Here is a 112,734-nt window from a genome sequence, read left to right on the forward strand (position 1 = left end):
GGAGTTGCTGGGTTCGAGCCCAGCTCTCGGCGTTGCTACCAGCTTGGCTGGTCGTTCATACTAATACAATTGGCAGTATTAGGGGATGGGAAGCTGGTGGGTGGGGATCGGACGTTGTGGACAGCGACTCCTACAGGTCGGTTGGTGCGCCTGCGCAGTAGAATCAGGAAGCGACGAGGGCGGCGTGTCCCTCCCACACAGACCCTCGCCGCAGAGAGATCGCGCTGTGCAGGTGAAAAGATGCGACGGCTGCCTCCTCGAGTACCGGAGGGGACATGTGATGCAAGGCTTCGTCCACATTGCAGCCGGCTTGTGGGAGGCATGGCCCAACAACGTTCGAGACAGGGGAGGGTAGAATTGGACAATGCGAAATTGGGGACGTCACGGGAGAAAAATAGAAAAATGGGGAGAAAAAGTAGATATAAAAGAAAGAAGATTTCCGTTTTTCATTTCACTCATTCATCCAAAACAAGACAGCAATTCTACTTCTGCATGCACCGGGAGAATTGAGCTCATAGCACAGATTTGGAGTTGATAGAATGGATATTGCTGTTCTTGGAAATGTTGCACATGGTGGAAATAATGGAAATTGACATTTCTAACATTAACATTTAGTGTATGTTTAAAGTTGATACATTGAGGCATGGTAGAATTTCACTTTATATTACAGCAGTATCCGTTTTTTAACATTACAATTAGTGTCTGACACTATAGACACATGTTAAAAGTCAAAGTCAACTTTGTCACTTTCCAATTTGTGCAAGACATACAGAAAAATTCAATTACGTGCCCCCCTTCCCACGATGTATATAGAAAGAGACAATAAACACAAAAGTAACATAGGACACAATATACAACACACAGGACTATGTACAATATAAACAGTGCATACAATTAAATTAATGAATGAATTAAATAAGAGGTAAAAAAGAACTTAGGGTTGGATTTGTAATGCAGTGATGGTGATACAACCAAAGCTCTGGTATAAGAGAATGTTTGCTACTGCTGTACTACACCCAGAGAAGAGAGGTTGACATAGTATATTCTGGGTTACCTGTTTATTTATTTATTTATTTATTTATTTATTTTGTTTTGTTGTTGGTTTTTGTGTGTGTGTCCCACGTCCCCTTCCCCTTCCCCAAAAGTATATCTGCATATCTGTACTGTTTTGATTTTGTGCTGAATAAAAAAATATATATGATCAAAAGAGAACTTAGTGTAAATATTCCTTAATTTGTGTCAACGTTATAAAAATCCTATTGTATTCAACAAATTAATTATGATACACCATGTGCCCTTTCTATCTATTCTAAATCTATGGCCTCGCGATTCCACGGCTGCGCAGTGCAGACAATATATATATTTATTACATGGCGTTTTAACATTCGCCGAAATGCTTGATTGTGATTGGTCAATAGTGCTCGATAACTGACCGCTTCCATGGGCAACACGCAATAATCACCGGTGATACGGGTAACTAGCGCTATTGACCAATCACAATCAAGCATTTAGATCGCAGTCACGAAAGCTAAGCTCAGCATATGCACAGCTGCACTCATCAGTGCAATCAGACCACAGACCTGCCAGCTGCCAGCGATAATAATAATAACTTTATTTGGGCTGACAGCGGAGCCACAGAACAACTGCTTCTGCATTTGATCTCGTCTTGTCGATGGTGTAAAATGAATTAGGTATATTGTTAGTAAGTTAGCCATGTAATAAGCGGGATAATGTATAGCCTGCGTTTAGAACACCTCTGCGCGGCGCCTCGGTGTTCTAAACTCCGTGCGACAATGACCTCGTCATAGCTATACATTATCCCTTACATAATATACATACAAGGGGGAGGGGGCGGGGCCGGGGAGAGGGGGCGGGGCGGGGGGGGCGGGGCGAAATATCCCGTTTTTTCAAATCCCAATGTTGACAGCTATCTTAGAATTTTTGTCACGTTCACTCGTTGCCTAGCAACAGACAGGCGTAAACAGGTCCCAGCTCAGACATGGCTAATTTATTTTTAAATTGTGAGGAGAAAATATCCATTCTTTGTTCCGATAAAGGTTTTATGTATTCTTGTCAGTGTGGAAATCCTTGGAATCTTTTATTTTAAATGTTTAAATCCCACAGAAAATGTGCAACATCCTCCTTTGTTGCTCCCAGTGATCATGACGTAGGTCTCCGTGTGGTGCGAGCCTTTCCTGGGAAAGTGGTGAGTGTTGTCAACGTGACTGTCCTCCAGCAGAGGGGCTTGCGGCTCTGCAGATATACCCTATTGACGACGAGCAGCGGAGCTATAGTGCTGCTCTGCTTGTCTGTATCGTCGGACTTGGAACCGCGGATTCAGTAAAGATGGAGATACAACGTTATTTCGAATGATTAATTGGACAGGTTAACGGCATTTTTTTTTTTTTTTTTTTTACTATTTCAGATAACGCGCATTTTTTCATATTTCACATTTTAACCGTTTTAGCATCCGTCGTTGCTAGCTAGGGTTAGCTGTATCTATTGACTGCTACTATCACAGACACACACAGGTAGAAGAGGAGGGGTGACAAAGGAAGGTGGCGAGGTAACGATGAATCGCTTTCGAAAGTGGCTCTATAAGCCCAAGGTAAGTTATTTTGCTTTTATACAACTCAGTTAAAGCTACTGTCAGTCATTTGTATGCATAATTAGTGTGTTAAAACAGCTTTCAAGCTAGCTTGCAAAATAGCAGCCACGATTTGCTGCAATCAATGTAGCCTGCTAGCCCGACCACCTCATACATCACCAGACATAAGCTAACGTTAGCTAATGTTAGTCATGTTAACGGCTACCATTTACTGTCGTCGTGCATCAACTAGGGTCCTCTCTAGTGTTGGCTAATAAAGTTGCAATTGAGCAGGTTATGATTCACTTGACTGTTCAGTGACGTAGACGACCAACATTTGAAAATACTGTGGAAGTTGTGACGATTCGCGGCTACCTGTCCTCAAGGATGGGCAGTTCTTTACATAAAGTATGATACTGATGTAATACTGTAATCATCGAGGCCTGGGGCAGCATAAAACCAACTGCACACTAGTCTCCCAAGGATAGCGTTATTGTTTGTACCCGCCTTTGACTAAATATGACATTTGAAAGTTCATAACTTCTGCTGGTTGATAAAGGACAAACTTGACACTAGCCAGTCCCCAAATGTCCCCAACTTGACATATAGCCAGTCTCCAAATGTCCCCAACTTGACATTATAGCCTGACCCTAAATGTCCCCAACTTGAATAGAACATAGGAGATATTCTGTTATGGATGGCCTATGTGGAAATATCCCTCAAACTGCAGAATAATCTTTATTGACTGTAAATTAACTACTTTTCACATGTTAGCAACAACACTGTATGTGGCGATGGAGGTGCTTATTCACAGTAGGTCACACACCGTATAGGTTATATAGGGTATAACTGACTGAATGACCCCATTGTTGAAACATGCATGCATGATCAGTGTCTTGGCCGGGTCCGCTTTACTAGGCTTGCCTAGTCTTGTTATTCAAAACTAGTGTCCAGTAAATATTTCCATTGTAGTGGCTTTTCACTTTAATATCCCAGGGGCGAAAAGCAAATGACACCATTTCATGAAGACTATAACTTTGATTGTTTAGAGCAGGCCAAAGTGGTGCAAGTTAATAAAGCTTTTATGGATTAGAGCAATTAGTAGGACCATACCAACCAATACAATGTGAGTGTTTCTTTCTCTTCCTTTAAAATGAACTGATTGGTGATATGGGTCCTATCTGCCAATGAGGGTTTTATTGTTGTGGTGGCATGGTGTTTTAGAGATGGTGAACGACAAGTCGACAACACAACAATACAAATCTATCTAATGTTAGCAGACGACATCCGCACAACATAGGCTCATCCACAGCGATCATCCATTGATAACACTGCTGCTAATATAATAATCACAACAAGCATTGCTTGCTAATACATAATGTTAGCTAACTACACAAATACAATTATCTGACTGCCTGCTGATAACTGTCATTTACTCATCATTAGTAGCAACACATGAGAACTGTAACTCATGTGCACAGTATAGTACAGACCCCGTCTTCATTTGCAAAATCCAGGGTATGCGTAGTAGTGTGAACAGGTGGAGACAGATATTTATTGTGAGAATGTTTCTTGCTTCCCAAACAAATAATGCCATAGAAAATATTGTTGCATCTTCTGACATGACAATGGAGTAAACACTATATGCTCACAACGATAGGACTTATAATTGACTGTACTTATTTCACCACACAGCACAAAAGCCCACTAGCTCTGGGGCTTACAGTGATATGCTCGTCATCAATCATCCTTATTGGTCATCAACACTACTCAGAGAATGGCAATAAAAAGCATGCATTCCATTTTGGTAATTTGTCCGAAACAGCCCACAAAACAGTCTTCATAACGTTGATTCTTCTGACTTTGGCCTGCAAATGCCCCGACTCGTTTGAAAGCTCAACAAATATGTATTTTTTTACATTTCACCAGCTTTCCACCATGTTGCCTACTTCACGCAGTTTACAGTAGGCTACTTCACGTGTGCGTGTGCCCAATTAATGTTCCCCATTAGTTTAATACACAGGCATAATGCTGTTAGAACTACTACAGAAGTACTACAAACTGAGGCATGCGTATAGTCTAGTGACAGGCGTTTTCAGGAGCGCTAGTATAGATGGAAATCTGTGGGGCGGTGTTAAAAATGCTTGTTTTAGATGGAAATAATTTACTCCGCTCTAAATGGAAGATGTATACGTCTAAATGTAGAGAATGCGCTGTCTCATACTTTATTTTAAATGTTTACACATTCACTCTATAAAATGAATACAAAATAATATAAAAAAAATGCTAATTAATAATAATTTAACCGTTAAGAATATCTGGTTAATTTTAAACTACTAACGGCTAACTGGATATCCTTGTGCATTGTAGGCTATGCCTGAACTGTAACAAAGGGCTGCATTGAAAACCTCTAAAGTCTAAAGCCTGCACAAAATGGAACTAAAACACATTGTAAGCCACAAGGTTGTTCAACAGAATTCGCAACCCCCATTTCCCTTTTTACTTATAAATAAATAAAATTGATTATATAAATGAATAAAGCAAGCATTATCTAGATCCACTTTATGTTTTTATTGCTTCATTGTTGCAAGCATCTGTGGAATATATCCTCAACTTGAAACTTGAACTTGAACTTGAAACTTGATATTTCACAATATATAATATCCTCATACCAATGTATTGGCCAATAATGTTGATGTGATCCTGTGTAGGCTTTCTATCATGTCACAACAATTTGGGGTCATTTGCAACCTCAAACTGCTTTGGGACAATGACGGTAATCTGAGGTTTTGCAGCAGTGATGTCAGAAAGGGTGTTAATGAAACACCTGGGCCTGGGGTTTTAGATAATGCCCATGTCCTTTACCACACACACACACACGCACACCTGCGTCATCTCTCTGTTCACCTTTGAACCACATTTGCTGCTACAGCGTTTTTGTTGACCATTGTTATGGTCAAGTGTCTTGAGTTCACTAGGGTGTTGTCATGTTATGAATGACCACTGCCTTTTGAAGTGTCATGATTACATCTATACTTTTTATGCCAAACCACTACCTCTGTAAGAATTAACTGTATTACCAGTAAGCCTGTGGTTTTTAAATAACCAGTTGTGCCAAAAAAATAACTGCAGAAAAAAGCTCTAAAAGCTAAAGCTTGTGTAGTTATGTCAGTGCAAGAAGAGAGCAGTCATGTAAGGGACAACTTAGTTCCTTCTTACCTGTGAAAATATGTAATTATATGCATCACCTGTCTAATTCAAATCTCTGGTTTGCCCAGTGGAGTATTCTGGCATTTATTGTTCAACACTGCATAGCATTGTCATTTTGCATCAACAGTATGTCGTTTATTATTGAACTATGTTCTCCTGGTGGTAAAAAGCGTTGAATCAGCATGTTCCCCCTGACTGGAGCAAGGCTATTGATATTTCCAGAGCTGCTCTCTCTCTACCTCCTAACTTTCTACCTCCTCTAAGATAAGTCACACAGAGGAGGATCTTCCTCTCCCACTGCAACACAATCCTTTCCTGGCGCTCCGCAAGAATACAGTGCAAGAGGGACATAATGTACCTGTCTATTCTGTCTGCTATCGAATATGCTAAGAAAGGACTGTTCCTGGAAACAACGACCAAGTTGTTCTCAGACATCCGCCAGGACTACTAGAATGCCGCAAGGCATAGTGCAAAGGTTGGCTTGGTCGACTGACCCACATTTACTATAGAGTCAGAGTGAGATTGTTAAAATTACTTGTATCCCCATTCGCCTTATTCACCTTGCCTCCATCTTTGTTTTCATAGATTGCTATTGCTAATAGCTATGAATGCATTTCAATGAGCTGATGACTAATTCACTTCCATGTATTTCAAAACACAAACTATGGTGGTGATCACAAGCTTGTAATTCCAACAGTGTTGTTCTGACTGTTGTTTTGACTACTTCGGTTCTTGAAGTGACATTTTTATAGTTTTAACATTGAAGTGAACAGGCACTTCCGCATCTGCACTTCACATTGGGCCTCATGCATGAAGTGATATAAGAACAGATTTTGTTCTTAACTAGCATTTATTCTTATTTTGTTCTTACCTGGGATTCAGCAATGTTTTCTTATTGTTGCTTTTCTCTCAGGCAAGACCAAATTCTAAGAGTGGTCGAGAGCACTCTTACCCCCCCCCCCCCCCCCCAAAAAAAAAGAAAGCATACCATTGGTTAATTGCCCCCAAATAAGATTTTTTTTATCCACTTTCTTATCAATTTTTCCTCCCATCCCAATTTTTTCCGTGCCAATTCTCCCCTCCCCTGTCTTGATCGTTGCTTGCATGTGCCCCCCACTGGCCGGTCGTAGGGAGGATAGAAGCCCATCACATGTCCCCTCCGATACATGTGGAGGCAGCCAGTCACTTCTTTTTACCTGCCAGCGCAGACTCTCATTGGCGAGGAGTAACGTGTAGGAGGCTCACACTGCCCCCGCCATTTTCCTGTTTTTGCTGTGCAGGCGCCCTGACCGACTTGTAGGAGTCGCTGTTTACAACGTCCAGATTACCACCCATCGACTCCCCTCCCGCTAACTCTGCCAATTGAGTCAGTATGGTGACCAGCCCAAGCCGGAGGCAACGCTGACAGCCGGATTCGATACCGGTGTCTCTTGCGTTGGTGACGACTCGAGCGCAATGTCCGCTGCGCCACCCAGCCGCCCACCCCAAATACGACTTTAAAAATACAAAACTTTTCAATTATTATTATTATTATTATTATTATTATTATTATTATTATTATTATTATTATTATTATAACTTATTGCGTGCGTTCTGTCTGAAATGGATTATATATTGCAGTTAGAACAGTTATGCTCTATCCGCCCAGGCCATTGATTGATTGAAGATTTTATTAACAGATTGCAGAATGGGTACAATACAGTTAAGTACGGCTCAATACACACAATTGTTAACACTTTCCGTGCCAGCAGGGGGAGCCAAAAATAGCGCTTGAGTGCCAGCGCTGTAGTCAATGGGAGGGCGATCACATTTGCGAACGCATAAACTATATCTTAAATTATGGCTATGTGTCTAATACGCCCATCGCTTATCAATTTTTTAATCTGTTAACTTCCGTTTTATATCATTTTGAAAAACGCTTTTTTTTTTAAACTAAAAAAAAAAAGATTCTGCAGGAATCGCGCTTTACTGTAATACACAAAACACGTAATTTCGTAGGGAGGATAGAAGCCCATCACATGTCCCCTCCGATACATGTGGAGGCAGCCAGTCACTTCTTTTTACCTGCCAGCGCAGACTCTCATTGGCGAGGAGTAACGTGTAGGAGGCTCACACTGCCCCCGCCATTTTCCTGTTTTTGCTGTGCAGGCGCCCTGACCGACTTGTAGGAGTCGCTGTTTACAACGTCCAGATTACCACCCATCGACTCCCCTCCCGCTAACTCTGCCAATTGAGTCAGTATGGTGACCAGCCCAAGCCGGAGGCAACGCTGACAGCCGGATTCGATACCGGTGTCTCTTGCGTTGGTGACGACTCGAGCGCAATGTCCGCTGCGCCACCCAGCCGCCCACCCCAAATACGACTTTAAAAATACAAAACTTTTCAATTATTATTATTATTATTATTATTATTATTATTATTATTATTATTATTATAACTTATTGCGTGCGTTCTGTCTGAAATGGATTATATATTGCAGTTAGAACAGTTATGCTCTATCCGCCCAGGCCATTGATTGATTGAAGATTTTATTAACAGATTGCAGAATGGGTACAATACAGTTAAGTACGGCTCAATACACACAATTGTTAACACTTTCCGTGCCAGCAGGGGGAGCCAAAAATAGCGCTTGAGTGCCAGCGCTGTAGTCAATGGGAGGGCGATCACATTTGCGAACGCATAAACTATATCTTAAATTATGGCTATGTGTCTAATACGCCCGTCAGTTAAGTACGGCTCAATACACACAATTGTTAACACTTTCCGTGCCAGCAGGGGGAGCCAAAAATAGCGCTTGAGTGCCAGCGCTGTAGTCAATGGGAGGGCGATCACATTTGCGAACGCATAAACTATATCTTAAATTATGGCTATGTGTCTAATACGCCCGTCGCTTATCAATTTTTTAATCTGTTAACTTCCGTTTTATATCATTTTGAAAAACGCTTTTTTTTTTAAACTAAAAAAAAAAAGATTCTGCAGGAATCGCGCTTTACTGTAATACACAAAACACGTAATTTTTCGGCCCATTTATGAATCGTTTTCAAATAAACGCTAGATTATCGATAGTATTTGTGTACTTATGCACGCTAGAGAAGCGGGCTGAAAAATCGATTATCTTATTTCCTGATCAGCACACACACACTCACAGCCACACACACACATATGGGACACGCTGAGATATAGGTGAAAAGAGCTCTGATTATCCCAAGACTGGTCAAATAGATTCCTTACCTCAGATCAGATGTTCTCCAAAAACATTATTCCAATTCCTGATCGCCATTCCAAATATCGATCGCGTTTATTGATCCAACGCTGGGTACTGAAAATACCGATTCCACGCTGTTCTGAGGGTCAGCGAAGACTGCAATCGGCTCGGATTACATGCCTGACAAGTCAAATGTGGATTCTGGACTTTCTTTTCCCCATGCGTTTTCATTCAATCCAATCCAAAGGGTGCATTACCATCCGGCAGACGATAGGGGGCTGTATTTTCCCTGTTCAAACTCAAGACAGAGTCCCAGTGGTAAGGTGAGGCTAGATTGATGAAAAATGAATGGAAATCGATAATAAAGAAAAATAACGATTACAAATGAGATTTCTCGTCGCTTGGCACTCAACGCATGGCATGAACTAACGAGTTTCTCGTGGCTGGCACTCAAAGTGTTAAGGGGATGCAGTCTTGTTTACATCAGGGTCCCCCATTTTCAATTCATGACATTTATGACATGCACGACAACATACAGATATATATCATGACATTTATGACATGCATGATATACAGTACTGTATACGTTACGTAGCATAGAACGCATATTTAGAGATCGTCTATATCAGTGGTTCCCAAACTTCTTGTTTATGCGGACCACTAGATTGTTATCAAGAACATTTGTGGACCACCTCATATGCAAACAGTAAAAAAGAAATAAATAAACAACTGACTTTGACCCGCGTCGCGGGCACTGCGTTAACTTCTGTTCTCAGAATGAATTTGAGAGAGATGTGCCATCCAGTCTGACTTGGAGCATGCACTGTACTATATATGCGCACTGCCAGTCAGGCTTATATGCGGAGATATTCAGACTCTAGATCTATTTGCAGAGCCAGATGAGTGGCTGCTTAACCGTTAAGTATTTGAATGAATGAATGGAATGAATGAATGAATGAAAAAGTTAATTTTTGGACATGTTATTCTCCATATTTCTCCAAACAACTCACGATATCTTGTTCCGTCGAACCAAACAATCATAGCAACAAATTAAAAAAACATTAAAAGAAAAACATTAAAAAAAGAAAGAAATAAGGAATTATAAACAAAAGGTCAAGAGCAATGTGTTTGGTTAGCAGACATGTCCAAAAAGGAGTAGAGGGAAGCTAAGCTTATTGATCCCTACCCCCTTACATTTATATTTGTTCTTCCATTAATTTTACTAGATATAACATAATTTAGTGTATTACAATATAGAATATACTTTTACTTATATTAAAAGATTACAAGAAAAGAAAAAAACTTGATTCACTTGACAGCAGTGAATATAGTACAGCACTACATACACAATATAACATAACTTTGTTTATCCTTAATACTCATTTCTGTATTTTTCCAATGTGTATTTTTTTAGCTGCTTTTTAAATTGTGCCACATGTTTACTCTGTTTGATGTATTCGGGTAAATTATTCCACAACTTCACTCCACACACACCGATATGCACATGCTTTTCAGCGTGGTGTTTACCATTGGTTGTTTAAGATTCCCTCTCCCTCTTAAGTTATATTCTCCTTCCCTGTCTCTGAATCATTTTTGAATGTTGCCTGGGATTAGTTTATATCTGGCTTTGTATACAATGAGGGCAGTTTTGTAATTCACTAGGTCCATAAATTTCAATGCTTGTAGCTTTATAAATAAGTTATTGGTGTGTTCATAATATCCTACATTGTTGATTATTCTTATTGCTTTTTTTTTGCATGGTGCATATTGGCTGTAGAGTGCTTTTGTAGGTATTACCCCACACCTCCTCCGCACAGTAGCTCATATATGGTAGGAACCTACTGTGCGATTGGCTCTTGAATCGTTCAGTATTGACAGCCTGCTTTGCTGGAACGATTAATTTGGCACATACTCAAGTTTCAAGTTTCTTTAATAGTTGTCATACAGAAGTACAGAATACTTTCATACAAAATGCTTCTTACTGTTACGCTCCAGAGACTGTGCTAGACAAGATAGTATCAAATAACATAGTATAGCATGTAATTTAGAAGTAGAAAATGAGGTCACAGTGTTCAGTATAGACATATGTACAATGTTCGATGCAGAATATAATATATAATATATATATATAATATACAGTTCGTGTGCACGCACTGTGGGAGGTGGCCAGAAGCACGCAACTACTATTATATTACTACTATATTAATACAGTCTATTTCACTATATAGCTATAGATGCTGTATGATGATTGACAATACATTTGATTCCTATTTAATTTTGATCCATCGCAAAGTGCTCCAGCGCTTGAATACGGCCGGGGGATCCGCTCATACAATGCAGACCCAAGTTCACACACAGCTCTCGTATTATAATGAGCCTGCGAGGCGTGTCTCTGTATGCAAATGACTTGCGTGAGGATGCGCATTCCCACTTAGAATGAGTGGGATTCATCATTCAAAAACCTGGGTAAGAACAGATTTGGACTTTAAGAACGGCTTGATGAATGTGGCGGTGGCTTTTCTTATTGTTCTCTTAACAGACAGGTAAGCAAGAATATAAGAGAAATAATAAGAGTATTGTTGAATGGCTGCGGTTAGGTGGCCGAGCGGAGATTGCGTTCGTCACCAGCCCCGGAGCTGTGAGCTGGATTCGCCTGTTCGAATCCAGCTCACAGCTCCGGGGTTGTCACCAGCTTGGCTGGCCGTCTGCACTAATACAATTGGCTGTATTAGAGGGTGGGAGAAGCTGGCGGGGTGGGTCCGGGTCGTTGTAAACAGCGACTCCTACAGTTCGGTCGGGGCGCCTGCTAAGCGCGGATAGGACTCGAGGGGGATAGTGTGGTCCTCCCACACGCTACGCCCTCTCGATGAGAATCCGCGCTGCCAGGTGAAAAGAAGCGGTGATTGGCTGGACGACGTGTGTCGGAGGAAGCACGTGGTAGCCTCCACTCTCCCAGATGATCTGACTGTGGGGGGTAAGTGCGCAGCGACCAGGAAGGGACTGGGAATTGGCATACGACTAACATTGGGATGGGAGAAAAATCGGAGGAAAATGGAGGAAAAAAAAAGAAAAAAAAATAGTTTTGTTGAATGAGGCCCATTGCGTCAAACTTGACCAATATGGCGGTGAGGTGAATGAGGTGAATTAACTGGTCTGCCTGGTTTTTGTCTGAACAGTAGACCCTACCTCTCCTTGGACAACTGTGTAGGAGTACCCATACTGTTTACTGTATGAGCCACACTTCAGCGGCTGCTCTTTGAATGTCCCATTGTGTGCAGAGTGAAATGTATCGATATGAAAACGGAAGAGATGAGATTCTGCAAGAGGGTTGGAGGAGAGGGAAAGAATGGCGACAGTGTTCACAAAAATACCTGTCCTGCACACGGACAAAGACGAGACCTGGCTCGGCCAAAATGGCCCCCCTATCTCCTCCGCTGTCATTCGTCAGTGAGAGACTTCCAGGGTGAATGATGGAGAGAGATGTCAGGAGGCTAAGCCTGTACATTTCCCCTCTAGCCTCTGCTCCTCTCTTGGCGTTATTCTATCACACATTTCAGACGCTGACCTTCATTCCCATAGCACCTCATCAGTCAGCGTGACAGGCCCTCTGCCAGCTCCAAGCTGGTCGCTGTGCTCGCTCCATCTGCCGGCCTCCATGCCAAAGACTGGAACAGGGCTGGATGCTACTAATTTGCCTCCCACTTCCCACTCTCCCTACTAGACAGGTTTATTGGAGAAGGGGAAAAAAATCCATTCATCACCAGTCTTTTTTCAGGTGCCCATTTCATCACTCTTGTGATGGCCCTCTAGCCTCCCTCCATATTTGCTGGTATTGTAATAGCATCACCTAGCTTTCAGATCTATGAACATGTGTATGCTAAACACACATATGGTCACCTTGGTGAGTTCCTCCAACATGACCAGCTACTGTATCTTCATGTGTACTGTACAGTTGGTGGTTGCTGAAGTCCTCAAGTACAAGGGTCTCACACTTCACAGCTACAGTCATGGTTAGACCTGGCTGGTTCCGGGCTCTATATGTACTGCTAATGCTTTGCTAGCTTCATATCATAGCTGGGCAAATGAACATGGACTGAAATTATCTTTAGATCTCCCAGGCGACAGTATGTCATGTAATTTAATTTTACATACATTACATACATTTTATGTCCAGTTGTGGCGGCCGGGTAGAGCAGCGGACTAAGCGGCTGTCTACCACCGCAGAGACACTGGTATCGAATCCGGCTGTCAGCGGTACCTCTGGCTTGGTTGGTCGTCATACTAACAAGTGGGTGGGTGGTATCCTGGTTGTTGTAAACAGCGACTCCTACAGGTCGGTCAGGGCGCCTGCACAGCGAGGGAGGGAGATGGCGAGGGTAGTAGTGTGACCCTCCCACGTGTTACACTTCACCAATGAGAGTCCGCGTTGTCAGGTGAAAAGAGGCTGCTGGCTGTCTCCTATGTATCGGAGGAAGCATGTGATGGACTTCAGGGCTCCCTAGAACGGCAAGTAGGGGGAAAATGCGGTCAACGACCAGGAAGGGGAGGGGGGAATTGGCATGACGACTAAATTGGGATGGGAGGAAAATACAGAAAAAGGAGAAGAAAAAAGTGGATAAAAAAAGTGTCGAGTTGTTTAAATGGTCCAACAAGTTTCAACAGTCTGTTTTCTGGGGGCTGACATCTTGATCAGAAAGTAAAATTCATTATTCACTCCAAGTTGCATTCGATTCAACATATCAGTGTCCAGAAAACAGACGGACTGTTGAAATTGAGAAGTTGGACCATTTCAACAACTTCGGGGTAAGTGTTTGACAAATAAACAGCCTGCATTCTTTGTTTAGGTAATATATAAAATGTTTCTGAGAAAGTAACATTTAATTACTTGGCGTGCCGTCGCTTTTGAGATCTAAAGATAATTTCAGCCCATGGGCGATAATTACAGCCGGAAACCAGCCAGGTTAGACCCACACAGAATCCACAGATGAAGAATTCCAATGAGAAATCTGCAGAAACTTGCAGGTTCAGATGGAGTGGATAGTAATAATAAAACTACAAATAATACATAGTAGAATTTTAGGGCTGGGCGATATAACGATAACGATAATTATCTCGATATATTTTAATAATCAATATCAGAAAAAGATATATATCTAAAAAAAAAAAAAATCGTTTTTTTTTGTGTGACCTGCAACAGGGCAGTTTTAAAACCAGAGACAGTGGACAGACTTTTCTTTCTTACCTGCAACTTAAAGTAATTACTTTGCTTGTCCAAATGACAATACTGACCAAATTGAGATTTATTTTTCTCTTGTCCATTTATTTTGTTTGCTTTCTAATTTAAAATACAGTTTGAAACCGTCTGTACACAGTAGGCTATGTGTGCTAGCAGAGCTAGTCTCCAGTCATGAGTCACGGTCCACCAAAAAAGCGCCAAAATATAGAAAAGAAACTAGCAGAGCCAGAACTGTTCAACTCCCCTGGAGCCGCAGCCAGCAGAGAAGCCGGTTTACTTTCACTTTCAAACCAGCTGCAGCCTGAGAACTGGAGTGTGAGGGGATGTAACACTAAAGATGGCGGGAACGACAAAGAATTGCTGCAAAAGAAACATACATCTGTTGTTTAATAAAAATATTTTTTTATTTTTTTAATAGTTCTTTTTTTATCGAGTGATATGATATTCAAGTTTCTTTAATAGTTGTCATACAGAAGTACAGAATACTTTCATACAAAATGCTTCTTACTGTTACGCTCCAGAGACTGTGCTAGACAAGATAGTATCAAATAACATAGTATAGCATGTAAATTAGAAGTAGAAAATGAGGTCCCAGTGTTCAGTATAGACATATGTACAATGTTCGATGCAGAATAGACGTAACTGAGTTACCATATAATATACAATACTATGCAGTGTATTAATGTACAATACTATATAGTGCAAAGCAGAAATGGGATGAGGTACAATTTAGGTACAATTTACAGTAAGGTGTACGAGTTGTAGTGCAATCCTTCATCAATAAATATAAAGTGTGGGGAGTGGGTGCTACAGTGTGTTTGTTTAAAGTGAGTGTGTGCTATAAAGTGTGGGGAGTGGGTGCTACAGTGTGTTTGTTTAAAGTGAGTGTGTGCGTGTGGATGTGTGTGCTATGTGCGTTTGATGGTTGTTTGTTGTTGTGTAGTGTTCATTGTTCGTTCGTTGAGCAGCCTGATGGCCTGGGGATAGAAACTTCTTCTCAGTCTTTCTGTGCTCGCCTTGAGACTCCGGTATCGCTTGCCTGACCGCAGCAGTTCAAAGAGGCAGTTGTTCGGGTGACTGGAGTCTTTAATGATTCTCTTAGCCTTGCCCCTGCACCGCTTGTTGTAAATGTTCTGGAGGGTGGGGAGCCCCCCTCCAATTGTGCGTTCGGCTGAACGTGTCACTCTTTGTAGTCTGCTTCGGTCTTGTGCAGTGCTATTCCCAAACCAGGAGGTGATGTTGCCAGTCAGGATGCTCTCTATTGTACATGAGTAGAAGTTCTTACGGATCTTCTGACTGACTTGGAACTTCCTTAGGCGCCTGAGGAAGTAGAGGCGTTGTCGTGCCTTCTTCACAACACTGTCAATGTGTGTGGTCCATGTCAAGTCCTCGGATATGTAGGCTCCGAGGTACTTAAAGCTGTTGACTCTCTCAACCGGTGCCCCGTCGATGCTGAGGGCGCTGTAGTCCTTGACCCCCGACCTCCTGAAGTCCACAATCATCTCCTTTGTTTTGCTGACGTTCAGGGAGAGGCTGTTTTCCTGGCACCATCCCGCCAGGACCTTGACCTCTTCCAGGTAGGCCCTCTCGTCGTTGGCAGAGATCAGGCCCACCACCACTGTGTCGTCAGCAAATTTGATGATTGTGTTGCTACTCCGCTGAGCCACACAGTCGTGTGTGTACAAGGAGTAGAGGAGGGGACTCAGAACACAGCCCTGGGGGGCCCCTATGTTGAGGGTGATGGATGAGGAGGTGCAGTTGCCTGCTCTCACCACCTGGGGTCTGCCCGTCAGGAAGTCCAAGACCCACTGGCAGAGGTCATAGTTCAAGCCCAGGTCCCTGAGCTTGGCTATGAGTTTGGACGGGACTATGGTATTGAATGCCGAGCTGTAGTCGATGAATAGCATTCTCGCATAGTTCCCCTTCCTCTTGTCCAGGTGTGATGCTGCTGTGTGCAGCACATGGGCTATGGCGTCCTCCGTGGACCTGTTGGGGCGGTATGCAAATAGCAGGGGGTCCATGTTGATGGGGAGGGAGGAGCAGATGTAGCCCTTTACTAGCTTCTCAAAGCACTTCATGGCTATGGAGGTGAGAGCTACAGGGCGGTAGTCGTTGAGGCAAGCAGGCTTGGATTTTTTGGGTACAGGGATAATAGTGGACTTCTTCAGGCAGGTGGGGATGACAGCCTGTTCTAAGGACAGGTTAAATATGTCAGTGAATACCGGGGCCAGTTGGTCAGCACAGACTTTTAGGACGCGGCCGGGGATGCCGTCCGGTCCTGCTGCCTTCCTGATATTCACTTTTTTAAAGGTCCGCCTCACCTCATGCTCTGTTACCCTGAACACTGAGTCTCCATCAGCAGCAGACCCCCCCCCCCCCCATTGCCGTAGCTTGTGGGCTGGTGTTGTTATTACCAGCATCAAACCTCGCATAGAAGGTATTGAGGTCATTTGCTAAGGAGATGTCACTGTTCAATTTGAGGGAGGTGCCTTTGTAGTCTGTCATCGTTTTAAGCCCCTGCCACATAGCTCTGGAGTCAGCCTGTTCAAACTGGAGTTCAATTTGATCCCTGTAGCGCCGTTTGGCCTCTGTCACTGTCCTCCTTACGTTGTATCGCGCCACCTTGTGGTCATTCATGTTGCCTGCCACCAGGCCGTCGTTGTATGCTTTGGTGCGCGCTTTCAGAGCTTCACGGACGGATTTGTCTACCCAGGGTTTTTGATTTGGGTAAACTCTAATTGTGGTAGTGGGGATTGTTTCTTCCACCAAAGTACGAACATAGTCCAGCACTGTCTCCGTGTACGTGTAGACATTAATGTTATCTGTGTCGCGGAACACGCTCCAGTCTGTGCACTCAAACGCAGCCTGGAGCGTCCCCCCCGACTCCACATCCCATTTCTGCACCTCTCGCGAGACTACAGGTGTGCTCTTGATTCTTTGTTTGTACTTTGGAGAAAGAAAAATGGCCGCATGATCAGACTTCCCAAAGCCACTAGCAGAATGAGCCTTGTATCCACCCTTGAATTGCGAGTAACAGTGATCTAAAACATTACAATCTCTAACGTCTCTCTGGAATTTAATCCTTGCTCGGATGTCGTCTAATTTATTGTCAATCGATTGTACATTGGCTAGCAATATACTGGGTAGTGGCGTTCGGTGTCGTCTGGTTCTCAGTCTGTTACGGATCCCAGCTCTCTTCCCACGCCGTCTGATGGTTCCTTTGTCCCTGGGGTCAAGACCTGATCCTGGTGTTCTCAGGATCTCAACAGGCCATTGCTGCGGTTCAGAAAGCTGATCCAGGGAGTAATCTAGTCGGTAAGTTTCCCGTAATCCGATGTCTATAAGTGACTGACGGTCATACACATTAAATGCACCTACTGTTGGTACAGACAAAACTCTTAAAACTATAAATATTAGCAAAAGTAAGCACAGTCTCGACGGAGCGCACAGACAGGCGGCCGGACATAGCGGCGCCATCTTTCTTTCTGTATTGTTATCGATATCGTTATCGCAATATCATTTTTGGCCATATCGCCCAGCCCTAAATTAACTTCTAGAATTACCGGTAGTAAAAATTCTCTCTTATTTATAATTTGTTTTATATATTTTTATTATCTTTTTCCCCCTTTCTTTTTCCGCTTTTCTCCCATCCCAATGTTAGTCGTTATGCCAATTCCCAGTCCCCTTCCTGGTCGCTGCGCAGTGCGCACTCTACCCCCTACCGTCGGTCTGGGAGGGCGGAGACTATCACATGCTTCCTCCGACACATGTGTAGCCAGCCCACCGCTTCTTTTCACCTGGCAGCGTGGACTCTCACTGGGAGAGTGTAACGTGTGGAAGGTCACACTACCTCTCCCAGATCCTTCCCTCGCTGTGCAGGCGCCCCGACCGAACTGTAGGAGTCGCTGTTTACAACGACCAGGACCCACCCACGCCGGCTTCCCACCCGCTAACACTGCCAACAATTGTGTTAGTATGGACGGTCGGCCAAGCCGGAGGCACCACAGCCGGATTCGATCCCACTGGCTCTATGGTGGTAGACAGACGCTTATTCCGCTGCGCTATAAAAAGTTGACAAAGAAAATGAAAAAAAAGTGCAGATTACGTTTGTGGCTGATATTGATTTGGTAGAGTGAGGGTCCATTGTTGTGTTTAGATTGCCTCCTTCACACGCCCTCTCCGTTATGTCCATTTGTCATTCATCAATAGGCCTGGGCCTGCTTCGTTTGTGAATATTGCTAACATGCAAGTGTGAGCGGCCAAAGTAATTAAGGCCTCGTCTTCCCAGAGTGGGTTCAGTACAGTTGGCATAGTATGGAGTGGAAGGAAGAGGGAACAGCAAAGCAAACTGCTGAGCAGCCGCCAACACGGCTGCATATTTAGCCTGGTTTCTGGAGCTCTTTATGGATGTCTCCATTCTGCTTACCCAACAGCCGTGCGGTAATTGATTTGGTGTCAGCTGCCTGGATTTAGAGAGCTGACCCTTGGTGCAGATCTAGACAGGCCAGGCGATTGAAGGCCTTTTTAAATTCATTGCAGGACTAGGAAGCTGGTCGCCGTGTCCTAGGTGTGGGGAGCTGGTGATTGAAGGCAAGTGGCTGTGGAAGAGGAGGGGACTTTAAAGCTACTACAGAGACTCATCTAGTCCTGACAATGACAGAAGTTTTCATTGATTTCTGATGCGTTATGTCCCATTGATAATAAAATCGGTGGCCTCCTTGTGTTTGTTGTCTGCAGTGATCGGCACAAAGCTTGGCACTCAAGGTGCCCTTTGTCTTGTGTATATGTCTGCACTTGACGGAGCTATATGAAACATGCGGCACCACACCTCCTGCTCCCGGCTATCTTTCCAGCAGGAGAGAAGGGGAGGCGGTATGTGGAGAAGAGAACAGTTAGGCCTGTATTTGTGGGATTAGTTCTTGGCCTTGGTTACGGTTGGCAGGAGATGAAACAAAAGGAGGTCTCTCTTCTCCTCAGAAGCTTTCACACAGTGATGTTTCTTCCTTTTATTTCTCCCGACTGGATTTACAGTGAGAGGAGGACACGGCACAATGGTTTTGCCAAATTGTTTGTGATATATTGTTCTAACATGGCTAGCGGATTGGCCTGTAAGGTAACTAGAATGGCATGCGAGAGACCAGCAAACACTCCCGGACATGAATATTCAGGAGGATACCAAGCAGACGGAGGAGACTCATTACAATACTGTGTAGTTTGAGGAGACCTGGCATCAGTGTAAAATTTTCCTCTGGATAATAAAAGTATTTCTATTCTATTCTAAACTCGCTCTGGTCTCCGTCCAGCGTCCAACATTTTGTCATTACATCTTGGGCCTGACACCAACGATATCTAAAGCTTTGACTTTAATCTGCGTCTTTGACCAATTTGAAAAACAAGAAATTAAACGGTGTAGGTCCTCGGCTGTCACCGATCCACCAAGTTTTTAATCAAATCGTATAAGAGTTTTTTTTTTTTTTTTTTTTATACAGATGCACAGACAGATGGGACACGCATACCTGTGCACTTTGTGTGTGGTTAATGACGTAGTTATGGTGTGTTTGTTGGCATTACCCTCCATAATACATTATCACCCTGGTAAAGAATACAGGATTATATATGGAAGAGCAACTTCATGTCAAGTGCTGGTAGACAAAAGAAAAGTTATGTTGCAGTTGCAAGATATAATCCCTTTTCGGGAGTCTGAAAACATTTTCATTCTATCAGTGTCACTCGGAAAATGGGACAGTCCACGGTCAGATTGAGACATCAACTGGATGAATTTCTGCTCTGTAAATCTTTGAGCAGTTGAGCAGGCATGTGGGCTGCTTTTTGTGTATAAATATCTTCTCCACAGACGGCGGGCACCAGGGCAGAGAGGACTGAAGTCTGTTCTGTAGTGTGTGTATATGTTTATGTCTGTGTTTGTGTGTGTGTGCGTGCGTTTTCAGTGCCTGGATCCCGGGCTGTCATTACGTGTGATTTGGGACAGACTGAGCAGTGCTTTGCCTTCAGTCTCACAGGCTGGCTGTGGGTTGTGAGTCAATGGTAAAGAGGCCGCAACAGAGGGGTTGTCGTCGGGACAACTGCAGGCGGAGAGATCATTACTGTTAGGGCTGCTGCACCGATACACAGTATCGACTAGGGGTGTAAAGGTACACATATCCATACCGAACCATTTCAGTACTGGACCTTAGGTTCAGTACGGCTGTGTACCGAACGAATACAACAGTATTAACCACTAATGACCGCCCACCGGGGGCTGTTTTTCCACAATCTAATATAATAATTTTATAAGTCGATTATTCATTTCAATATATAATATTCGTTGACAGCCCAAGTACAATTAATTACTGCACACTACTTCACCCCTGAGTGGAACATGGAAAGCCAAACCTTTCCCCACTGTACCGAAAACCCGTACCGAACCGTGACTTCAAAACCGAGGTACGTACCGAACTGTGGTTTTTGTGTACTGTTACACCCCTAGTATCGACTGATAATGGGCTTTAAAAAGCCCTGGTATCGGTCTGATTTTATGTTTACAGACGATATTTGGCCAATTGTAGAATTGGTATTTTAGTGATTTATACAGCTAGTTTACTTAAAGGGGCACTTCACCAATAAACAATGCTGACGTATTTTTTCACATAATCTCACAAACCTTTTGCACACATTAATTTAGTTTGACAGTTAACCAAAGAACAAATAAATGTCAGTTAATTTCTCCTTTTTAATTGCATGGTTGTGTCCTATACTTATTACAAGGAGTGCTTTAACCCCCCTCCCCTCCTCAACACTCATTATTTGGGGATACTATACATATTATGAACAATCTGTATCAGCCAATAGGGGCAGGGGACATCAGATATACTTCTATTCGTGATTACAGTGCGTATGGCTAAGGCTCTTAGTTTAATCTTCCTTTGATTTTAAAATACAATCCATAGATTTAGTCCATTTCTATCCTTGCCAGCATTGTCAAAATGCCGGTATTATGGTTATTTATCATATTAGGAAAGGTGCCGGCATGCGACTCCTCACCTCTGTTGTTGTTTCATGTTTCATCTGTGTTGTTGACACTATTGTGACGTAGATTTTGGAAATCTCACAATCCCACCTCCCTTCTGTGGCCACCATGGCAATAGCAGCCAGCTCTGGATTGTATAACAGGATTATTTCTTCTTGCATAATGACTTCCCTGGTGGTCACGGGTCTTAAAGGGAGGCGGGGTCTGTCCCCACATGTTACATTAGCACCAGGGGGGACCTGCTTAGAGCCATATGAAATCCGTTTTATTATTTTCCAAATTCCATTTTATTTTTTCCCAAATTCCATTTTTTCCGTTTGAATATTTCAGAATTCTGTATTTTGCCTTTTATGCTCATTTTACCATCAGAAATAGTGTCTAATAAGTGGGAATGAATAAATGTCCACAATTGAATAAGATATAACAGTCCATTTAATGTTTTTAAGTGCTTCAACTCAGAAATACAGTTAAATTTTACACAATATTTTTCAATTAATATTGTGACAAAATAAAAATACATATTTCAAGTGTAAACAATAGATACAGCTAGCTACTACTGACATTATCACAATGACAATGTCAGTAACCTAGCTATATCTATTATATTGTGATGAAATATAGTAATGCATAATTTAGGCACCTTTAGTTTAGTTTATTTCGTTTATAAAGGACAGTGTATAATGGCAATCGTTTGCATTAAACAAATGGATGAGTGCACCAGATTTAGCAAGAAGCTATCATTTCCATCTATAGTCCTATGTACTGTAACGTTTCATAGCTATTTAAGTTTATTTAGATTATAAAGGGCAGTGTATAATACTATAATGACAATAGTTTGCATTAAACAAATGGATGGGTGCACTAGATTTAGCAAGAAGCTATCATTTCCATCTATAGTCCTATGTAATGTAACGTTTCATAGCTATTTAAGTTTATTTAGATTATAAAGGGCAGTGTATAATGACAATCGTTTGCATTAAACAAATTGATGGGTGCACCAGATTTAGCTAGAACTTCTAGAAGCTATCATTTCCATAGATAGTCCTATAACGTTACATAGCTATTTAAGTGTATTTAGTTTATAAAGGGCAGTCGTTTGCATTAAACAAATGGATGGGTGCACTAGATTTAGCTAGAAGCTAAACGTCCTAACGTTATAGCTATTTAATCACAATAGTGTCGCAAGCGTTTTTGCGGGTCCAGTCCACGGAACGTTGACAGAATTAGCAAAACACCTTATCACCGGAGGCATAAAAGTCATTAGGATACTGTTCTGCTCTGAATTGAGGGCTTATTGTGGAATTGTTTAGCTTCTTGACGATGTTAACACTGAAGCAGCCAGACGCTTGAGCACCGCGGCTGTGTTGTGTGTAACACGCTGTAGCGTCCCCGCCTCCCCGGTCGCGTGTGCACCAAACGTTCCACCCAAAAACGAAATTTCAGTCCAGATTAGGCCAAATTCTGCAATATTCCACGTTTTGCAGTTGATTCCATTTTTATTGGTTAATTCCGCGATTCCGTCCGCGATTCCGTGAACGCGGATTTCATATGGCTTGCAGCCACCTAAATCCTCTTAGCCCCTCCCGCGTTGTGCCATCCTGCCTGGCAGGACCACCAGCTTCAACTCAAATAGATCAAAAACCAGATTACTGTAGTCCTCTAGAGACAAACATACATACAGCCAGATTATGGCGCCATCTGTCCAGATGGGCAGCGTCAATGCACTTTCCCTGGCATAAGAATGTGACTAGGGATTGAATATTTGAATATTACCATCATGTCCTGTTTAGCTTTTAGAGTGTAGACTCTGCCAAGGATTTGCATGCACCCCCAAACCAATCCAGCTACATGGTGAGAGTGAGCTACACATGTACAATAACATTTCTTAGGCGCTCCGCTTGATTGAACTTCCTTCATGGTGAACCAGCTTCATAGAAATGTCACACTTTACTGAGTTTTAAGAGGATTGGAGTAACATGCTTGAAAGACCACTTCTGAAAATGGGTTAGCCATGGGTAAAAAAAAATAAATAAACTCTTGCAATGCAACCCCAGTAAAAGGAATTCCACACGCAGGCTGAACATTAAAAGGAATGACTCGGCACAACTAAAACCGCTTCATCATAACGCCATATGAAGGATGATGTCCTTTTTATTCTGCTAAACCTGATATGATCAACCAAGGAGGTGTTTGTTTAGGCATAATCTCAAAGCGGTGGCGGAGGAATTCTCGTATCTGTTCCCTAAACTTTCACATTTGCCTCAGCTCCTGCTTGTCGGGGTGTTTTCGCTGAGTCCTGGATAAATGGTGTGATGAGCCTATATACAGCTGCTCATTGGCCAGCACTCGACTGGCTGAAGCAGAATGAACTGTTGCAGACGGTGACAGACCCCCCCACACAACATTTGCCACTTCTCCCTCTGAGCGAGGTATCCTTGGCAGCCAGCCAGAAGACAGTGAAACAAGCCTAGAATAGAGTATGGAGGGCAGAGGCACGGTTTCTGGCCATCCCAGAAGTGGTTTCAATGTGCACGCACTTGATGATATGGAAGTTCATGAATCCTCCCCCATCCACCGCAGACAAGTGAAGCCTAGAGTCAGTAGCAGTATACGGTAGGGCTGCTCCATTATGGCAAATATTTGGTCAATATTGAGATCATGATTATTTGACACGATTACTCATTCGCTTAATGCATTTATTGAACTTTATATACAGTGGATTTTCACAATAGTTTTATCTTGATTATCTTGTTTTTATAATCGTTGGAAGCCAAACTCGTAATTTACACACACTTTAAATAGCGATAGCACAGAATTTCACTCTTATGTACAAGTTATAAAGAAGTGACCATAAAGGAATGTGAATCTCAACATCTTAATCAGTCAGTCACTGGCCGTTATTCATTCACTCTTAAAAAAACCAAGAACTGTTATTCATTCACTCAAAAGAATTAAAAAAAAACAGTTTCAAGCAGTTTCAACTGGTCTCACCAACTCATTGTCATTCAGTTGTGACTGAGAGGGTTCAGGAATACTTCTCACTCACTGAGGTTGAGGTTACGGGAGTGTAATGATACATAACATTTATAAATGACAGGTCTCTTGACTGTTTTTTTAGTCATGTCATAGAGAGGGAAACGAGGACGTCTTACAGCAGTCACAGGCGAGCGTCGGGCCACAGTGAGTGGATGGGCAGTAAATCTGTCATCTTGTCATTTACCCAAGGTAGTGGTTGTCCTCGGGCACGATGATGTGAATTGCAATTTTGTGAGTCCCCAGATGTTCACCATCTTACTGACTTAAAAACGTATATATCACTACACTGACACTGATGAAGGTCCTGTTTCATCTTTTAGCTTATCGGCCAATAATGAAAACAAAAGATATTTAAACAAATTTGGGGATACCTTGCATTCATCTCTTTTCTTTGATGAGTTTATGTTAATGTGAAACAAAGTCTTTGAAAAGAGGGATAGACTTGTAGTACAGTAGATGACGGCTAGTACTTCAGGAAATGACGACGACGAACTGACAGATTAACCTTTTTTAGTAATTTTTTTTAAATCTTTTTCTCCGCCTGATTTTCTGTGCTTTTCCTCCCATCCCAATTTAGTCGTTATGCCAATTCCCCCCTCCCCTACCTGGTCGTTGTGCCCACTACTGGTCGGTCAAGGGAGCCCTGAGGTCCTCCGACACATGCAGAGACAGCCAGCGGCTCTCTTTTCACCTGACAGCGCGGACTCTCATTGGTGAAGTGTAACGCGTGGGAGGTCACGCTGCCTTCACCACTTCCTGTCTTTTGCTGTGCAGGCGCCCTGACCTGACCTGTAGGAGTCGCTGTCCACAACGCCAGATTACCACCCCATCGACTTCCCTCCCGCTAACTCAGCCAAACGAGTTAGTTAGTATGACGGCTGGCCCAAGCCGGAGGCAATGCTGACACCCGGATTCGAGACCGGAGTCTCTCACATTGGTGACGAGCGCAATCTCCGTTGCGCCACCCAGCCGCCTTTTTTTTTGTCCTTTTCAAAGCCAAGTTCCTATTTGATAAGTGCTATCTTTGAAACAAAATTTAGCCTCTTTAGTGTCACTGATTTATAGTGTGCATAACAAGGTTTTGTGTACCATCATGAAAGATTTGCACATCAATCAAATGAAGAGTCCGTATATTTATTATAGCCTGATTGATTTCGCAGGCACATGCCAACATTGACAGCTAGTGTTTTACTCTACTGAATCTTATTGGTTAGGGCAGGGGTCGGCAACCTGCGGCTCTTTAGCCAATCGGCTGCGGCTTTTTCCTTATTATTTTGGAGATCGATGTCATACTGTGACACTGAAATGAAAAAATATTTCATCAACTAAAATATTTAGTCAACAAAAATATTTCATTAACTAAAATATACACTACGTCACACCCCGCGCCTCTCCCTGCCGTCTGCAAGTGGCTAATCTTGAGTTTCCGACCCCCCAGTAAGCTAACCGTGGATAAATCCAAAAAAAGGAAAGTCTGAGGAAAATAGAGGGTTTAATTCAGCGTGGACAGATTAATTTGCTTTCACGACTAACGATGCAGGCTTACCTGTATGTGGTGCGAACAACGAAAAATTTACTTTTTATTTTATAGATTTTCCACAAATAAGGGAAGGACTCAAATAGAGCTGCATAGTTCAGGGTTTTATTTCAAAGTAGGTCTACAGATGCCAGTGTTTTTTCTCCTTTTCTGTGTTTTTTTTCTCCTTTTCTGTGTTTTATTTCAAAGTAGGTCGTCTTTTTTCAAAGTGGACTACTTTTTATTTTATAAATGTTCCACAAATAAGGGAAGGACTCAAATATACCTGAATAGTTCAGGGTTTTATTTCAAAGTCGGTCTACAGACACCAGTGTTTTGTCTCCTCTTCTGTGTTTTATTTAAAAATAGATCTACACACAGCCAGTATTTTTTCTCCTCTTCATAAGAGTTTGAGGTTTTCCTTTGTTATAACAGGTTAAAACAGCAATAAAAAGTCTAAAACTTTATTTTTGTTGCTTTATAATTCCATTAATGCAACAAACTGTGTGCTATAAGTATAAAGTATAATAAATCGCAAATTACTTTGGGTATGCAATTGTCAGGTGTTTTATGCTAAATGTGGGGTATGCTTGGGGATATATGTAAGGGATAATGTATAGCTACGAGGTCATTGTCACAAAATAATTGACTGACACAGAGTTTAAATTACCGAGGCGCAGCGCCGAGGTGTTTTTAAACGTCAGTGAAGGTCAATTATTTTGCGACAATGATCGAGTATAGCTATACATTATCCTGCTTATTACATGGCTAACTTACTAACAATATACCTAATTAATTTTACATCGACAAGACGAGATCAAATGCAGACGCAGTTCTGTTCTGGCTCCACTGTCATCGTCACACACACTCTGCTGTCAGTGCAGCCAGCAGGCGTCGGGTCCCCCCAGGGCTGTGTTCTGAGCCCCCTGCTGTACTCACTCTACACACACGACTGTGTGGCCAAGTTCAGCTCCAACTCCATAGTGAAGTTCGCAGACGACACGGTGGTGGTGGGGCTGATCTCGGACAACGACGAGAAGGCCTACCGGGAGGAGGTTGAGGTACTGGAACGCTGGTGTAGAGCCATATGGAATCCGCGATCACGGAATCGCGGACGGAATCGCGGAATTGAGCAATAAAAATGGAATCTACTATAAAAAAAAAAAATCTTATTTTTTTTTTTTTTTTTTTTTTTTACTTTTTTTTTTTTTTATGTTGTGGGACTTGTACAGCACTTTGTTCAACTTTGTCAGTGCTGTAAAGTTTAAACCTTTTAAAATCTTAGACAAACAAAACACTTTGCTTTCATGAAATATTGTAAGCCGTCATTTGAGGCTTTATAAAAGCAGCACAATGAACACAAATCTGTCAGTGCCGAGTCCGACCTCATCTTAAATAACAAACAGCATTGCTTGTTGTACAGTAGTTAACAAAGAGAGGCAGAGTTGATTTTGCAAAAATATATAAATTTTTTTTTTTTTTTTTTTAAATCAAATTTTATTTTCTTATTCGAATCCCATGCCCATCGAACGAAGCTTCAAAGTATTTAGACGGCCCTATTAAATGGACTGTTATATCTTATTAAATTGTGGACATTTATTCATTCCCACTTATTAGACACTATTTCTGATGGTAAAATGAGCGTACAAAGCAAAATACAGAATTCTGAAATATTAAAACGGAAAAAACGGAATTTGGAAAAAGATAAAATGGAATTTGGAAAAAAATAAAACGGATTTCATATGGCTCTACGCTGGTGCCAGGACAACAGCCTGCTCCTGAACATTGGTAAAACCAAGGAGCTGATCGTGGATTATAGGAGAGGACAGCAGGAGACGCACACACCACTGATGATTAACGGGGCTACCGTGGACAGGGTGAGCAGCTTTAAGTACCTGGGGGTCCACATCTCAGAGGACCTGACATGGTCAACACACATAGACACAGTAGTAAAGAAGGCGAAACAGCGCCTCTACCACCTGAGACAGTTAAGGAAGTTCAGAGTATCGGGGAAGATACTCCAGTCCTTCTACTCAGGAGCTGTAGATAGCATCCTGACCGGAAACATCACTGCCTGGTATCGAAACAGCACGGCACAGGACAAGAAGGCCCTACAGAGAGTGGTGCGCTCAGCCGAGCGTACCACGGGTATTGCACTACCCCCCCTGCAGGTTCTATACAATAAGAGGTGCAAATCCAGAGCCTGCAGGATAATGAAAGACCCTCACCACCCCAATAACAGCCTGTTTCAGCTGCTGAGGTCAGGCAGACGCCTGCGAACCCCAGCTACTAGGACAGAGCGGCTTAGGCTCAGCTTCTTCCCCCAGGCCATCAGAGCCATGAACAATGAACATTGAGTGCTCAGAACATTGAACTATCCACACACAAGCACACATGAACACACACACGACACGCACGCTGTGCACGCTCACACACGAGCAGCCACTTAACACTTTAACATGAGCGGGCACACACTCATGTCGCACACACGCACACTTATGGCCAAAGGAAAGGACACTTTAAATTAGAATAACAGGAACAGTGTATTGCACTACCAAAGCTAACTAGCATGTCCCATATGCTCTGTAAATAACTATGTACAGATACCGAGATGTCACTCCATGTTACCTGTTACCTGTTTACTGCACAATGTTGTTTTTTAATTTTTTGATTCTATTATATGTTGTACCACTGTATTGCACATCGTTGCGGGCAAGACCACCCGCATTTCATTGTATACCTGTATGCCGTGACAATTAAAACTCTTGACTTGACTTGACTTGAGGTGTGTCTGATTGGCTGCATAATGATGCAGTGTGTCAGTGGCCTTGATTGCGAACAGCTGCGCACAGCGGTCATTATTGTTCCACAGAGGTCCGTTATCGAGTAATATCGGACCTCTGACGAGCACTATTGACCAATCGCAAGCAAGCATTCATTTCGGCTAATGTGAAAACGCCATGTAATAAAAAACGTTATACACTGTTATCTTCATTTTAAGGGTAAATAGGTTGTGCGGCTCCCTGAGCATTTTATTTTGTGGGTGGGGGGAAAGTGGCTCTTTTGATAGTAAAGGTTGCTGACCCCTGGGTTAGGGAGTGGCCGATACCACTTATTCATTACCGTTACCACAACCTTGAATATATACCAATACCCCCCTGAAACAACAACCAAGCTGTTAATAATCCATTTTTATGGATGCACTTTTCTTCAGATTGTCATCTAAAAAACACCATGCTCAATCTATGAAACAAATACTCTACTTTCCTAAAGGAAGAAATAGGGCTGTGCGATATAACGATAACGATAATTATCGCGATATATTTTAATAATAGATATCGGGGGAAAAAAATATCTTTTTTTTTTTTTTCTTGCAACAGGCTCGTTTTAAAACCAGAGACAGTGGACAGACTTGTCTTTCTTGCCTGCAACTTAAAGTAATAGCTTTGCTTGTCCAAATGACAATACTGACCAAATTGAGATTTATTTTTCTCTTGTCCATTTATTTTGTTTGCTTTCTAATTTAAAATACAGTTTGAAACTGTCTGTACACAGTAGGCTATGTGTGTTAGCAGAGCTAGACTCCAGTCCAGTTTACTTATCGATATCGAGTGATATGATAACATTATCATATCGTTATCGCGATATCATTTTTTGCCATATCGCCCAGCCCTCCGAAGAAATACAGACCACACAACATGACTCACAACATGACTCACACAACATGTTTAGACGGAAACGCTCGCGGGTGAATCTGGAAAAATATTTTTTCGGATGTGCCTTTTGTTCATACGGCAACAGCGTTTTTGCGGGGAGAATCCGCAAAAAAGTGAAACCACCTTCCTGGGTGGAAATCCTAGAAACGCTATCATCTGAACAGTCAAACCGCATAAAACTATGACGAAAGGGTTCTCAAGGCTCTCGTTGCGTACTGCTTACATCACAGGCATGCGCCAGTAGCCTAGAAGCGTAAACAAAGCGAACAAGCATGTCTGATTCTATCCACGGAGATCACCACATTGGCAGTACTTTTAAATACACAAGAATCAGTCCAGCGGCTATCACATCTAGTGACTGGAGCCACTGTCTGTGAGTGACTCTGCTTTGGTCCAATCACATTCCCCCACCCACAGTCTGCGAATCAGAGACTGAGTAGGGCGGGTCTTCACAGCAGCTTGGTTGTCTCAACTACCTGAGGCAGTGTAGCAGGGCTCCGTCGTCTCGAGTCGACTACACTTTTACAGCCTCGTCTGCACGAATAATTCCCTCCCAAAACACTAGTCTAAACGCAAAATGAAAAGTGAGACCGCAAGACGACTTCTGCGGTTTCTGTTGAGACTCTCTCCGTCTAAACATGGCCTTAGTCAAACATTTTCACACACAAACATTTTAGCAGCATTTTCTAATGGTCTGCAACATTCAAACATAAAATTTTTGCCACAAGCATCGACATGATATTTCAATGGATCGTTCGGATTATATTTGATATACCTTTTATTACAAAGAAATTCAATATCCGATCCAGTGTTTTAGCGGGTATCGGATTGTCTTATCCCTAATGTTGGTGTAACGTCTCTCTCACTTGACCTCCTTGGGAGTAGTAGCAGCAAGAAATAAGTTGTCGTGCTGGTGTCAGAAATGGAACGGACTCTTCAAGGAGCCACCTTGTTCCTGTGGCGATTATAGTAGAGAAAATGGCAGATAATCACCTTTTGAAATGGACGTTTTGAGTTTGGTGTTGTTTGAAGGAGTGCCTTCATTCCTTGATTCATTATAGTAGTTCCTGATGTGATGACTCCTTTTGAGATTGGAGCGCCTTCATCCCTTAATACCTAACGGTAGTTCCTGATGTGATAACTGACCTTTTCAAGGTACGGTAACCTGTATCTGCGCAACTCAACCAGGCTGATACTTTCTAACATCAAAAAGTTTAATCAGTTTGTCCAGAACATCGCCTACTATTGACTTCTTCCCCATGATGCAACACTGCAGGAATGTTCCCTCTGGCTGTGTGGAATGCAGCAGGAGGCGGCCATAGGGCAGCAGCTATCTCAATGCCTCCTTTTCTTCCTCTGTCAGGGCAAGCCTGTATACTGCAGAGACCTCCGGAGGAATGCTACTGCTCTCTATAGACTGTCTTGTGCCCCCACGCCCCACCAAAGAGTTTTAATATAGGAAAAAGGTCTTTCACCATGACTCAGTTTGTGGCTTCCTGTTTTGTCAAGAAAGACAGTATCATACAGTATACTATGTTCATAATCATATTGAATAATCTTCTATCGAATCTGCCTCTTGATGTCATCAACTTAACGCCCCTCTTTGCTCAGAGTTTGTGGCTTCCGTGAGCTCAAGTTTGATAGCCTTCATGGCATTGTGGGATTGTTTGTTTCACTGTCTGCTAGGGGTGTAACAGTATGTGTGTTGGTCCCACGACGCCACCGTACCGGTGTCACGTTTGGGTCCGTCATTCACACTGACATAGCTTAATGGTGAGAGTATAGTCATTCTGAACCACACTCTAATCCAGAAGCTGGCGATAAAGCACCTAAACACTGTTTTACAACCGCTATTAAGGAACAAGAAGCGGCAAATGCTTTCGCGTTGACTATGGCGAGTGCAAATGAGACACTAGCCACTTTCGTGACTGATGCACGCCAACAAGGTTTGGCCGAGTGAATCCTGCTAAAAGCGGCTTTAGCTGCCTGATGCTGGAAATAAAGCTGTGTTGACTAGTGTTGACCAGTTTATAAAAATGATTTAAAATGTTTATTAGCAACACCAAGCTTTCAAACCCTAACGTTTGTCTGTTCGAAACCCTCGTGCAACTGGGAGTACCTTTGAAATTTCTCTGTGATACATATAACGAACGGTTCGGGTAGGACCAGTTCTTCAGGGTAAATCTAGGTTGGTTTCCCATTGAGGAGCAAGGGACTGTGGATTCACTTTGCCAAACCTTGTTGGCGTGCATCACAGTCACGAAAGGGGCTAATGAGACACAGGAGCTAGAAGACCCGCCTGCTACTTTCAAATCTGTTTTTATTTTTTGTTTTACTATATATTTCGATCTACCCTTTCTTTTATATAGCTTCTCTCTCCTTGTACAGTGTCCTTGAGTCTGAGAAAGGCGCTTTTTCTCTTCAAATTAAATCCATTATTATTATTAAATCAGCTGTGTGGCAAAATCTTGGGTTCGCAGCGGCAATGTAGAGTGAGTGGTGGACTGGACAAAGCCGGTGTGTCGGTGGAAACACATAGAACATGCTAACGCATATAAGACGACATCACCCTGATGTGCCAAATCACAGAAGCCAGCCAGGCAGAAAGAAACGGGACAACAACTACTTATCCCTGCTGCTTTTAAGCCTCTAGATACCAAAGCAGATGAGGCCAAAACCATTACAGAAGCAATTGGCATCTACATTTCAGCAGCTATGCAGCAGCATTTTAATTTGTAAATAAATGAAAGGAAACATAGCCTTATGCATTTGTGATTTGTGTTGCTCTTTTCCTGTTGTGCCCAACTCGTACTGAAATCAAAAGGGTCATGATTAATTTGGAACCTTCTCCCTTTGTCTCTCCACAGTTCGTTGTTGCACTAGAACATACACGCATACACACACAAAGGGTTCGACAGATTTCTCAACTTCCTTCCACTACAGTAACACAACATATGATGTTGAATAATGTGTCCAGTCCTTTATGACTAATTGTGCTCTAGGCCTGTTGTAGATTTGTGAAAATGTGATTGTTGGTTGCAGATCTGCCCAGCAGGCGTAGGCTTTAGTACCGTGCAAATCTTCCCAGTCTACTTTCACTCCTTTCTCTTGCTGTGCTGCAGCCTTTATTCCCATCCTCAAGAAATGATTTATATAGAGATAAAGCTTTGTGACCTTGTTGAGAAAGAACACTTGAGATAAGTGTGGATCATTTATTATTTGCTTACCATTGTAGAGGTAATACTGTTTCCATACATGTGTACAGTAGGGTTGACCTTCGATTATTTTTTTTGAATTCGAAGCTTCGGGCCGAGATTCGATTTTAATTCGAAGCTTCGAAATAAACATTTTCTTTAAAAAAAATATATATATATATTTTGTATTTAAATTTTTTATTTAGATTTTTATGTTGTGGGACTTGTACATCACTTTGTTCAACTTTGTCAGTGCTGTAAAGTTTAAACCTTTTTAAATCTTAGACAAACTAAACACTTTGCTTCCATGAAATATTGTAAGCCGTCATTTGCGGCTTTATAAAAGCAGCACAATGAACACAAATCTGTCAGTGCCGAGTCCGACCTCATCTTAAATAACAAACAGCATTGCTTGTTGTAATTAACAAAGAGAGGCAGAGTTGATTTTACAAAAAATAAATAAAAAGAAAATCTTTTTTTACATAATCGAATTTTATTTTCATATTCGAATCCCATGCCCATCGAACGAAGCTTCAAAGTATTTAAGACAGCCCTAGTGTACAGTATGTATGCATGGGGTATGTGGATTGGTCGGTGTAATATGTGTGTTGTTAGGCATAGGCGATGGGACAATATTATCGCTTACATTTCGTGCACGTGTGGCCAGTGGCCACGATAATGGAGCGAAATTAAATTATGCAACCCCTGTTATGAATCTAAGTCTATAGTCAGTCTCACTCTTTCCCTTTCTCTCTTGCTTCACCGCATTGTTGTAGCCTATCAAATAAGAGGTAAGATTATGTGAGCCTACGTTCTGACTCTGTATATAACGCTACCGCATGCAGCCCAACTTAGTGGGGAAAACTTTGGAAAGATGTTGGCTCATCAGCAATAGAATTCAAATGCACCTAACGTAATAGTCAATGGTGGCGAGACTGTATGAGAGCAGTTGCCAACATTGAGTACATAACGTTGAGTCCGTGCAGTTGAAAAAGCCAAATTGTCATATGACAATGTCCACAGTGATTCATTGCGATGGAAAAGGTACCATCATTTTTTTTATACTTTTTTTATGTACAGTACAAGTTAAATATGAATTACTATTTTTATTTTATTCACAGCCCATCCTCATCTTCTCACCCTCCTTCCTCACTTTTCCTCCCTGGAGCCTAAGAGCCAATGTTACCTCATTAAGCAGATCATCTGATTATAAAAAGTATTATAAATACTGGCCATAATGATATAACTGCAGAACTAAAACAAGAAATATCACAATGTTGGGCTCAGTGGTCGATGGCCCAACCAACCCTAATTGACACATCATTTAGTCCTCCAGGCTCAACCAGTGCGTTGCATCTCTAGGGTAGCTACTCTTCTTGCTGTCTTCTTGTCAGAACTGGTAAGAGGAGGTTTGAGGCGGGGAAAGACGAGAATTCTCAGTTTTAAAAGTGTCACGTCTTCCTGTAATTCAAAAAGACAGGAGCCAACTAAAAGCAAGTTGACTTTTAAGTGAACAGACACAAATCTCCGTAGGCTGCTGCAGCTGAACACAAACATCTCTATACAGGTGTGTAATAATGGGCACAATGGTTGCCAGTAGCCGGCCCAGCTCATCAGCCGAAGCGACAATGTCTTTGAGTGTATATGTTGATATGGGGACGCTTTGTAGCCAGGACAGTGACACATGACATCAAACCTCAAGGATACCTGGTTCATTGTTGTAATTGTTATTGAATAGAATATAACTTTATTTTTCATAGGTCTTTATTAGGGATGCACCGAAATTTCGGCCACCGAAAGTTTTCGGCCGAAAATGGCCAAAAATGCCCTTTCGGCTTTTGGCCGAAAGAGTTTTTTCACCGAAAATATATCACCGAAACAGAAACAACCTGTAACCTAACGCGTGTTGTTGTGATGATGTCATCAAAACGCGGCTTCAGTCATTACATGCTTAACGTGAGCTCTTCAGTCCTGCGTTCTGCAGCCTGTGAAAACTCCTCTTGGGACTCGGGGGAGTCGCGCTGTTTCTATGTAAACTCTGCGCGCAATGCTTTATATCCTTATTTACTATATGCCCGTCGCGGTTAATCACTGAGTGATCTAATATGCATATTCTTCAGAGCGATAGGGTGGGGGGGAGGGGGGGTTGTGTTTCTCACAGTGACGCTGTCTGTCGTTGATAATATAATCTGAAGAGCATTATTATTATTATCATTCTTGAGCATACACGTCGCGCGTCTACTGTGCCAAAGTCAAGAGAGCACATTCATCTGGGGACTAGAAAGGTGCGCTCAGTAGAGCACAGATGTCCACATGTCTTCTCTCTCTCGCTCTCTCTCTCTCTCTCTCTCTCTCTCTCTCTCTCTCTCTCTCTCTCTCTCTCTCTCTCTCTCTCTCTCTCTCTCTCTCTCTCTCTCTCTCTCTCTCTCTCTCTCTCTCTCTCTCTCTCTCTCTCTCTCTCTCTCTCTCTCTCTGATTGATTGAAAACTTTATTAACAGATTGCAGAATGGGTACAATACAGTACAGCTCAATACACACAATTGTTAAGGGGATGCAGACCAGAGAAAGACTTTCGTCTTGTTTACATCAGGGTCCCCCATTTTCAATTCATCAGGACATAATATGACATACATGACATACAGATAGACAGTACTGCTACATCTATACATTTATGACATACCAGATTTGCAAATACAGTACTGTTTGTGATACAAAAAGACCCATAATAGTGATTATTTAAGTTAAGTTTAGCCATAATCATATATTTTTCCATAATCGGGTAGCTGAACAACATTGGTAAAAAAATTATATTCTATGAATCATTTTCGGCATTCGGTTTTCGGCCAACTGTTTTCTATTTTCGGTATCGGTTTCGGCCAAGAATTTCCCATTTGGTGCATCCCTAGTCTTTATTGATAGGTGGCGGTGCACTGTAGGGCTGTCTTAAATACTTCGAAGCTTCGAAGCTTCGTTCGATGGCACAAGCTTCGAACATTAAAAAAAAAATCGAAGTTAAAAAAAAAAAAAAGATTAAAAAAAGATTAAAAAAAAATCAAATGTGTGTGTGAGAACTACCCATCCCAGTTAGGACAGCCGAATCCCGTCCAATCTTTCGCCGTCGACTAAAGACTCACTTCTTCAACCATTATCTGAAATGATTAAAAAGAAGAAAAAAAATCTAACCGTGACTAACCTTACTGTCATGCACTTTTCCTAATAAACTAACCTACACTGTAACACGCAACACTTTGATAAACATTGTTACTCAGCTGATAGAGTTGTACCCTCCTTGCTGTCTTGTCGTACAGAACTTGTAAGTCGCTTTGGATAAAAGCGTCAGCTAAGTGTGTGTGTGTGTGTTGTGTGGTGTGTTGTGTGTGTGTGTGTGTGGGGCCATTGGGCCATTGGGTGGGGTTGGGGGACAAATACACTGGAGGAAAGTAACCCAGCTCAGCACTGCCCAAATTATATCATCACTATTGCCTGTTTGAAGGATATCATCCTCAAATACATATACACCTACATGCCTTGTAGAATTCCACACATAAGAAAGAAAGATACTGGGATGAATAAACAAAATAGGAAATAAAATTTAGATAAGGTGCTACTGAGATGTTTTGGTGAGTTCTTTGTTTTTTTGTGGAAGTTGCCCTTCTTAAAAATGCATGAACATTCACTGATAATTGGTCTGTAGTGGAGTCTACAAGGTCTACATTGCCGGACCATGTAGAATCCGGACCTTGTAGACTGACATAATTCTGTTCATAGTGTAGTCTACACAGGCCATATTTCAAATAATCAAAATCTTACTTCATTCATCTTAAACATTCTTGATTTGGGGGATTGGTAGTTCCCATGAAATCTGAAGTTGTTCAAACGACAACAGCGATCCACCTTGAATTAAATCACACAGCAGAGTGAAACCTTGTTGGCTCAGTCACGAAAGGGGCTACTTAATTAATTAATCCAACCCACTTTATTTATAGAGCACATTTAAAAACAACAAAGTTTATGAAAGTGCTGTACAAGTCCCACAACATAAGATAAAAAAAAAAAAAAATTCTCTCTCTCTCTCGAAGCTTCGAATTAAAATCGAAGCTCGGCCCCGAAGCTTCGATTGCCAAAAAAAGCTTTGAAGGTCAGCCCTAGTGCACTGCATACTGAACATGCACATACTGTGATGTTTCATACTGAACGTGCACATACTGTGATGTGTCATACTGAACGTGCACATACTGTGATGTGTCATACTGAACGTGCACATACTGTGATGTACTTAGTTTCATGTTTGAAAAGCTGTCATTTGGTAGATTGATATTTGTTAAATGTTACTTGTCATGTTCGTTTTTATTGATTTTTGCTACCGGGCAGTCCGGCAGAGGGAGAGGAACAATGGGAGATAGACGGGGGGAAGACCTTCGGCAAAGGTCACCGGATCCGGGAGTCGAACCCGGGCGGCCAATGTTGCACCGTAGTGCTGTACGCGGTGCACCACTCGGGCGCCCCAGATTGATATTTGTTAATGAATCCATCAGCCTTCCGCACAAAGCTCCATTCCAGGTCCAAACAAGGTTGTCTTTCATGGTTTTTAATATGAAATAATATACCACATGTATCCCAGCTGAAGGTTGATCTTGTGAGAGAGAGATTTTTAAAACAGAATTCCAATAATACCATTCATTCAGTGTTTTGACCTCACACATAATGGAATAAAAGGACTTCAGGTGACGCAGCAAATAAGGCGTCCATCTCTGTGGGGAGAGAGTCTCCTTGGCTGTTTGCACAGTCACGCTGTCCTTGTCGAGGGCGCTCTGCTGTGTACTGCCGTCCTCCGCCTGCCTGTGATGTGAGAATGATACTAGGTATTAATGCACAGATACTTTTTTCACTCCGATACCGGCCGATTCTGGACTTTATGTTAGTATCCATTCGTTTTACAGAGCAGACTTAGAACGTTAGGTTTGGACATTTTCTTTGAGATATAATCCATTTTCTCTATTAGAGACATCTTAAAGGGGAACTCCAACATTTTGGGAAATTAGCTTATTTAACATCTTCCCTGGAGTTAGACAAGAAGATACATACCTTTTTTGTCTCTGTGCGTGCATTTATCTTTGGGAACAGATGCTCCGTTAGCATAGCTTAGCTTCATCACTGGAAGTGAGGCAGATCCGGAGCCTTACAGTGCCTTACAGTGTATAGTTTGATTGATTGATTGAAAAGTTTATTAACGGATTGCAGAATACACTGCAAATACAACTCCAAAACGTTCATGTAAACATGTTGTGACCTGTGTATTCACCACGTGGAGAAATAAAAAATAATTGAATTAGACAATTACGTTTTATAAGCAAATATACTCTGAACTATTTTTTTGACCAACCACTACTCTATGAGCGCAGCCAGTGATTTCAACGTGACGCCGTGTGTGTTTACATTCTCGTTCATTCAAAAGATCCAAACCGATTGAAGTTTATGGATACCATGACTTGAAATCCTCTTACCTTGACGATTAAAAGCCTCCAATTTAGAAAACAGTAATCCAATGGCTGGTATTGTTATATACCGGACGCTCTGAGCTAACCGGAGCTAACACAGACCAGGATCGCAAAGCATATAAAATGACTTCCTTTCTGGGGTTGTCAAAATAAAAGTGCAATGTTTATAGCAGTGGAAAACGTTTATTTTGTACATTATCTAACGTTAACACAAACCTAAACTAACTTGTCCGAGTATATTTGCTTATAAAACGTAATTGTCTAATTCAATTATTTTTTATTTCTCCACGTGGTGAATACACAGGTCACAACATGTTTACATGAACGTTTTGGAGTTGTATTTGCAGTGTATTCTGCAATCTGTTAATAAACTTTTCAATCAATCAATCAAACTATACACTGTAAGGCACTGTAAGGCTCCGGATCTGCCTCACTTCCAGTGATGAAGCTAAGCTATGCTAACGGAGCGTCTGTTCCCAAAGCTAAATGCACGCACAGAGACAAAAAAGGTATGTATCTTCTTGTCTAACTCCAGGGAAGATGTTAAATAAGCTAATTTCCTCAAAATGTTGGAGTTCCCCTTTAACATTAGATTAGAGAAGTTTCTGTGTAACTGAAATGGCTTTGCTTTGATTTCTGACATGTACCCGTCAGCCCCAATAACTCAGCTTCCAGTATCTGTATGGATCCCTAGATGAGACACACCAGCCTGTTGTCGCCCTTTCTCCGAGACATTTATATTCCAATAAACATATGTCCAGGATGCATGTGGGTGTGTGCGCCAATTCTCCACTTGCACAATCTGAAAGTAGGCACTTCCGGCTGACTTCCGGTTGCCAATGGTACTTCCTGTCCCATCCAAATACATTGGTTTTAGCTACTTTTCTCCCCTTATTTAAACAACATTGTCGTCACAGAGAGGCAATGAAACGTTTGTATTATTATAGTATAGAATGTATTTAATAAGCAAACGTTTGTCAGCAGGGTTTTTGGGCTGTATTTCATGTAAAAACGTTTACTGTTAGTTTCCTTGCTCAGCCAGCATTTGCCTTCATTAGCTAACAGAAGCTAGTGGTTAAACAGGCCGGATTAGCTTTGAGCTAACTATCTTTCCCGACCCATGTATTCATTCCATTCTAAACATAACGTTAGTTTACAAAACATGACCCGTCTATTACTATATAACGTTGAGGAACAAATTATATAGACGGGTAATGTTTTGAACAACTAACGTTACGTTTAGAATGGAATGCATCGGCAAAGATCATTAGCTCAAAGCTATTCCGGTCAGTTTATCAACTTCCTGTCATTTAGAAATATGATTTTATAGTGAGAATTATTACCAAAACGTCCGGAAAAACCTCACAGGAGCATTATAGACTGTCATACAAATGTACAAATGCTATAAGGTGGCAAGAAATGCACTATAAACAATACTTTGGGTCTGGAAAGATGGTTAGCTCAAAGCTAATCCGGAAGGGCAGCTAACAGTAGCTACTGTCTAACTGTGATGCATTCGACAGACAGACCGGCCCAGGCAGTTCAGCGTCGCGGAGCATTTAGCCTGCTGGCTACCTAGCTCCACTTCAACCAGCATCAGGAGCTCCAGCAGCTTGTCGATGTGCTAATAGCCTCAGCAACCTAACGTTAGCTGGCTCCAGCAGATCGACAAGCTGCTGGAGCCAGCTACCGTTAGCTGCTGGCTACCTAGCTCCACTTCAACCAGCATCGGGAGCTCCAGCAGCTTGTCGATGTGCTAATAGCCTCAGCAAGCTAACGTTAGCTGGCTCCAGCAGCTTGTCGATCTGCTGGAGCCAGCTAACGTTAGGTTGGCTCCAGCAGCTTGTCGATCTGCTGGAGCCAGCTAACGTTAGGTTGCTGAGGCTATTAGCACATCGACAAGCTGCTGGAGCTCCCGATGCTGGTTGAAGTGGAGCTAGGTAGCCAGCAGGCTAAATGCTCCGCGACGCTGAACTGCCTGGGCCGGTCTGTCTGTCGAATGCATCACAGTTAGACAGTAGCTACTGTACAATTTGTACATTTGTATGACAGTCTATAATGCTCCCGTGAGGTTTTTCCGGACGTTTTGGTAATGATTTTCACTATAAAATCATATTTCTAAATGACAGGAAGTTGATAAACTGACCGGAATAGCTTTGAGCTAACGATCTTTGCCGATGCATTCCATTCTAAACGTAACGTTAGTTGTTCAAAACATTACCCGTCTATATAATTTGTTCCTCAACGTTATATAGACGGGTCATGTTTTGTAAACTAACGTTATGTTTAGAATGGAATGAATACATGGGTCGGGAAAGATAGTTAGCTCAAAGCTAATCCGGAAGGGCAGCTAACAGTAGCTACTGTCTAACTGTGATGCATTTTCTGTTTGCAGTCCAATGTTCACCAAAACACACACTTATAATTTGTTCCTCAACGTTATATAGACAGGTCATGTTTTGTAAACTAACGTTATGTTTAGAATGGAATGAATACATGGGTCGGGAAAGATAGTTAGCTCAAAGCTAATCCGGCCTGTTTAACCACTAGCTTCTGTTAGCTAATGAAGGCAAATGCTGGCTGAGCAAGGAAACTAACAGTAAACGTTTTTACATGAAATACAGCCCAAAAACCCTGCTGACAAACGTTTGCTTATTAAATACATTCTATACTATAATAATACAAACGTTTCATTGCCTCTCTGTGACGACAAAGTTGTTTAAATAAGGGGAGAAAAGTAGCTAAAACCAATGTATTTGGATGGGACAGGAAGTACCATTGGCAACCGGAAGTCAGCCGGAAGTGCCTACTTTCAGATTGTGCAAGTGGAGAATTAGTGGTTGGAACGATATTGGCCGGTTAAAAAAAATAAAAATAATCTGTTTTTTTTTTATCCACTTTTTCTCCCATTTTTCTATATTTTTCTCCCATCCCAATTTCGTATCATCCAATTCAACCCTCCCCTGTCACTAACGCTGTTTCTTGCCTCCCACAAGCCGGCTGCAATGTGGACTAAGTCATACATAGCACAAGTCCCCTCCGGTACTTGAGGTAACAGCAGTCGCATCTTTTCACCTGCGCAGCTCGATCTCTCAGTGGCGAGGAGTAACGCGTGGGAGGCTCACACTGCCCCCGACACTTCCTGATTCTACTGCGCAGGCGCACCAACCGACCTGTAGGAGTTGCTGTCCACAACGCCCGATCCCCACCCATCAGTTTCCCACCCCCTAATACGGCCAATGTGTATTAGTACGGACGACCAGCTAAACTGAAAGCAAATGTGGAGCGCTGGGCTCGAACAGGCGAGCCCAGCGTCTCCAGATTTCGTGGCGAGCGCCTTGCCCACTACGCCACGTAGCCGCCCTTTTAATAAAAATAATCTGTATCGATCATTACAATCTTTCACAGTTCTCAATTTTAATGCTAGACCAAAAATTATCATTTTGAAACTAGAGATCCATTGATACTAGGGATGCTCGATATTGGCTTTTTTACCGATAACGATATACCGATATTGTCCAATATATAATAATATCGGTAGGCCGATAATATCGGACATCATTTCTATAGAAATGTAATTTTTTTTTTTTTTATCTTTTTTTGAAAACCGATACAGATATTTTCCGATATCACATTTTAATGCCGATATCGTCCGATAATATCGGTAGGCCGATACTATCTATCGGACATCCCTAATTGATACCAATAACTTGATGCTTGCTTACCAGTAAAGGGGCTAAACATGGCTCCAGATTTCACCAATATTAGAAAAAATATTACAATATTTGAATGTGTTGTCTGGCAAAATGTAAGCTAACGCCATGATTATTCAGGATACTATTAGAAAGTGCAAATATACATTTGTTGCATTTTATGATCAGCAATATATCGGCCGTTGGAAAAACCCATATCGACCACTAGTCCCAACCTGCAACCCCCCCCCCTCTCTCAGCCCCAGTGTTGGTGGCGTGGCCGTGCATGTGCGCCTCACAGCAGCAGTGCAGTGATCTGCTGTGCTGTCGTGCTCTTCCCCCGCGGTACGGCGGGTGCGCACTGTGAGATGATGTCACAAATCCTCTACCGGGGCCAGGGCTTTCTAATTACACCTGCTCGCACAATATTAACCATCTGTTAACTACTCTCCCTCTGTTAGGATAACGACGTCACGGGACTGATCATAAACACCCTTCTGCGTTTATGAATTTATATAGATAGTACACAGTGTCATGTTTTGTTGTATGTTGTATATTTAATAAAGCACCTGAGGACCTGGGACGTAGATCCTCCTTCTTAGTTTTGTTTGTTTATCAACCCTGTTGTTGAGCTCCTCTACAGACTGACATGTCCTGTTCTCACTTTATTCTTTCCACTAAAATGCCTCAATATGTAGCTGCAGCTGCTGCTGTGTGTACATGTTCCACTGGCTTAACCTGACCTCTCTCTCTCTCTCTCTCTCTCTCTCTCTCTCTCTCTCTCTCTCTCTCTCTCTCTCTCTCTCTCTCTCTACAGAGGACAGACCCTCAGCTCCTGGCCCAGTTCTACTATGCCGACGAGGAGTTGAACCAGGTGGCCACGGAGCTGGACAGTCTGGACGGCAGGAAGGACCCTCAGAGGTGCACCCTGCTGGTCAACCAGTTCCGCTCCTGTCAGGTCAGAGGCCACCATAAACTACTCACTGGGTCATTGAGACTGTAGGGCTCTCTGGACTAAGGATGTTCTCTTAACACTTTACTGTATGCAGGCACAGTAATCATATCGAGGAACTGTTGACTAACCGCCAATTACACACATCTCAGACCTGTAGGGAAGTGGCTTCTACTTCTACAATGACACATTGAGTGACAATCTGTTTCACTCTCAAATCTCCATTGTCCACCTGCTCATCTCTAATTCCAAATCCAGTGAAATCGTTAACACATCGTTCCTCGTAAGTTCCCAGGATTCCTAGGATTAGTATGATTTTCTTGACCTACCAGCAGCAAATAATTCTATGTAGTTGCCAAATCTGTCAAATAGCTTTTGCCAATGAATGTTGTCGTGCAAATTACCTCCACAATACATATTTGTGAATATGTGGATGCCAGAGAGGTGTGAATATCTTTCCAGTAAGAAATTTAAATAAAAGAAACGCACACCCAAATGGGTACCTGGCAAGTGTATGAGTATGTCGACATGGTTTATTATTTAGCTTTATTTTCTTTATTTTCTGTATAATTTATTTAATTTATTTTTCTCTTTTGGGGTGTTGTCACTGTAGTCTTGATGTTTGTGGTCTATGGGTGTGTGTTGTCTTTCAAGACCGACCCGTGTTGATTTAAATGTCACATGTCAATACTTTTTGTTGTCTTGATGTCCTGTCAAAAAGAAAAAAATTATAAAAAAGAAAACGCACACCCAAAAAGGTGCAGGTTTGTAAGACTAGAAAAAAAGAATGTGAAGACGGCACACTTCTTTCTTGCAGTTACATTTGTATTGTACTATGTTAGTATCACCAACCGGTTTCGGCTTCCGTCTTCATCAGGGTGTAAACTCAGGCCCTGTTTAGACGGAAACGCTAGCAGGTGAATCCGCAAAAATGTGCCTTTTGTTTATACGGCAACAGCGTTTTTACGGGGTGAAACCGCAAAAAAGTGAGACCACCTTCCAGGGTGGAATTCCTAGAAACGATAAACCTTCACGCTCTCATCTAAACTGTCAAACCGCATAAAACAATGACGAAAGGGTTGTCAAGGCTCTCGTCGCGCGTACTGCTTACATCACAGGCATGCGCCAGTAGCCTAGAAGCGTAAACAAAGCATGTCTGATTCTATCCATGGCGATCACATGAAGGCTATATTGGCAGTACTTTTAAATACACAAGAATCTGTCCCGCGGCTATCGCAACTATTAGTGACTGGACCCACTGTCTGTGAGTGACTCTGCTTTGGTCCAATCACATTCCCCCACCCACAGTCTGCGAATCAGAGGCAGAGTAGGGCGGGTTTTCACAGCACGTCATGTGACATATGCGCCAATCGTGTGACAGCGGGGCTCCGTCGTCTCGAGTCGTTACAGCCTCGTATGCACGCAGAATTCCATCCCAAAACGCTAGTCTAAACGCAAAATTAAAAGTGAGACCACAAGACGACTTTTGCTGTTTCTGTTCAGACTCTCTCCGTCTAAACGTAGCCTGTCAAGGCAGCGTAGATAATATTCACAGACACCTGTGTGCAATTAACATTCAGCACATGTCCAATCAGGAGCCGCAAAAGACATTCCAGTCCAGCTACCTGCCTACCTAACAATGTGCCATATCAACTACATGTCAACAGTAAACCATTACAATAGGTATGTTGCAGTTGACAGCAGTTGCAGTTAGACAGTTGCTACGGCATTCCGAGAGGATCACTCTGGTTGACTGTGTGTTTTTGGGTTAAAAGATGGTCTGGAAGTAGGGCTGGACCGGACGGTATGGTCTAAAATTTATATCACGGTATAATTTGAAGCATAGACGGTAACGGTATATATCGCGGTATATTAATTTATCTTAAAATGGCTAACGTTAGCCCGTTGCTGCGCTAAAGCAAGTCTCCTCTCAGCCTCCTTAGCCAAATTGAAATGCCCAAACTATATGACAAGGTCCGTGAGCAAGTGGAGAAAAACTCAGTACAATTAAACACTATGCAACGACCACTGCAAACGTTGAGTGAATCGTCAAGTAACGTTAACGTCATTGCTTCTGCTGTGACTAGCTGCTCTAGTCTACCGGTCACAAGGTATGAAGGTATAATCAAAATCCATACCGTAGCGCAAATTCATACTGTTTATACCATATACCGTTTATACCGTCCACCCCTATCTGTCTTGTTGTGTGAAGAGAAAATTTCATGAAAAACTCCTACCCTTTTTTCTTCATGCTTTCCTCTGTTTTTGAAGATTTGTTTGCGCTTTAAGTGTTCTTTCTAAGATGACGACTGGCATCCGTAACTCCCCGCCCACTTCACATTCTTCATATACTTCCTATGTATACAAGGAAACATGGACATCTTAGGAGGTAAATGACACCCCTGCTGGTGCATGGTATTATGCAAGGCATGCACATGCCTCGATTCTTTTTAATTAATTTCCGGCATGAGGATGATTGAACCATTGACATTTAACTGTGCCGTTGTACCGAGGGTGATTGAACCATTGGCATTTAACTGTGCCGTTGCACTGAGCACAAGATCCACATTACTAGTTTCCATCATGTAGTGGAGCAAGTACTTTTGAGCAGAGAATGCTGGAGACATATACTCTAAGCGAACCAATTGTTCCCATAAATGACATCCCCTACTTTTGGAGGATTAGCGTAGATGTGTTTTATTTTTTTCATCTGCTGCTTGAAAAAAACGAAAACGTCCACACTAAATCCTCCCAAAAGTAGATTTCAAAACGGGGATGTCATTTAGGGCAACAATTGGTTCGCTCAAGAGTGGCTGAGCACAATACGATGCAAAACCCCTGTAGCAACACCACGCTGTAGCAAACCGGCATGTTGGATCTCTTATTTAAACACACTTGCACCATCTGGCTTGTATATTTCATTTGATCTTAGACCGTTCTTATGATCTAAAGTAAACAATGAATCCTCCAGTTTATTTCTCATTCCTTTAGAAATTCCTGTGTATATACACATGTTAATAGATGTGATATGAAGAGGTCATGATGATGTACTGGACTATGAAAATAATGGATCTAAAAAATTTATTTAACACTTTGAGTGCCAACAACGAGAATTCTCGTTATTTCATGCCAACCGTTCAGTGCCAACGACGAGAAATCTCGTTATTAATCGTTATTTTTTTATTCGCGATTTCCATTCATTTTTCATCAATCTAGCCTCACGTTACCACTGGGACTCTCTCTTGAGCTCGAACAGGGAAAATACCGCCCCTATCGTCTCCCGGATGGTAATGCACCCTTTGGATTGGACTGAATGAAAACGCATGGGGAAAAGAAAATCCGGAATCCACATTTGACTTGTCAGGCATGTAATCCGAGCCGATTGCAGTCTTTGTGGTCCCTCAGAACAGCGTGGAATATGTGTTTCAAGCACCCAGCATTGGATCAATAAACGCGATCGATATTTGGAATGGCGATCAGGAATTGGAATAATCTTTTTGGAGAACATCTGATCTGAGGTAAGGAATCTATTTTACCAGTCTGGGGTAATCAAGCTTTTTTCACAGATATCAACGTGTCCCCTGTGTGTGTGTGTGTGCGCTGATCAGGAAATAAGATAATCGATTTTTCAGCCCGCTTAGTGTGCATAAGTACACATATACTATTGATAATCTAGCGTTTATTTGAAAACGATTCATAAATAGGCCGAAAAATGACAACGTTTTTTGTGTATTCCAGTAAAGGGCGATTCCTGCAGAATCAAAAAAATATTCTGGAAATTTCCAAAAACGAGCGTTTTTCAAAATGGATCAAACGGAAATGTACCGATGAAAAAAACAATCTGTTTCGACAATGTTGACGGCAAGCAAGTCATTGATAAGCGACGGGCGTATTAGACACATAGCCATAATTTAAGATATAGTTTATGTGTTCGCAAATGTGCTCGCCCTCTCATTGAATAGAGCATTGGCACTCAAGCGCTAAATCGTGCACCCCCTGCTGGCACTCGAAGTGTTAATATCCATCTTTGGCTGTTTTTCGTGATTCATTAACTCAATCAGCGCCAGAGGGTGGTTAATGTGTGGTTAAAAGGCCAGCATTCTAAAGTATAGGAATACGTGGCAGTGTTTGCAGGGCTATAACTATATTATATATTATAGCTATGGATACAATACTATTGCCCATTTGACATCGAGTATCTATCGTTCAATATGTGGAAAAAAATTAATTCGTCCATACATTCCCGTTAATATATACCGGTAATTATGGTTTTAGAGCGGTCTAGGGTAATTCATGGGAGGCTGGTAATAGCCCCCAACGTGTATTATATTAAATGCATTGGTGTTCCGTCCCTACACATGCTACAATTATAAAATCAAATGCATATGATGGGTATTATGTTCCATCATGAATGCATGAAAGGGTGGGGGGGGGGGGGGGGGTAGTTTTTTGATGCTTTGATCGTCACCAACGGAATACGTTATGGACTAGCGTTACACACATACGCTCGGATCGCAATGAAGGCATGCTTTGATCAACGCAAGATTGGTATCATATAGCCCTTACCTTGACTAGGATGTGCCCCAAAAAGAATATTCCAATTATCTGATCGCGAGTCCCAGTATTGGTGTTGATCGTGTCGCCAACATAATCCGCCATACATCATCCATCTGGAGCATTTGACGCTCCTCAAGCCGATCGGGACAACCGCTCCCCTTGCCCGACATGGAAAAGTCCGCCCGGACCCATATAATCGACGCACAGCCCAAGATACAGAGTTTTAAAGGGTGCTCGATACCGCCGCCTGGTAGGATGCGGCCGGTATTGCAATTTTGGGATCTCAGACTAATTCCCTATGATAACACCAGGCTCCCTGGATGGATAATGAATGGAAATATCGAATAAAAGAAATAACAATGAAAACCCAAGTTTTCTCGGGTTTGGTGCTCAAGCGTCAGCGAGTTAACCCGACTTTATTCGGGTATGGCGTCCATCGAGTTAAGATGTTTATTTTGACAGTCTGAGTTTACACCGTGATGAAGGCAGAGGTCGACACATGTTGGTGATACTAACGCAGAGAGAAGAAGTGTGTGTGGTTTTTCAAAAAATCATGAAAACCTATTCCTTAACCACTGATCAGGTGATTCATTGATTGAGAAGGGCCCTATTTTACTTCTAATCTAAAAATCTATTTGATCAAATATTATCTTACTCTGTTATTATAGCATGCTCAGAAGTAGTCCCTCATGTCAACTTAAGTGACTGACTAAAACCGGTTCAGAATTACATTAAAGGTCAGGTTTGACTAGAATCTGGTTCAGGAATTCCTGTTTGTTTTGACATTCATTGCACGTCGTCGCGTATCTTATTACCTAATTTGGACCGCAGTTTGACCTGGAAGTAGGTGGGGTCAAGGTAGTGTCACTAGCACGTTGCTAAATGTTGATTGGCCACATCAAGCAGATTGGCTCTGATAAGGTGGTGAGATAAGGAGACTTTTATAGGAAGCGAGTCAATCGACCAGCAGATGTAGTTATAGATGTAGCTATGTAGTAAGTTAGTAAATGGATACATTAGCAACTTATTTGGAAGACGCACTTCAGAGCCACTGTTGTTAGGTAATGAGAAATCGAAGGGTATTAAGTGGCACCCCAAAAATAAAATCCTCAGGATGGGAGAATTGTGGGAAATCCCAAGTTTCCCTCACTGCAATTGTTCTGAGCCATCAGTCAACAAACTGCAGAGTGGAGTGCAGTAAAAGATGCTGAGTTAGAGGCTTCTGGAATTGAACATGCGGCTGCTGTTGTTGTTTTTGTTTGCGGAGGCGTAGCGTGCAATTCCAGGTCGTTCTCTGGTCGGGGCGAGGAGCTGACTGGGATGAGGGGCTGTGTGGATGAGTGATGGCTGCCGCGCTGCGTGACACGCTGGGAGCGCCGGTTGGGGTGGAGGTCACGAGTGGACCCGGTGGGCCTCGACCCCCCCCCCCCCCCCCCCCCCCCCACTGCCTGGGCCCACAGGGGAGGGTCGATTTAATAAGGTCATCACTTGATCCCCAACTGCTTCATTCTACCTCCTCTCTTCTTCCACGCTCTCGCTCTCTCTTCCCAAGCTGTCTTTCCCCTTCATCCTTCCAAACTCTTCCAAATGTTTCTTCTTTGTTTTGCTTTTCTTTTTTGTTCACTCACTCCCTCCACCTCCTCCCTCCCCTTTCTCCCTGCTGAGTTTTCGTATTTGCGTCATTATCGCCTCAAATTGACCAAGCTGTGAAGTGCTGTGTTGGTTTTGCGCTTATAAGGTCGTGCTTCGCAACCCCCCCGCCCAGTCTTTCAGCTGACGACAGAGCTTTTTCAACGATTGCAAATTAACCACTTTTGTTGTGGGGGGGCACCATCCACACATCTCTCCCTTTAGGACAGTAAGTGTGCCGTGGAGAGGCTGCTGCAGCTTCTCCCCGTCGTTATTTCACTCACCTGGCTGGATTTAGGTGAACGCTGAACTTTTATTTAGCAGTTTCCCCCCCAAGTTGCATTTAAATAGTGTGGAAAGAGTGTAGTGTGATTTTTGGGAAGAAAAATCACAGATAATTTTTTTTACTGATTGGTATCAGACTATCAGGTATATTAAGCCTAATCCGAATTCTGAGCCTTTTTGGTTCAGAAATAAATGAAAACCATTAAGGGAAAGGTGTGATGCAGGCGAGGCATCTGTCTCCCTCCTCCATTTAGGCAGTGGAAGGGGAGGTTATGCCACACACGCACGCACGCACGCACGCACGCACACACACACACACACACACACACACACACACACACACACACACACACACACACACACACACACACACACACACACACACACACACACACACACACACATACACAGATACAGAGTCAAAAGGGAGAGATGGAAAGCAGAGAAGCACGGAATCAGCTGTGTTTGGGTACATACTACATGCATTACGTGCGTGCGTTCATTCTTGCCTGTTATACGAGGGGATTGTCCGCCAGTAATCTTTGTGGTTTCTTATGAGCTGATGAAGCCAAAACTGGACTTGAGAGATTCAGGCTATGCCTACCTGTAGTTTTCACATTAAGCTAAAATCACTTTTGGTTGGTAAAAACAGGTACAATGTGTTTAACTAAATGAATCCAGAAAAAATAACTGAATTTGAGAATAAAACTCCCCAAAATAAAATTTGAGAAAAGATCAAACCTCACGAGGCCCTACCTACATTGGATTGGGTTTAATAACTTGGCCTTTAAGTGTGCAGCTGTATTATCTCCTTTCAAATCCTCCAGCTGAGCCTTATTTTCTGGGAAAGCTCGACAAACGCTCGGTGCTGCCACCACTGGTCGCCAATAAAACACATTCGTATCACTGTTAACCTGTCAGGTCAAGGTGCTGATCTTATTGGCGACCAGTGGTGGTGGCAGCACCGAGCATTCGTGACTAGAGGATTTAAAAGGAGACTTCGGAGAGAAAAGGGTATTGTATTATATTTCAGCAGCGGCTCGTGTTTTCACCCCATCAGCCTTTGTCGAGACTCTGGGCTTTCTGTTGATCCCTTCGAAAACATAATGCAAACTTGCAATAATTAGTTATGGGAAACAGTCACTTTTCATGTATCTTTATAGCTCCAAACTGTATTTCTAGGACTCCAATTTTCTAGTTTATTTATTCTGTTACACCAATATAAACATTTGCACTTTTCTGAAATTCTAATTTCCCTCTCACTCTCTCAACTTCATACTGCACAGTGTAAGCAGCTTGTTTGTTACCTGCATGCTTCAACAATGCCCCACAGAATAATGGTGTAAAGCCGTTCACTTGAACCTGCCACTGCTGCCATCAGCTCCTATTCATGTCTTATGAGGGTGCACTGCCACGCTGCTCTTATCATCTGGGCATTGCTTCTCCCACAGCATAGGCCTTCTGGAACAAAAATAAATGTGTGTTTGCATGTGCATGTATATGCGTGCGTGTTTCAGATGGAAAGATTGTGGTAGATTGCATATATAGAGAGATGGAGACTGGGAGGGTGAGAGATTGACCGTGAAATGAGGGTATAAGATAAAGGTGAAGACTAGAAGGTGAGCCAGTATTTTTGTGTCGCGCCAAAGTCATTCTTCCAGGCTAACGTGAAACTGATAGCGAGTGAAGGTATTGCCAGTGTGTCCTATCCACGTTGCTTAGAGGAGGAAGGCGGAGGACAGAACTAGGGCTGACCTTCGATTTTTTTTGGGGGAATTTGAACCTTCGGGGCCGAGATTCGATTTAAATTTGAAGCTTCGAGATAAAAATGTCTTTTAACAAATTTAAAAATCTTTTTCTTTTAAATCTTTTTTGAAATTTTCTAGATTTTTTTTTTAATGTTGTGGGACTTGTACAGCACTTTGTTCAACTTTGTCAGTGCTGTAAAGTTTAAACCTTTTAAAATCTTAGACAAATTAAACACTTTGCTTTCATGAAATATTGTAAGCAGTCATTTGAGGCTTTATAAAAGCAGCACAATGAACACAAATCTGTCAGTGCTTAGGGCGGCTAGGTGGTGTAGTGGGCAAGGCACTCGCCACCAGTGTGGAGACGCTAGGATTCGCGTGTTCGAATCCAGCTCTCCACATTGTTTTTCAGTTTGGCTGGTCGTCCGCAGTAATACACATTGGCCGTATTACGGGGAGGGAAAACTGAAGGGTGGGGATCGAACGTTGTGAACAAGCGACTCCTACAAGTCGGTTGGTGCGCCTGCGCAGTAGAATCAGGAAGTGTCGGGGGCAGCGTGAGCCTCCCACGCGTTACTCCTCGACACAGAGATCGAGCTGCGCAGGTGAAAAGATGCGACTGCTGTTACCTCAAGTACCGGAGGGGACTTGTGCTATGTATGACTTAGTCCACATTGCAGCCGGCTTGTGGGAGGCAAGAAACAGCGTTCGTGACAGGGGGGGGTTGAATTGGATGATACGAAATTGGGATGGGAGAAAATATGGAAAAATGGGAGAAAAAGTGGATCAAAAAAAAATAAATAAAAAAAATCTGTCAGTGCCGAGTCCGACCTCATCTTAAATAACAAACACCATTGCTTGTTGTAGTTAACAAAACGAGGCAGAGTTGATTGTGCAAAAAATATATAACTTTTTTTATATACCGGTATTCAAATTTTATTTTCATATTCGAATCCCATGCCCATCGAACGAAGCTTCGAAGTATTTAAGACAGCCCTAGACAGAACACATCCGAGGCTCGAGACAGACGTTCGTACATACCTATAGACTGTCCCACTGCCATAAAGGAGTTGGTAATTGAACCCTTGCACTGAAGAACCATATAAATCAGTTTTGTATGAACAGCCCATGTATTTGCACTTGTGAAGTTAATCCCAAGGGGATCAATAAAGGAATCGTTTATCTTATTTGATCTTTAATCTAAATTATCTGGGAGTGTGACTATGATATAGCGCTAGAAACGACTCGACCTCTACCGTCTAACTATGAGTGAATGCAACACCGACACTCGACACATCATCTTTAGATAATAAAGTTGGAAAACATTGTTCCTCTGAAAACCTAAATTGGAATTCTTCATCTGAGGTACTCTATTAAAGAACCAGTAATACAATGTTAATTCCGTCAGAAAGATCGTATTCCACAGTAATGTTAATGTCAGGAGTGTTATTTGTTCAGCTTCAGATGTATCATATGATTTGTTATAATTGTTTTAGTGCACTCTCTCTGAGCACAACTCAGGTATGTTGAGGAGGCGTGGCCCTCCTCAGTATCATAAATACACAAAGCTTTCAAATGTAAACAAATTCATGGGCCCAGTGTGATCAGTTGCTATGGGAGATTTGCTAACCTGTGCTTGCAGGTGATTCATAAATTGTCCCAGTTGCTGTGGTTTTTTTTGAGCCACTAAAACTAACTACATTGTAGCAAATTAGTTTCAGTACTTGTTTGTGGACTAGCTAGTTGAAATCCTTTACAACTACTAGGGTTGGGTACCGTTCACATTTGAAGAAATTAGTCCAAACTCCTCAATTTCAACATTGTTATTTATTGTTGTAACACACCACACAAAATAAATAGCCTGATCATGTATTATGTTTTTTAATGTTTAAATATCAACGGTATCTGGCCATCCTCAGTAAATATATTCAAACTCCTCTGACCTCGTCTGGTCTTTCCAAAGATGGGACAGTAATATATAAATGTGTGGAAAAGGCTCCCTCTTATCTAGTATATTACACTCTTATACTGGTACAGATTGATCTAGTGTGAATCGGTACTCGGTAGTACCAATGTAATTCAGTCGGTACTCTCTAAAGTACCGGTACCCAACCCTAACAACTACTGACAACTGACTGATGGCCCAGTCGGGGTAACCTGAGTTAGATTATGATTAAGATTATGCAATCTCTTCAAGGAAGCACATTGGATATCTGAAATGGTTTGATTACCAGGGGGATAGTGATCAAAGAGCTTTAAGTCATCCTTTTCCACAATTACAGCAGCGTAATTATACATCAACAACATACCTTCTGTTGAAGAATATAAATGCAGTGACATTGAAGCGCAAAGATTTTCATTGTAGTGAATCTTTGAAGCTTTCTCTCCCGTTGCTTTTCTAATCTGGGTCCTGGAGGTGAGCAGGTGAAGACGCTGTGCCTGCGAGATTACAGCACTGAAGCCGGCGCCAACTGAAAGGCTTGCTGTAAGTCATTGTTACGGTACATGGACATGCCAGCGGCACGCAGCCTCTTGATTAGTTCCCACTGTGCGTGACACTGTGTTTTGCACCGCTGGAATTATAGGCTTTTAGTTTAGTGGTTTTATTAAGGGAGTGTTGAGCCATCAGGGGGAGGCATAAATGGCCCCATTTTGAGCATGTACTCGTCTTAACTGTTCTCTTGTCTATTCCCAATCTGTTGTGTTGGAGGCATCGCTGCGGAGCCGGTCTGTTTGCGAGAGGTGACGGAGAGTTCTTCTCAGCGTCGTAATGTTGAGGAAAGCAGCAGTGGGTTCAGAGTAAACACACACTGAGAAAGTTCCTTTTTCAGAAAGCAGCTCATGTGTCTGACTGTCAGCCCGCTACCAGTTCCCCACTGAACGTGTCTCAAGGCTTTTCTCTCCCGCCATCTAGTTGGTTAAATTTTGTTCTCTGTCACTCTCTCCCTCCCCTCTATATCTGCAGGACAATGTGTTGAACATTATCAATCAGATCATGGATGAATGTATCCCCGGCGACCGGGCCAACCGAGACTTCTGTGTCAAGTTCCCAGAGGAGATTCGCCATGACAACCTGGCAGGCCAGCTGTGGTTTGGGGCTGAGGTAGTGTATTCCCTCCAGCATCCACTGGAGAAAACAAGTTTGCACACGTCCTATAGTACCTTGCACGCTAGCCATTAGCCAATATGTATATACACACAGACACAGAATGCTGCATGTCTCATGTGTTTTCAGTTTTCACAATGCCATGATCATCATTATACTACTGATATGATATCCAACCTATAGTTTTATCTAGGGCTGGGCGATATGGCCTAAAAATAAAATCTCAGATTATTAAAAAAAAAACGATTTACGATTTTAATAGATTTTTTTTCTCTTAAACTAAAAAAGCCAAGGAAATCATTCAAATAACCTTTGTTTTTATTTGACACAAAAAAATAAATCAAACCAAGATGAATTTTTGGGATTGAAGTGCAAACCTAACTTTCACCAATCTTCACTTACAAAAATAATAATAATAATCATATATATATATATATATATATATATATATATATATATATATATATATATATATATATATGATTATTATTATTATTTTTGTTATATATATACACAGTATATATGTATAAAAGGTTACTCTTGATCAAACAAATATGAATGTCCCTATTGGGATTAATAGTGCAATAACTTCCTTTTTCACCAAACTTCACTTAAAACAAATAAAAGGTGCCTCTTGATCATCAAACAAGAATCAATTTCCCTATTGGGATTAATAAAGTGCAAATCTAACTTTCACCAAACATCACTGTTTGTAAAATAAAAGGTGACTATTAAAAAAAATTAAAAAAGATAATATATACCGTATATATTTTTGAAAAATCGATTTTTCAAAATCGTCCTAAATCATTCATTCGAATTAATCGATTAATCGCCCAGCCCTAGTTTTATCCATATAAACCTGTATAAAGTAAAGTGAAGTGGTGCCGAGGTGAGTGGCAGCCTTTCTTAGCAGCTCCCACCTCCCTCTACTTTTTACCCCCTATTTACTCCTATTTACCAATTTTTTTTGACACTGCTTTTTACTACCTGTACCCCCCGCCCCCCCCCCCCTCCCCTATGCTGCTATGATGCCTGAATTTCCTCAAGGAGATCAATAAAGGAACATCTTAGGGCGGCTAAGTGGCGCAGTGCGCAAGGCGCTCGCCACTAATGCAGGAGATGCTGGTTTCGAGCCCAGCTCTCGGCATTGCTACCAGCTTGGCTGGTCGTTCATACTAATACAATTGGCAGTATTAGGGGGTGGGAAGCTGGCGGGTGGGGATCAGACGCTGTGGACAACGACTCCTACAGGTCGGTTGGTGCGCCTGCGCAGCAGAATCAGGAAGCAACGAGGGCAGCGTGTCCCTCCCACGCAGACCCTCGCCGCTGAGAGATCGCGCTGTACAGGTGAAAGATGCAACGGCTGCCTCCTCGTGTACCGGAGGGGACACGTGATGCAAGGCTTGGTCCACATTGCAGCCGACCTGTGGGAGGCATGGCCTAACAGCGTTCGAGACAGGGGAGGGTAGAATTGGACAATACGAAATTGGGATGGGAGAAAAATAGAAAAATGGGAGAAAAAGTAGACAAAAAAAAAATAAAGGAACATCTTATATATATTTTTATCAACTTTTTCTCCTTTTTATATTTTTTCTCCCATCCCAATTCCACTGTGCCAATTCTTCCCTCCCCTGTCTTGAACATTGCTTGCATATGCCCCCCACTGGCCGGTTGTAGGGAGGATAGAAGCCTTGCATCACGTGTCCCCTCCGATACACGAGGAGGCAGCCTGTCACATCTTTTCACCTGCCAGCGCGGACTCTCATTGGCGAGGTGTAACGTGTGGGAGGCTCACACTACCCCCGCCATTTCCTGTCTCTGCTGTGCAGGCGTCCCCAACCGACCTGTAGGAGTCGCTGTGCACAACGTCCAGATTACCACCCATCGACTTCCACCCGCTAACTCTGTCAATTGAGTTAGTATGACGGCTGGCCCAAGCCGGAGGCAACGCAGACAGCCGGAGTCGAACCCGGTGTCTCTTGCGTTGGTGACGAGCGCAATGTCTGCTGCGCCCCCCAGCCGCCTCAGGAATATCTTATCTTAATAACGCTGTACACTCTGTATATACATATATGTATCTGTATCTACTCATATTATTCATACCACTGGCTAGATTGGTTAACCATAGTGCAGTGGTTCTCAACCTTTTTACACCAAGTACCACCTGAGAATGTAGCTGGCTCTCCAAGTACCACCATATGACCGACATTAAAATACAGTCTATTCAGCTATGCACAGTTCACGTAGGAGGCAAATGTATTCCTAATAGCATTATTTATTGTTAACTTTTGTCAGACACAGCCACAATGTACAAAGGGGTAGCACTAGAACTAGCAAACTCTTCCACACAACTCATACAATGCAAGGGGCATTGAGAACATAATAACTAACATTCTCACATAGCAAGTGAGAAAATGAAGAACAACTGTATTTCAGCAAATGTACTTAATTTTCTCTCTCGCTCTCACACAGCAAGCAATTGTCCTTCATTCTCTCTCTCTCTCACACACACACACACACACACACACACACACACACACACACACACACACACACACACACACACACACACACACACACAGCATGTTGTTGTCCATTGACAACTCACATAAGCAGGGCCGGACTGGGGAAATAATTCAGGCTGGGAAATATAGTGTGAAATATAGCCCCAGTCAGGGGTCCCCCACCAGGGAGACTTAATTTCCTGCATTCTGGTGCAGGATTTTTTTTTTAAAATGTACCACTGTTTGTGATGCGCATCACAAATTATTGTTAAAAAAAAAAAAAACACATATTCAATAAATTTTTTAATTGTAACCCTTTAAATGCCAGTTTGTTGAGGGGGGCTCCAGTAGCTCACCGCATATCTCGGCGCTATTTCAGCGTCGGGGAAAACCGTGCTGCGTCACGGATCTGGTGGACTCCGAGTTCGATTCCCGGACCCGCCGTCATTTATCAGAATGTCTTCCCCTGATCTATATCCCGTTTCACCCTGTATCTGTCGGTCATGCTTGACCAGAAAAAGCGATAAACGCTAAAAAATAAAGTTTAAAAAAAATAAATGCCAGTTTGTGTGATGGCATCACAAATTATTGTTAAAAAAACACACAAAAAGTAAAGTATTTTCAATATATCAATTGCAAAGTACATTTTTCTGGGGGGGATTATTACAGGCTAGGCATGTGTTAGATGATTAGATTTAACAACAACTCTTTTCAGAATATTTCAGAGTATTTCATTTTTTATCTGACATTACAAAAAATCTAAAAATAAAAATGGTTATGATCAGGGCTGAAGTTGAATAAAAGATTTATGACTTTTTAGACTGCAATACTCTGTCACAGTGATCTCCTGGTTGTTCCCCACCTAGGTTATCTAACTATCGCGCAGCCGCAACTAGAAACACTGGCCTGGCCTTCTAAGTTCAGTGGCCTGACTGCAAAAAAAAAAAAAAAAAAAAAAAATATATATATATATATATATATATATATATATTTTTTTTTATATAAATCTTTTCAAGTACCACCAAGTACCACTAGTGGTACGCGTACCACAGGTTGAGAACCACTGCCATAGTGTATTCATTGTCGTCCCACTGTATATAATTTTTCATATATAATCCATACACATTATACTGTACACACTACGATGCACTTTAATGCCTTTGCACTCCGGTCAGATGCAAACTTTAATTCATTGTACTCTCTGCTTGTGCAATGACAAATACATTTAATTTACTCTAATCTAATCATCTTCCCAATCTAATCTCCTATTGAGCAACATCATTTACAAGATGTCTGTGTGTGTGTCTGCAGTGTTTGGCTGCTGGTTCCATCATCATGAACAGGGAGATAGAGAGCATGGCCATGAGGCCTCTAGCCAAGGACCTGACCCGTAGCCTGGAGGAGGTACGCAACATCACACGCGACCAGGCCCTGAGGGACCTCAACTTCTACACTGACCGCATGAAGGACGCACTGCGACACTTCGACAGCCTTTTTGCAGAGTTCGAGCTCAGGTGAGAGACCTGAGATCTTGAGACCAGGCACGTTTTTAAAATGCCTAAATCGTTTTTTTTGCCTCTTTCCACATATATGTTCTGCTTTCTAGGGCTTTAAAGGGGACATATTATGGGAAATGGGTTTGTCCTAGTGTTGGTCTGGATTTGGCAGTGTGTAAATTACATTTATACATTTGCATAAAAACTTAACAAGCATGTTCCACAAATTCAAAGAAGTCATATATAGATGCATAATATGTCCCCTTTAAGCATTTCCTTCTATTAGCATTTGTCACAGCTCTCAACATTATTAAAATGTTTCTGACTTCCTCCTCATTGCCAGTTATGTGTCAGCCATGGTGCCTGTGAAGTCTCCCAAAGAATACTACGTCCAGCAGGAGGTCATCGTGCTCTTCTGTGAGACGGTGAAGAGGTGAGTCTGCAGAGGAAAACACCAACACTGACGAACATCAGATGGTAGAATAATAACCAATGGAGTGCCGCCGATCTGATCGGGCCGAAGGAGGGGAATGTTTTTGTTCTGGAACAAAAAAAATCTTGATTTGCACTTGGAACTGTAGTGAAGACGTGTCCTTTTATAGCTTCTTTTTCTGCTGTGCTTTCTGGTCTCAGGGCTTTGAAGCAGGGCTATCTCACACAAGACATGATCGATGACTATGAACCTGCTCTGATGTTTACAATTCCCAGACTAGCCATTGTGTGGTAAGTGGTGTCTCTTCTCCCATTCTTCCTCTCGCTCTCTCTCTCTCTCTCTCTCTCTCTCTCTCTCTCGCGCTCTCTCTCTCTCCTTCCCACCCTCATATGCCAACAGAATTTTAAACAACATCTCTCCCTCTCGCTTCTTCTTCAGTGGTCTGGTGGTATACTCTGAGGGTCCTCTCAACCTAGATGGAAAGTCAGAGGACATGTCTGAGCTCTTCCGGCCTTTCCGCACTTTATTGAAGAAGATCAGGTAGAGTCGGCGGTCGGGAGGCATCACTGCTGCTTTTTCACTGCTGATATTGACCAACGTTCACATGGTGGAAAGGAATCCCAACCTGAGCCTGACATGAGAGCAAAATGGCCGCCGTATGAATGAGGTCAATTTAATTTTGAATTGGAAACAACATTCGGGCCAGTGGCCAGGACAGATCCAGTACAGAAGATCCAATCTGCCATGAAGTCTATACCAACAGGTTAGGGTCAAAACATGGTTGAAAATGTAATCTACCGGGCGCCCCAGTGGCGAACCACATAGCGCGCTCAGCCGCGACACGGCCGACCCGGGTTCGACTCCCGAACCCGTCGTTATTTGCCGAATGTCTTCCCCCCACTCTGTCTCCCATTCCTCCTCTGTCTCTCTCTACTGGACTGCCCAGTAGCAATAAAGCGATAAAACGCCAAAAAAATATTTTTTAAAGAAAATGTAATCTACTTTTCGTCATCAGATCTAACTAGGTGCATGTGTAGAAAAAAAGGCAGTAAATAAAATATCTGCAGTGCCAGTACCCTGTTTTAGCTTGGTGTCTGTATTCCTGCATCCCTTGTTGTTAATAACAACATACCAACTTTGCAAGAAATGACGTAAACTCCATGATCAAAACTGCTCAAAAAAATTTCATCAATGACAAAACTGAGGAAAACAAAAATAAACCATGTGAACTTTGGAAATTACTCAATAATCAACTAGGCTTCAGTAAAAAACTTAAAACCAGGTTCTCAAACATAAACATAAAGACGGACAACACGCTCATCACAGACAAGCTGGATGTAGCCAATTACTTAAACACTTTCTTCACAAACATAGCCACAACACTGGTAAACAAACTACCCTCCCACTCAGGGCAGTATGGAGTAGAACACATAGTAGCATACTACAAGAACCTAGGCGTCCACAAAGACTACTTCAAATTGGAAATGGTAACTACAGATGAGGTACTCAAAAAACTGAGACTCAGCAGCCGCCATCACCCCAGTCATCACACGCATAATAAACCTCTCCATAAAACAGGGACACGTCCCCAAGGACTTCAAAATTGCGAGAGTAACACCCCTGCACAAAAAGGGCAGCAAATTAGACCCAGGCAACTACCGCCCTGTTTCTATCCTTACATCCATCTTGAAAGTCATGGAAAAAATAGTATACGAACAGGTCGAAAAGTACCTCGCGGAAAAAAATCTAATCTACGAATTCCAATTTGGTTTCAGAACATCCCACACCACTGACACATGCCTTCTCTATTTGAACGACCACATCAAACAAGAGGTGGACGCGGGCAAATACTGCGGCATGGTCATGCTGTCAATCACACCATTCTGATTGACAAGCTAAAAGCAATTGGTTTTGATAGTCTTATCAGTGAGCTGGATACAATCCTACCTGGAGGGGAGAGAACAGATGGTGGAGGTAAACGGTACCCTATCCCCCCCCCTCACAGTGAGCTGTGGTGTTCCACAAGGAAGCATACTAGGACCGCTACTAGGGCTGCACGATTTTGGGAAATAATCTAATTGCGATTATTCTGACAGATATTGCGATTGCGATTTGCGATGCGATTATAACATATCTTTTATTTTTTTTACAAGAAGAATGTTGCTGCTTTCTGTAGTCGGGTCCCAGCTGCAAAATTACTGTATTACCCTGTATTATACACTTTTACTATCATGTAGACCAGTGATTCCCAACCTGGGGTCCGCCAGACCACTTTTTTTTTTTTTTTTTTTTTTTTTTTTTTTTTTTCTTTCATAGAAATATTTAATTAGCATATTTTTATCATCAGAAGCATAAATAGTCTCTCCACTACAATAAAAAATAAAGATAAATAAATAAACATCTAGACATGATTTTTGAACGTTAACAGTAGGCTACCGGGTAGCCGCTAAAACGCGAATCAGTTGACTGTATCACTTTCTGTAGCTAGCCTAGCACGCTAGTTAACTTTCTCGGCTCGTCTGCAGTCAGCCGCCAGAGGCGAAAATGTGTGACAAACGAAAAGGAGATGACGGCAGCTCATCTGCAAAAAAAGTTAGGACCTACAGCAATCGCGAAAATTACATCACCATGGGCTTCACTGAGGGACCAGACAAACGACCTGAGTGTGTGATTTGTGGAGAAAAGTTGGCAAACTCGAGCCTGAAGCCCAGCAAGCTGAAGAGACATCAGGCGTCTAAGCACCCAGAAACCGTTGGGAAGGATCCGGACTTTTTTCGGAGGAAAGAACAGTCTCTCAAGGCGAACAAGCCTGTTGATGTTAGAGTAGCGTGGAGCAGGGGTGGCAGTGATTTACAGAAGGCTACCGAAGCCTCCTTTGAGTGTTCGCTTTTAATTGCAAAAGCAAAGAAACCGCACAATATTGGCAAGCAGCTCATCAAACCAGCCTGCATCAAAATGGTTTAGAAACTGTGCGGCCCACAGGTGGCGGATAAACTAAAATCAGTACCACTCTCGAACAATGTAGTGAAAGACCGAATTGATAAGATGTCAAGTGATTGCGAGCAGCAGCTGTCAGAAAAGTTTAGAAAGGGTCCATTTGCCATACAACTTGATGAAACTACAACTGTCGCAGACGAGGCTGTGCTCATCGTTTATGTGCAATATATCGAAAATGAGGATCTGAAGCAGGACATTCTCATGTCAGTCAACCTTACTACCACCACTCGAGGTGAGGATATTTTTACTGCAGTGGATTCTTACTTCATTCAACATAAATGCAAACCGTTCACCATTAGGGCCTGATTTGAGAGGATGAATACAGGATTTGAATATTGGCCAAAATTTTGAAATACATATGGTGCAAGATTAGATTTGTTGATTGAAGGCACAAGTCAAAGAAGCATAGTGGGTCTAATTATGATGCATATGCCTGTGTATAAGCAGTTTGTTATTAAAATGACAAAAAAAAGTATTAAACCCAGCTAGGACAGATTCTCTCTGCTACTGATTGGAATTTCCTGTCTCATATTTAGTTTAATTTGTTGCATTGATTTGTTCCATAAATGCAAACCGTTCACCATTAGGGCCTGATTTGAGAGGATGAATACAGCATTTGAATATTGGCCAAACATTTTGAAATGCATATGGTGCAAGATGAGATTTGTTGATTGAAGGCACAAGTCAAAGAAGCATAGTGGGTCTAATTGTGATGCATATGCCTGTGTATAAGCAGTTTGTTATTAAAATGAAAAAAAAAAGTATTTTATGGTATCTTATTAGGAGGGGGTCCGCGAATTTCATCAGAGATGTTTGGGGGTCCCTGGGGGGAAAAAGGTTGGGAACCACTGATGTAGACTATTCTGCTTTGTGTTTACATGTGATGTATTGTATACATGCACATTTATTATGTTCTTGTGTGATGTATCGCACATTTTATTGCTGTGTGATGTATTGCAAATGTTATTGCTGTCATCTTGGCCAGGTCTACCTTGCAAAGGAGATCTTGTATCTCAATGGGACTTCCTGGTTAAATAAAAAAAATAAAAATTAATTGCAGGCTTGGCGATTTGATAATTGCATCATTCCAAATCGCGATTTCGATTAAAAAACTATTAATCGTGCAGCCCTAACCGCTACTATTCCTAATTTATGCAAATGACATGTCGTCAGCTTGTGACTGCAACTTGTTCCTGTTTGCGGATGACTCAGCCCTGCTGGTCTCTGACAAGAACAAGTTACAGGTTGAAAAAGCCCTCAGCTCGGAACTAGGCAAAATTAAATCTGCATATGGCTCGCCAACAACAAACTATAATTACACATGGGCAAAACAGAGTCCATTCTCTTCGGTTCAAATAACAAACTCAGCAAGACCGACGGCTTCTCAGTTACAGTGGGTGACAATATTGTCACAGGGAAAGATGAAATTACCTACCTGGGTTCCATCCTAGAGGCTAATCTTTCCTGTGACAAAATGGCATCCAATGTAATAAAAAAAAGTCAACTAACGAACTCGATTCTTGTACCGGATCTCCTCTCTGGTAAACAAGAATACCCTGAAAACTCTGGCAGGAGCACTCATTCAAGGGTACTACAACTATGCTTGCACCTCATGGTACCAAAGCACCTCAAAGGCACTAAAAAACAAATTACAAACATCTCAAAACAAACTACGTAGTCAGACTTACTGCTTGACCTGACTCCTAGAACCCACCTCACCCCTGCCCACTTTGACAACCTAGGATGGCTTAGAGTAGACGACAGAGTACAGCAATTTGCAATGGGCCTGGTCTACAAGATACACTACACGACCAAGGTACCCATGTACATGTCAAAATACTTCCCAAAGGTCAGTGAATACCACGATCACAACACCAGAGGGAGCTCCACAAATCATGTTAAACCCAGATTCGGCTCAAACAAGGGACTAAACACGTTTCGCAATTAAGTCACATCAATGTCGAACGCCCTACCCAAAGCTGTAAAGGAATGTGAATCACTACCCACTTTCAAAAACACTCTCAAAGAACACCTATGGGAGACTGCAATTCGAAACTGGCCCCTACAAATGTCCTAACCCAGTTGTACAATAAATGACCAAGTATGGCTTTGTCAGTATTCCAATGTACAGTGTACAGTGTGTGTGTGTGTGTGTGTCCACCTACCTCCAATGTACAGCCCCCCACCTACCCAACCTCCTCCAATGTACAGTTTCTACGTCAAATGTATATACACTCTTTTTCTGGACACTTTTTGTATCACAAACAGTACTGTATTTGCAAATCTGGTATGTCATAAATGTATAGATGTAGCAGTACTGTCTATCTGTATGTCGTGTGTGTCATATATGTTATGATGAATTGAAAATGGGGGACCCTGATCATGTAAACAAGACGAAAGTCTTTCTCTGGTATGCATCCCCTTAACAATTGTATGTATTGAGCTGTACTGTACTGTACCCATTCTGCAATCTGTTAATCAACTTTTCAATCAATCAATCAATCAATCAATCAATCAATCAATCAATCAGCATTGAGCCGTATCACCAGATTCCATGACGAGCATATTTAATGTTGAATCACTGTTGTGATGTTTGTCCAGAGACCTGCTGCAGACCCTGACAGATGTGGAGCTGACGACACTGGAGAGGAGCCTCTGTATCTCTCAGGACAGGGAGGACCCGGCACCGGACCCACCCTCGTCCTGTAGCCCCGTCGCTGAACCCCCCAAGGAGAAGTGTGAGGAGGTGGAGCAAGAGGAGGGAAAGGAGCACAACCACCTGCCTCCGTTTGTCTCTCCCGGCCAGGAGGAGGGGTTGGAGGTTGTGGAAAAGGGCTGGGAAGAGGTGGAGACGGAGAAGGGGGAGGAGGAGCAGGAGCAGGGCCTGCTGTGTGAGGAGGCGGAGGAGGCAGAGCTGGCCTGCTCCTTGCAGTACGACGAGGAGGAGCTGGAGCAGCTCAACATGATGGTGCACCGCGTGGGAGACGAGATGTCCACTCTGCTGTCCCCTCCCAGCCAGGGACACTCGCCGGCCCACAGAGGGGAGGCGGGGGGCTCTAGTGGGGCCTCCAGTACGGAGGCCTCCCCCCGCAGGCTCCTCGGGGTCCGGGGCAGGACAGGCCTGTATGTAGAGGAGGAGGACAGGGTGTTCTTCATGGAGGACCTGGATGCGGCAGGAGACAGAGAGGCCTGTAGCCGTCTGGCCTCGCCTTCCAAAGCCTTGCAACCTGCCTGTCCTGTGCAGCGCAGGCCGGGCGCCCTGGTGGTCTCGGCCAGGAATGGCTGGCCCTCTGAGACCCGGTCAGAGGAACCGTGCCCACAGCCTCGTGGCCAGAACCCACCCTGTCCCGGTGGCAAGCGCCCCCCCTGCATTTCCGCTCCCAGTTCAGAACCTTTGCCTTACACCAACGGCTGGGAGGTGGTGGTAGAGGGCACCGCCTCGGAGACCGCTGAGGTCATTGCCCACCGTATGGGTGGCATGAAGCTGTCTGCCACCGTCATCTTCAACCCTCGCTCCCCCAGTCTGACAGACCTGGCTGTGGACAAGCTGCTGCTGCCTCGGCCCGCATCATCTGAGACTGAGCCCTGTGGCCCCCTGGTGGCCACACACTGCCTGCTCAACTCCTGTGTCTGCTGCGGCAGCTGCGAGGACGGCCACGACGACCCAGTGGAGAGCACCAGGATGGGGCTGGGGCTGGCCCTCACTCTGGGTTTGGACAAACACGGTAAGGCCCTGGCCCCCGGGTCTGTCATCCAATCCTCTGCTTGTCGCCTGGGCCCCCTTGGTCAGGAGCTTCATCACGGTAAAGGGGAACCCTCCCAGCTGACGCCTCCCTCCTCCCGCTGCTCCTCAGAGCTCCTTCTAGAGGAGGAGGGACCCCAGCTCTGTGAGAAGTGCCTGGTGGTGGCCCCGGGCCCCGGGCCCCAGGCTCAGGACAGAGGCCCCAGCGGTGGGGCCGCGCCTGCCCCCTGCACCCACCAGTGGAGGACTGGCAGGAGACGACAGGCCAGTGGGGGGCGCGAGAGGGACAAGCCGGGGAACAAGGACTCTGAGAGGGAAGCCAAGGAGGACAGCAGGAAGAGGTGGGCTGTCATTTTTGAGGGTCACTTCCCTTCTGGGTTTGTTGGTGTTTGAATGGTGGCTCGTCAGCTTCTCTCTGATTCTAGTCTCAACCGTCTTCTTGTTTGATTTCCACCACATTTCATCACTTTTTCAGTTATTTCGTGTGTTGCTTTGAGGCTGTGTTGTTTTTCTTTGTTGCTTGCACTTTCCTCATGCTGTCCTTTTTATAATGTGATTTCTGTGTTTTTATTTTTGCCATTCCTATGTTTTTATCCTTAATTCTTTTGTTTCTTTTTGGTTGTTTTTAGTTTTCAGATCTCTCCTATCAGCTCAGTGTCAAGTAGTGACTGTGAGAGTGTGTCTGTCACCACATGTAGTCTGTCCAGCAGTGCATACACCCCCAGGTAACCTGTGTGTGTGTGTGTGTGTGTGTGTGTGTGTGTGTGTGTGTGTGTGTGTGTGTGTGTGTGTGTGTGTGATTTGTGTGGGGGGATTATTGGTCATAATGTTATAGGTTGTGGGATACATGAGTTTGGAATTTACCATATTCACACAGTGGCTATTTTCTTATGCCATGCTCTTATGTCATGCTCAGGTTGGGATTCATTTCCACCCTGTTCCCACCCAAGGTGAGCATGACATAAGAGCAAAATGGCCGCAATGTGAATTTTCTCAATAATTATGTGTAATCATTCTCAACTAAAATTCATTCTTAAATAGTCATTGATGGCTGACATAGAAGTTCATGTTTTATGTTGTCATGTAAATGAGTTTAGTGTTCGAAACCCGTAGAAATTGAATATTGAGTGTCAATATTCTATCTGTATGTGCGAGAGACTCAGAAGAGCAATGCATTGCCATGGCAAAGACATCATTTGGATGAACATTACAGCGACTGTTGTGATGAACATTCTAACTTTGGGAATCTCACGCACCGAGTTACATACGCCTTTCACACCAGTCCACATCCATCCGGATAGTCTTTCTGAGCACCGTACGCTGGTCACCTGAATTCCAGAATCTTGGTGGCTGACTTGTTACTTTGTAATGACTTGAGTTTATACAACATAGCATAATATGTCAAGCGCCAGAACCGGTCACAGCAGACAGGACACACTTGGAAGGGGCATCAGTGCAGACTGATCCTGGTTCACTTCATTTTGTCCTGTCTTCTCTCAACTACCGAAAGATGCAGTGTAATCAAAAAGCACACTTCACACACTGTGCAGTCTGTGACCTAATCAAGGGTTAATATTAACCCTTCAATGTTATTAACAACAGCTACAACATTGACAGTTCAGTTATATGTAAGCTGAGTCCAGTCTGAATAAGCACAGCGTGTCCCACACAGAAGAAGTGCAAGACAACAGTGGGCAGCCTGCAACATGCGGGATAATCCCCTGACTCAGGGTTCGAAATTAACGGGGGCTTGGGGCAAAATGCCCTCGAAAATTTACCAAATGCCCTCGAAAATCAGTTAAGGGGGGCAAGAAAAGCCCCCGACAGTTTACTAATTATATAATTATATATATGCTGTACAGTGCGAGCATTTCCCTCGTATTTGCCCCTAATAATATGTGTGTGCAATTGTGAAAATGTTTCACTGTGCTCCTAAATTTTTATTTAGATTTTATTTATTAACATTTTATTTAGGAGCACATGTGCTCCTTGGGGAAAAAAGTTAGCGTAGAGCCCTATATATGGAGACATTAACATTACGTTATCAAACATAGGGACGAAGACTGTAAAAAATCTTTATGTTAATTTTCATCATAAAAATTATGTGCCCCCGAAATTAAAAAAAAAAAGCCCCCGAAAATCAATTAAGGGGGGCAAAAAAAGCCCTGGAATATTTTTTTTTTCTAACCCTGCCCTGACTTATAGCTTACCGTATATCCAGTATCCACGCCCGTGTCATTTCTCAAAGTCTAAACTTGTCCAAAATTATCGCACGTTTGGTAATATATCGCATTCACTCATCTGTCTACGCCTCTACGATAGCCTAATCCTGTGGCCAAATTAATCATCAAAGCTACTAAATCAAAGGCTCTTAACCATTTCACTACCACACTACAGAAGGTTAACCTTTCACTACCACACTACAGACGGTTAACCGTGTGGCAGTGAAAGGGTTAACCTTCTGTATTGTCGCAGTGTAAGGGTTAACCCTTTGGTAGTGTGGTAGTGAAAGGGTTAAGCCTATAACAACACATGTCAGGGACTCTACCTATTATAAAGGTTAGTGGCAGGGCGGCTAGGTGGTGCAGTGGGCAAGGCACTCACCACCAATGCTGGAGACGCTGGGTTCGAGCCCAGCTCTCCACATTGTTTTCAGTTTGGCTGGTCGTCCGTACTAATACAATTGGCGGTATTAGGGGGATGGGTGGGGATCGGACGTTGTGGACAGCGACTCCTACAGGTCGGTTGGTGCGCCTGCGCAGTAGAATCAAGAAGCGATGGGGGCGGCGCCCCTCCAAAGCGCAGATCCCTGACACTGAAAGATCACGCCGCGCAGGTGAAAAGATGCGACGGCTGCTACCTCGAGTATCGGAGGGGACTCGTGCTATGTATGGCTTCGTCCACATTGCAGCCGGCTTGTGGGAGGCAAGAAACAGCGTTCGAGACAGGGGAGGGTTGAATTGGACGATACGAAATTGGGAGAAAAAGTGGATCAAAAAGAAATAAAGGTTAGTGGCAGCGTGTTGTTGGCTTGGAATTCCATAGGACAGTTTTCTTCCACTGTTACACTAATAGAAGTGTGGAATAGGTCTGGCAACACACACTCTGTTATTGATCATTTGGTTGAAGATATGCCTGATAAAAAGCTAACAAGCAAGCATTAACTCTTTGACTGCCACGTAGTTTTTCCATCTGTACGCTGTACTTCCCTGGCGCGATTTTTTTTTTTTACCATTTTCACGATGTTTGCAGACCCATCGTATATTCTATATTATAGCTATGGAGACAATAGTATGGCTCATTTGAAAGGAAATATATATACTCCAACAGGGGAAAAAACGTTTAGTTCTACATACCTTCGTTCCTACGCTATCCCATGCTAAAAATCGTCCCGTTTCAAAATCCAGTTCCGTTTTCTGGAATGCGAGATATGACGTGTTTTGTGCGCATATGCGCATTTCATGCGGGTTGCTCGCCTGCCACCTATATTATTTCCAGGTCAAAGGTAACATGACCATAGTAGAATGAAGTAGAATCGTTTTCTGGGATCATTACAAAGGCATGTTTTATGATGGGGTTCGGTAAAATAGACGTTACTTTTGTCAGCAGGTCCACCAAAACCCTGTCCACTCTTGCTCCGAAGTGTCTTGGGTCAGAACAATAAATAACGTTAGTTGGCCCTGGCAGCGCCTAACAGATAACGTTATCGTTACATCAAAACAGCCTGTTTGAAAATACTAGAATCCAACATAGTCTGGTGAAAACGCACCTTATGCTATGGATGGATCGTCACCGTTTGTCCTCTTCATAATAATCTCCAATAGTTCGCTCGTCTAGGCCAGTGGGGAGCCGCCATGGGGGGGGTCACCAGATGATTTAAAAAAAGTTTAAAAGAAAATGAAAGATTTCCACAAAAAAATTTAAAAAATATTATTATTATTATTTTTTTTAATGCAGTCAGGCCACTGAACTTAGAATCAGGCCAGGCCAATAGTTAGATAACCTAGGTGGGGTACAACCAGGAGATCACTGTAACCCACACAAGTTGGAGAACTGTCTCTATCTCTCTTGCTCACACACACACACACGCACACACACGCACACACACACAGTCACACACACACACACACACACACACACACACACACACACAAGTTTCAAGTTCAAGTTTCTTTAATAGTTGTCATACAGAAGTACAGAATACTTTTATACAAAATGCTTCTTACTGTTGCGCTCCAGAGACTGTGCAAGAAAAAAGGGAGCCGCATGTGATTGGTGGAGGCGGGACCCTTACAAAAAACTAAATACATCAAAAACACTGTTGTTGCTAATCATACATATGCTAGCCTGTTTTAATTTGCATAATTTGTGATGCCATCACAAACACTGGCATTTAAAGGGTACAAATAAAAAAAATGCCTACACCAGAATGCAGGAAATGAAGTCTTTGTAACAAAATGTCCTGACCCCCGTTTAAAAAGTGGCCTGACTGGGGCTATATTTCGCACTATATATCCTGGCCTGAATGATTTCCCCTGTCCGGCCCTGGTTAAAAGCCTCCAATGCTTATTAGTGTGTGTGCGTTTGAACGTTTGCATGTTTCAACCATACATTTCCATTTATAAAAGTATTTATATTTTTTTACCTCCTATAATAGTGGGTGTCGCGGCTCTCTGACACTGTTATTTCGGGGGTCGCGGCCTGAAAAGTTTGGGAACCCCTAGGCGATCGCCATTGCAGAACGTTAGTTGGCCCTAGTCTGGAGTGCTCTTAACTCTATTGTCGGCGACTACCACAAAGCTTATTTACATGACAACAGTATCCATAATATAGTTTGGAAACTACCGTGAGATCCACTTGGAAAGGCCCTCTCGATCCATTCCAGTTCTGTCGTTATGACCTTTTCAAGTCAGCCGATGCAGTCGTCTCACCACTTTCAGTTGATCAAATCCAGCTTGAAGCTAAACAAGTTAACAACTTACTGCTTTTTATCATAACGACCATGTTTACATGCCCACATTAATCTAATTGTTACCCAACGGTAATTACAACAGCAATTCTTGCATGCTGCAATTCTTGATTGATGTGTCTATCGCTCCCCCTCCCCCATCAGTCATTCCTCTGTGTCATAATCTGCAGTCACATTGCTACCATAGTGTTTCTCATTGCTGTACATAGTACTTTTCCTGCAAGTTATTCCTGTCACTACAGAGATAAGAGAAGTGTGAAGACTGGATGTAATCAAATATAGTTGATGGATAGGCGGCTGGGTGGCGCAGCGGAGATTGCGCTCGTCACCAATGCAAGAGACTCTAGTCTCGATTCCGGGTGTCAGCATTGCCTCAGGCTTGGGCCGGCCGTCATACTGGCTCAATTGGCAGAGTCAGCGGGTGGAAGTCGATGGGTGGTAATCTGGACGTTGTGGACAGCAACTCCTACAGGTCGGTTGGGGGACGCCTGCACAGCAGAGACAGGAAATAGCGGGGGTAGTGTGAGCCTCCCACACGTTACACCTCGCCAATGAGAGTCCGCGCTGGCAGGTGAAAAGTTGTGACAGGCTGCCTCCTCGTGTACCGGAGGGGACACGTGATGCAAGGCTTCTATCCTCCCTACAACCGACCAGTGGGGGGCATATGCGGGCAACGTTCAAGACAGGGGAGGGGAGACTTGGAAACACGGATGTCATGTACAAAGGTCTAAGGACCACACAGAATAATAACTGGAGCTGGCTACACATGAGCAAAAGCAGCCTCTCTCAGTAAATGCTTTCAAAACAGTCCCGGGCAGGTGGGTAATAATAAACACAAGACGTTGTTCCAAAAATAGTAAATTATATTTATTATGCCGGGTAGGGATTTAAACCTCCACTGATATTTAAATAGGCAACAAAGGGAAAAAACAACCCACAAACAATTAACAAACAGGGAGAGGGATAAAGGGAGAACACACAAGGTAAGTATAATACAAAGTAAACTAGATAAGCGCCCACAGACACTCACCAACCAGCCAGAGGTTGGTACTGGGAAAACCCCCAGCAAAGGTACCAAAGGTACAATTCCACACTCAGTGGGATTAGGCCTAAAGCCAACAAGAGAATACTTACTCCAATGGAGGAGTGGCGCAGAGGCCAACAATATCTATATACATATACCAGTACTTTAGTCCACCCGAAGCAGTAGATAAGCACAGTATCAATTCCACCACAGTGGCAAACAATGGCAACCTCACTCTACTCTGGTCACTGGCAATTGACAGAATGAGGCACCCAGACGTGTGTGTGCTGTCAGGTATTTGTCTACCCGCCCCTCTCGAGGTGATTGCCATCAGCTGTCATTCATTAGGCAATCAGCACTCTTCAGTGTAGGGACGGGCAGCACCTGACAGGGAGAGAAAAGAGACAGCATTAGCTCTCATGTTCACACACACACACATCACATACAACACATTAAATATACTAACCTGATGTTCAGAAGGTGTCATAAATACAGTAATAATGGTAATGACCAACCCACGTACCCAGGTACGTCACAATGGAATTGGGATGGGAGAAAAATAAAATAAAAATAAGGAGACAAAGTGGATACAAAAAAATTATATATATAGTTGATGGATATATTTCTATCCTTTAATATGTCGTTGATCATAGGTTTATCAAAGAGTGAAAAAACGTGGCGTGACAACATTTCTCTTATCTTGACTCATATTATGGTATACAAATACAATATTCTAGGCTACGTGGTGTAGTGGGCAAGGCGCTCGGCACGAAATGCTGGAGACGCTGGGCTCGTCAGTTCGAGCCCAGCGCTCCACATTTGCTTTCAGTTTAGCTGGTCGTCCGTACTAATACACATTGGCCGTATTAGGGGATGGGAAACTGATGGGTGGGATCGGGCGTTGTGGACAGCGACTCCTACAGGTCGGTTGGTGCGCCTGCGCAGTAGAATCAGGAAGTGTCGGGGGCAGCGTGAGCCTCCCACGCGTTACTCCTCGCCACTGAGAGATCGAGCTGCGCAGGTGAAAAGATGCGACTGCTGTTACCTCAAGTACCGGAGGGGACTTGTGCTATGTATGACTTAGTCCACATTGCAGCCGGCTTGTGGGAGGCAAGAAACAGCGTCCGTGACAGGGGAGGGTTGAATTGGATGATACGAAATTGGGATGGGAGAAAAATATAGAAAATGGGAGAAAAAGTGGATAAAAAAAATACAATATTCTAACCAATACTACAGTATGCCACATATCTTTATTACATTGCCCTTGAAGTTACATAATTATATTAAGACGTTTACATGACCCATGTTTTAATTGCTTTATTCTCATGATCACATAGTTATTGGAATATAGGCATTGTACCTGTTCACACTGCAATACGCTGCATCGAAACTAGGGCTGCACGATTAATCTATTTTAAATCGAAATCGCGATTTGGAATGATGCAATTATATAATTTTTTTTAAAACCTTTAAAAAAAAAATTGTTTAACACTTTCAATGCCCAAAACGTCATATGACGTTTTATCAGCCCCCCCCCCCCTGAATGCCCACAACGACAATTATCGTTTTATTTTTTTATTAGCGATCTAAATTCATATTTCATCAACAGAGTCTCCCGTTGGTACACCAGCTCCTCCAGCAGCTCGGAATGGAAAAAAGCGCCCCCTATCGTCTATCCCTGAAAACTGCACGTCAGTCGCTTAGACTGACCTGGGATCTGTGATATGTAGAGGCGGGGCCAGCTGGCTCCCTGAGCTGTGGCAAGCCGTCTGCTCAACATGGAAGTGATCGCGCGACGGGAATCAGCCTGGAATATATATTCACAGTAGCCAATCGACAGTGTTGGGAAAGTTCACTTTTTACATGAACTAGTTCAGTTCACAGTTCAAATTTTTTTAAATGAACTAGTTCAGTTCATAGTTCATAATTCAAAATGTTGAACTAAAGTTCATGGTTTCAAAAATGAACTAATTTAGTTCTTTTTAGTTATTTTTTTTATTATTTTTTTTATTATAGATTTTTCACGTACAGTTACTTACATTACAAAAACACAAATTGGGACAAGGTGGGGGGGGGGGATCCTCCAGTTCATCTCTATGCCATCATCCACACCATAAGCAAGCAAAAACAAAACAAAAAGAAAAACAAGCAAAAAGGAAAGCAGACCAAGACGGGCACTGTACAGTATTGCACTTGCCTCAAGCCCATTCACATGTAGACATACATATATTTATTTTTTCCTATCCTAGGTCTGTCCATACAATGGGGCACTGGGCCTTTAGAAGGATCCGATACATTTCAGCAGGAAAATAGTCTAATAGTGGGGCCCACACCTCCTGAAAGGAAGCGTTGTTGCCTCTATGCATTGCACAGTGTCTTTCATGGGGTAGCAGCACACCGAAGATCTCTCTATACCACATTTGTAAAAATGGAGGCTTATCCTTAATCCAGTTTATCAGAATGCATTTCCGGGCTGAAAGTAGAAGTTTATCAAATAGTTTGAATTGTAAACTCTTTTAAATACATACGCCGACGTCTAGAGGTAGAGTCTGACTCTGACTGAGCGAGTGCTGCTGCAGCTCTCGGCTTCTGCGCGCAGATTTCTCTGTTCCACTGCTTGTTGTGAGGAGGAGTCTGATGACGTAGCAGGGGGTGACAGGCGCGTTGCCAGATCGGGTGGTTTTACGCATAATTTTTAAGCCTGTTTACAGTGTTTTAACTGAGTTTTCGGCTGAAATGCATTATGAAATATGGCACATCTTTGAACGCCGTTATGAGTGCTGAGAATGAACGCACTTTTGAACTCCGTTACACAGGGCTGAGAATGAACGCGTTCTCAATTACGTTCATTTAGCGGATATACAGTACGTTCAGTTCAAGTTCGCCCAAAATACGAACGCATTCAGGTACATCACTGCCAATCGATAGTAGTAGACAGTAGTGATCGATTTTTGGAATGGCGATCAGGAATTGGAATGATCTTTTTAGAGAACATCTGATCTGAGGTAATGAATCTATTTTACCAGTCTTGGGATAATCAGAGTTGTATTCGCTGAGATCTCAGCGTTTGCTGTGTGTGTGTGTGTGTGTGCACGATCGCTTTGAGGAAATCGGAGAATCAATTTTCAGCTTGCGGCCCCAGCGTGCATACGTACACATATACTATCGATAATCTAGCGTTTATTTGAAAACGATTCATAAATAGGCCGAAAAATTACAACGTTTTTGTGTATTCTAGAATATTCCAGTACAGGGTGTTTATCATGGAATTTCTTTATTTTCCTTGAAAACGAGGGCTTTTCAAAATGCTATAAAACGAAAATGAACCGATAAAAAAACAATCTGCTTCGACAATGTTGACTGGAGAACGAGTCATTGATAAGCGACGGGCAGATTAGACACATAGCCATAATTTAAAACATAGATTAGGCGTTATTAACGCTAACATTGAAGTGGATGGTGGGCATTCAACCGGTAAATCAAGATTAAGCTTGGGGGGGCGGCTAGGTGGTGTAGTGGGCAAGGCGCTCTCCACCAATGCAGGAGACGCTGGGTTCGAGCCCAGCTCTCCGCATTGCTATCAGTTTGGCTGGTCGTTCATACTAACACAAATTGGCAGTGTTAGGGGTGGGAAAGCTGATGGGTGGGGATCGGACGTTGTGGACAGCGACTCCTACAGGTCGGTTGGTGCGCCTGCGCAGCAGAATCAGGAAGCGACAGGGGCGGCGTGTCCCTCCCACGCAGACCCCCGCCGCTGAGAGATCGTGCTGTGCAGGTGAAAAGATGCGACGGCTGCTTCCTCGAGTACCGGAGGGGACACGTGATGTAAGGCTTCGTCCACATTGCAGCCGGCTTGTGGGAGGCATGGCCTAACAGCGTTCGAGACAGGGGAGGGTAGAATTGGACGATACGAAATTGGGATGGGAGAAAAATAGAAAATGGGAGAAAAAAGTAGATAAAAAAAAAAAATATTAAGCTTGGGCTCTGAAAGTGTTAACCAGGAAGTCCCATTGAGATACAAGATCGGTTTGGGAGAGGGAGGTAAGGGGTTTTAGATTGTGTGTTGTGAAGTTTAGACTTCAGAGAGGGAGAGTAAAGTACAGGAAAAAAGGTACCGTTGGGTACCGGTATCGATTCCCAGGTAAAAAGAAACATTTTCAGGCTTGGTGTCCCAAAAAGATCCACCGCGTAGGCCAGATGCAAGCCGCATTTTACAATAAACCTCTGTGGGGCTGCTTAATTTTTTTTTAATTATAATCGCAAATTTAATCGCAATCGCAATATCTGTCCGAAAAATCGCAATTAGATTATTTCCCAAAATCGTGCAGCCCTAATCGAAACATACCTGTTCACACTACAATACGCTGCATCGAAACATACCTGTTCACACTGCATCGAAACATACCTGTTGTTTACGCTGCATCGAAACATACCTGTATATGCTGCATCGAAACATACCTGTTCACACTGCATCGAAACATACCTGTTCACACTGCATCGAAACATACCTGTTCACACTGCAATACGCTGCATCGAAACATACCTGTTCACACTGCAATGCGCTGCATCGAAACATACCTGTTTACACTGCATCGAAACATACCTGTTCACACTGCAATACGCTGCATCGAAACATACCTGTTCACACTGCATCGAAACATACCTGTACTGCATCGAAACATACCTGTTGAATAGGCTGCATCGAAACATACCTGTTCACACTGCATCGAAACATACCTGTTCACACTGCAATACGCTGCATCGAAACATACCTGTTCACACTGCATCGAAACATACCTGTTTACACTGCAATACGCTGCATCGAAACATACCTGTTTACACTGCATCGAAACATACCTGTTCACACTGCAATACGCTGCATAGAAGTAGGAACAATGAGGAACATGCATCAGCAAGCAGCTGGGTAGTCTCAGGCGACGAGTAGAGAGCGATTGCTATACATCACTAATAGTGAGGCACATTTTGGATGCTCCATCTTTGTATTGTTTTTGGATCAATTTCCACTCTGGTCATTGACTTTGTTCTAACAAGGCAATTTTATGAATGCATATTGATACTACTAGCCAACTACCTAATTCAACAGATTATCTTACTATGTGTGTTGCGCTGTGGAACTGTCAATATGGAGCGGCTGTGTAGTGTAGAGGTCTCTCCTACCACCGCAGAGACCCGGGTTCAATTAAATTCCTGGCAGCGGTACCTCTGGCTTGGTCAGTCATCCCTAAGAACACAATTGCCAGTGTTCATGGGAGGCTGGTGGGGTTTGAGTCCTGGTCATTTCAATAGTGACTTCTGTTCAGCAGTGAGGGGATTTTGAGGGGATGGCGTGAACCTCTGTACGTTACGCTCTCCCTGTGAAACTCCTCGCTGTCTGGTGAAAAGAAGTGACTGGCGACTCCACGTGTATCAGAGGAGACATGTGGTAGTCTACACCCTCCCTAGACTGACAGTAGGACAGAGATAATTGGCATAACTACTAAATTGGGGTGATGGGAGCAAAATACCAAGGCCAAAAATAAACCTGGCCAATACATGGGGTCTATTGAACAGACACAGGCGCACCCCCCCCCCCCCCTCTTCTCAGTTCCCCTGCCGCACAAGTGAACTTCATCTTGGATTCGGATCTGGTCTGGTAGAGCTACTCATGTTGCCCGAGATGAACTGTTGAGCAGAGAAGCATAGTATTTTGTTTGGGTGATGATGACCTCACTGCGGCTGCAGGCCTTTTCCTTTCATCTTTAATCTCCACTTTGTAATCCTGCAGTCACCATATTCCTCTTCATTATTGAAATCTACCATGATTGGAACATGGAGTGTGGTCATGACATGACGGTCCTTCCCCTCTTTCTTTCTCTTTCTCTATCTCCCCCTCTCTATCCAGCCCTGTCAGCAGTCTGACCACCAGCTCTGGGACGTCAGAAGACCTGGACCATCATGAGATCCAGCTGGCCCTGCAGGCTGCCAAGATGGCTGCCAGGAACAAGATCCGATCCCGCTTCCCCAGCAGCAGTGACCTCATCCATCGCCTCTTTGTTTGCATATCGGGTAAAGCTTTCCACTTTTTATTTTATTGTAGTAAAAATAATTCTACTTTATTACATAGCATATTGTGAACAATGGCACCGTGGATATTTAGGAAAACTAATTAGACTGAGGGTCATTATAATATTGTTTAGCAGACCTTGCATCCTCTTTCTCTCGTTCTCTTTCCCTCGCTCTCTCTCCCTGTTCTTTGTCTGACTTTTTTTTTATCACTTTTTTTTTATTAATTTTTTTACATGGATGAAACAAAACATGACACCACATAATACAAGAATAATAATAATAAACAGAACAACACCAGACAATAATAATAATAATAATAATAATAATAATAATAATAATAATAATAATAATAATAATAATAATAATAATAATAATAATAATAATAATAATAATAATAATAATAACAACAATAATGACTGTAGAACGAGTAGGGGCGACAGTGGTAGAGGTAGAGCAGTCGTCTGGCAATCCGGAGGTTCCCGGTTCGATTCCCGCTCCATTCCCGCAAGACACTTAACCCCTAATTGCTCCCGATGAGCAGGCTGGCACCTTGCATGGTTGCCTCTGCCGTCTGTGTGTGAGTGAACGGGTAAAATGTGAGTAACAAATTGTAAAGCGCTTTGGATAAAAGCGCTATATAAAAAAGCAGCCATTTACCATTTAGAACAACAAATAATTATGCAGAACCTAAAAATAAAAAGAAATTATATTATCACAAACACCACAAAATACATTAGACATTTCCTTCCATATCGTTTAGAAGTAGTGTTGGTGCCGTAAGTGGAATTGTTAGGTTACATATGTTTGAAAGTTTAGTTGTTATGGATTTCTAAAAACTAGCTAATGGTGGGCAATCCCAAAACATGTGCATATAAGTCCCAGTGGCCCTCAGAGAGCACAAAGTGCACCGAGAGTCGGTCACCAGTCCCATAGCAAACAGCTTTCTAGGTGGGAGATACGTCCTATGAATATAATTAAAATGTATTTGCTGATGATTATGGTTGCTCAGTCTAATTCTGGGATGTCCCCTCCCCAGACTGTATCCAATGACACGTTTTTATATGTGGATTTGATTAGGAGTATACAAATCTGAGACAAACCCTCTTGAGGTTGTTCTGTCTCTGATAAGCTTGACAAAAGGGTGTGGGTGTAATGTTTGAGCCCACGGCACCCCATGAGCCTTCGGCGCGGACCTTAGTTGCAAGTAGAGGAAGAATGACTTGACGGGGAGATCATAAAACTCTCTTAGGTCCTGAAACGCTCGAAGGCCATTTTTATCATCCCCAGAGTATGAACTCCACTCCTCTCCTCTCCCATTGAGGAATATTAACAGAGTCGAGGTGCCGTGGACATTTGACAGCACAAGACCGCTGTACGTTACGCCATGTTTGAATTACGTGGGATATGATCGGTCCATATCGTAATTGGCATTTTGATATAGGAATAGTGGAGTATACTACATACTGTAATCTTTGTGGTGAGACCGCTGCTGCTTCTAAGGAGCGTCATGATACAGCAATCTTAGCGAAAATACAGGGGTCTCAGCGAAAAGGACCAGAAGTACAACTTAAAATCGGGGATTGCCAAGCCCTCATCCTGTTTCCTACGTTGAGTGGTAGTTCTTTTGATTCTTGGGTGTTTGTTATTCCAAATAATTTAGATGTCATAGTTTGTGTCTTGCGCCAGTGGTCTATTGGAGGAGGCAGGGGGAGCATTGAGCTAACAACATTTATTCTAGGTAGTATGTTCATTTTGATTATGGATGCTCGGGCCTGTAATGAGTTAGGAAGGCTCGACCATCTATTTAGATCTTGGTGTATTTTATTATATGTACCTGTGAAGTTATATTTAGTTGTCTGATTAAGTGTGGGGATCTCTATGCCTAAGTACTTAAAGTGTTCAACTATGGGGATGTCAGCCAGTAGTTGCACTGCTTTGGCCAACTCATTATGAGGTAAACAAGCTGATTTGGGCCAGTTAATTTTGAAGCCTGATAATTTACCGAAATCATTATATTATTATTATATAATTATATTAAGTAACTTTGTGCCTGATTGGGACGGGTCTTTCATAAAAATTAGTAAGTCATCCACATAAAGAGCAATTTTGTGTGGTGTATCATTGATTATTATAGGGCCGATTTCTTCTGTTTGCCTAATAAATTGGGCTAATTGTTCGAGGGAAAGCGCGAATAGTCCGAGGCTCAGAGGACAACCCTGCCTAGAAGATCTAGAGACTGGGAAGAGTGTGGAGCATATATTGCTGACGGTGAGGCATAGAGCACTTTAATCATATGTATAAATTCCTTTCCAAGTCCCATAGCCTCCAGTACCGTCCAAAGATATGGCCACTCTTGTCTATCGAATGCCTTCATGGCATCTAAAGACAGAACCGTGGACGGAGTTATATTGTCCTTACTGTTGTCAATTACATGTAATAATACTCTGAGATTATCTGCGGCTAAGCGTCCCAGAATAAATCCGGTTTGATCAGTGTACCAGCACCGTCATATACCTATGTAGACATCGGGCTAGTACTTTGGCAACAATTCTCAGGGGCCTATAACTGCCACAGTCATTGGGGTCCTTGTCCTTTTTAAGTAGTAAAGAAATTACAGCCATATTTACATCTCTCGAGAATCCCTCTGTTCAATCATCTCGAGTAACAATGGGTCCAACTGGTCCCAGAATGCTATGTATAATTCAGGTGTAATCCCATCCCAGCCTGGTGCTTTGACCCTCTGCATCTCAACAATTGTCTCTCTGAGTTCTATAAGAGTGATTGGTCTCCCCAATTCCCCGGCCTCCTCCTCAGATAATTTAGTTATTTTAAGCCTGTCAATAAACTTTTCAAATTTGGAATGATCAAAGTTGACCTCTGAGCTATACAGTTGTGAATAAAATTCTCTAAAAGTGTCATTGATCTTTTTTGAGTCAGTAGTCCTTGTTGTGTCCTGGTTGAAGGGATATCCGAAAATGTATCATTTGCGCAAATTTTCATTGCCAATAAATGGCTGGATCTGGAACCATGAAAGTAATCATTTTGTCTTGTCTAAGTATGGAATTTATTTCTTTTTTAACTATCATCCGTTGTGTGTTCATTTGTTCATTGTAGTTAGTCTACAGTGCAGCGTATAGGTCCACGTATAGTGTTTCTCTGACATGTTATTTAATGTATTGTTTTTGTGTCTTGTTTGTTCTGCTGTTGTTTTTTTTATCCACTTTTTCTCCCATTTTCTATATTTTCTCCCATCCCAATTTCGTATCATCCAATTCAACCCTCCCCTGTCACGAACGCTGTTTCTTGCCTCCCACAAGCCGGCTGCAATGTGGACTAAGTCATACATAGCACAAGTCCCCTCCGGTACTTGAGGTAACAGCAGTCGCATCTTTTCACCTGTGCAGCTCGATCTCTGTGGCGAGGAGTAACGCGTGGGAGGCTTATGCTGCCCCCGACACTTCCTGATTCTACTGCGCAGGCGCACACCAACCGACCTGTAGGAGTCGCTGTCCACAACGCCCGATCCCCACCCATCAGTTTCCCACCCCCTAATACGGCCAATGTGTATTAGTATGAACGACCAGCTAAACTGAAAGCAATGTGGAGCGCTGGGCTCGAACAGTCGAGCCCAGTGTCTCCGCATTCGTGGCGAGCGCCTTGCCCACTACGCCACGTAGCCGCCCTTGTTTGTTCTGTTGTTAACTGTTTTGTTTTTAACTACAGTCTTTTATCTTCTATTTTAAGTGATTTCCCCTGTCATCTGTTTACTCATCCTCGTATGTTTCACTGTATTTTTCTGCCTCATGTAATCTCTGCTGCATTGAAAACGAGGGCCCGCCCTCAGTTGCTTTTCTGAGGCATAAATAAAGGAGCAGGAGGAGGATGATGATGATGTGTTGTTGTGACATACAGGTGTTGCTGACCAGCTCCAGACCAACTACGCCAGTGACCTCCGCAGCATCCTCAAGACGCTGTTTGAAGTCATGGCGACCAAGGAGGGAGACAACGACAGGCAAAAGAAAGGTAGGGAACGGGAGTTTAAGGTGTTTGACTTGTTGATGAAAAATGAGCCAATCACAACTCACGATACAGGTATGTTCCTTTTTATATCCTCAAAAGCTACTATGTAAAACCACAGTCTATTTTAGCCAATACATAAGACCGGCAATATGTCAATCGCACTGAATGTTGATCACCACACCTCTGTTTTGGTCACGCCATGTCCCTTTTGGCGAAAACTTGATTCAATGATATTCTGCGAATAAACATTGATTACCGGTAGATGGTGTTTGTTCATAAACTCTGAATGTAGAACAAACCACATGGATATAAATCACATTGAAGACCATCGTTGCCCAGAAATAGTCATTATCTCTTCGTTTTAGGTCACTTGGAGATTCATAAGCGTAATATTAAATGTCCATGTAGGGGAATGAGGAAGGAAATATTCTGTAGCTGAATGGGGAAATAGGCATGCCTGAAAACGGATCAAACTAATCTAACTTTTCCCAATAGTGTGAACACGCAATGGTGGTAAATTTTGGAACGTACCGTAATTATTTGACTTAACATGATGCACTAACAAAACAAATTTTGCAAACAATGTAAAGGTTCTGCATAACCATTGTATTCCGCCTTTATACAGGTCAATGGCACTTCTTCCAATGTACTATATGTTATGGCAGGGGTCCCCCAAGGCTCTGTTCTGGGTTCACTTTTGTTTACCATCTATGTAAACAACCTGGGCCAAAATGTTTCTAACGCACAATAAAGCTTTTATGCCAATGATACTATAATACTGCTGTGGTGCCTCTTGCTTAATCTCTTGAGTATTTGCAGTTTGCCTTTGTTGTAGAGTTGCTGTATGATCTGAAACTTGTATTGAATGCTACAAAAACTAAACTGATGTTGTTTTCTAATGCCAGGAAGACATTAACCTCTCTTCCTGACACTGTAACCTTGCAGGGCAGTTAGTTTGAATTAGTGTCACAGTACAAGTATCAAGGTATATTAATTGATAATTGTTTAACAATAAACTTCACATTGAAAACTTGGTAAAGAAACAGTTTTAGAAACAAATCCTGTTTTTTCTTTGTTGCCAGGAAATAATTGGTTGAGGCTCCATTCCTTCCCTTGCTTGACTATGGTGATCTGTTGAACATGACCGCCTCTGGCAAACGGGCCTTTATGCTCGCTGCCCTTGCAGCCTGGAACCACTTGCAGACCGATTTACAGCTAGATGAGCCGATTCCTATTAGGACATAAAAAATGTATTGAAGGGTTTGGAGGCAGATTCAATTGTAATTTGTAATTGCTTTGTTTAGCTAGATTCTATTTCATCTTGTCTGTCTTTGTAGGCATATGATTCTGTGCTATTTCTGTGTTTTGCTATAATATATTATGTGTTTTCAATGTTTGCTTTCATGTTGTTTTCCCTCGAAAAATAGATCTTGTGATCTTAATGTGACTCATCTAGTTAAATAAAGGTTTAATGATAATAAATACATAATTTATATATAAATAAAAGGCACAGCCACGAAATAATTAGTACTACTACGGAGTGTAGTGCTAATCTGATGTATGTACAGAGTTGTAGTATAATATGTACAGTGATACAGGTATAAAGACAGTATGGTAGTAGTAGGCATGAACCACACACACACTTGACCACCTTGCCCAATTTCAGTCTCCTAGGACTAAACCTGTGACCACTAGAGGGTGGGGACATTTGACAGACCGACAGAGTGACCTATAGAGCTGCTGGTTGCAGCTAAAAACAACAAATCATTTATGCAAACAAATCCGGTTGTAGGTTGACAGAGTTCAACAGGGCCTTTTTAAAGTGTCTTTGTCGTAGTTGATTCTGGGTACATGGTAGGTATACTGATGCTCCCATGTAATATTGCTTTCTGCCTTTCTTCTTCGGTGGTGTGCAGCGGTTCCGGGTCTGCGCAGTGCCGTGCTGGAGGACTGCGCCCTCTGTCAGGAGACCATCTCTTCCTCGGAATTGGCAGCCAAAGCCCGGGAGGGCCAATTCGAAGGTCAGCAACTCCGCCACCCTCTAGACACGCACACACACCTAACATGCATACAGACACACACACACACATACACTTAACATGCACATGCATACAGACACACGCATACATACTCTGTTTAAAATGCCAACACTAGAAGCAACAGTTGTGATCAAGGAAAGACTATTGACTCTCGCCTCCTGCTCTCTCTCTCCGTGACGCAGACCCCCCAGACTGGGTCCCTGACGAGGCCTGTAACTCCTGCATCGCCTGCAAGGCTCCCTTCACCGTCATCCGCAGGAAGCATCACTGTAGGAGCTGTGGAAAGGTAACACTGAGACCAGAACCCACTCATGCCGTGACTCATTTGAATAACTATCAATAGAACATCAAATAGATTTCTGATACATGATGGATTACGATCACCATATGAGTGTGTAGATGGATAGATAAATATATAGACACGTATGAATCAAACGAGTGTCTGTCCTTGTCTTCCATTTCAGATCTTCTGCTCTCGCTGCTCCGCCCACTCCGCTCCGCTTCCCCGCTACGGCCAGGTGAAGCCGGTCCGAGTCTGCACCCACTGCTACATGTTCCACGTCACACCCTTCTACAGCGACAAGACCGGCATCTGACTCCAACGGAGCCAGATAAACGCACGCACACGCTCACGACACGACACGCCTTGACACGAGCGATGACCATATGCAAGGGATTGATCCGATGCTGTGTACACAGCCCCCCCCCCCCCCCCCCCCCCCCAGCTGCTCTGCGAAAGCACAGTGATCGTCCTCATCGCCCAGCTGAAGCAAGGCTCGGGCACAAGGCCGTCATGGACGAGGGAGAGCAGAGAGACTGAATGCAGAGGCACACGGACCACGATTAGACAATTTTTTCTGTTTTGGAGATGCTGCTGCCTGAAAGGGAACCAAAGGGTCTAATTTGTTTAGTTTTTTACGTCTCTCACAAATTCTTCATAAACACCTAATCTGTCTGCAGAGGCAGAGGAGGAAGAGGGAACTTATCAAATCTTTGGAACTTGTATCTTGCTACAGTCTTCTGTAGCGGTTTGCAGCACAAAATAGGGAGAGCAAAGCTGCCTCTGGATAGTTAGTGTTGTTGCTTGTGGTTTGTGTGAAAAGGCCTTGTGACATATTTTTCTTCTGCTTTTTGCGGGCTTCCCACATTTGTGCCAGAGTTCCCACGGGACTCGGATTCCTCAAAAGAATGTACGTCATCATAACCATGTATATAGGGATAATTCCATTGATAATAAAATACATCACGTCATCGTCATATAGTTGCGGAGGCCGTATGTATCATATCAGGAGTGGAAAGCAATCCTCACTCGGCTACCAGTTACAGCTAAGCAAAAAATTACACAAAAAAACACATGGCTTTTATAATGATTCTTTTATGCTTTTAATGGCAATGAATGTGTAATATTGTATTGTTTTTATTTTATGAAATGGGGTCTTTATTGGAATAAGATTGACGTATTTGCCTTTTATCAGTGATATATGGGCTGTGCCCATTGCTTTTACAGTCGCACCCTGGCATGTTTTTATCACAAGGTTTTTCTCTAGTGAGCCCTGCTGTGCACACCTCCCTTTCTTCAGCCTCCGACATGGATAAAAGGGAATCCATTACTCATCACTGTCACACCTCGGAGGCCCCCTAGTGGAGGGTTTTAACTCTGCCCATACAGCTCAGTGCCCATCGTTTGAATGGTGCCTATATGTTTTGAAACTGAGAGCCTCACAGAAGTCGAATTGATGGAGTGATTCCCATTCCCTATTTAAATCAACGTTGATGAATGGACATTTGGCTGGTACACTGTAAAATGGCTGCCGTAGAATGTTCATGCTGCCATCAAATTGAAACGACTTTTTTTTTTTTATTAATTGTTTTATTTCCTCTTGTCATGGAAATCGGTGTTGAATTTCTATTACAGCCATATTATAGTGTATCAAAGGAGATACTCGAGGAAGGCCCATTCTGGCTTTTCAGACTCTGTGCAGAGGCCTTTTCTACACATTGAGAGTGACATAATTTATCCTCCTCCCAGTCCTGATTGTGCAATATTGTGACTATGAAATAAAGGTCACATACTTTTGAACAAGTTAATATAAGTCTCTGAGGTCCACTGGGATTATGCATTCTGGCATGTCTCTGTTTCAGTCCTGTTCTGGATGGGCTGTTTCTGTGTAGCTTTAAATGCAAAAGAGCCATGTTTATGCCTCACCGCACTACGGGGCATCCGGCTCCCGAAATTCAGATCAAATTGTCAAACTAGGGAGTTGTAGATCAAATATGAATTAAGATCCAGCAATTTCATGTCATATTTCCGGTGTAAAATGTTGTCAACCGTTTAGGTGGAAAAAGAACGTTAAGAGCAAGCTGCCATCTTGAAAAACAGATGCACAAGTCGAGGGCCGTCTTCTTCACTTTACATAGGAGGGAGAGGCTCCTCTAAAAGCACAGTTTCTGAATACAGGCTCTGTACTAAATCTGGGTTGTCTGTTAGTAGGACCATCGGAGACCCCAAATGAATGCACAAGCACTGAAAAAGTGAGTTCTTCATAATATGTGACCTTAAAGTCGAAGGTCACACAAATGTTGGTAGAGACAAACCTGTGCTATTTAAACCGCTGTTATAGACCAACTATTTCTAATGAGAAAACTTGTACTTATTTGTTGTTTACACACAGTTTAATCTCAGTTTGATTGTGGTACTGACCCGTCTAGAACAGATCGTCTGTTCTCATACTGGACTTCTTTGCACCTTTTATTTTATTTTATTTGTACTCTGCTTCCACTTGAACAAAAAATCTATCTAAAGTATCTTCCTTCCGTCCTGCCAACCACTTGTACTATCATAGGGTTGGTCCGTCTGACAACGGCCAACCGGCAGAACATGGACCTCCAACCTTCAAGGACTATTAATTTGCTCTGACTTCAAGCTACTTCTCAGGCATTAAGCTGTCTAGATCACTCACTAGTCACTACTATTACAAACTAACTGGTTTCTTTTTTATCAAAGGACATATAAACACACTTTGAAAAGGTCAGATTTTTTTTCTTTTATAAAGAACTAAATGAAATAATGTAAATGTTATTAAAGCTATAACTACTTTTCTGTAAAGAGGAAACATGCAGTAACTTAAGGGGCGGGAAAACCTATTAATTAAGAGCTTCATCTTATTTTGTAAAAAAAAAAAAAAGCTAGTACATTTCAATGACTAGCTGTGTAAAATATTTGGGGGGGAAACAACGTTATCTAGTTTTAAATGCTATGTATATTCAAATAAATTACCCTTTCCTGTTTAAAAAATAATGCTTGGTGTTTTGATGCCACACTATCTGATATCCACCTTTATGGGGCAGTGGCTCAGAATTTCTGTATTCTAATGTTATTCCTGTCAGGAGTTTATAAATTGGCCTCAGAACTGCCCCCTATAGGCAGACAGAAGAAAGAACAGTCTCCCCACCACCAGCCAATCTATGATGTCATACTGATACAGTATATACCATAAAGAATTGCATTGAAAAGGTAACTTGACAGTATCCAGGGTGATTTTTTGGGGATAAGGGTACATTTCCTGGGCGAGATCACCCACGCAGATATTTTACACCCGCCAAATACTGGTAGAGTTTGGCTGGCGGTTGGTAAATGTGTCCATTTCCACTTGGCAGGTGTTCTTGAACTGTATGGAAGACAAAATCTGAGTGACTGGTGAAATTGTTGTTTCACCTGCCACTTAGGCAAGAACAGTCCAAATGTTGTTTCCCAGCCTGCAGACTACTGTGAAATACAGCACAAAAACAAACCATTCATAAAGTCAGTTTCTCATTCATTATTAATGGAGCAGCTGCAGACTAGCATCTCGGTTCTCTGGTGCCCAGCTTTGATCAATTGTACTGTCAAAAATAACCATTCATGTCAAATATTTTTGGAGTACTATTTTGCTTTAGTTGAGTATGACAAGTACGGTACTCTTCCCCCTACACAAAAAGTATCATGGCACCTTCGTGGTAATTTCAGTTTTACCATGGTACCGGCCGTTGTATAAATAATTTACCATGACACTGCCAAGGTAAAATTAACATATCATCACCAATGTGGAACCACTTTTACACTTAATAATTCCCTTGTATAATCCAATGGTAATAATATGGTATTTCCAGTGTTTTGGTCTCTACCATAATCGTAGTGACCAGAAAATTATGTAAATACCATACTTTTAAGTGGTGTAACGGCAGGCTCCTTCCACTTAAGTAACCCAATATATTTCAGTAGGCCTACTCTAGATTGTGTGTCTAGTTAACCATCCGCAGTATCTTCAGGTCTCGACAAGAGGGATGCTGATAGACGGGTATTTTCAAACAGTGTTTGGAGTGTCTACCACGCATCCTAGGAATTTCCCCTGTGTTGGTTTCAATAGAGAATCCCATTGCCACATGATGCTCAGGGTGAGATTAATGGACAGCATTACTCCACTAAACTACACCAGCTATGCTCAGGGTGAGATGAATGGACAGCATTACTCCACTAAACTACACCAGCTATGCTCAGGGTGAGATGAATGGACAGCATTACTCCACTAAACTACACCAGCTATGCTCAGGGTGAGATGAATGGACAGCATTACTCCACTAAACTACACCAGCTATGCTCACAGTCATGCACTTGTCCTAATAAACTAACTAACCTACACTGTAGCATGCAACACTTTGATGAACATTGTTACTCAGCTGATAGAGTTGTACCCTTCCTGATGACTTGTCGTACAGAACTTGTAAGTCGCTTTGGATAAAAGCGTCAGCTTAGATACACACTAAGAAATGACAAACACCATGATCAAAACCGCAAAAAGAAAATGCATCAATGGCAAAACTGAGGAAAACAAAAACAAACCACGTGAACTTTGGAAATTACTCAATTATCAACTAGGCTGCAGTAAAAAACTTAAAACCAGATTCTCAAACATAAACATAAAGATGGACAACACGCTCATCACAGACAAGCTGTATGTAGCCAATTACTTAAACATCTTCTTCACAAACATAGCCACAACACTGGTAAACAAACTACCCTCCCACTCAGGGCATTATGGGGTAGAACACATAGTAGCATACTACAAAAACCTAGGGGTCCGCAAAGACGACTTCAAACTAGAAATGGTAACAACCAAACTGAGCGCCCTCCAACCTAACAAGGCCACTGGCCATGACAACATCCCCTCCAAATTCCTCAGAGACTCAGCAGCCGCCATCACCCCAGTCATCACACACATAATAAACCTCTCCATAAAACAGGGACACGTCCCCAAGGACATCAAAATTGCGAGAGTGACCCCTCTGCACAAAAAGGGCAGCAAATTAGACCCAGGCAACTACCGCCCTGTTTCTATTCTTACCTCCATCTCGAAAGTCATGGAGAAAATAGTCTACGAACAGGTCGAAAAGTACCTGGCGGAAATAAATCTAATCTACGAATTCCAATCTGGCTTCAGAACATCCCACTCCACTGACGCATGCCTTCTCTATTTGAACGACCACATCAGGTGGACGCGGGCAAATACTGCGGCATGGTCATGCTGGACCTACAAAAGGCCTTTGACACTGTCAATCACTCCATTCTGATTGACAAGCTAAAAGCAATTGGTTTTGATAGTTTATCAGTGAGCTGGATGCAATCCTACCTTGAGGGGAGAGAACAGATGGTGGAGGTAAACTGTACTCTATCCCCCCCCCCCCCCCCCCTCACAGTGAGCTGTGGTGTTCCACAAGGAAGCATACTAGGACCGCTACTGTTCCTAATTTATGCAAATGACATGTCGTCAGCTTGTGACTGCAACTTGTTCTTGTTCGCGGACGACTCAGCCCTGCTGGTCTCTGACAAGAACAAGTTACAGGTTGAAAAAACCCTCAGCTCTGAACTCGGCAGAATCTGCACCTGGCTCGCTGATAACAAACTATCATTACACCTGGGTAAAACAGAGTCCATTTTCTTCTGATCAAACTCAGCAAGACCGACAGCTTCTCAGTTACAGTGGGTGACAATATTGTCACAAGGAAAGATGAAATTACATACCTAGTTTCCATCCTAGAGGCAAATCTTTCCTGTGACAAAATGGCATCCAAGGTAATAAAAAAAGTCAACCAACGAACTAGATTCTTGTACCGGATCTCCTCTCTGGTAAACAAGAATACCCTGAAGACTCTGGCAGGAGCACTCATTCAAGGGTACTACGACTATGCTTGCACCTCATGGTACCAAAGCACCTCAAAGGTGCTAAAAACAAGATTACAAACATAAAACAAACTGATCAGACTTCTACTTGACCTTACCTCTAGAACCCACCTCACCCCTGCCCACTTTGACAACCTAGGATGGCTTAGAGTAGACGACAGAGTACAGCAACTTGCAATGGGCCTGGTCTACAAGATACACTATACGACAGTGGTTCCCAAAGTCGGGGTCGCGACCCAAAGGTGGGCCGCGAGCAGCCACGGGTGGGCCGCGAGATGAAAAAAAAATAAATGTTTAATTTTTTTATTTTATTTTTTTTGTCAGGCCACTGAACTTAGAAGCAGGCCAGGACAGTGTTTCTAGTTGTATTCTAAAATTCTATTCTATTGTATTCTAAAATGTGACTATATGGTTTTATATTAACTTAATAAATAAACAAAAACGAAAAATCTACTTATTTCAACGAACATTTCAAACTAAATAACAGATTATGCACATAAAACGCTGAAAACAACCGAAGCAACAATAGTATTTTAATGAGGCTATTATTATTATCATTATTATTTTGCAACAAGTTAGCCCTCTCATAAATAGCACATATAAATGAATAACTAACTTGAACTAACTTAATAGGATTGAAGTGATATTTGGCTTAAAAAACTCGGTCACCTGGCAAAAAAAAAAAAAAAAAAAAGCCTGACGATGTGCATTGGGCCGCGGCACTCTGACGCCTTATTTTCTGGGTCCTGGCCTGAAAAGTTTGGGAACCCCTGGACTAAGGTACCCATGTACATGTCAAAATACTATCCTAAGGTCACTGAATACCACGACCACAACACCAGAGGAAGCTCAACAAATCATGTTAAACCCAGATTCGGCTCAAACAAGTGACTAAACACGTTTCGCAATTATGCCACATCAATGTGGAACGCCCTACCCAAAGCTGTAAAGGAATGTGAATCCCTACCCACATTCAAAACCGCTCTTAAAGAGCACCTACGGGAACACACCAGCAAAGAAAACATGTTGGAGGGAGTGTGGACAGGAAGGGGCGAACCATACACACATATTCTGGGGATGTCAGAAGATAAGGCACTACTGGGAAGAGATAGGAGGGATAATAAATGAAATAATAGGATACGAAATACCCCAGGGAGGCCAAGTGTTGTATTTGGGGAATCTGTCACAGGAAGGAATCCAAGGGGAAGACAAATATTTGATTAAGATATTGATAGTGGCAGCCAAGAAAGCTTTAACTAAACTGTGGTACAAGGTAGAAGTGCCGACAAAGGATCAATGGATAGAGTTGGTAGAGGGGATACAGGAAATGGAGAGAATCACACATCTGCTGAGGCTGCAAGAAGAAAAGTTTGAATGGAAATGGGGAAAATGGGAAGAATACAGGAGGGGAAGTAACGACATCACAGAGGTTTGAAAAGGATACAAGGAAATGAATAAAAATGTAAATAAATAATGCAAATGTAGAAGGGACCGAAGGACCCATGTCACACTTTTTCTTTACCCATTTTTTGTCTATTTGTTTTAATTTATGTACTGTGTATTGTCTATGAATGTTGTCTATGTATGTTGTTGAAAAAATGAAAATAAAAATTTAAGTTTAAAAAAAAAAGAGCACCTACGGGAGACTGCAATTCGAAACTGGCCACCGTAAATGTCCAAACCCCCCCACCCCCACCCCCTCCTAATAGACAATCTCCTCCCCACCGCATGTATATATTCTCTCCCCACCGTATGTATATTTCTCTCCCACCCACCCACCCCCTCCTAATGTACTGTCTCCTCCCCACCGTATGTATATATTCTCTCCCCACCGGGAACCCGGAAACACGAACGCGTTGTCTAGCACAGACTCTGGAGTGTAACAGTAAGAAGCATTTTGTATAAAAGTATTCTGTACTTCTGTATGACAACTATTAAAGAAACTTGAAACTTGAAAAGCATAGACGCGTCCCCTCCCCATCATATGTATATACTCTGTCAGGATCTATGGGTAACAGTACTGTATATTTGCATATTGTATGTCACAAATGTAACAGTACTAAATACCTGTATGTCATGTATGTCCCTATGCCATAAATGTCATGTATGTTGTGTATGTCATAAATGTCACTATGAATTGAAAATGGGGGACCCTGATGTAAACAAGACAAACGTCTTTCTCTGGTCTGCATCCCCTTAACAATTGTGTCTATTGAGCCGTACTGTATTGTACCCATTCTGCAATCTGTTAAATAAAGTTTTCATTCATTCATTCATTCATTCGTTCATTCATTCATTCATTCATTCATTCATTCATTCATTCATTCATTCATTCATTCATTCATTCATTCATTCATTCATTCATTCATTCATTCATTCATTCATTCACTAAATGACTAAATGTAAACGTAAATGAGATGAATGGACAGCATTACTCCACTGGGTGGCAGCACTTGTTCATTCAGTTCCTATGTGGCAATCTGGATGGATTCAATTAAATTATCCAGTCAACAATACACTGTTATTGTTATTGTTTGTTTGTTGTGTATTGTTCGCCAATAAATAATAAAAATTCAAGTTTAGCACAACTGGAAAACACCGTGGAAGGATGCGCTTTCTGTTGCGACTGTCTTTCCATTCCCGATAGCCAACAACTTTCTAGGAATTTGGTGTTTGTTTTATTTCCTTTCTCATAATTAAATCGTACACACTTAATAATCACGAGGCTCCTAGCTTGGTTTGTGGTGGTGTGTGTAAAGAGTTAATAAATATCGTGACAGATGCGTTCATCGTGGTGTGTGATTGGTCAGAAGTTGAGAGTTGGGATGGACAACTCACTCTGCGGCGCGCAGCCTCTACTGTACAAGTCACTTGGTTGATGAAGTTGACTGCTGTGAAGTTAGGCAACTTGGAGCTTGGAGTTGTTTTTAAATTAGTAGCTAACGCAGTTCAGGCGGTTATTCGTTGTTGCTATTCATGGGCGTGCTTCTATATTTCACTTGAATCCCGTTATTTCGCAGACCTAGTGTGCGTATTTATTATATTATTATAACCTAATCTAGTGGTGAGAGCGGTCACTGTCAATTGATTCATGGACACTCCGCGGACTTTAGATAAACGCGTTTCTGCCAAGAGGTTGATACGAGGTTAACTACATTGATTGAGCATTCAGGTATGCTATTATTATTAACACTATTGTGTACGCCTATAGCCTATGCAATGTATTAAAGTAGATTTGTACTATATATTTAGCCTACATGCACACAGGTTAAATGTTTAAGTGACTCTAATATTATAGCTCTCGCTAGGATTAGGAAAATACACATGTTCGGTTTACATTGAGCTATTCCTGACCAAGTATAGAATACGTACATTATTTTGATGTAAAGCAAATAAATACATTTATCTCCAGTCGGCAAAATAATATTCATAGACATGATTATGAAACACGTGTACTAAAGTATGTTTTTCATAACGAATGCAAATATCCACATTATTAACTATTTATATAGGTAGCTAGCTAGCTATTATATAATTAGGCCGACGACTTAATACACTGAAATTGCTTTAGCCTTCAGCTACTAAACAAAATCACACAATCCTATTCTTTTTTGTGTGTATGATAGCTTATAGATAATAACGATATGAATGCATTTCACTGGCTACCCATAACATTTTCAAACATAGGCCTATGTATGGAGGTGGCTTGGAGAGCAAAAGATAGATTTAAACCTCCTAATAGCCCAGATCTATTCCCTATGGGTTGGTGTGTGATCCGGTCCTGCTATAGGCTACATTTACAGTGTGTCATTTTGAACATGTGTCTTATAGATTTGGGGAACATGAAGCTGTCTTTGGTCAAGATGCAAGTCCTGAAGATTCTGCTGCTCGTCTTTGAGACTGTCTTATTGACTGACTGCGCAAGAGGTTAAAAAAACAAATCTATTTGTTTCTTTCTTTCTTTCTTTCTGTGATAAAATAGCAAATTATTGAAAATAATCCACGATTCATCATTGTTTAGCGCAAGTAAAATTGTGTTTTTGTGTACATGTAGAAAATCTCAGTTGGCTTTAACTTCTTCACACTGAGAGGTAAGAGAGGGACAAACTAAAAAAGAAAAAACTAAAAAACACTCTTAGCAGAGCCCAAAATCAACACTGGGGAAAGAGAGAGGGCAAGCCAACCCATACCCCCAGTGTGTGATCTTTTCACTCATAGCCGTGTGTGTGTGTGTGTGTGTGTGTGTGTGTGTGTGTGTGTGTGTGTGTGTGTGTGTGTGTGTGTGTCTGTGTGTGTGTCTGTGTGCATGCGTGCACGTGCGTGTGTGCGTGAGTGTGTGTGACACTGTGTGAGCATTCACCACAGCTAAGCCAAACAAACACATCCATCAGCTTCCCAGGGTGAAAGAACACAAGTCAGTGTTGGAGTCCAGCTCTCTCAGGGTTGGCCCAGGGAACCAACCCCAGGGACTGTCTCGCTTCAAGCCTCACGGTGTGTGTGTGTTTAAGTGTGTGTGTTTAATAAGTGTGAGCGAGCCCAGTGAAAGAGTCAGGACAAGAGTGCAGGGGGACCTCATTTTAACCACACTCCTGTGGCGCGTCACATTGTGCCAGTATCAATACTTTGTACGACAAGGAAAGCCTGTCAATGGACCGCGAATAACTGTCGAGGTTAGGTTTAGGGTTAGGGTTTCATCCACCATCATCGATTTGCCTAAAAACGTCTGTTGCAATCCAGTGCGGTGAGTGAAATAGCTCAGAGGCAATAAAGGAAAACAAATGACAGATTTAAATCAAAAAGAACTCTGAAACAACCGGAGATAATTCCCTGGTACAGGCTCCCCTACCATGGACAGAGACAAACAGGCTCTGTGCCACAGAGTGTCTGATGGGTACAATACCTGCATGTGGCTATCAGGGCATTTGGTGAAGGGGCAGGTGGGGGCCAGGCGGTGGTTTAGAAGGAAGAGAGCGGAGGTAGGGTAGGGGGGGGGTAGATTAGATCTGTGGGGGCAGCAGACAATGCCTCATTCACAGCGTGGCAGCCGACTCTTCACTGCATGGATAAACCAAAAGTAAACAAGATGTGGAGGCTAAATAAGATTAGACAGGCAATTATGTATGTTTACAGATTAACAGATGTCAGGGAAGGTGAAAACCTACAGCGGTATCCAACTGTGGAGAGAGAAAAAGTAGTCCTCGCTTCACTGGATGGATGATATATCTGCCGCAATCTGAACTGATTTGATCGCAGTAAAAGAGAAGGGAAGAAAAAAAGAGAAGAGGAATATGGAGTCTGTTTTTCATACTTTCTCCCTGAAAGATAGCAGATATAGCAGAGAAACAGACATACTAGTCCGGCCTGGTTGCCACTGGAGCGAGAAGATTCTGTGTGATACAGTACTTATATATCTTATGGCGTATGAAGCGGTTAAAGTATATGTCCAGTACTTTCAGAGAACATGATGATACGACCAAAGGCCCCCCCCCCCCCGGTTATTAAATGATGTGAACCAATTGTAACAGCTTCACTTTGATATCCTATGAAATACAGTCAGTGGTTTTGATTAGAGACATACGTTTTTATGGAGAGGCCGTGGCTGACACAGCTGTAAAACTGTCCCCCCATAAAATTTTACAATCTATGATAACATCTTTGACTAACGCAGTGGAATTACACATGACAGGACCGCTTTGACTTGATGTGTGAAACAGTAAAAACACTTTGGAAGTGTGTCTGTCATTATGGAAGCATTTCAACTGAACAGACAGTGAGCCAGAGTGAGCATTTTCAAAGGCTGTTGCTGTCAGTCAGTCTCACACACACACACACACACACACACACACACACACACACACACACACACACACACACACACACACACACACACACACCTACACACACACACACACACACACACACACACACACACACACACACACACACACACACACACACACACACACACACACACACACACACACACTCTCTCTCTCTCTCTCTCTCACACACACACACACACACACACATCTGGAGCTCCTCTGCTTCGTTAGGACTCTTTACAACTGGCTGAGTTAGTACGGTTTCGTAGGACCCCCTTGGAACCCCACACATCCTCTGAGCCACCCCAACCCTCCAACCCCACCCGCCCTCTGTTGCTCCACCACCCCCCATAGCAGCTGGAGGAGGTGCTCAGTGATGTGTCCCAGCAGAACTCCTAATGTGGTGACAGGCCAGGGGACCACTGTGGTATACTGCTGCCTGTGGAATGCAGCAGGCAGGACATATGGGCCCTCTGTGTCCCGCTTTGCAGAGCTGCACTATGGGAGAGGGAGAGAGAGGTGGAAGGTGTCTGGAGAACATACCAGGACCAACAGGAAAACATGCAATGCATGCACTCAATGCATGCAAGCAAACATGCGCGCACGTGCACGCGCACACACACACACACACGTACACACGTACACATACATTGTAAATGCTTCATCTGCATTCACCAATAAAATAATACATACACACCCGAGCGCACACACAAACACACAACTAATATTGAATATAAGTGGATGCAAATCTGTATTATACAAACAGTATATATAGTATCTAAGGAGACGTTTTCTGTTGCTAGCTCAAAAGGAACATCAACAGACACGCATAGTGAGTGTTGTCACTGATGTGGATCCGCTTAATTGAAAGGGTTTCACACCAGGCAATGTTTACTCATTTACATCTCTGCGCACAGCCATCTGGAGAAATTTAGAGCATACTAACAGCCCTGCAACGCTTTTGGAAAATGTACATTTTATAGCGGAGTTACATCATGGTCTCATAATAACAAGAAGGTACTATGAGATAAATTGTATGCCAAGGGGCTTTAAAATCACAAGGCCATTTGGCTTCCAAGCAGTTTTCCATTTCCTTTCAACGTAATGAGGCTGGTTTCCCAGTAACCAAATACCCCAAAGTCCTCTTATTTTTTAAATAGGGCCTGAATAGTCAGAAGGTATAACACAGTGGTGTTCTGGCATGGGGGCCCATCTGGAGAAAGCGAGGGAGAGTGGACACAGAGGGGTATATAGAGGACTTCAGGCAGCACTGTGTTGTACTTTTCACCATCCCTGATTTATTTGTTTACTAGAACATCAGCTACTCTTCCTGGGGGCCATACATATAATAATGACAATAGATAAGACATTTACAGACAAACAAACAACCAAGTGGTAGAATAATAATAATAAAATAATACATTTTATTTATAAAGCGCTTTTCAAAGACGCTGACACATGAGCAAAACAAATGAACAGAGAAACAAAGAACCACAGGGAATAAGCAACAGTATGAGTATGCAGGACATACAACCACGGGAAACAAGTAAGATACAGAGTCCAGTAGGGGAACAATCAGGGAAGTAAGGAAACCGAGGGGAGGGGGGGGGGGGGGCGGGAGAGGGAGAGAAAGTAGGGAAGGGGAGGGGAGGTGGTAGGTTGGAGGAGGGTGGTTATGGCCGGTAGGGTAGGTTGTATACTTGGGAGAACAGGTAGGTTTTGAGTTGGGATTTAAAGGTGAGGGAGAGTCTCGGACAGTCGGAGGGAGGGTGTTCCAAAGTCTGGGTGAAGCTCATGAAAAAGCCCGGTCACCAAAACTTTTCAGTCTGGATGATGGGACAGTGAGGGAAGCAGTGGAAGAGGACCGGAGGGAACGGGTGGGGTGGTAAGGGAGAAGGAGGTCAATCAGGTAGGGGGGGCCAGACTATGGAGGGCTTTGAAGGTGAGGAGTATTGAAGTAGAAGTAGAAGTAGACGTCTTTATTTGTCATCAGATTAACACACAATTTACCGGGATCATCGATTACGGTCCCCGAAAGAGAGTCAATAGAGACCAACATAAAAGAAGGTACAGATTCAAGCTCCGTGAAAGGGAGAGCAGCCAGATTTATGGATTCCAACGTCACTGCATCTATCTACCATATGCCGCCAACTGAAGAAAGCAGAAATCCACCCGATTTCAACACACTGACTAACCTGATGGTAGAACAGTCTAACCTGATGAAAGAACAGATGGTAGAACAGTCTAACCTGCAGATTACACACATCAAGGCGCTCGAGGCAAACGTCGATGCTAAATTCGATCGCATCGAGGCTAAATTCGATCGCATCGATGAGAAATTAGAAGAAGTCAAGAAAGCGATCGATGCACAGTCAAAGCGAATCACGACAGTGGAGATTTCGGTGACAGAAAACACAAAAGCAGTCAAGGCGAACGAAGGTAGCATGACAGAGATGGGAGAAGAGATGGAAAAAGTGAAAGATGAATATCGGAGGGAAATACAAGGGCTTAAAAACGAAGCGATGGAGAGGCAACTAGAAACCCAACGTTACCACAGGCGGAATAACATCCGCATTGTGGGGCTTGATGAAGCAGTGAACTGCGAAGACATCAACTTTCCAAAAGAGTTATCAACGATTTTGGATAACACCGATCCAAACAAAGTGCCAGAAGTGGAACAAGTTTACAGAATCGGTTCCCAGGGGCAAAGTATCAACGGGCCGAGAGTCATCATTGTCACTCTGCGGAAAACTACCACAAGGGATGACATCATCAAATATGCTCGCAACCAACGTGGGAAGCTGAAGTATGGTGATAAACCAATATTTATCTACGAAGATTTGAGCAAAGAGGCCATCATCCGACGTCTACCATACAAAGATGTGATGCAAAAGCTGTACAAAGCCGGCTACAAGCCAAGGCTAGCATATCCGGCGCTGTTATCATTCTTGGGCAATAACGGCCGCAGGTCAGGTCCATATACACCTTTTGAAGCTGATGATTTCCTGAATCAAAATGTAGCAAATAACCCAAAGCATGACGAAAATGCCAGAAACAGTTAAGCCTCTCTCTAAATATATACCAGTGTTGGAATGACTTTATTGTGTTCATCAATGAGGTCATTCCACCAGTGTTGGAATGACATTGTTGTGTTCATCAAAGTAGCAAACGATATGCAAGTCATCTATAACAAAGTGTACTGTGTATAATACGATTCATAATACATTATAATTTCAGTCTCTGGTCTCAGAGGGGACAAATAAATATCATTGCAAAAAGATCTATCTGGAATATTCTGGGTTTACCGCTCAAATGCCCTGGGACTCTTAGATCATTCTGGAAAGTAAAATAGTCTAGGCACTAGTATATTCTACAACCTTCTAGAATATAAGGCACCATGACAACGAAGCATACAACTCTAACAATAACATTCGGTGTGTATACACATAGCAGATAATAAATTAAATGAAGTGCAATCAGTCCTTAATAATACTTTAAAATTAACCACACATAAACGTATGAGCACAGCAAGGTTATTCTAACAATTTAAGTAATCACTCCATTAAAGGCACATTGAAGCGCTAAAAGGCGCTGCTTTTCTATCTTATCTAATCAGTAAATCGGTTCTAGTGGCTTCTCCACGTTGATAATTATTTATCTCTTATTCCTTATCTATATCTTTCCATTGATTTTTATTTTATTTAATTTTTTCTTCTCATTACTCTATATTTTTTAAATATATTTTAACTTACATTGTTCTTTTCCAAAGTTCTTCACATTAAGGTGTCAATATTACTCTATATTTTTTAGATATATTTTAACTTACATTATTCTTTTCCAATGTTCTTCACATTAAGGTGTCAATATTGCTCTACAATCTTTTCCTTTTTTTTCCCCACACGTTAGTGGAGGGTTCAAAGGAATATGTCGATGAAGGTTTATTCTCTTTTTTTATTTTATTTTTTTATTTTTATCTTTATGTTATTTATCACAATACTTCATTACAGTAAGGGAAGGTGCAAGACCAAAAGCGACATTCTATTGCAATAGAATGGAAATGTTAGATCCTATGGCAATTAGCATAGGAAAATTAGGATTACAATGCTCAGTTTGGGCAATCCGGTGGACCATGGGAGAAAGTCAATCGCGGAGGATGTGTTCTTGGAACACAGGCATGTTCGACTTTCTGGGTGAGGGGAAAATAGGGGATTTTTATTTGTATATATATATGTTTTTAAGCTCCGCTCTCAACGGGACCTCATTAATTGGATGTACATCTATTGTAGCTTCATACTCCAGAAACATTACCAAAAACTACACGAAAACATGCATAGACTATGGCTAGTTTGAATATAATGGTATGGAACACCGGTGGGATAAACAAACAACACAAGCGCAAAAGCGTGCTCACACTGATGAAAAAAGAACATGTGGACGTGGCTCTATTAAGCGAAACGCACATTTTAGAGGGAGACATAAATACGTTAGCGGATAACATATACCATAATATTAGTCACTCATCTTTTGCTACGAGAACTAGAGGGGTAGCCATAGTCGTCAGACGCAAATTAAATATCGAATTGAAAGGGGTATGGTCGGATGCTGAGGGGCGCATAACTATAGCTAGGATTATACACAATAACAGGAAAATTGCATTGGCAGCGGTATATGCCCCGAATTTGTACGAAGTGGGTTTCTTCACTTCACTAACAGGAGAAATGTTAAACCATCCCGAGTACTCATATATAATAGGTGCGGATTTTAATGCCATTTGGAACCCAAGGATGGACAAAACTTACCTTTCCTTCTCAAGCGAACAAAAGAATTCATCTAAAGCATTAAAAGATTGGTCGAAATCAACAGGAGTAACTGATTTATGGCGTTCACTTAACCCCATGACCCGCAAGTACTCCTGTCGTTCGGCGAGACACAACACACTATCCAGAATTGATTACGTCTTTGCATCCCCGAGAATATTTGATAAATATGAAGTGGAAATGACACCCAATGCGCTATCAGATCACTGCTACTTAATCCTGAAAGCAACATTTGGTACACTATCTGCCCGGGCCCCAAGATGGCGTTTTAATTCGCTGCTGCTTAACAACAAGGAATTCATTACACAAATTAAAGAAGCTCTCACAGTATTCCTACAAGACAATACTAACTCGGTGCAAGATCCCAGAATATTATGGATGTCGGTAAAGAATATGATCAAGGATTTCTCGGATAGATTTACCTCCATATTGCGCAAAAATCAAAACACAAAACTGTCTGAAATGGAAACGCTTTACTCAACGCTTTTTAATTCTTTAAAATACAACAACTCTACCAGACTAGATAACCAAGTTAACATTCTAAAGACAGAGATCAAAGCAATGTACAGACAAAAATCGGAATTGCAAATACGCAGCACTAGACAACAGCAGTACTTCCAAGGTTCTAAACCTAGTCACCTATTAGCCATGCGACTAAGAATTAATGCAAAATTTGCAGATATAACTGCCATTAGGAAACAACAAGCTCTAGTAACAGAACCCAAAATAATAAACGATACATTCAAAGAATTCTACTCCGATTTATATAACTCAGAAACGACCTTTGATCAAGACAAATTAGACACATATCTTAATCAAATTACTCTCCCTAAACTTACGGAGGAAGACGCTAAACAGTTAGAAGTACCGATCACATTAGAAGAACTCAAGAAGGCCATATCCGGAATGAAAAACGGCAAAGCTCCGGGAATTGACGGTATCCCATCAGAAATGTACATTTCTTGCTGGGACATATTTGGACCCTTATTACTAAATATGATCTTATACTCAGTCAAAGAGGGAAGCTTCATAGAACACCAAAATACCGCACTCATTTCAGTTCTTCACAAAAAAGACAAAGACCCCACTGAGTGCGGTAGTTACCGTCCTTTAAGCCTCCTCGGAACCGATGTCAAACTGTACTCTAAGATATTAGCCATCAGATTGCAAAAGCATATGACGTCTTTAGTTCATCCGGACCAAACAGGCTTCATAAAAGGTCGCCTGATCAATGATAACATAAGGCGAATACTGCACGTACTAGATACAGACAAAGAGGACATCACACCTAAGGCGATACTATCCCTGGATGCAGGGACGTGCACAGGACTTTAGAAAGGCAGGTGCCCGATATTTCATAAAAGGGCATTTATTATCAAATGTAATGCGAGCGCGCGCAGCGCGCGAGCGCGATTTTTGGGGTTAATACAAGTCTATCATGGTACATTCAGTTTCACCGATAGATGCCAACAGCTGCGGGAGGGAGGGAGGGGGAGAGGGAGAGGGAGAGGGAGAGGGAGAGAGAGAGAGAGAGAGAGAGAGAGAGAGAGAGAGAGAGAGAGAGAGAGAGAGAGAGAGAGAGAGAGAGAGAGAGAGAGAGAGAGAGAGAGAGAGAGAGAGAGAGAGAGAGAGAGAGAGAGAGAGAGAGAGAGAGAGAGAGAGAGAGAGAGAGAGAGAGAGAGAGAGAGAGAGAGAGAGTATGCTGCGTGTTTTCCTGCACTGTCGGCTTTTCTTCCTCTTAACACCAGTGCAAAAAAAGAGACAACCCTCCCAGGTGCGATACCCATGGTCAAACATTTCAGATGCTTGGGTGTGGAAATATTTCCCACCATAAGACAAACGGTGAAGCACAATTACACAAAAATACAGAACAAAATCAAAGACGACCTGGACAGGTGGGCAAAACTTAAAAACTCAGTACAGGCAAGGGTATCAATAGTTAAGATGGATGTATTACCAAGAATCAATTTCTTCAGCTCAATGCTTCCGTTACCTCCTCCAGAGGGCTACTGGAAAAGATTACAAACCTCCACATACAAATTTATTTGGAATAACAAACCACCTCGCATAAAAAGATCCACCGCACAGAGAAATAAAGCAGACGGTGGCATGGCAGTCCCAGATTTTTTACAATATTTTAATGCCTTCACATTAAGACCATTGAAGAAGATATGGTTTGACCCCGAGGCTTTGGTATCTTGGAGAAAATTAGAAGAAAACATAGTAGCCCCACAGAGATTGAAAGACATAGCATACACTAAACTTTCAATCAAGCATTGTGAGCGAGAATTTGGCCCAATAATTACCCATGCAATCAGGACATGGCGGGAAACACAAAGGAAATTTCCTAACCCTCAAGTATGGCATAATCACACTCCCATATTCAATAACAATGCTCTCTTAATGGGAAAACGACCTATAAGATTCCCTATATGGGAAGAGAGAGGCATACACTCATTAGGGGATATTTTTAATAACAAGGGCCTCTGTAGTTATGTCGAAATATGCATAAAGTTTAACCTCACCGAGTCGACATGGCTTTTTTACATACAGTTACGACTTTGTATGAGATCTCACGGTGTTCCATTACACATACCAATTGAACACCACAGATACCACAAATTTTTCTATGAAAGAGATACATTGGGAGGTTTTGTATCAGGTTTTTATTATCAATTACTAACGTCCTCGTATGAAACCCTTCAACTAGACAATGTCTGGAGGAGGGATATACCAGACCTGGAAAATGACTTTGATTGGCAAGGAGCCTGGGCAAATGTCCGACTTACATCAAGGAACCCGGATCATCAACAAATCAATCTGAACTATATTCACAGGACATACTTGACTCCTATAAGGCTGTGCAAAATGGGGCTTATACAAGACTCCAAATGCTCCCAATGTACAAATGGGGACGAAGGAACATTTATGCACATGTATTGGGACTGCCCACCAGTTAAGGCATTCTGGAAAGATGTGTCCCAACAATTATCAATACTCGTATTTTGGAATATACCTGTACACCCCGCGGTATTGCTATTGAATGATGTTTTTGAGTGTGCAGTGAATCCACAACTAAAAAGATTGGTTTTATCGGGTATCACAGTAGCTAAAAAAACTGATCGCATCACGTTGGTTTCAACCGGAAAAAATGTGCCGGAAAGTGTGGTTTCTTACATATCTCGATGTGATATATCAAGAAATATCTACAGCAAGAATTCTGGGGCTCAATGAATCCAAAATGTCAATGTGGTTAGAAGTGGTGGAGAGAATAAAAGCTAGCCTATAATGGTAGTGTCTGGTTAGGAGTGAGGGATAATGGAGGTACTATCCAAGAGGGGGTCCGGGAGGGGGGGGTTTGAGCTGGAGCATATGTGTGTAGGGTTTTAGAAAATAGGTATTAGGGGTATATTATATACTAACATTTATATAATTGTAACTTCGCTGGATATACACTGTATACGGTTAAAATGTTATTATTGACTATTTTTGTTTTATCCTGTTTCTGTACTTGCATATATTTTAACCACCTTTACTGAAAGTTTCATTATACATTGTGTGTTGAGTACTGACTTTTAATAAGTTTTGTTTTGCAATAATAAAAAAAAAAAAAAAAAAAAAAAAAAGATTAACACACACATGCGATGGGCGACCCACAGGAACACACACACAGGAACACACGCACACACATGCACTGAGTCACTTGATTGATTGAAAACTTTATTAACAGATTGCAGAATGGATACAATACAGTACAGCTCAATACACACAATTGTTAAGGGGATGCAGACCAGAGAAATACTTTCGTCTTGTTTACATCAGGGTCCCCCATTTTCAATTCATCATAACATATATTATGACATACATGACATACAGATAGACAGTACTGCTACATCTATACATTTACGACATACCAGATTTACAAATACAGTACTGTTTGTGATACCAAAAGAGTCTAAAAAAGAGAGTATATACATTTGATGTAGAAACTGTACATTGGAGGAGGTTTGGTAGGTGGGGTGGGGTGGGGAACTGTACATTGGAGGTGGTTGGGTGGGGGGGGTTGGGTAGGCGGGGTGGGGTTGGGTTGGGTAGGTGGGGTGGGGGAAACTGTACAATACAAGCAAAACTGTACATTGGGATATCGACAAAACCTTACTTTGTCCCAAGAAGAGGGTCTCGTGTATTATTGGGTTAGGACATTTACTGTACATTTACAGGGGCCAGTTTTGAATTGCAGTCTCCCGTAGGTGCTCTTTGAGAGTGGTTTTGAAAGTGGGTAGTGATTCACATTCCTTTACAGCTTTGGGTATGGCGTTCCACATTGATGTGGCATAATTGCGAAACGTGTTTAGTCCCTTGTTTGAGCCGAATCTGGGTTTAACATGATTTGTTGAGCTTCCTCTGGTGTTGTGGTCGTGGTATTCACTGACCTTTGGGAAGTATTTTGACATGTACATGGGTACCTTAGTCGTATAGTGTATCTTGTAGACCAGGCCCATTGCAAGTCGTCTACTCTAAGCCATCCTAGGTAGTCAAAGTGGGCAGGGGTGAGGTGGGTTCTAGGAGTAAGGTCAAGTAGTAGTCTGACCAGTTTGTTTTGTGATGTTTGTAATCTTGTTTTTAGCGCCTTAGTTTGAGGTGCTTTGGTACCATGAGGTGCAAGCATAGTCGTAGTACCCTTGAATGAGTGCTCCTGCCAGAGTCTTCAGGGTATTCTTGTTTACCAGAGAGGAGATCTGGTACAGGAATCTAGTTCGTTGGTTGACTTTTTTTTTTATTACATTGGATGCCATTTTGTCACAGGAAAGATTTGCCTCTAGGATGGAACCTAGGTATGTAATTTCATCTTTCCTTGTGACAATATTGTCACCCACTGTAACTGAGAAGCCGTCGGTCTTGCTGAGTTTGTTATTTGATCCGAAGAGAATGGACTCTGTTTTACCCAGGTGTAATGATAGTTTGTTATCAGCGAGCCAGGTGCAGATTCTGCAGAGTTCTGAGCTGAGGGTTTTTTCAACCTGTAACTTGTTCTTGTCAGAGACCAGCAGGGCTGAGTCGTCCGCGAACAAGAACAAGTTGCAATCACAAGCTGACGACATGTAATTTGCATAAATTAGGAACAGTAGCAGTCCTAGTATGCTTCCTTGTGGAACACCACAGCTCACTGTGAGGGGGGGGGGGGGATAGAGTACCGTTTACCTCCACCATCTGTTCTCTCTCCTCAAGGTAGGATTGCATCCAGCTCACTGATAAACTATCAATTGCTTTTAGCTTGTCAATCAGAATGGAGTGATTGACAGTGTCGAAGGCCTTTTGTAGGTCCAGCATGACCATGCCGCAGTATTTTCCCGCGTCCACCTCTTGTTTGATGTGGTCTTTCAAATAGAGAAGGCATGTGTCAGTGGAGTGGGATGTTCTGAAGCCAGATTAGAATTCGTAGATTCGATTTTTTCCCGCTAGGTACTTTTTGACCTGTTCGTAGACAATTTTTTTCATGACTTTCGAGATGGAGGTAAGAATAGAAACAGGGCGGTAGTTGCCTGGGTCTAATTTGCTGCCCTTTTTGTGCACGGGGGGTCACTCTCGCAATTTTGAAGTCCTTGGGGACGTGTCCCTGTTTTATGGAGAGGTTTATTATGTGTGTGATGACTGGGGTGATGGCGGCTGCTGATGGCGCTGGTATTAAAATCAGAGAGTGACAATATCCTTTTTCTCAAACATATTATTTACTATACATACCATATTCTTAATCAAATGGAATCATACGTAGTACAATATATATTACATAATACAGTATATATTAACATGCACTGAATTCACAATCAGTGAGAAACCATAAACATACTGTTGTGGAAAGGTTGTTTAACACAGCAGGAGACGATATTTCCAATTGTAACAAATAGGTAATTTATTTAAGAAAATAAGTTCTTTAACAGCAAGAGCTATGGGTCAAAGAGGATCACCACAGCTTGAACAAAAAACACTCTGTCCTGGATCCCTTTGCCTGTCCCTAAATCCCCTCTCAGTCCTGCCCCCCCATGACAGATATGATGACGTATCACATCATGTCAGATCTGACATGACGTACATTAAGATGATACGTAGATTTAACATCGGAGAGAGAACATGAAGAGAGATAAGCAAGATATGATATCCACACACGATATGATGTAGAGAGTGAGATGTGTGTGTGTGTGTGTGTGTGTGTGTGTGTGTGTACAGACGTATGTGTATTGTATGTGTGTATTATGTCACAGGGAATGTGTGTGTGTGTGTGTGTGTCCGTGTGTCTGTGTGTGTGTGCTGTGCCTGTGTGAAAGAGAGAAAATAACAAGATATGAAAGCACACAATGTACGAGATTACCAGCACACAACATGCCGTACTGAAATATCCATCTGTTCTAAATTGTTTTAAGAACGTCAGCCAGACCGTCTTTCAGCACTGCTAGTTGACCTATATTAAACTAGTCCACCTCATACACATTTTCCCCAACATTCCCCCATTTGGGGCTATCCCTAGTCCCACCCAAATCATATAACCAAGAAAATGTGAACGTCTAACTAAACGAGAAACCACAATTATATAATAAAAGTTTAAATGCCTAATCTAAACCAGAAACCTTACTTCATTCACTGGACCCCTAACGGACCAACAAAGGCTGACTACCGTTCTTACCAAAACACAAAACCATTCCAAACAAGAGTAATAATAAAACATCAACAAAATACCCCAATTTATAATCCTAACCTGACAGACAAATCCCCCCAACCTCCACCGCTTACCAAATGAGCCACAGTTCCGGCCGGAAACCGCGACTCTCATCAGGGAAAGGAGAAGTTGACCGTCAGAACTAAACATAGAACATCCCTCCCAAAAAAAATTACATTGTCTCTTCCATAACATTGAGTCCCAGTGTCCATCGCTCAGCCCCCCTTCCATGCCCACGCCATAGTCTCCTCACCGCATTGCCAAAAGTCACATTTTGCCAATACAGCAACCACCACGCCACACCTCCAGTCCTCGTAGAAGCATGTCCCCATGCCTGGACGGGAGGCGCTGGTACCGACCTCACCACGTGTCCCCCCCATCTTCGACGGGAGGTGCCCATCTTGCCCACTGCGTTAGCCCCCCCCTTTGTCCCTCCAGTCCCCAGAACCGATCCCCAGACCACTTCTTCTCAATGCTTCCTCAGGCTCAGAACCGACACTCTGCCGATGCCCCTTCCCATTCCAGTTTGACCAGGACCACAAGTAAAATAAACAAAAAATAATAAAAAAATAAAAAACAATGCAATGATTTTCAATGGTTGCAATCTCTATGCCGAAGGATCATTAGAAAATCAGACTAAAATTCCTAGTTAAAGGAATAAACCAACAAAACTGCACTCAGACCATCCCCCGTCACTCTTAAAGGAAAGAACCAACAAAAAGAAAATGTCCCTACCTCACCATACCCCTAATCCTCTATCCCCTCGTCTCCCTCTAAGGCAGCATAAAGCTGAGGATATGGCCCGATTTGTGGCTCAATCTCTTTCTGTCCCACCATCAGCATTTGGCTCGTTACGTGTGAAGTTACCAGCCTACCCAAGAGAGGCATACCACAACAGAAAAGGAGAACCAATATCAACCCTGCCACCCCGATGGATATCCCCGTCTGCATCACTATGCTTCCCCACTGTCCCAATCTTTCCAACACCCCACTCCCCCACCATTCTTCATTCCGGCCAGAATTCCCCCTCAACTCCTCCCTCAAATCCTTCAGCTTAGCCATGGCCTCGGAGAACTTTCCCCCTGGCCCCACATTCGTCGGAATGAATGTGCAGCAGTACTGTCCAAACATGGAACAGACTCCACCCTTCTCCGCCATTAACCAGTTCAGAGCCTGTCTATTCTGCCACGCCACCGTACTGGTCGCGTGCATCTGGTCCCCCATTGCATCCAACGCCTCCTCGGTGTAATTGAGATACCGCTGCTGATTGTAAAACAAATAGTTGATCCACCCGGTGTTCTTATTGACCGATATCCATGGCAGAATAGACTCAAACCCTGCCGCAATCTCATTCTTAGCCATGAACTCGGCTGGAATGCCCCTTGGCTGTCCTATGCTGTCCAGATACACCCTTGGGTCTGCCTTGTAGCTACGCTTCGTTCGAGAGATAGGAGACTCAGAAGGTCCTTCCGTCACTGATAATGGTAGGACCACCATTGGCATGATCGCCTGAACCCGGGCACATCTACCTGACCAATCTAAAGGAAGTGTATTCCTCAACCTCCTACCGCCGCAGAGCCAGTATTGGTCCGCCAGTGCCATATCCTGGACATGAAAAGGGCAAGCTACAGGCCGTGGGTTGGTATCCACTCCCTTTAACACGACCCCGTGTCCACACTTTCCTTCTTTCGTGCAGTTAGTCGTGATGCTCCAAATAGTAGTGCACCGCCCCTCTGCCACCTCCCCTACATCCCGGGTCCCCTCCTTTTGCAAGCACTCGAAATCCTTGGTCAGCCATAGTTTGACACCTCTGGGTATTGGCAACCCCGTCGCTACCCCCTGCACACGTACATCCAATTTCCTACAACGTTCCCGCATAGTGACATCCTTGAAATCCGTGACGTTTCCTGCCGCCTTAAAACGACTAGAGCCGAGAAACCCCAAACACTCTGCCTCGCACCAAGGGCGACTATTATGGGGCCCCTCCCATGCCTCTGCGTCCCTGTCACACTGAGCCCAACTGACCTTCGTGCCCTTCACCAGCAGCCTATCCGGACGTGCCTTGGAGCAGACATAACCAGAGTGAGCCCACTGAGTCCCTCAACGTTCCGGCTGTCCTCTGGAACATATCCTGTCCCCCCACCTCTTCCGACTCAGTGTCCTTGACCTCCCTTTTTCCCCTCACCCCTGTCCCCTGTGATTGGTTCGGGACAGGCTCAACTCTCCTATCTACCCCCACAACCCGATGCTCGTTAGTATAATGGTAAGTATCCCCGCCTGTAACGGGGGAATGGTCAAAATCAAAAACATGCCCTTGCGGTCCTACGGGAAACACCCCGTTTGGTTGTAGTCTTATCTTCTCCCCCCCTTCCTCGATGGAGGGAAGAGGGGGCGCCTGATTCTGAGCCTGGTCATGAAAGCCTGCTGGTACTTGAGCCTGAGCGGGACCCCGTGGGACTCCTACCCACTCAAACCCGTCATCCTCAAGGACGGGTCGACCGTGACGGTTCTTAATGACGTCGTTGTGCCCGGCCGACCGTCCGCACACTGCTGCCAACATCTGCGGGAGCATCAGCAGGCACTGCACCTTCCAGTTGCCGTCTCGGACCCTCCATGTCGGGTTCTGCATAACTGCGATCGATTGTATCCCCCAAGAGATCGCCGCTGGCCTTTATGCAGTGATTGAAGTGGAACCAGGTCGCTGATCCTTTGACTTGGACTGCCGTTCCAGTCGATCGGATCACCTCGTACGGGCCCTCTCTCCGGGGTGATGACCACTTTCTCTTGTGGACCTTTACGAAGACCAAGTCCCCAGGGATCAGTCTCGGTTTGGTGGCTTCCTTCTCCGCCTCCTTTTCCCCCTTTCTCTCCTTTCTCTGCTCCTGTCGAAACACAGCTTCATGTATTTTAGTCACTTGCTGAAGATATTTTTTCAGATCTTGCTCAAAAATATCTAATGCCGGGCCCCTAGCCAGGTGTCTAAATGGCGGTGCTGGCATGCTGCGGCCTGTAAGCATTTCATGCGGTGTTAGCTGTGTTTGGCGGTTTACGCTGCTTCTAATAGCCATCAGAGCAAGTGGCAAAGCATCAATCCAGTTAAGCTTAGTTTGCATACAGATTTTCAACAGTTTGTTTTTAATGACCAGATTGGCCCTTTCCACCTTCCCCTGCGACCCGGGACTATAGACACAGGAAAGGCGCTGTCTTATACCTAATTTCTGCATCAGCCCTTTAACCACCTTGTCGATGAACTCGCGGCCATTATCGCTTTGTAATATCGTGGGAATTCCAAATCTCGGAATGACCTCGCGACACAGGAACTTGATCACTGTGTCCGCGTTCTTGTGTTTAGATGGAATGGCCTCAATCCAGCGACTAAAGCAGTCCTCTACTACCAGGAGGTATCGTTTGCCCTGCACTGGCGTTATCATGTCTGTATAGTCCATAATCAGATGTCTGAATGGTCCCTCAGGGAGGGGTGTGTAAGCCGCCACTGTCGGTACTCCTTTGCGCACATTGCCCTGTAAGCATGTTAAACACCTGGCTAGTGTAACGTCAATTTGTGCCTGAAGCTTTGGGGACCAAAATCCCATTTTCGTGATTCGTTTCAGGGTCTCTGCTCTTCCACAGTGATCAACACCATGAGCCTCAGGTATCACTAAGGACAGAAGATCGATGGAGGCGACTATCAAACCGTTATGACTCCTCCACAGACCATCTGCCCCCCTTACAGCCCCCCTCTCCGTCCACGACTGTTTCTCGGCCTGCGTGGCTGAGTCCTGAAGATCACTCAAATTATCCTCAGTTACCTCAGTCGTCAGTTCGGCCGCAAACATCAGAACAGCCGTGGACGGCACCGCAGCCGCCGCCTTCGCGGCCTCGTCCGCCGCGTTGTTTCCCGTCGTCACAAAGGACAGGTCTTTTCTGTGTGCCTGGCACTTTACGATAGCAATGCTTTTGGGCAACTTTACAGCCTGAATAAGCGCCACAACCTGCTTGTGGTGAAGGATCGGTGAGCCGTCCGATTTCTTAAAGCCTCTTGCCTTCCAAATGGCCGCGAATAGGTGGCATACGCCATGCGCATACGCAGAGTCTGTAAAAGATGTTAACCGTGCGATCTTTAGCTATTATGCATGCTTCTGTTAGTGCTATTAGTTCTGCAAGCTGGGCCGAACATGGTTGCATGCATTGTCCGGCCTTTCTTGTTAGTGTTTCTCCGTTAGGTTTGCACTGTACGACGGCGTATCCTGACCTTAAATTTTCCCCCTCCCGATAGCAGGACCCATCCACAAAAAGTGAGAGTTCTGCTATCGCGAGCGGGTCGACTCCCAAATCAGGACGGAGTTTCACGAAAGCCTGTACCTCCACCTCACACTCATGCGGTTGACCCTCGCTCGGGAGTGGTACCAGATCCGCCGGGTTACTGCCGTGGCATGTTTTTATCGTAACGTCCGAGTACTGCAGGAGCCTCATGTAAGCCTGTTGCCGTTGGCTGGTCAGAACAAATTTGCCTCTTTCAATCAAGTTTGCCAATTTGTGATGTGTCCAAATGCAAATGTCATATCCCATTGTCACGGCCGTTGCCTTCTCATACATCAAATGTGCTGCGGCCAGGGCCTGATAACAAGGTGGCAGACCCTGCTCTACCGGCGAAAGAGCTCTAGAGTAATATGCTATCGGTTGTTTTTCCCACTCCCCCCCTGTGTTTGAGTCAGGACAGCTGTCGCATGCTGCGCTCTATGTGAGACGAATAGGTGGAAACACTTCTCATAATCCGGCAGCGCCAGGGCAGGGGCCTGTAACAACAGACGCTTAATGTTTATGAACGCGTCCTCCCCCTCCTCGGTCCATGTCAAGGGAGCGCGAAGCTTGTCTGTACCCGCCTCTTTTATCATCATCCTCAACGGCGCTGTCGCTATCGTATAGTCCTCCACCCACTCAGAGCTGTACCCAGTCATCCCTAAAAACGTCATCATCTGTCGGACCGTCAATGGCCTAGGTGCCTTGGATACAGCTTCAAGCTGCGTGGGTGAGATGCTTTTTATGCCCTTTTGAATGACGCGAGACAAGTACTCAACTTTTGGCTGGCAGTACTGCAGTTTTGAACGGGATGCCTTGTGGCCTCCCACGGCTAATCCACTCAAAACTTTGATGGAGTCCTCATGGCACTGCTGACGTGTATCCGAGCAGATTAGAATGTCATCTGCATACAGTAAAACCGTGCTGAGTAGTGTGTCGCACACTCCTTGCAAGTCTTCCTTGAGCGCCTTCGAGAAGTAATGCGGCGAGTGCGCGAACCCTTGTGGCAACCGGGTGTAAGAGTATTGTTTCCCCCTGTGGGTAAAAGCAAACAGATACTGAGACTCTTTTTCCAATGGAACACTGAAGAATGCCTGCGTGAGATCAATGACCGTATAGTACTGCGAGCTACTCGGGATGTTTGTCAGGAGGGTGTGTGGATTAGCGACTTCCGCCTCTGGTCCAGACACCACGTCGTTCACCGCCCTCAAATCGTGTACCAGTCTGTACCTAGCCCTGTCCGCCTTTAGCACTGGGTGGATAGGTGTATTACATCTGGATTTGAAAGGGACGAGCACTCCCCCCTTTAACAGTCCCTCAATCTGATGTGATATAGCTTCCTCCGACTCTGGCTTCATTGTATACTGTCTGATAAAGGGTGG

The 112,734-nt window shown here is 43.0% G+C and overlaps 2 protein-coding genes across 4 annotated transcripts in view; both read left to right on the plus strand.

Annotated features, from left to right (window-relative positions):
- The first annotated feature begins 2,336 nt into the window (after nt 1–2,336).
- On the plus strand, nt 2,337–84,194 carry zfyve28 (zinc finger, FYVE domain containing 28). Of its 3 annotated transcripts, none has more exons than XM_084309507.1 (14): nt 2,337–2,608; nt 42,736–42,876; nt 54,055–54,192; nt 58,011–58,213; nt 58,539–58,628; nt 58,829–58,918; nt 59,067–59,168; nt 64,227–65,708; nt 65,997–66,092; nt 77,263–77,426; nt 81,339–81,449; nt 83,363–83,467; nt 83,668–83,771; nt 83,950–84,194. In XM_084309507.1, the coding sequence occupies exons 1-14, from the start codon at nt 2,573–2,575 to the stop codon at nt 84,079–84,081; spliced, it is 2,994 nt and encodes a 997-aa protein (XP_084165633.1). In that variant the 5' UTR covers nt 2,337–2,572; the 3' UTR covers nt 84,082–84,194. The 3 variants fall into 3 exon arrangements, with proteins under 3 accessions (XP_084165633.1, XP_084165634.1, XP_084165635.1); XM_084309509.1 differs by lacking the exon at nt 2,337–2,608 and adding an exon at nt 53,506–53,574 and having other exon boundaries at nt 42,832–42,876; XM_084309508.1 differs by lacking the exon at nt 65,997–66,092.
- An 8,394-nt stretch (nt 84,195–92,588) lies between these two features.
- LOC311225588 (fibroblast growth factor receptor-like 1) overlaps nt 92,589–112,734 on the plus strand; it is a 73,070-nt gene continuing 52,924 nt past the window's right edge. The window contains exons 1-2 of the mRNA XM_084310953.1: nt 92,589–92,874; nt 93,534–93,629. Coding sequence (XP_084167079.1) covers nt 93,545–93,629 — 85 coding nt within the window. The 5' untranslated portion in view covers nt 92,589–92,874; nt 93,534–93,544. The remainder of the gene's footprint in view (nt 92,875–93,533; nt 93,630–112,734) is intronic.

The sequence above is a fragment of the Notolepis coatsorum genome (assembly GCF_963971535.1).
Source record: "Notolepis coatsorum genome assembly, chromosome: 3".
NCBI classification, from domain to species: Eukaryota; Metazoa; Chordata; class Actinopteri; order Aulopiformes; family Paralepididae; genus Notolepis; species Notolepis coatsorum.

Excerpts from the sequence above, each read along its gene's own strand:
- zfyve28 (XM_084309507.1), top strand. The coding sequence starts at position 2,573 with ATGAATCGCTTTCGAAAGTGGCTCTATAAGCCCAAG. Across the intron at positions 54,193-58,010 it reads AGCTGTGGTTTGGGGCTGAG|TGTTTGGCTGCTGGTTCCAT; the intron begins GTAGTGTATTCC and ends GTGTGTCTGCAG. Across the intron at positions 81,450-83,362 it reads CAACGACAGGCAAAAGAAAG|CGGTTCCGGGTCTGCGCAGT; the intron begins GTAGGGAACGGG and ends GGTGGTGTGCAG.